Raw genomic sequence first — 114,079 nt, forward strand, 5'->3', positions numbered from 1 at the left:
ACACAAAATATAATGGTAGAAATCAACCCAGATGTCAATAATCATATAAATGAAAATAGACTTAGCCCGCCTATTTAAAAACATTCCAATTACTTCTCTAAATCAAATACATATCTATTCTGAGCAGTACTAACCAATACCTTTAAGCCAAAGATAGAGGCAAATACGTGAAATGTATGCTGCTACCACCACCCCCCATGCATATAACAGACATAACTAACCAATCAGAGCACATTTTCCTGAGCCTGGACAATACCTTCAGAATCTTTCTCAACACAACACTCCAGGCTGCCATTACACAGAGGACAGAAGTCAGCTCTATCTTAACAGAGCTCCCTGCAGGCAATTCCCCAGCTGGCCAGTGACCCTCATGGCCTGACTTGAAGTGTTTCAGGAAAGTAAGGAATACAAGGGCTTAAGAAAAACTCCTGCCTGGACATCAGGGAAGAAAGACCAGGCAAGAAAGGTATGACTGTTCTAAATTCCTGGGCTGGATCTCAGCCAGCTAGCTGTTCCCTCCCCTCAGTCTTCATTCCTTGCCTCTACTGGGCCAGTCTCCAAAGAACACTGGCTGCAAAGCACACTTTTACTGAGACCATCATAAAAGCATTTGTTAGCAGTAATAGTGACCATAGCAAGCTAGTGCTGGGCTGGACCTGTGGCTGAATCAGAGAGGAGAGCCCATGGCTGGGGAAAAGCACTCACGAGCCCTGGGCAGTAGACAAGCTTCCAGGTTCGTGTAGAGGATTCCTGGCAAATGGGGAGCCTAGCAGCAGAGCTGTGTCCTAGGGCAGAGGGGGCTCTGGCATGGCAGAGGGAGGAGGAAAGAAAGGGGAGCTACATTGGAGCCAGGCGCCTTGTAGATACTGTTTTATTAAGGCCTGGCCACAACACAGAGGGGCAACTATTTCTATTTCCAATATACAGACGTGAGAAAGGAGTCTCAGAGAAGCTAAATAACCTGCACTGGTTCACAAAGCTTGTAAGTGGCCTGATGAATTTAAACCCATCCCCAGCAATTCCACTCCTAGAAAGGCATAAACCAGAAATGTGTACATGAGCTCACCAAAAGGTTAGGACAAGCTGTTCATAACAGTTCTATTTATAATAGCCAATCCAGAGACTTTCCCCATGCCTTTCACAAGAATGAGCAAACTGTGCAGAAGCCATATAATGGAACACTATATAGTCATGAGAGTAAACAAATTTAACTACCCACATCAACATGGGTAAATATTTTGTAATAGGAAATTTGGTTTATACAATGTTTAACAAAAAAAAAAAAAAAAAAAAGGCAAGCGGCACCTGGATGGTTCAGTCAGTTGAATGGCAGCTCTTCATTTCAGCAGAAGTTGAGGTCATGCCCCACATTGAGCTCCATGCTGAGATTGGAGCCTGCTTTAGATTCTCTCTCTCCCTCTGTCCCTCTCCCCCGCTCATATCTCTCTCTCTCAAATAAAAAAATAATAATAATAATAATAAAAGTAAAGTAAAAATAAAAGCTTCAAGAGACAAAACAGGGTCAACTGGCTGGCTCAGTCTGTACAGCATTTGACTCTTGATCTTGGGGTTGTACGTTTGAGCCCCATATTGGGGGTAGAGATTACTTAAAAATAAAATATTTAAAAATAAATAAATAAAAATAAAATATTAAAAAGGCAAAACAGAGAGCACTTAGCTGGCTCAGCAGGTTAAGCACCCAACTTCAGCTCAGGTCATGATCTCACCATCTGTGAGTTTGAGCCCCGCCCCGTGTCAGGCTCTGTGCCAACAGTTCAGAGCCTGAAGCCTGCTTCACATTCTGTGTCTCCCCCTCTCTCTGCCCCTTCCCCACTCACACTCCGTCTCTCTCTCTCAAAAATAAAAACAGGGGCGTCTGGGTGGCTCGGTCAGTTAAGTGTCTGACTTCGGCTCAGGTCATGATCTCATGGTTTGTGAGTTCGAGCCCCATGTCGGGCTCTGTGCTGACAGCTCAGAGCCTGGAGCCTGCTTCAGATTCTGTGTCTCCCCATCTCTCAGCCCCTCCCCTGCTCATGCTCTGTCTCCCTCCGTCTCTCAATAATAAATAAGTGTTAAAAAATAAAAAATAAAATAAAAACATTAAAAAAAATTTTTAAGATAAAACAAGGGCACCTGGCTGGCTCAGTCAGTTTAGCAGTCCATTAGCACAGAGCTGATTTCGGATCCTCTGTCCCCCTCTCTCTGTGCTTCTCCCCCACTTAGGCACACTTGCTCTCTCAAAAATATAAAAATAAAACATTTTTTAAAAAGGCAAAATAATCTATGGTGCTTAAGGTCAGGGTGATGGTTACCCTTGGCAGGATGGAAAGGGGAGTTTCTGGGGTGCTGGTCATGTTCTATCTCTCGATGTGGGTGCTGGTTACATGACTGTGTTTACTTTGTGAAGATTCATCCAGCTGTAGACTTGGGATTTGTGTACTTGTCTGTCTGTTGAACTTTTATGGAAAGTCTTTAAAAACTGAACCCATACCTAATGCTCTCCTGCACCACACTGCTTCTCTGGCTGATAACTATGAAACAAGTGATGACACAGAACAGGGCACACTAAAGTGCGAGCCTGCAAGTGAAGAGTGGCTCAAGTCATGCCCCAGCCCCTAGCTGGTAACTTCCCCTTGGAGCACTCCACTGAAGCATGGATATGAACTCCTCCTCTGCACGGTTTCTTAAGCATGAGAAAGGAATGAGAAAGCATTTTGTAGTAGCATCGCTAAGAGCCCGTATTTTCTAAGCCCCAGATGTGTGCCAGTGTTCTCTCCAGCCCCTTCAACAATGTGAAAGGTTAAGGATTCTCCCCATTTTATCACGAGGACGCCAAGGCTCAGAGCAGGAAAGAAACATAGCCAGTAACAGCCAGGCTGGGATTCACATCTAGGTCTGTCTGATCCGAAGTCAGAAGAGCCCTGGAAAGCTTGCCCCGTGTCCTAGGGAATAATCAAGACACAGGCACAGTCACATGGCTCTGGCTTCTAGAACCCTTCATCCCACTCATTTCCAGTCCAGTTCTGGGAACTCCAGGTCTCCTAAGTTCCTCCTCCACCCAGCTGCGCCCCGGGTGCACTATTTTCTAGGGCTTTCTAGTGAACACAAGTCTACCTTGTGTATCAGCTAGTTGTCATATAATGATTCTGAGTAACAAACCACCCCAACATTCAGCTGCTTGAAACAACATTCTTACCATGCATCATTTGGAGGTTGACTAATCTAGGTTTACAAAAAGCAGACAAAAAACCAGGATATTGGACATGTAAACAATAGGATTAGCATGTGTCAAAAATGGGACACTGCCCTCAATGCCTGAAGACTATACATTCTTTTCAGACTCGTGAGGAACACTTACAAAATTGATTGTATGCTTGATCATAAAGTTTCAACAAATTTCAAAGACTTGAAACCACAGAGACTATGTTCTCTGACCACAGGACAATTAAGATAGAAATCAACACTAAAAAAATGACAAAGCTTCCCCTACCCCTCTGGTCCCAGCTTCCCAAGGCCTTTCTCACTGCCACATCACTTCATGGCAGAATGAGACATTTACTGAGCACCTACTGGATACCAGGCCAGGCTGCTCACTGGGCAGGGGGCAGGGACTCTTTCCCAGAGAGGGGACAAACATATTCTCAATTGTGCCTTTCTGAAGATGCACTTGCGACTCAGGCTTTACACCAGTCCTTGTCAGACTGTTCCATTTGGTGCATACTTTAACCTAGATACCTATAGGGCAGCCTTAATTAACATACACGTAAAACACCTTCATCCTGACCAGCTGAGACCACTGGTCTACATCAGTGAAAAGTTTCATTCTTAGCTCAGATTGAAACTCAGCTTTAATTACTTTATTAACTTATTATTAAGTAGGCTCCACACCCAGCATGGAGCCCATTGCAAGGCTTGAACTCACAACCATGAAATGAAGATCTGAGCTGGGATGAAGAGTCAGATGCTTAACCATCTAAGCCACCCAGGTGCCCCAATCAGCTTTAATCACTTTAAAACACATATGGCCTAAGGTGGAAACATAAACTCCATCTTTAGGGGAGGCTGAATCACTGTCATTTCTAAATCAGAGACTTGGTGACCTATGGAAACAGGACAGATTGATTCATGCTAGGGCCTGCTGAGAAAATGGCTAATTCTGGCAGTCAGGCTCTCAAGCTCATCCTGGCCTATCAAATACCTTTCCTGGGTCTCCAATTTCCCCACAAACCAGCTCCCAATGCACCTTAGTTATTCCTATTTGATATTACTAAGGGGAGGATTTTTTCTCTAAAGAATCCTTTTCTTCACAATTGGTGTCCAACAATGGAGCTGGCTGATAAGTAATAAAGCCACCTCTCCCAATCAGTGGAGGTGTTCAAGCAAAGGTCAGACAACTGCTTGATGAGGATGCTTTAGAGAAGGCCTGAAAAACAGAAAAATGCTTCAAGGACTTTTCCAAGACCTAAAAAAACTTCTTTGGCCCACTTTACCTGCTGCTGCAAAAACACTAATGGCCACCAGGTGGTGACAGAGTCACACCATCATTGCAAAAGCTCTAAGAGCCCAGCACACAGCTTTTCCTGGAAGTACCAAAAACCTAAGTGAAACAAAATATAAACAACTAAAATTAAAAATAGGATTACCAAGGCACCTGGGCAGCTCAGTTGATTAAGCGTCCAACTTCAGCTCAGGTCATGATCTCATGCTTAGCAAGTTCAAGCCCCACAACGGGCTCTGTACTGACAGTTCAGAGCCCTAGAGCCTGCATCAGATTCTGTCTTCCTCTCTCTGCCTCTCCCCTGCTTGCACTTTGTCTCTCAAAAATAAATAAACATTAAAAAAAAAAAAATTAGGGGAGCCTGGGTGGCTCAGTCAGTTAAGTGTCTGACTTCAGCTCAGGTCATGATCTTGCGGTTCATGAGTTTGAACCCCACATCGGGTTCTGTGCTCACAACTCAGAGCCTGGAGTCTGCTTTGGATCCTATGTCTTCCTCTCTCTCTGCCCCTCCCCTGCTCGTGCTCCCTCTCTCTCTCTCTCTCTCTCTCAAAAATAAATAAACACTAAAAAAATTGTAATTAAAAAAAAAAAGAATTACCATATGATCCATCAATCCCACTTCTGGGTATACAGCCAAAAGGACTGAAAACAGGATCTCGAGATATCTGCACACCCATGTTGACAGCCTTATTCACAACTGACAAGAGGTGGAAGCAACCTTGTGTCCATTCACAGAAAGATGAATGGGTAAGTAAAATGTGGTCTATACATGCAGCAGAATATTATTCAGCCTTAAAAAGGAAAATTCTGGGGTGCCTGTGTGGCTCAGTTGGCTAGGCATCCAACTTCGGCTCAGGTCATGATTTTGAGTCCGGTTCGTAAGTCCAAGCACTGGTGGTGCGGAGCCTGCCTAGGATTCTCTCTCTCCCTCTCTCTCCCTGCCCCTTCCCCAAGTGTGCTCTCTCTCTCAAAAAATAATAAACTTAAAAAGAATTTTTTAAAAAGAAAGGAAATTCTGATACAAACTACAACAGGGATGAACCTTGATATTATGTGAAGTTAAATCAGCTATCACAAAACAATATGATTCTACTTTATACAAGATACTTAAGAGTAGTCAAATTCATAGAAATGGAAGGTAGAATGGTGGTTTCCAGAGACTGGGGGAGGGGGAAATGAGGAGTTAATGGGTCCAGTTTCAACTTCAGAAGCTGAAAAAATTCTAGATATCTGTTGCATGACAATGTGCATATAGTTAACATGGTTGAACTGTATACTTAGGAAAGGTTAAGATGGTAAACTTTGTTATGTTTTAAACCACAATAAAAAGGGAACAAAACTGAGTCTGGCACGTAGAAGGGATCTGTGATTATCAGTCATGAGCAGAGACTGTGTATCAGGCCTTCAGAGTCATTTTAATCTCTGGGCACTCCAGCACAGGTGACGATGGAGGACATGGTCCAGCCTGGGACAGGGAAGCCTGCATCTGGGAAAAGGTGGGGTATGACTCTGGGAAGGACCTCTGGTGGCTGGAATGGAAGAAGTGGGGGACTCTCAAGATACACATACAACTCTCAGACACAGACACTTTTTGGTCAGGCCCTATGGTCACATAGCAGAAAGTCAGATCTTTTGTTGGTCTTGGCAAGAGGACAACCCCATCTCAAGTAGTCCAACATGAGATCCTTAGCTCATGAATGCCCAACAATGGCCACAGCATCACTGATCCCTCCTGGTTTTCATATTCATTCAACAAATATTTGTTGAGCACCTCCTATGTGCCAGTCACTAATCAGTGCTGGGGATAAAGCCGTGAACATGGCTGGTATCATCCCTGCTCCCTTGGATATTACATGCAAATGGGAGAGTCAATAATGTACAATAAGCCAGTACAATACAGGTGTAACTGCAACTAGACAGGCCCTTCCCAAGAGGATGTCCCACTGCCTGAGAATCAGGGGCAGGTGGAAGGGGTCCAGGGAGCTATCACCCTGGAAACCACATGGCCAGGGCTGGCCTGAATCTGCCAAGACTGAGTTCTTAGAGTGAGTGAAACTCTAGGAGATGTTGTAGAGACCCAGAAGAAGACAAGACAGCAATGGCCCCAGATATCTCACTGATTTTGATCAACTGAATGATTAGTACCATTGATCCCTACTACCCAAAGTGCAGTCCCCAACTCAGCATCACCTGGAAACTCATTAGAAACCCAAGCCCTGCCTGAAAAGCCTCCTGGACCAAAGTCTGCCTTTTAACAGGATCCTACTGTGATTCAGATGCATGGCAGAATCTGGGAAGCATTTCATTATACCGTTAGTGGTGGTCACCTCTGAGGAAAATGAGGGTGTATCGATGAGAGGGAACTTCTGCATTCTAGTTTATACACTAATATGTCACTTGAATTTCATGTGAGGCTTTTAAAAATAAAAAATAGGCAAAAATGTATTAAAACATCTTAGAAGACAATTCCCTTTATTAAAGGGGAGATATAAAATGCAAATAAATGTTGCACGACATATCTCAAACATCATACAGACGCCCTGTAGCTAAACGTCAGTCCCCGCGGCGTCGCGCAATGTCCACCTGCCCGTCTCCTCCCAGGGGGCGCCTAGCCTGCTCCCGAACCCCAGCAGCAACCTCGAGCTGAGAACACCATTTTCGCATTCGGAGTTCTTCGTGACTGCCATACGGGCTGCTCACTGCCACGCCTTGCTCTTCCACCCTGGTGCTGGTCCAGCCGGGGCTTGAACTCTCGGCTGTGGCCTCCCGCTCCGTGACGGCCAGGACACCTGACCAACGTCTGCTGACTGTGCAACAGCGCCCGTATCAACACACCACCCCCAAATTTAGTGGCACTTAAAACAATACCGATTTCCTATTTCTCAAGAGTCCGTGGTCAGCCGAGCAGTTCCGGACTGGGCCAGATCAGGTGAAGCTGGATGGCTTAGGATGTGCTCGCTCACGCGCCTGGAGTCACCTGGTCATTCCCGCCTCTCTCAGCAGGCTTTCCCACAATCCCTCACGCGGCAATCAGGGGCTTCCCATTGGGCTTCGTAAGTCACGTGACCCGTGCAGGGGCGTGGCTGCCAGAAGCAGTAATTTTTAGAGGGCAGTTGCCAGAATCCTCTCCCACAGCCTCTGTTCCTCTGACCCCGTCTCCTTCAACTCCAGGCCATGTGAGCCAGCAGATACTGAGCCACCATCTGGATCTTGTCAGGACACTCAGCCTCTGCCATCCTAATTGAATCCCGCCTTTCCCTCCCACCTGTCTTCTGCCCTACTCCCTCCCTGAAGTCAGGTACCTGGCACCTCAGCACCTCATCATCACTCCCTCTTTCTTGCTTGTCGCACTGGCCTAGGAAACACTGGGCCCTGAATCAACCCGGTTGACCAAGTTCCCCAGGCCAGCCAGGGGCTGCAGACCCCACTGGAGCAATGTGTGCTCCCACACTTCCAATCAAACCGCAAGGCGCCCTCAGCACCGACCCTGGTAAACCAGTCCCCGCGGCCCACGTGGTGACCCCACGGTGGCCAGGGGCTACATCTGGCCTCCTCACCCAAGCCTCCCTTTCCTCCTAGCAAGCAGCCTGGCCCCCATGCCATTCATGTTTCCCCTGCTTTCTTTCTTCAAAGCCCTTTGGCTTGTGTACAGATGTTGGCTTATGCCCTCTCTAGAATCTAAGCCCTGTGAGAATAAGGTTGTTTGGAAGCGTCTTGGCGTTTATTCTTGTATCCTCAGCACCAGGCACACGGGGGACCCTCGATGCCTGTTCACTTACTGCATGAAGCAGAGAACAGCTCCAGTGCAGAGTTCGCCAGAGGTGGCAAGTTAACATGTCTGCAATTAGCAGGGAGCCTCAGGACAGGCCCTGGGCATAGGTGGACGAGGCAGCCGGGAGCAGGCACTGTGAGAAAGCCCCTGGTGGGTTGTAGGCCAGCTCACTGAGGTGCAGCCACTGACCACCTGCCTAACAACAGCTCTCTGGGACCCTATGATAAATCTAGGGTGGGAGGACTAGAGGGCAGGTGGTCTCAGAGGTTTGTTGCATCCGATTTTGATGTAGGTGTCCTACCGAGTCACAGTGAACCCTAGATATGAAGGTCCCTTAGTCCCTCACTGGGGTCACCTGTCAATGCGGATAGCCCTCCGGGGACCATTCAGTGATGAAGCCTAGGATCTACAGGTCCCTGGGGGAAGGGGTCCAGGCCAGGAAATCAACAAAGGCACAGGGGCATGTGGCAGATGTGGCCCTGCCATAGAACTGGCTGGAGCATCTGGCTTGGCCACAGGAGGTGCAGGAAGGACTTAGCCAGGCTCAAACGGGGGGTCACCTGAGGAGGGCTCTGCCATGCTGAGCCACAAGACCCCATGTACAAATTCAACAGGACAGGGGTGTGTCAGAGTCAGACTAACTCCCAGTCCTCCTCTTTACAGGACAGGGCCCCAGGCAAGAGGATTGGTCTTCAAGTCTCCCTTGGGAACCAGAGGCACTGAAGCAGAGTGTAGAGATGGGTCTGTCCCAGGCAGATGCCCGTCCTGTGGTGAACTGAGACCTCAGCCCCCAAGGATGGCCACGTGCCAAATCCCATGAACCCTACTGCTGAATAATACCTCACTCCCCAGTCTAGACCTTCTCAGACCTGGCACCCACCCCTCTTCAATCCCCAGATTCCAGCCAAGTGCCTGTCATCCCACTGCACCATGATCAGGGTGGACCACAGCCCAAGCTCCAAGTGCTGCCATGGCCTTGCCAAGTTAAGACTACTGTGCCAGAAGGTTCTGTCCAGCTGCCATTCACTTCTTTACTGGTCTCACCTGGGGGCAGGGCTCATGGCAGGCCAGGTCAGCCAACCATGCCTAAGGCCAAGCAGGATGCTAATGCACCCTCCCCTCCCCGCCAACAGCCAAGAATCCTCAGAGCTTTGAGATGCCCACAGATGAAACTGCCCCCAAGACACTGGGCCCCTCGGGGGAAGACTGTGCAGATGTACAGACAAGGCAATGCTCTGAGGATGAGGACCTAGGTCTCCACATCCCTCAAGACCCCAACAACAGTCACCAGGGAACCACAGTGACTGGGAAAGCACAAGCAGCGTCCAGGAGGAAGACGGAGTAGACAACAGCACAAAGAAAAAGGCAATTTTATTCTTTCAAGAAAATGTACTAACAGGTTGAGGGAATGAGCATGCTGGCCACGTCCCCCGTCCTAATCAGGGGTCTGAGATGAGGCCAGGCTTGACGAGGGCTTGGGAGAAGCTAAAGGGACTCCCTGCCTGGGAGAGGACCAGGCAGGCCCAGGGGTGGGACTTTGTTCTGTTAGCACCAGGAACCGCCCACAGCCACAGCTGGACTTGGAGACAGGACAGTGGGTGGCCCTGCTCTGCCTCCACCTGAGCAGTCTGGAGAGGGGCTGGCGGCAGAAGGCTCCCTGCAGGCGGTCATCTGAGTGTGATTCTCAAATTCACAGACCAACCTTGGTCCCCCCAACCCCCTGTAAACATAAGAATGAGCACCAAGCCCCTCAGGACAAGATGAGGGTCCGAGACGTGTGGCTGGGCTTCAAGCGGCCCAGGAGCTGCCGGGCTTTTTCTTGCATGAAGAGCTGGTCCCTGGTCCCCCCGCAGGCCACCGTCTTCCAGGCGCTGGTCATCTGGGAAGAGGCAAGTGAGTTACCATCCAGGGACAGCATGCTCTCAGTGAATGCTGTGAGCCTGTCCAGAGGGGTGGGGGACATTTCTATGACCCTCCTCCCTTTTGAAGCCACAAGTATTCTTGTGTTCCCTCCACCTTCCTGGTGGCCCTGGAGAAGTCGGTCCTGTCTCTGGGCTTCCTCAGATGTACAGCAAGGAGGCTGCACCAGGCAACATGGCTGTGCCCCTGGCTGTGGGCACCCCTCACGAGGCAAAGCTACAGCCAAGCAGGTTGGTGGGAAGGAACAGCAAGAGATTCATACATACAGACACTGAGGTGCGAGCAGCCACGGCAGACATCAAGATAGACATCTGCCTTTGAGGACAGACATGTGCTAAGCAACTAAACACAGAGACGATGACCCTAGTTACGAGACCACACCATAAAAGGGTGGGGGGGCAGGGAGGGGGTGCAGGTCTCCACCACATGGGCTCCCTGAGGGTGTGATGTCCAGACTGAGATCTGAAGTGTAAGTTAATCAAGCAAAACAGAGCCCAGAAGGGCATCAGGCAGAGGCAACAGTCTATGCAAAATCCCCAAGGGGAATACCACATTCGTGGCCAGCACTCACAGGGGCAGGTGTTGGAAAGTGGCTTCGGGACTTCTGCACCGCCATGGGCTTCTCGGGCTTAGCCTGCAGGAAGCCCTCATTAAGTAGGCTGTTGTCCTCTTTGATGCCTGGCACAGAGAGGCTGGAGGAGCTTGATAGGACATTTGTCGGCTGAAATCAAAACCAAGCCAAAGACTCACCCTTCTGCCACAAGCACGGTGGAAGGAAGAAACTAGTCATATCCCAAGCAGCACTACCTCTGGGCTGTTGGATCTTGGGCAGGACATTAACTTCTCTAAGCCTCAGTATCCTCTTCCAGATGGGGACTTCTCTGTAAAGTGCCTGTTTCAGAGCCTTCACCTAATAAATGCCCAACAGTGCTGGTCCCTTTTACATGGAGCTGGTTCCTCCCCCACAGCCTCAGGCAGGGGCGGGGGGGGGGGGGCGGGGTGTGCTCTAGTTTCTCCTGGGATCAGAAACATCCACAGGCGGGCAGTCAGAGATGGCAGCATCAACCAGCACATACACACAGCTGCACAAAACACCTCCAGGCCCTCCAGTCTCCCAGCACTTCTTTACCCTCCTAACAGTCTGCTGGGCTAGGTGCTCTTATGACAGGCAAGAGTCAGGCTCGGGGAACCTAAGAGATCCCAGAGAGCAAGAGCCAGTGTCACCAGTGCCAGGACTCCATCGGATCCACCCCACCCCAAATCCCATGCTCTTAGCTACTTGCTATACTTCTTTACCGTTTGAGAATTATTTTACATGCCCACGGTGATGCCTGTTACAGGTCTGGATGCACGGCACTAAGTCCCCAGCCTGGTGGGGCTCCCCACCCAGTGATGCTTCTCCGCAAGGGCTATGGCTACAGCAGTCCTAAGTCCCCATATCTGCAGGATCTGATCAGGCAATCCTTTGTCTCATGACTCCTGCCACACTTCTCACTGCCTCACACTGGGAAACATACCACTGTCAGCTGAGAGGGATCAACAGTGTGGCAAGCTTTCTGGGGGCAGGCTCTGCATAGGGAACAGCCCCATTCCTGAGCTCAGCAATGGGACCTGGAGAGCACCCATCCCAGGGCTGATGTGCCCCAACCACCTGGCTGTGCCTTAAGCCTACCATTGACCCTCTGCACATCACCACCATAAGTAGAATATAATGGAAGGTGCTAAGGACCCAGATCCATGGTTTTCAAACATGTTCTAGCAATGTAAACTCTTGCCAAATAAACCTTTCTGTGAAAGACACATGCAGAGCTATCTTGACTGAAGCTGGGGGTGGGTGCCCAGCCCCACCTTCTCCATCAGCCCCTCACTGCAGAGCCTGATATCCAGAAGCCTGGTCTGAGAACCACTGGGCCACTTTGCTGCCAGGGTTCCCCCACAGCCAAAGGGTTCCAAAGGCAGAGGGTCTCCAGCGAGACTCCATCCTCCGTGGGACAGAGGAGCCCTCTGTAGTTCTGGGCAGGGGAGCAGGTGAGGCGGCCGGGGGCGGGGGTGGGGAGGGCGTTTCTCTCTCAGACCCCTTACCAAGGACAGCACCTTGGGCAGTGTGGACATCACCAGCTTCACATCCTCATCCACAATGTCAAGAGCCAGGGACTTGCGGACCTTCTTGATGGGGCTCCGCCGCAGCTGGGGGTGGGGAGGAGGGAGACAATTAGGGCAGACATTTGGGATTCCTCTTGAGTCACCACCAGAACCTTGGGTACGCCTGCCCCATCTGCCCTGATCACAGACTCACGCCCTGATGCAGTGGGGCCTTCAAGCCAGGCCCCTGGTTGGCAAGAATGGGGCAGGGTGTGGGATGTGCAGGTGGATTGGGAGACCCTGGCCCCATCAGATTCAGCACGGAGGGCAGACCATCCTGCCAGATGCAACCACAGGAAGCAAGGACACAAATGCCTCCATCCAGACACCTGCTCCTCATCCCTCGATGGACCACGCATAGCTCCCAAGCCTCTACCACACTAAACACACCCCTAAAAGGCCTGGGAGAGAATCATCCAAATTACACCTCAAATACTCACCTGCAAACAAGGAATACAGACACGTAAAACCCGAGGGACACAGGCTTGTTACAGGAATGCCCCAGCCCCATGCCTGCACCTCCAATAAGCTGGTCAAAGGTCAGCTCCAATATCAGGGAGGAGCTCTGGGAATGACTCACCCCCTAACCCAGCAGTGTACCCTAAACAGGTGCCGGCATGTCTCAGAACCACCATCTGACATAGAGAGGTCAAGTTCTCTGAACCTAGGGGCCCCCACCCAGTGGGCCACTCCCAGACTGACTATCTACCTTCCCTACACACCTCTCTGGCACATTCCCATCTTCCCCCCTCTCCCAGAAGAAAGCATCTACAAAAAGGGGGAACACCGAATCCATCTGCTTTCAGGAAACCCACACACATGGTGCAGCAGAGGTGTGGCTTCTGGGCTGGTCCAGGGCAGCCCCTGCCCTGTACTCTGTACCCAGGTGTCCTTGCCAGCTCTCCACCTCACCCGAACCAACTGTCTCCCACCTGGCTCCCACAGCCCAGATGCGTGGCTGACTCCATCTGAGGAATCCTTGGAATCCCTTGGAATCCTTTTTGTGTCCCTTTCTACTCCCTTAATACCATGTATTGAGATGGTCGTGATGCGTTTGTCTAGTGTCTGTCTCCGCCCCCTGAGCTCTAGGAGGGAGTGACCACATCTGGGTCTACATCACCATTCTAATCTACTGCTCCAAGCCCAGAGCCCACCTTAGAAGGGTCCGAACACAATGCTACATGAGTAAGGGGCTAGTTCAGTGGGGAAGAGGCAAGGGTCCTGAGCACTAGAGCCTCACCTTGGTCAGTTTCATTGATAACCACTCTGGGGAACAAAAGGCATGGGGCTGCAGCTCTACCTTCCCCAGTACCCTCCTTTTACCAGCTGTCCCCAGACTCCCCACCCCCCCCCCACTCTCTCCCCTCACCTCCCCATGGCTTCCTTGGCCCGAGCTGCCCAGGCAGGCAGTAAGGGCATTTCCCACCCCACCGGCCACTCACCCCAGTCTTCCTCTTCTGCTTCTCAGGCCTCACTTCATCCTCAATGATGAGCTCGATGCCGGCCTCAGAGCGCAGCACCTCCTTCAAGTCCTCCTCCAGGTGCGGGGTCTGGGGCTGGGGGCGGGACAGGGCAGCCCATGTGAGGTTCCACACCCAGGCTCTAGGATACAGCACCCACACGCGCCTTGGCTATCCTAGGCAATGCAAGGAGGCCTGGGGCCAGGATGCTGGCCTCACACTCATTTGTGACCATTAACTGTCCTGCCTTGGACAAGTAGACATTAACCTCAACTCACCGAGGACCGTCATGAGCCAGAAGTGTACCTACACATCACCAATGTGACCCTCACAAAACTCAGTGCAACAGCTGTCATCTTCCACAAGGTAGAAATGGGAGGTTCAGAGATCAAGTGCCTGGCCCAAGATCACATAGCTATGAAGTTAGGACCTGGACATGCTCGAGCCCAAACTCCTTTACCCCTTTGTTCCACACTAACGGGGATTCTTGGTTCCATTTCCCTTTCTTGGGCCTATGGGGTTCCAGACGACCACTCTGGCCTCAGGCGGCAGCGAACAGAAAAAGAGAGCAGCAAGTGTAGGGGATGGCAACCCTGAGAAGTCATTCTAAAAGCCCCTACGTGCTCTAATTTTGGTTGCCAAGGTCAGATGTGCCTTATCAAGCCTGTCTAGAGAGCAGGCCGATGTCTCAGGGTCTGGAAACTGTATCCCCACCTGAACTAGAGAGGGCAGTGCTAACTAGTGCTTCACTGGGCCCATTAACTTCATCAGCTCCATCCCAGAGCCGAAGAGACCACAGCACGAGAATCCCACACATTGGGGGTCGGGGGCACACCACAGACCCTGTTCACAGGCCAAATGCTTTTCTACAACCTTTCTCTCACCTTCAATTCATTCTAGAACACCTGCCTCTGTTTCAGAAGCCCACAGTGCCAGTTTTCTGTTTTCACCAGGGAAAGCATGAGCATCCCACTGGGAGGAGTGGGTAGAAGGGCAGTTTGTCCACGGCCAGGAAGGTGCCTCACTGGCCCCTTGTGCCTGCCCACAAGTGGCTCGCACATGTTTTATAAAGAACCGGCAGTTAGTCAAAGGCTTCAGTGTGAGGGGCAATTAGCCCCAGCACTCAAGCCCGTCCTCCATTCCAGCCCCTGCCCATTTTCTCCCCAGCACCGATAATGCACTGGGAGTACCGAGTTATTCGTGTGTTTGATGTTGCCCCCACCCCCGATACCGAGATTCACCAGGGTGCGACTGCGTCTCCAGCACCAGCCAGTGCCCACCCAGCACACTGCAGGTGCTTGAATAATATCTGATGAATTGGTAAGTAGCTCAGCCTCAGATCCCCCATTTATAACATCAGGGTATTTGCAACCTCTGAGAGGTTGGCAGAGTCTAATGAGATCTCAGAGGGGAAGAGCTCTGTGAGCCGTACATGGCTGCATGGACCCAAGCAACCCCACCGTGCATACCCGCCTGGCTGTACCACATACCAGGGGCTTTAGTGGTCCATACTTCTCCAGGGCATTCTTGAATGGGGTCGGCGTGTGAGGAGTGTTGTCCATGGAGTACTTCTGATCTGGGGTTACAAACCTGCCAGGGCCAGAGAAGGAAGCTTAGTGACCGGGTGGGGGACAGACACCAGCCACACCGCCACAGGCTGCCCATGACAACCACCATCCCTCCACCTGACCTTTGGCCTTGGCAGCAGGGAGCAAGCCCCAGGCACATGGTCTCTTCCCATGGCACCTTTCCACCACCCACCACCTTTCCACCCAAGGGTCTTCATCAGGCGCTTAGAGGAAGCACCAGCCTCAGAAACAGGAAAGAACAGGACATAGTCTAAGAGGGCCCTGGAGCCCCAGCCAGGCAGAAGAATGGTTGAGACTGTTGCTCCAACATTAGCTGATAAATGAGGACTTTTTTTTTTTTTTAATTTTTTTAATGTTTGTTTATTTTTGAGACAGAGACAGAGCATGAATGAGGGAGGGTCAGAGAGGGAGACACACAATCCGAAGCAGGCTCCAGGCTCTGAGCTGTCAGCACAGAGCCCGACGCGGGGCTCGAACTCACGGACCGTGAGATCATGACCTGAACTGAAGTCGGACACTTAACCTACTGAGCCACCCAGGTGCCCCCCCCCTTTTTTTTTTAATTTTTTTAATGTTTATTTATTTTGAGACAGAGAGAGACAGAGCATGAATGAGGGAGGGTCAGAGAGAGAGGGAGTGAGGACTTTTCATAAACACTGCATGCAGGCCCAGTGAGAGAAGGTCAGGGGAGCGAGGCAATAATCCAGGAAGACCAAGTCCCTTCCCCAAGCCCTCTCCAGAGAGTGCGTGCCCCATGGAGAGCATGTGGCAGCAGCATTATTAAAGGAAGACATGTGATGCGAGATGGTGAAGCCAACGCACATGCTTAGCGTACCCTCTTCCCAAGTCCCCTCAAAATGATCACAGTGGGGACACAATGGGGAGGGAAAGTTTTAGCAGACAGAACCTGGGAAGGGTCTGGGTCCACAAGCCGAGATACTAAAAAACTTCTATCAGCCCTGACCCTGGCAGCATGCAATATCTGCCAATGAAGGAGAAGCCTACTGGGAGGGCCCAGAAGAGATCCCTCACAGGCCCACACCAAGCTGCAGGCACGGGCCCACCAGCTGGCCAACTTTAGCTCTCCCCTGCATGAGGCTGTGTGACCCCAGTCAGCTAGAGGTACCGCCACAGTGGACTCCCAGGCCTTACTGGGGCCGTCAGAGGATGGGAGAAATATCAAGGTAGTCAGGAACTCAGGAGCAGAGGCCAACATGGACACCATTACTGGGGCTGCTGCTCTGACCACCTCCCCCAGCCTGCCAGCCATTCCACAGGGAGATAAAGGCTGGAACAAGGGTAAACCAATCTTTATTTCCTGCCTCAGGGTGGGGGTTAGATAGGGATCCACTCAATCTCTTCCCACACAAGACTCACAGACACCCTGCCCGCCCCGTAAAGATGAGGAAAGACAGTAAGTGACAGTCAAATGTAAACATCTCACAGTTCAAACTGCAGTTCAAAGGGATGACTCCAAGTCTCTGTGGGACATGGAGCTTTTGCCCATGAGAGGTCAGGGAAGTTGAGGCAATAACCCAGGAAGACCAAGTCCCTTCCCCAAGCCCTCTCCAGAGAGTGCGTGCCCCATGTTGCATATTTTTGCAACAAATATGAGAAACTCTAGAACCTCTCCAATTCCAGTATCAGCAAGAAGTAGTAATACATGCTGTTAGAACACTAAGGAAGAACCGCTTGAAAAGGAAAGACAGAGGATTACTGAGATGAAAATATTCCACTCTGTGAGCAGAGGCCTCAGCAGGTGGGAGACTGCAGGAGCAACTGGTGAATCAGAAGACAGTCCCACATGCTCCCTCAGAATTCTGGATGGCTTAGGACAATGAACAGGAACGTGAGGGTAGACAGAGACACGGCAAACAACCAAAAGACTGTGTAGGAAGGAGGCCCTGAAGTGGAAGGAAGGGCAGACCACCAGGAGAACAAATTAAAAAAGAAAAAAAAAAAAAAAAACAACACACATTTTTCTTAGCTCAAAGTTTGAGTCCTGAGTTTGAAAATCAGGGTGGGGGGAAGAGGGGGCGATTTATAAAGAGACAGCACACCTACACGCCTGGCACATTTCAGGAATAACCACACACACACACACCTAAACACACACACACCCACAACACACAACAAAACTAAAAGCAAACCAAGCTCTACAAGGATCCAGGGAGAAAGAAAAGATTTGCTACAAAGGAATAACAGCAGGTTGGGTGTCAGATTTCTCCGCAACATAAAAACAAAGCAGAGCCTGCGGTTTGGGGTCACAGCTCTTTCTCCCTCAAGACTTCTAGATCCAGCTCCTGTGGTGGAAAAACAGTACACAGACAGCCCAGACATCAGATGGCACAGACCTCATACCCTCCCTGCTCACAGCCTCCTCTCTGGGAAGAACTCAAAAAAAAGCACTAACCTTAGAAAATAACCAAATTTTAAGAGTGGGGAAGGTTTGTGCTTTATGAACCAGTAAGATCTGCTCAACACAGCCCAGCCCCACTAACACACAGACCTGGTGACCTGGTGACCCCCGACTTCTCACCTACCATTCTCTACACCAGATTCGCTCCAAACCTACTGGCCTTATTTTTGTTCTTTAAAACACAAAAAGCCTGTTTCTGTCTGGAGCCTTTGTATTTGCAGTTCAACCTGCCTGGAATTCCTCTCTCAAAATTCTGCATGGCTTCCCCCTCCCTACAGGGCCATCCCTGATATCCTTCTAAGTTAGAAACCCCTCTCCGTTACTCTGTGCTCCCCAGGCCTGTATAACCCTGCTCACGGTTTCTATCACCATTGGAAATACCATATACTGAGCATGTTTTATTTATTTGTTAAAGAGCTGTCCTTTCATACTTCTATGGGGGGAAAAAATGGGAAAGGTGGGATATAAAAATCAGTGGGCAGGGAAACTAGTCAAATTGGAATGAAGTCCAAACAACCATTGCCTATTATACCACCTTGCAGATGTCAAAAATACTTCTGAAAGAGACAAGAGGAAAAAAAAACCAAAACAGTCTTTTGTGAGAAGAATCTGGATTTAAAGATGAAGTAGCAGGTCTCCACTTGTGGCCCAAATAGGACATTGGGGCCAGATTTACTCTCCTGCCTGAAACAACAGAGCAACAACACACTGTGGATGACACAATAGGCTTCAAGACCCCAGGCACCAGATGACCGAGGACAGGGACACGAGAGACGGGAGACAGATGAGGACAGTTCCTGGGCAAGCTCAGGGAGGGGAGCACAGGGGAACCCAGCAGGACCCTGAGTCAAAGAGATGTGCACAACACAGCATCACTGGAGAGGAGAGGGCTGCAACGGACATCTGCAGATGGGCCTCCCTGAATATTCCGCAGGGTACTAATCAGTGTACACATCTGAGGAGACCATCTGAGAGCAGGCAGAATGATGCAAAAATATCAGAGGGAGGGGGCGCCTGGGTGGTTCAGTTGGTTAAGTGTCCGACTCTTGATTTTGGCTCAAGTCATGTTCCCAGGGTTGTGGGTTTGAGCCCCACGCTGGCTCAGCACTGGGCATGGGGCCTGCTTGGGATTTCTCTCTGCCCTTCTCCAGCTCACACTCTTGCAAGCTCTCTCAAAACACAACAAACAAACAACAATAAAAAAAGGCCAGATGACAGGAGAACATCTTTAAAACCAAAGGAAAAAATATAATAAAAATAAACTCACAAGAAAACCTGTCAGCCTAGGGTTTCTGTACCCAGCAAAACTACCTTTCAAACATTAAGGCAACTTTCAGACACACAAACTTGCAGATTCACCAAACTGCAACATTAAGAGATGACTTTCAGAGAGAAGAACAGTATGCCCAGATGGAAAATACGGATTTATAGAGGAATGAACAGTAGTGGAAATGCTTTCCTCATGTGGAAGAAAACAGAAAAGCGAGAGCAGCAGCAGCAGACTAGGAACCAGATGAAAAGAAAAAGGAGAAGAGAATTATCAGTGCCTTTTGTGGCACCAGCATATCCACTTAAAGGCTTAGATTTTTCAAATTTTGGCTTGAACAGAGAAGCACTCTGCATCCAACATGTCAGTTAAACTCGGTCAACTGCTAAGACCAATTTCTGACCAGGGGATTCATAAATCTTTCCTGACATTGTGTATCATTACAAGGGCTAAAATTTCTGAGCTGATTCCTGAATTATACAGCTTCCTAAGGAGATAATTAGGCAATGCTTCTTTTACAGCAAAGGTAATAAGCAGAAGCACATAGCAACTGTCTCTACCTGGAATTCAGAGTCAGGATGACACAGTAAGTACACTTATATGAAAACACCTCCATAAAAGCAAACGGTTAAGCAACCTGTATAGGTGAAACACTGAGCTTTCTAGGCTCACAGCCTGACCTCCTCCTGACTGGGCACCATGGAGAGATGGAGAACCAGGCACTTCTGTCCTTCACATAAGGCTACTCAAGCACAGTGGATTTGCACGGAAAAGTCACACTAGATTAGAAGACTTTTTTCATGGCTATCTGGACGCTAGTCTGGAGATTAGAAAACCATCAAATTAAAAAACAAAAATGAGGAAGAACAAAGATGAAGCACCAGGCTATCCTGACAAAAACGAAAAGGCATGGTAGCCAGAAGGAGGCTGCCTTCTTGAAACAGTCTCAGGAGTTTCTCTAAAGGTGGTCCTGATCCTGGCTTGGGAGGGAGGGGCCAGCAGGAGTGGGCAGGTACAGCACTCACGCAGCGTGCTTCTGGTGCAGGGGCGTCTTATCCCGGTGCAGGGGAGTGGTGACCACCACCTTCTGGCTGCACACCGGGGTGGACGTCAGTGAGGGGCTCTCCAGCTCCAGTGTGTCCTGTTTGTTCCAGAAGTTCAGAAACTGCCAGGGAAGAGGATGGAAACAAGACAAAGTGACAACCTGCAGGGAGGGAGACCCTGACCCCCACCCCCTGTTCTCTGACGGAGTGTTCCTCCTGACCTGGGAGCACTCCCCCATCAGGCAACAGAGACTAAACACCAAGATAGCTCGACAGGACCCACCAGCTAGGATTGCACAGACCCCTGGGATTGTCACTGCCCCCAGCCTTTGCTTTCGTGATGCTGGGGGAGGTCCCTCCCCATGCCTGTGCTCACAGCACTGATGACCGTGCAGTCAGGACCAAGAAAGCTGACAGAGCAGCTCCTTTTCAGAAGTAAGACTAGCTCTTACACAACCTGTGGACAGGGGATGGTGACAATGGTTGTGGTGATGGGAGCACCTCCTCACACCAGGGCTAAGCATTCATACCAAGAATTTCTTATAGTTTTAGCCATCTGTGACGTAGGTGATATCATGACACCCCATTTTACAAATAAGAAGACTGAGCCTTACAGAGGTAAAGGTTCTTGCACGGAGTGCTAGAGACAGGACTCAAACCAGATCTGAGCCAAGTCTGCGGCACTACCCTCCCCCCCTCTGCCCTGAAGGTGCCCCTGGAAACCCAGGGCCATGTGCAGGGTCCCCATCACCCTGGGCTGTTTGTTGGGCAGCTCAGGGCTCACTGTCTTCCTTCTCTCATCAGCTGCCCTTACTGGAGGCCTGCTATGGGCTGAACAGTGTATTGTTGCCCCAAATTCCTATGTTGAAGCTCTGACCCACAGGACCTCAGAATGTGACTACATTTGGAGACAGAGCATTCAAAGACATGATTAAGGGAAAACAAGGTCATAGGGAAGGCCCTCATCCAAAATAACTGGTGTCCTTGTAAGATTCTATGAGAAGGAGGTAAGAGATTATAAGAGAAAACAGATCAGCACACAGACACAGACACAAAGGGAGACCATGTGAAGACACAGGGAAGAGACAGCCATCTACACCCAGAAAGGCCTCCAAAAAAACTGATTTCAGCCCACGCTTAATCTCGGCCTCCAGAACTACGAGAAGATGAATTTCTGTTGTTTAAGCCCCCTGATCTGTGGTACTTTGTTAGGAAACCCATAGTGATGAACACAGGGCCTCTTGCAGAAAGATACCACTACTCACCCCCAACACTGGCCTGGCCTCGAGCCTTGAACAAATGATTAAGGAGCCTCCTAAAATGTGCCACATCTAGGCCTAGCTCTCTCCCATGTCCTCAGGGACCAGACACAGTGAGATCCAAAGCCTCCGCCCACCCTCTTCCGGTCTAGAGACATGGGACCTCCACAGTCTACCTCTCGCCAGCTCTTCCAGTCCACCCTCCCAGATCCCCACCACCCTCTCAGCCCCCAGGACAGTGCATCCCCTCATTGACACCTAAGGCTCTCCAAAGCCCCCATCCATCCCCCAGCCTCCCCATCCCTCCTGGCTCTGGACTTCACACCACACTCTGCTCCCTCATCTCCATGTCTTTGTTCAAGCTGACAAAACCCTGCGCAAACATCTCTCTCAGAAGCTCTAAATGCCTTCCAGACCTGTAGGGGAGACAGGATCCCTCCTCAGCTCTCCCGAACAGTACTTTCATTACTGAGTCCCGGGAAGCAGCACCCAGGACACAATAAGCTCTCAATGACCACAGCACTTCCCACACCCCATTCTATTCAAGTAATTACAAAGCTGCTCTCAATATTCACCATCCTCGTCAAGGGCAGGGCTATGCCACACTCACATTTGCACCCCAGGGCTGGCAAATCTGCTATGAGCAAGTGCACAATAAAGAGATTCTTTGAGCAAATACTGAGTCCATTCCCTTCTTTGCTCAGTTACCACCTGCTGGCCAAGCAATCCCTCCTCCTCACAGCAAACCCTCCAGGATGACCCCTTCCCCCCAGACTAAATGCCCTCACAAACCTATAAGCCTTCTCCTTCACACCAAATGTCACATTTATTTGCATCTTTCCTGCTAAATGGTCTTCCCACCAGAGCACAAGCTTCATGAGGGCAGAGTCAGGCCTGTTTTTGCTCACTCTACACCCCCAGCACCTAGCACAGGACCTTGCACTCAGCAGGTGCTCAGTGAAGACGTGCTGAATGACGTCTGCCTGCGTGCCAGGCCCTGTACTGGAACTGGGAGTCTGCACACCGAACCCAGTGAGCAGTCAGGGTGGGGGTCCACACACCTGGGAGGGCGAGAAGGGCAGGGTCTTGACGGGTGTGCTCTTGGGGGTGAGGCTGTTACAGGAGTCCATGAAGGACAGGCTGGCGCTGTTCTCTGTGACAGGGGACAGGGCGACGCGCCGCTTCTTCTGCCGCTTGAGCACCGAAGGCGGCGTGCCGATGCCCAAGCCCCCCACTTCAGTGCTGGGGGAAATGGGGATCAGCTCGCCCCGGCTGCTCCGGCTCAGGTCTGAGATGGTGTGGCCGTCCAGACGATATTCGGTCACACTGGGCACCGGGGCGGCCGGCTGGCGGGGCGGCAGTGGTTGCTGCTGATGCTGTGGGCTGTGGCTGCACTGGACTGTTGCTGATGCTGCCCTCTGCAGACGGCTCCTCGGGCAGGTCAAATTTACTCAGGTCACACCAAGCATCAGGGTCCTGCCCAGAGAGGGGGTTAGGAATAACTGCAATACTCTGCTTTCCCAATGGATTCCTCTACGTCTGTATATCTCTATTTGCAAACATACCTGAAGTCAATTGTGCACATGGCTTGCTGTTTTTTTTTTTCTTCTTCTTCTTTTTTTTTAACGTTATTTATTTTTGAGAGAGAGAGTCAGAGCACAAGCAGCAGCAAGAAAGACATAAAGTGAAGACATAAACACATAAGTGAAGCAGGTTCCAGGCTCTGAGCTGTCAGCAGAGCCTGATGTGGGGTTCAAACCCACGAACCATGAGATCATGACCTGAGCCGAAATCGGATGCTTAACTGACTGAGCCACCCAGGCGCCCCTGTTATTTTTAAAAAGCAATGCACAGGCACCTCGGTTGCTCAGTTGGTTAAGCTCTTGATTTCAGCTCGGGTTATGATCTCACAGTTCGTGAGATCAAGCCCCACTCACAGGCTCTGCACTGACAGCGCAGATCCTGCTTGGGATTCTCTCTCTCCCTCTCCCTGCCCTTGCCCTGCTCACACACTCTCTCTCCCTCAAAATAAGCATTTAAAAAAAAATGCTTAATAAAATATGCCTAGTAAAAGAACCAAAGTTTAAAAAAAATGAATTAAAAAAAATCAATACATAAGGTATACAAAAAGCACAAAAAAAGAAAACTCAGATACCCATCAAGAAGTCTAGGAATAAAACCAATCACTGAAGCCCCAGGCCCACCTCCCTTGTTCATATCCTCTGCCTGAACTATTTACCATCCTCATGCATTTCTTTATCATTTCACCACTTAAACAGCTCCCTAAATGACAGCTAGGTTTCTGCATATTTTTAGCCTTAGAATAAATCACTTCTATATCCTGCATTTTTTCCATTTAAAATTACAGCAATAATAATACTTAACTCTATTATCTACGAGTTAGATGTTTACTATTAATAAATATCAGTTATGTAAAATATTTTCAACTTTTACAAGTTTTCATGACTGTAAAATATTCCATCATATGAATATCAGTTACTTAATTCCCCCTCTTCTGTTGGACATTTTCCCCCTATTTTTTTTTTTAAATGTCTACTTATTTTGAGAGAAAGAGAGCAAGTGGGGAAGAGGTAGAGAGACAGAGGGAGACAGAGAATCCCAAGCAGGTTCCGCATTGTCAGTCTGGAGCCCGATGCAGGGCTTGAACTCACGAAGTGTGAGATCATGACCTGAGCCAAAACCAAAAGTCAGACGCTTAACTGACCGAGCCACCCAGGTGCCCCAATTTTTTAAAAATTAAAACTAACACCTTCAGGAACATCTTGGATACAGATCTTCTCCTGCATTTTGGTGACTTCCTTGATAGAGACTCCTACAAGTGAAGTCTTGGTCCCGAGGCTGTGTGACTGGGTTTAAGGGTCTTGACCTGCACAGCTACATTCCTGGAGAATGTGCTCCGCTGTGCTCCATGCACCTGTCCATCACGGCTGCCTCCTTGGCCACTTCACCTAAATTGTCTCTAATCCCACAACAATCTTGCCAGGCAAGCATTACCTTCCCTTCCAGGCCAGAGAGTTGTGCAACCTGCTGAAGTCACTAAGTTTCTGGAAGCATTCTGAGAGTCATACCCAGGTCTTTCTTCCTTTGCCCAGTAAAGTACAACCCAGCCACAGGGCTGTTGGGAGACCAAAGCTTCCACTTTGGTGGCCCTGAGTAGACCCAGGCCTCTGTGGTGACTGCTGGTCCTTGGGACTCTTAGGACCCTGGGCAGTTATTCCTAAGGGTGGAAGCCAGCTCAGGGCCAACAGTGACTTCAGGCCCACACTCCCAGCAGCAAACCCCAACCTTGAGGAGGCCCCAGACTGATGGTGTCTAATGGACCAGAAGCATATTCCACAAGGACTGCCTGCAAGAACAGTCAGCAAGCAGTGTTTCCTCAAATGCTATAACAGAGCATGTATGTTAGGTAGCAAGTAACGAGCCTGGCACATAGCGGACACTCAAATGTTAGCTACCAGTTACTAATGAAGCATTTGGCCTGGCATACTGTTGGTGCTCAGTAAAACTGAGCTCCCCTCTCAAGTGGAAGAGGATGCAGAACAGTCTGAGGATGAAGGCAGGTAACACTGTGAAATGCCAACAGTGCCAGGCATGGAGTGGGTCCAACGCTCATCTTCTAATTTTCCCCTTAGGGCCTGAATCAGGGACTACATATGGCAGCCTCAGAGCTATTTATTGAACATATTGATGAACACATCAGACCTGCTTCTCATACCACTCTGAAATTTCTTGGAGTAGAGGGGACACCACAGCTGGACCCTGCAGCTAGGTCCAGTCCCAGCCACTGGAGACAAGAGGTAGTCAAGACAGTGAAGACCACCATGCTTACTCGCTGTGTGACTGTACAGATACTACTTGACCTCTCTGAGCCTCAGCCTCATCTACAAAACACAGAGAAAGGACATACCTTACAGGATGCTGTGTGGATTATACATTAAAGTCAGAGCCTGACATTTAGTACATATTCCATAAAGAGCATCATTATTCTTAGCAAGGATGGGAAAGCCCAAGTGGGAAGCTGAATGGGGGGTGCCTCGCACTGAACGCTGCTCCTGGTTGCCAGGCCTCTCACCCATCACCTCCTGAAACCCGCTCTACACAGCAGGCCTGGCTGACACAGCTAGGAGCTAGGATGTCACATCAAGAGGTTCAGCCCCCGCCAAGGAACTCCCTCCCAAGAGGTACGATCCACAGCCAGTGTGGCCTGAGTTACCAGAAACCCCTTGGCACTCCAGCCCCAGCCCCATACATGGTGCCTCAAGCACTGTGCTCTCCTGTGCTGGGTTACAGACCTCAAACGCCCACCCCTTTTCATCCTGGAGGTCTCAGTGCAGTGCCACCTCCACCGGGGAGCCCTCCACCACCCACCTGCACCATATATAGCATGAGTCAGGAGCTCCCTGAAGGCAGGGACTGCACAGCAACTATCTGTGTCCCCAAGCTCTGGCTCCCAGCCGGGCACTCAGCATCAACTCAGGAAATGTTGGCAGGACGATGGAGTGAACAGAAAGAAGGATGCCTGCCCACGAGAGAAGCACTCCCAGCTGGCGGGTGCTCTAGGCCCACTGTGAAGTGCTGTGACCAACATTACCGACTCGATCAAGTCCAGGGCTTCCGAGAAGCTGGACCCCACAGCAGGGATGAGGAGGTTTGCGGCCTCCACCACCCACTTGTAGGGCAGGCTGGTTTCTGGCAGGAGCCCTCCTGGTCTTCACGCTTGGGGAAGTCCTCCAAGGGCTCTGGTGTTCGCACTCCATCCAGGTCCGCAGGCACAGCTCCCTGCTCCTTAGAAGTGGTGGCTGCCGTGGCCTCCTCCTCACTGCTTTCCTCTTCCTTCATGGCAGGAAGCGCTGGGGGCCAGTTCGTCACAAGACTTCCCTGTTGGACACAAGGGCACACTGTTCGTGGACTTCTGGTTATGAGATATACACCATGTAGCATTCCACCTAAAATCGCACAACTCGGGGCATCTGGCTGGCTCAGTCGGTAGAGTGTGGGACTCTTGATCTTGGGGTCGAGTTTGAGCCCCTCATTGGGTGTAGAGGTTACTTATGAAAAAAAAGTTTTTAACAACATTTTTAAAAAAACATACAATCTGAATCTAACAAGGAAACTCAGAGGAATCTAAACTGAAACATAGCCTACAAAATTATATCATACACTTCAAAGGTATCAACATCACGAAAGGTTAAGAAAGGCTGATGAACTATTCCAGATAAAAGTAGACAAAACAGGGGCGCCTGGGTGGCTCAGTCGGTTAAGCGTCCGACTTCAGCTCAGGTCACGATCTCGCAGTCCGTGAGTTCGAGCCCCGCGTCGGGCTCTGGGCTGATGGCTCAGAGCCTGGAGCCTGTTTCCGATTCTGTGTCTCCCTCTCTCTCTGCCCCTCCCCCGTTCATGCTCTGTCTCTGTCTCAAAAATAAATAAATGTTAAAAAAAAAAATTAAAAAAAAAAAAGTAGACAAAACATTTACGACAACTAATTAAAGTCTCATCTTGGACTGGATTATGGACAGGAAAATGGAATAGGACTTGTAGATCAGTTAATATCCTGACTCAGTGTTAAAATCCCCAACCTAAATAGAAGCCTACTGTGAGTATGTAAGTAAATGCCCTTATTCTAAGATTCAGTATATTAAGGGATAAAGGGGCAAATGCATGTAAGATTCAGTATATTAGGGGATAGAGAGGCAAATGCATGTAATGGATTCTCAAATGGCTCAGATAACATGGCTCAGATAACAAAGCAGTATGTGTATACAGAAAGATAAAGCAAGTCTGGCAAATGCTAAAAACTAATTGAATCTAGGAGCGCCTGGCTGGATCAATCAGTGGAGCATGTGACTCTTGACCTCGCAGTTGTAAGTTTGAGCCCCACGTTGGGTCTAGAGATTACTTTAAAAAAAAAAAAATTCTTAAAAAAATAAAACTACAACTAATGAATCTAGTAAAGAGTATTATGGGAGTTCTTTGTACTATTCTTGTAATTTTTCTGTATGCTTAATATTACTTTGAAATAAATGTTTGGAAAATGGGTGTATACTAATTTTGTGACCAAAAAAAAGAAAAGAAATAGAGGAAAATCATTTGTGGCAATAGCTTTCCTGGAAGAACCTTGGAACTAAGGCTGACACGTTAACCTAACAGATGACAGTGTAGCCTTGAAAACAGCACATGTGATTAACAAGGCCTTCTAGAGGGCAAGGAGTGGGATCCTGTGTCAATGGGAGGGGCACAATGGCGTCAGGGAGAGGACATGGGCTCTGGATTCAACCAGAGCTTGGACATTTTTGCTAGCTGACCGTGGGCAAGCTGTGTGACCTGTCTGCGATTCAGTTTTCTTGCCTGTAAAATGAAGACACTAAGGTTTACCATGCAGGGACATTACAAAGATCAGCAATGATGTGAAAAGCACCCAACCTAAACAGTGGCTATTATCACTATTGGTGTCAAGTGAACAGGATAGAAATGGTTTGGGATACAAGCAAAGGAAGAAAAGGAGATAATTTGATTGGGGCGCCTGGGTGGCTCAGTTGGTTAAGCATCTGACTCTTGATTCTGCTCAGGTCACGATCTCACATTTTGGAACATTGAGCCCCACGTTGGGCTCCACGCTGACAGCACAGAACCTGCTTGAAATTCTCTCCCCCTCCTTCTCTGCCCCTCCCCACTCACAAGCGCGGTGTGCTCTTTCTCACAATAAACTTAAAAAAAAAAAAAGCAGATTTGATTAAAAACTTATACCTGCTACAATTGGAGAAAGAGGAGGAAGGCCATAAACACCATTTAAAGGTTCGAATGTGGGCATCCCACTTCAGAAAATAGCCACATTGAAAATGGCTTGGCAATTACACATAGAATGCAGAAAACACTTAACATATGACCCAGCAATCCCAATCCTAGATATTTACCCAAGAGAAATAAAAATTTATGTTCACACAAAATCCTGTATACAGATGTTCATAACAGCTTTATTTATAAACACTAGCCAGAAACAATGTCCCTCAGCTGGTAAATAAAGAGTAGATGGTACCTGCATATGACAGATTATCACTCAGCAATAAAAAGGAACCAATCACTGACAAATGCAGTCACAGAAGAGTACAGACTGTACGATTCCATTTATATGACATCCTTACTAAGATAAAACTACATCGAGACAGAAATCAGGTAAGTAGTTGCCAAGGGCTGGGGACTTGGGATTTTAGGGGGTGATGAAATGCCCTCCACCTTCACTGTAGTGTTGGTTACATTTGTCAAAACTCACAGAACTGTCACTAAAAGGGTGAATTTTACTGTCTATAAACTACCCTTTTATAAAGTGAAGGGATGAGGAAGCTCCAAGTTTCCCAAACTGGAAAAACGGAGCTACTACATGATGAAAGGGTAATATTCTTTTTTTTTTTAACGTTTATTTCCTATTGAGAGACAAAGAAAGACAGAGCATGAGCATGAGGGGCAGAGAGAGGCGGAGACACAGAACCCGAAGCAGGCTCCAGGCTCTGAGCTGTAAGCACAGAGCCCGATGCGAGGCTCGAACACACAAACTATGAGATTATGACCTGAGCCGAAGTCGGATGCTTAACCGACTGAGCCACCCAGGCGCCCCGTAATATTCTTGATATAGAAATAAAAGTTTGTGAATGATTAAAAAGACAAAAAAAAGAAGGGAAAAGCAAATCATTAAAGAAAAACGGTCAACTTCACCAGTAGTAAAATCAAAACCAAATACTCCACTGTTGCTCATAAAACTGGCAAAGATAGTCTTATAGAATCACAGCCAGTGGTGACACAGTATGGGAAAACAGGCAATGCCATGTGCTGCTGACAGGAAAAATGGTGCCACCACTTGAATGGCAATTTGGTGATGCCTATGAAAATCTCAAATGTCCGTACCACTTGACCCAGTCATGCCACATCTGTAAAATTAACCCATATAAATAGGTAAATGTACAAAGAACTTGAACAGTGATGTTCGTTGCAGCATATTAACAAATGGTGACACATGTTCATCAATAGGTTATAAGAGGTGACAGAGTCAAGAATGGTATAGAGATCTGTATATACACAATGATGTGGAAAGATTTAAGAAGAAACCTGTAAGGCAGTAAGATAGAACATAATCTCATTTTAACCTTATTGCCCTTAGTAAAAAATGTTGGCAAACACATTAAACAACATATTGGTTCCTTGTGGCAGCTGAGATTAGCAGGCTCACCTTCCATAATACTGAATTCTATAAAGTTTGTAACTCTTTACAATGATCATGCATTGCTTTCAAAGGACAAGAACGAGAATTATAACTGCAAGCACTGACTAGTGAGTGGGGAGAACAGGACATAGTCCCATACACACATTAATAGGCAAACCTTTTCTGGCAGATAATCTAGCAAAATATATTAGAAGTTTTTCAAGAATGTGTCTCAACCCATCTCTAGGAATTTCTAAAATAATTGAGCACATGAGCAGTGATTTTAGCTACAAGGATGGTCATTAAAGTTTTGTTTCTAATTTTAAAAATTAGATATAACCATAATTAAATAAATAGCACAACAGAACCATGAAAATGATGGAGATGACCTCCGGTACTCAGGGTCATGATCTGGGCTCATTCTGGCCCAGCATGACCAGTGCTCCAGACACAAGACACAAAGTGCCAGGGGCAAAAACCTAGCCAATAAACAGACTTTCAACCAAGTAGGATTTTCAGAGACTGAGGAAGGTCTGTCCACTTCCCCTACCCTGAAAGGCAGCCTGGTGTGTGCTGATGCCTGTTTTCTCTTTGTGGGAACATATGCCTCTCCAATAAGAAGTAAAAGGCTTGAAAACATATTACTTAGTTTGTGAATATTACTTAGATACACCAGAAAGTGTGAGTAACCTCCTCCGGTTAGGGGTGTGTGAGGAGTCGAGACTGGAAGAAGTTGATTTACTTTTCATTCTGTATCTTTCCCTACTGTTACTCCATATGAGCATTTGTACCAGGAAATTAAGCGATATTCTCTCTCTCAAGTTGAAAAATCAAGAGACAGAAGCAAAAACATTATGTAATGCTCCAGGAGGGCATTGTAAAACTGGAGCGGTACACAGTTCTACCTAACGGGAAGGAAAAGGGAAGGGAAGGAAAAGGGAAGGAAAAGGGAAGGAAAAGGGAAGGAAAAGGGAAGGGACTGGAAGGGACGGGAAGGGACGGGAAGGGACGGGAAGGGACGGGAAGGGACGGGAAGGGAAGGGAAGGGAAGGGAAGGGAGGAAGGAAGGAAGGAAGGAAGGAAGGAAGGAAGGAAGGAAGGAAGGAAGGAAGGAAGAAGAAGAAAGAAAGAAAGAAAGAAAGAAAGAAAGAAAGAAAGAAAGAAAGAAAGAAAGAAAGAAAGAAAGATAGATTGATTATTCACGGGGCACCTGGGTGGCTCAGTGGGTTAAATGTACGACTCTTGATTTCGATTCAGGTCACAATCTCACAGTTGTGAGATCAAGCCCATGTTAGGACCTGAGTCAGGCCTTACACTGAGCATGGCACCTGCTTAAAATTCTCTCTCCCTCTCCCTCTGGCCCTCCACCACTCTTGCTCTCCTCTCTAAAAAAAAAGGATTATTCACTCGTTCACCATCACAGAAGAAACTAGAACAGAGTACAGAGCGTTACCTACCACATACTCAGCATTGTCGAATCTCCATTCTTTGACACATTTGTTTCAAAATTTTTTAAGTTTATTTTTTTTGTGTATGTAATCTCTAAATGTGTATAATCTCTATATACAACGTGGGGCTTGAACTCACAGCCTTGAGATCAAGAGTCACATGCTCTTCAGACTGAGTCAGTCAGGTGCCCCAAATCTTTATTTTTCAAGAATAAATCATTAGAGGGGCACTTGGGTAGCTCAGCTGGTTAAGTGTCCAACTTCGGCTCAGGTCATGATCTCATGGTTTTTGAGTTCAAGCCCCGCCATCAGGCTCTGTGCTGACAGCTCAGAGCCTGGAGCCTGCTTCAGATTTTTTGTCTCCCTCCTTCTCTGACCCTCCCCCAACCTCACGGACATGCACTTTCTCTCTCAAAAATATAAACGTTTTTTAAAAATAATAAAATAAATAAATCATTAGAGGGACACCTGGGTGGCTCAGTCAGTTAAGCATCTGACTCTTGATTTTGGTTCAGGTCATGATCTCATGGTTTGTGAGTTCGAGCCCCAAACGGGGCTCTGCATGGACAGTGCAGGGCCTGCTTGGGATTCTCTGTCTCTCTCTCTCAAAAATAAATACACATTTTTAAAAGGGGAGAAAACAAATAAATAAAAGGGAAAAAGAATAAATCATTAGAGACATAGCTTAAAAACATCAATAAAGTTTGCTCCAGAATGCAGTTTAGGATGTAAACATCTGCACACTGGTTACATTTCTACAACTGCATATGTAATATATTTGTGCACTGACAGCATAGAGCCTGCTTGGGATTTTTTGTCTCCCTTGCTCTCTGTCCCTCCTCCAATCACTCTCCCTCAAAAATAAATAAATAAACTTAAAACAATTAGGAAAGATGGGAATGTAAGCTGGTGCAGCCACTCTGGAAAACAGTATGGAGGTTCCTCAAAAAACTAAAAATAGAACTACCTTACGACCCAGCAATTGCACTAGTAGGCATTTATCCACAGGATACAGGTGTGCTGTTTCGAAGGGACACATGCACCCCCATGTTTATAGCAGCACTATCAACAATAGCCAAAGTATGGAAAGAGCCCAAATGTCCATCGATGGATGAGTGGATAAAGATGATGTAGTGTGTGTGTGTGTGTGTGTGTGTGTGTGTGTGTATATACACACACACACACATATATACACACATATATATATACACACATATATACACACGTATACACACACACACACACACACACACACACAATGGAGTACTACTTGGCAATCAAAATGAATGAAATATTGTCATTCGCAACTACGTGGATAGAACCGGAGGGTATTATGCTAAGTGAAATTACAGAAAGACAAAAATCATATGACTTCACTCATATGAGGACTTTAAGAGACAAAACAGAGGAACATAAGGGAAGGGAAACAAAAATAACATAAAAACAGGGAAGGGGATAAAACAGAAGAGACTCATAAATATGGAAAACAAACTGAGGGTTGCTGGAGGGGTTGTGGCGGGGGGTGGGGGCTAAATGGGTCAGGGGCACTAAGGAATCTACTCCTGAAATCATTGTTGCACTATATGGTATCTCATTTGGATGTAAATTTTAAAAAATAAAAAATAAAATTAAAAAAAAAGAAAAAAATATTAGGAAAGAGAAAGTAAAACTTAAAAAAAAGAACTGCACGGGGTTGCCTGGTTGGCTCAGTCGGTTAAGCGTCTGACTTGGGCTCAAGTCATGATCTCATGGTTTGTGGGTTCGAGCCCCACATCAGTCTCCACACGGGTGGTGTGAGGTCTGCTTGGGAGTCTCTCTCTCTGCTCCTTCCTCACTTTCATGCTCTAATAAATAAATAAACTTAAAAATAAAAAATAAAATAAAAAAAGAACTGTACACTAAACACAGATTTTACTGTATGCGAATTATACCTCAATAAATCTGATTTTTTAAATTGCAAACATGCTTTTAGTATGAAAAATCTGGAAAGGGCACAGGTAGGAAGGAAGCTGCTGGGGAGGACAGAAGGAGGTTTAGGATCTCTTCAACCCAATCCTCCATTTCATATGTCAGCTTGTTCTGTCGTAATTCACCTGCGTACAAATAGGTGTCAGGTATGCACAGAATTATGGGACAAGGGAAGGCCTTGATGAGAGGCGTAGCCCACATGAGATCCCGTGGTAGGAGCTAATGGACAGCTGTGGCTAAGATGGAAAGGAAAGAAGAGGCGTTAAATGAGATGGTCTTGGAGGAATATGCCACCTGACAAACCCAGAGCCAAGCCCTGCGGCTGAGTGGCCTCAGGCCGCTGTCTCACCTGGTCTTCCACGGGGCGGGCACTCTGGCAGCCGTCCTTGTCCTCAAGCTCCAGCAGCAAGTACACGGGGGGCTTGCAGTCTTTGGACTCACTCAGGAAGCCACCCGTGTCCACCTTCCTTTTGATGGTGGAGTTCCAGTGATTCTTCACAGCATTGTCTGTCCTGCAGGGGCCAACAGGGGGCCTTTGAACTCTGCAGGCCATGTGCCACCAGGCATGTCACTAACCTGAGTTCCCACTTCGGTAAACAAGCGTTCAGCCTGATGACTCTGAGGTCTCTTAGCTCTAAGATAAAATTACACGTGTTTCTAGCCCTCAACAATTTACAGATTTCCACTAACCTCAACAAAATAAGCAAAGGTTTTATTGGGCCTATGGGAAAATCACACCACTGAAATATTTCTGAAGCTCTCATTCCCTTCTCTGTGCACCTTGCACCTGTAGAAACTAGAAACAAACCCCTGGTTGCTGACCTCCGCTTTGAGGCTCAGTGACCTTGAATACAAGCCCTGGTTCACCTCCCAGACTACAAAATGGCCACAGAGGGCAGAGCTAAATGACACAGAGGGTCTAACACGGGTCATCTGAATTTCAGCTACTTTCTCTGGAGAATCAGGAGACTACTTCACACTCCACCACTTACTGAAGACTACACGAGGACACACATACATAATAGTAGAAAGCACAGAGCAGCACAATGCTACAGAAGCACAGAGTAATACAGGAGTATACGGAGCCACCCAGGTGGCTCAGTCGGTTAAGTGTCCAACTTTGGCTCAGGTCATGATCTCACAGTTTGTAGGTTCTAGCCCTACATCGGGCTCTGTGCTGACAGCTCAGAGCCTAGAGCCTGCTTCAGAGTCTGTGTCTCCCTCTCTCTCTGCCCCTCCCCCACTTACACTCTGTCCCTCTCTCATAAATATACAAACATGAAAAAAAAAAAAAAGGACAGTATGGAAGTATGGGAATTATAGTGACAAAAGGGCAGATTGGTATAGAAAGAATAGCAGAGCAGTAGAAAAGTGCATGTGGCACGGAAATCTAGAACAGTACAGCAGACAAAGTGTAATAAAGCATGCGGTAGTTTAGAAGTATGGAGTAGCACAGGACTATGGTAGCATCCAGCAGAAAAGCAGGAAGCAGCACATGGCAGCAGAGTAGTAGAGCACAGGGCAGTACAGCAGTAGATAAGTATAAAATAGTATCGCAGGAGAGAAGCCCACAGCAGTACAGCTGCAGCAGTGCATGGCAGTAGATCAGTACAGAAGCACAGAATACAACAGCACTACAGAAGCGCACACGGCGGTGGCGCCATGCAGAGGTACTGGGTGATACAGCACCACGGAAGCCCCCCGCAGTGCAGCCGCAGTACAGAAGCACGGACTAGAGCAGCACCACGGAAGCCCCCAGCAGTGCAGTGCTAAGCAGCACGAGGCAGCTCAGCAGTACAGCACATCATAACCAGAATTACAGAAATGCAGGCACATAGTAGGCACTTCCTTCCTCAGAGGTCCAAGCAGAGTGCTCTTCTAACTGTGAACAGTTAGCTCTTCCCCTGAATTGTGCACAGACACGAACAGCCGGACTGAACAACCAGTCAAAGAGGGGGGCCTGGGGGGCCTGGGTGGCTCAGTCAGTTGAGCGTCCGACTTTGGCTCAGGTCATGATCTCACCGTCCATGAGTTCGAGCCCCGCGTTGGACTCTGCGGACAGCTCGGAGCCTGGAACCTGCTTCAGATTCCGTGTCTCCCTCTTTCTCTGCCCCTCCCACACTCATGTTCTGTCTCTCTCTGTCAAAAATAAATAAACATCTGGGGCGCCTGGGTGGCTCGGTCGGTTAAGCGTCCGACTTCGGCTCAGGTCATGATCTCACGGTCCGTGAGTTCAAGCCCCGCGTCGGGCTCTGTGCTGATTGCTCAGAGCCTGGAGCCTGTTTCAGATTCTGTGTCTCCCTCTCTCTCTGACCCTCCCCCGTTCATGCTCTGTCTCTCTCTGTCTCAAAAATAAATAAACTTAAAAAAATTAAAAAAATAAATAAATAAATAAATAAACATCAAAAAAAACCAACACTTTTTTTTAAAAAAAAGAGGAAGGGGGCGCCTGGGTGGCGCAGTCGGTTAAGCGTCCGACTTCAGCCAGGTCACGATCTCGCGGTCCGTGAGTTCGAGCCCCGCGTCAGGCTCTGGGCTGATGGCTCGGAGCCTGGAGCCTGTTTCCGATTCTGTGTCTCCCTCTCTCTCTGCCCCTCCCCCGTTCATGCTCTGTCTCTCTCTGTCCCAAAAATAAATAAAAAACGTTGAAAAAATTAAAAAAAAAAAAAAAAAAAAAAAAAAAAGAGGAGGGTCTGTATCTCCAAACACTCCCACTGAGGCTGAGGCTGTCAGGACAGAGCACTGACCACACAGCGGTGTGGGCGCTAAGGGGAGGTTGCTGGGGAAACGAACACAGTCTGGAAAGAGAGAAACCTTCTCTGAGAAAATAACATCCCCCACCAGGGACTGAAGGAGAAGACTGTGTTGGCTATACAAGGGGCACACGCTGAGCGTGTTCCAGGACGACATAGGACCACAAGGAGCTCCTCAGAAGGAGCTTGCCATGGTTGCAGGGCTGAGAGGAGGGCAGAGCGGCTACAGCCCAACAGGTAAGGCAGGGTGACAGTGCATCAAGGCCAGGCTGGTGGCATGAGCCAGGACAAGCAGGCCACACTGGGAAAGAGACCGGGTCTTCAACCCAAGTGTTAGAAGCATCAGAAGAGTAACACACTGGGTTTGAATTTTGAAACTAGACCATTCCAGACTTCAGGGGAAATACACCATCTGGCATTTTATCTTCTCTCCTTCCCAGGACCACAATGCCATAACAGACAAAGGATTAAGAACTGAATATGGGGGAAATGCACAAGGACACAGAGACCAGGATAGAACACAGCTGCAAATAAGAGATTTTTCTGTTTCCAGAAGATGGAAAGCAGTTAGGGGATCAATAAGCAACTTAGGAGACTGGGAGTTGACCCTGGAGGAAGATTCTGGCAAGAATGGAGCCAAGTCTTCCCAATGCTTCCCCAGAAACCCAAGAGCCTCTTGAAGGGATCAGGTCCAGCAAGGAATAGAAAACTGAGCAGTGATTCTGACGTCTAGGTCCTGGTCCTGACCACACAGGCAGGAAGAGAGAGGTTTATTCTCAAGAAAAAAGACCTCAAAACCCTGGCAGAGGGCAGGGATGGTGCACAGAGCTCCAACAGGGACCAAATGAGAAATGTGTACACAGAATGGGAGGTCCCCAGGCTCCTTCTCCCTGCCCTATTCCAGAACTGTCTACAGCCAGGCCCGGGCACCCCCCGGCAAGAATCTGAAGAATTCATTCATTTCTGGGAAAAGTGAACAACCACAGAATAATCAGACTGGCTCTTGGTACATCCCCCCAAAAGGCCAGAGGACGCCTTCCCTTCCCGGGAACATCCCTGCCTGCTCTGGCCCCCGGCCCCCAGCGGCTCACCTCCCCGGCAGCATCTTGGCGATCTCAGCCCAGCGGTTGCCCAGCACCTTGTGGGCCTCACAGATGATGCGGTCCTCCTCCTCAGTCCAGCAGGACTTCTTCACCTCAGGGTTGAGGTGGTTGTGCCAGCGCTCACGGCACTGCTTCCCCAGCCGGCCCTTTAGGTGCTTGGCGATCAGCGTCCACTGCTTTGTGCCGTACTTCTTGACCAGCTCGATGACCTTGGAAAAGTCCCCTGTGAAGTCAGGGAGACATGGCCCTCCCTCATGCCCACCACAGCACCTTCCCTCCATGTGAGCCTCACCTTACCACGGCCCTGAGAGGGGCCAGTCAGACACCCCAGCCGACCCCCAGGACAGACTCATCATCCCTTGATCCTCTGGTGAAGGCCCACTGTGTGCAAGGCACTGTCCCGATAGTTACCTTTTGGTCCTCCTCTTTGGTCCATGGCCCCTTGACCAGGTCTGGATTCAAGACCCTCAGCCACCGGTACTGGCATTGCTGGTCAGTGCGGTTCTGGGAAGAGAACAGGAACCTGTGAGGGTTCCTAGGACAGCAGCCTTGGACCCTGGCTGAGCACTGGGTTTAAGGGGCCATGCCTACCTCAGACAGGTTCTGTCTTGTTTCCTTCACCCACCATTCACTGCACTCCCCCATGCCACACACAGGGTTTCCCTGTACAAAGTTACCTCCCATCCCCCAACACAAGGAGGCTGCCATCATGAGCCATAAATTCCTATAGAAGCTGGTGGTATATGCCAGGGGTTTTGCTTCTGAGAAAGCATTAGTCCCCTAAAGGTTTTAGACCTCATGGAAGTAGGGAAGGCGAGGATTGGGGTAGAAAGGGTCTGCTGACTTGGTCCGTGAGCTGCCAAGTAACTCAGGAAATAAGCCACACAGTAGCTCCCGCCACATCCCCTGCCTATGACACCTGCAGTCTTAGGGGTGGGGATATGGGGGACCCGCATCCCCAGGAGGTTCTAGCTGTTTGCGGGGGGGGATGCTCGCCAGGAAGCCTGACGAAAGTATCACTTCCCTTCAGTTTCAGTCTCACTGTTGAGACTTTGCACTTCTTGAATGAAGAAATGCAAATGTGCCACTGGTCACATACTGCAGACCACAGAGAGCCTAAAGACCATCGGGCCTGCAAAGGCTGCTGTGTAGAGATGCTTATGACAGGGGCTCTCAAATTCTGGCTTGGGAAGAAAGGGTCTAGAAAGCTTGTTTTATTTTATAGGGGGAGCAGGGGTAGCTTGGTAAGAAATACCCTCTTCTCCTTGACAGAAAGTCTGTCCCAGGCACACTGTCTGGTCACCCAGAACCCTTATCTCTGACGGAGGGGGCCACCGAGGGGCTGCACTCACAGGAAAGTGGCTGGCCAGGAACTTCCAGTCTTGTTGTCCGAACTGCCTTACCAGGGTCCTCAGCTGCTCATCCTGCCAACGCCAGAAAGAGAAGGCTCAGCTTGTACACGTGCAGAAAGCAGCCGTTCATGATGGAGGCAGCCCAAAGGCCAGTCACGTAGGGAGTGCCAACGCTGTGCCAGGTATACAGACACAGCAACAGGCAGCAACAGAGCTGCCTGACCTTGTGGGAATTACAGTCCAGAGGGAGCTAATTAAAGGCTCTCACAAACAAAAGTAAAGCCACCCTGTGGCTGGCTCGGGGCCAATGGACAGGTACAGGGTGACTGCCTTTTGAGGGAGACCAAGGGACAGGCTCAAAGGAAGTCTAATGCAGATAGGATGCAGGAAGCAAGTGAGAGGGGCATGCAAAATGATTCTGGGGGGCACAACAGGGGCCGGACCCACACGAGATCGATTTGAGCCTCTGTGTCACACAAAGCCACTGATGTATTTGAGCAGTCTGATGTGCTTATTATGAAGTTTACCTCGGCAGCTTCAGGGAAAGGGGATGTAAGAGGGCAGAATGGAGGAAGGGAGGCCATTAGAGGCCCCCAGGCCAGAGATGACAGCAATGCAGCACTAGAGATGGGGAATCTTGGGCAGAACCACAGGTAGTTAGAAGGCAGACAGTAGATGTTAAAATAGTCTCCTGAAAATACACTACTGACTCTCCCAACATGAAATCTCAGGATCATGATGATGCATGAGAAAAGCCAGATATAAGAGAGTACACACCGCATGATTCTATGCATAGGACATTTTGGAAAATGTCAACTAATCTAAAGGTAGTCAGTGGTTGTCTGAGATCAGAGGGGAGCAAGGAATGTTTAGAAGTTAATGGAAATGTCCTATAATGTGATGGTGCAGGCAGTTTCACAGTAATACATCTGTTGAAATTCACTGAATTGTACCTTAAATGGTTGCAGTTCAGTATGGAAAGTATTCCTCAAATTATTTTTTGTATTTTATACACATATGTATAAAGAAAATATGGTGTAGGGGCGCCTGGATGGCTCAGTCGGCTGAGTGTACAACTTCAGCTCAGGTCATGATCTCGCAGTCCATGAGTTCGAGCCCTGTGTCCAGCCCTGTGCTGACGCTCAGAGCCTGGAGCCTGCTTTGGATTCTATGTCTCCCTCTCTCTCTGCCCCTCCCCCACTCATGCTCTGTCTCTCTCATTCTCAAAAATGAATAAATGTTAAAAAAAATTTAAAACAAAAAAAAGGAAAATATGGTGTATATCCATACAGTGGAATGTTATTCAACCTTAAAACATAAGGAAATTCTGTTAGAAGCTACAACAGAGATGAATGAGGAGGACACAGGTGAAATAAGCCAGTCAGAAAAAGACAAATACTATATGATTCCATTCATGTGAAGTATCTAAAGTAATCAATTCTTGGGGCACCTGGGTGGCTCAGTCGCTTAAGCGTCCAACTTCGGCTCAGGGCAAGATCTCACAGCTTGCAGGTTCGAGCCCCGTGTCAGGCTCTGTGCTGACAGCTCAGAGCCTGAAGCCTGCTTCAGATTCGGTGTCTCCCTCTCTCTCTCTCTGCCCCTCCCCTGATCCATCCATCCCTCCCTCCCTCTCTCTCTCTCTCTCTCTCAAAAATAAATAAACACTAAAAAAATATATATTTAAAGTAATCAAAATTGGGGTGCCTAGCTGGATCAGTTGGAGGACCATGCAATTCTTGATATTAGGGTCTTAAGTTCAAGCCCCACACTGGGTATAGAGATCACTTAAATAAATAAATATTTTAAGTAAATAAAATAAGTCAAAATCATAGAAACAAAAAGTAGAAAAATGGTTGCCAAGAGTTGGGGAAAGGGTGAAAGGAATTTGTGTTCAATGGGTATAGAAATTCAATTTTGCGGGGCGCCTGGGTGGCTCAGTCGGTTGAGCGTCTGGCTTCGGCTCAGGTCATGATCTCACAGTTTGTGGGTTTGAGCCCCGCATCGGGCTCTGTGCTGACAGCTTAGAGCCTGGAGCCTGCTTCTGATTCTGCGTCTCCCTCTCTCTCTGCTCCTCCCCCGCTCATGCTCTATCTCTCTCTCTCCTTCAAAAATAAATAAAAACATTAAAAAATTTTTAAAAAAAAGAAGAAGAAATTCAATTTTGCAAGATAAAGAAGTTCTAAAGATCTGTTGCACAATGGGAATATATTTAACACTACTGACCTGTATACTTAAAAATGGCTATGATGATAAAGCTAACGTTCCATGTTTAACACACACATACTCCTGGACAGAAAAAAAAAAAAAAGCCACTACAGAAATCCAGACCCTCAAGTGCAATCCAGCACCACCTGGGCAAAGTCCCCAAAAATCCTGTAGCTGAGCCAGCCCCAAACACCCTGCCCTCCTCTGCCACCCGGCCTGGTCAGGCCAACACTCCCCTTCTTCCCATGTCCTCATATCCATCTCTAGCACTGCTGTCCCGACAACTGGCAAGGACACTTTGCTGTTTCACCTCCATCTCCTCCTGGATCCAGGGACCTCCTCCCGCTATCACTTCCATCCTACTGTCCTAGTGTCTCCACAGCTGGGCACCAGTCTCCAGGCCCCAGATTGCCCCCCAATCTCTTATCCATCCTACACACAGATTAGTTCCCCTTAAGCCCAGCTATGTTCAGGTCACTCCTCTGCTTTAAAAACCTTCAATGGCTCCACCCTGCTAGCTCAACAATCCTACACACTGAGCCTGACATTCAAGGCCTTTCAGGATTTGGCCTCAGTCAATCTTTTCGTCCTTATCTTTCATCCATTCAATCCATTCCATTCAAGGACTCTTCCCTTTAGCCAAACCAGGGCCCCTCTTCTTGCCTTTCTCCACCTATAGCCCATTTCCTATTCTTACATACCCATCGCTTTGCACTCTTCCCTGACTTGATTTCCAAATCCTTATCCATGAAACTTTCCCTGAGCTCTTCGGGCAACATTAACCTCTCCTAAAGGTATTTCAACAATTACCCCTCCTACGTGCTAGGAGCCTTAGCACGGGAAGGAGAGATACAACAGTGAGCACACACTGATCCTGCCAGCACCAGGGATCACCAAAGCACATCCACAGGCCCATGCAGTCTTCTCTCTCCATCTCAAGCAGAGAGCGGTTCTGGGCTGGGGGCCCCAATTTATTTGTTCTTCTAGGCCTACAAGAGCTGAATATAGCTCCTGACCCACAGTGGGATGAACAGAAAAGGCTGGCTTAGCGCTCCTCTGAAGAAACATGATTTTAAAAGGTTTTACAACTCATACACAAAGCTGGGGAGGAGTGGGGAGCCCTAAATTAAACATACCTAGGAAAAAGGAGGCAGAATAAAAAGATAAGGCCAGCAGGAGTCTAGGATGGAACAGGAGACTAGACCTTAGAAAAGGTCTGGCAGTTTCTATGAAACTAAACCTATATCTACCCCAGGACCATACTTAAGTTATCTCCCCTAAAGAAATGAAAATACAATCCTCAAAAAAGATTTAGGCAAGAATCCTCCCAGGAGCTCTATCCACAATAGCCAAAAACTGGAACCAGCCCAAATGCCCATCAACAAGTGAAACATATTGTGGTAGACCCATACAGTGGAATGCTATTCAGTAACAAAAACGAAAAAATTGCTGAATCAAGCAACTATTTTGTTAAGCAAAAGAAGCCAGATAGAAAAGAATACAGCCTTATGATTTCACTTATAGGACATTCAAGAACAGGCAAAACAACTCAAACTAAGAGACATCACATTAGCCATTGCCTGGAGCCAGGGAAGATGGACCTCAAAGGGGACTTTCTGGGATAATGGAGGTGGTGCTTACTTATGTAAGTAAGTACTTACTTATACATACTTGTCAGAACTGCTGAACTATTCACCATTAAAAGGTGCATTCGATTATATATAAATTATACTTCTGGGAAGCTGATTAAAAAGAGAATCAATTCAGAGCTGGATGTCTGAAGACAATTTTCAAAAATAATAAAGAGGAGGTTGCAGATTTAGCAGTTAAAGGACAAGAAGCACAATTAACGCCCATGATGCAGAACAGGCCGGCTTCCAAGAGAAAGAACAGCAACTGCTGGCCCTGAGGTCTGAGACACATTCTCCCGAGAGTCCTCCATGTGGAGGGCTGAGAAGAGGCATTGTGGAGAACCAGAGGACCCCTCTACCTCTTCCACCGGCTCTTCATCATACCCAACGGGGCATCAGGCAGACATACCCCAGGCTCAGTTCTCTGACCAGCCCCTCAGCTGCCATCAGCCTCCCTCCCTAAAATGTCCCTCAGTGTCACTCACCTCCTCGTGGGTCCATTTGACCTTGCACTTGCTGTCCCTCTGCTCTGGCACGTCTGAATCTGTATCCTGGTAGTGCAGCTCATCCAGCTCCTCGCTGCAGGGAGAGCAAGCTAAGGGTCAAGGCCATGTGTCACACTGCTGTGTGATGGATGGACAGTGATCTCTAGGTAAAGGCTTGGGGGAGGCAGCCTTTTAGGCTCTACTTTTGATATGTCCACCTCCTCTTTTTTTAATTCTTTAATGAATTAGCGTTATGGGCAATTTTTATTTTCTTCTTTATTTTTCTATTTTCACAAACACCCTAATGATTTAAAAAGCTTCAAGAAAAAAAGATTTCACCAAGAATATTATAATATTTGAAACCAGATACCCATTAAATATTTTCTTTTGCACAGGGGCACCTGGGTGGCTCAGTTAAGTGTCCGACTTCAGCTCAAGTCATGATCTCACAGTTTGTGAGTTCGAGCCCCACGTAGGGCGCTGTGCTTACAGCTCAGAGCCTGGAACCTGCTTTGGATTCTGTGTCTCCCTCTCTCTCTGTCCCTCCCGTGCTCGCGCTCCGTGTCTCCCTCTCTCAAAAATAAACATTTGGGGTGCCTGGGTGGCTCAGTCGGTTGAGTGTCCGGCTTTGGCTTGGGTCATGATCTCATGGTTCGTGAGTTCGAGCCCCGCATGGGGCTCTGTGCTGACAGCTCAGAGCCTGGAGCCTGCTTCAGATTCTGTGCCTCCCTCTCTCTCTGCCCCTCCCCCGCTCATGCTTTGTCTCTTCTCTCTCAAAACTAAATAAACATTCAAAAAAATTTTAAACATTAAACATTAAAAAAAATTTTTAATATTTTCTTTTGGACAGAACTTTTTTAAATTTTATGGATTATTTTAAGGATTAAATCCGATGATATATGCAATCACCAAGTACCAGGATTTCAAGAAATATTGGTTATCTGAGAATAACATTTTAAATACATATTCTCAGTGACTATGCCCATTTTCCAATCCTTGCCTACACACAGGCATGGTTTATGGAAAAGAAAATCAAAGTACAAGCAACCTGGACTTCTGGATGTTCTTATGTTCTAAGAGGTAGTTTTTCAAGTTCCTCTAAAGTCTTCATATTTATCTGGTTTAATGATTACAAAAGTGGAAATCACACTATCCACCTCCAGGAATGCTGGTGCTGGGGGTGAAGGCAGGGTAAGGTTAGTAAGCTCCCAACTCCGGTCAGTGGGACTGCCTCAGGTCATCTGTTAGGCACATTCCTAAGTCAGGTGTCTGTAGGTGGGAAAAGCCATTTCCAAACAAGCAAGACAGCACAAGTCTTGTTCCAAAAGGACAAGGACTTCCTTGCATGTCCATCTTCCTTCCCTTTCTAGGAAGAGCTCACCATCTTCCTAGAGTCACTCTTGTGCTCCCACACCCTGGAAATCCTCCTGTCCCAGAATGAGACTCCCTTTGGGGGTTGCCACCAAAGACCTTAAGAAATGTTTGCTAAGGGAATGACCAGGTAGTCGAATTAATAACTAAACATGAAGTCTACTCGTTGACAAGAAATGTTAAAGTAAATCTTTTCAAAGTAGAAAAAGAAGGAATGGACAATGTCTAAACCCAGGAATACATCGGTCACAGAAGGAGCTAGAATTGAGCCTTGTCCGGTCTTCCCTGACCCCATTTATGGTGTCTTCCTCCAACACAAAGTAGGAGGCAAAAACTCCACAAGATACTAACAGAATAAAGCTGCCTTTAAAATCAATTGCATCCAGACTTCTAACAGAAACCATCTTTGGTTCTCCAGCACCCAGCTTCTAATAGCAGCTCAGTAAATGTTCCCTCAAGGATGAAACGTGTGGACACTCCCTGGTGCTCCAATACTTTAATGGGGACAAGCAACTCAGCTGGGAGAATTCTGTGAGATAGTATACAAAATTTGCTTCTATCATCAACATGAAGCTAACCGACTACTTCACTAGCATTCCCAGTATCTCCATTTAACAGATGTGGAAATCAAGGCTGATAGGGATTATGTCACTTGCCAAGTCCACGGAGCCAGACTGCACACCTGCATCTTCAAGCCCTCACCCTGCAATGCCAGCTGAAAAAGCAGACACCAAGCCGGTGGTGGCAACCACCTGTAGGTCCAACACACCCTTTCTATGCCCTTCGATGTTCTGGGCTCTGCTCCAGGCCAGGTGAGTCAGAAGCTGAGCAGGAAGTGGGGGCACTGGTGCAGAGGAGAGTTACATCAATCGGCCAAGAATCGAACTGAGGGGCTGTGGGGTGCCAGGACGCAGAAATCACCCCTCACATGGGACAGGAGTCCTCCACTGAGCCCTAAGGGAGCAGTGGCAGAGGACCTGGGGGTTTTCTGGGGCTTCGGTCATTCCCTGGAGTAACATTTCCAGCACCACCTATCAGGACAGGGTCCCACAGGTGCCTGACCAGAAAACTCCTGGGAACTGGAGCTGCCCTGGGAAATGGTGGCCTGAGGGAGACAGAACCCGTGCCGGCACCCTCACCACTGCCCAGGGATCAGAGGCTTCCTCGCTGAGAGGAACTCTGGGGAAGGCCAGCAGTGAGTGTTTCTCAAGTCTACACCCTCCTCGGGAGGGGGCAAACACCATGGGAAGAGGGGGTTAAGGTCAAGGGGGCTGCGCCATTCCAGGGAGGGAACAGGGCAGGCAGGCCCCCTTTGTCCTCGGACTTCCCATACTGATGAAAAGCCCAGAAGTCAGGCCCCAGGCACACAGGTGTACCACACACGAGGTTCCAGGCCCCACGCTGCCACTTATTCTCTGGGGGAATAAGTAAAATGGAGACCGCAGTTCCTGCTTGGTCCCAGAGCGGTCTTGATACGCATCGGTCTCTCTTCCCCTCACCTTCTACCCCAGCTGCTCCAAACTCCTCATGTGGAAAAGGAGCACAGATCTCTGAAACTAAACCGAGCTCCAGCTCGACACCCAGGTTGGGACGGGCGGGAGTGGGGGACACACAAGAGTCCCCTCCCCCCGGCCCCCTTCTCAGGCCGGAGAGAGTTGGGGGTGCTCTGTACTTCCCCTAATGTTAAGAAACTCCCTCCGCCAGAAACGAATCCAAATAGGCTTGAACCAAAAGTCCTCCAGGCTTGGGCTTCCCCCTCGCTGCGACTTGGAGGGAGAAACACATTCCCACCCCAGGGGTCGCCTCCCTCCCCGATAAAGGCCCTAGCAGCTGACACCGCCGTCCCACCCCCACCCCGCAATTAGGCGGGAGACAAAATGACATCATGCAGGGCTTGGCCCGGGTCCCAGGAGCCCCGCCCGCCCCGGCTCCGAGGCCCAGCACGCCCGGGGAGCAGAGCGAGGGGCCCCCAAGAGCCCCCCGGCTTCCCGCGGGCCCCCCTGCCTCGGGCTACCGGGTACGCGGCAATTCCCGGGGAAACCCCGCCCCGCCCGGAGGGGCCACGGCGAGGGTGGGGGGTGGGGGCAAGAGTCGGGGTGGAAGGGAAGGTGGGGGGAGCCCTCTGCCGCCCGGCTCCGCTCACCCGCGCGTCCGCCGAGACATCCCCCCGGCCCGGGCCGCGCCGCGCTCGCCCGCCCGCCGGCTGAGCCCGGAGCGGGAGCCGGGCCGGGGTCAGGCGCGGCTGTTCGGGCCGCTCCGGGCCCCCGGGCCGTGCTGGGAGCCGTCAGCCTGTACGCAGGTCCCGCCGCCGCTCGCAGGCACTTCGGCCGCCGCCGGCGCGCACAGAAGCACTTTCCTATCTCCCGCCAAGCGCGTCGGCGCCGCCCGGGCCTGGCGCGCGGGCGGGCGGCGTGCGCGGGGCGGAGTCTGAGGGCTGCGCGGGGGTGGAACCGGAGGGGCGGGCGCAGGGGCGGGGCCTGCGGACAGGGGAGCGCCGCACCCTCCCAGAGCTCTGAAGCCTCAAGGCCCGGAGCGCGGGTCGGGGAGTGTCCCGCGAGCGTCGGGGTGGGGCCGGGAAGGCCGGGTTTGAGTGCCGCGGGTCTTGGGATTTGAGGTCCTGAACCGGCCGCCATTTGACTGAGGCCGGACCCAGGCCAAATATGGTGGGTCCCGGGCGGCCCAGGAGTTGCCCATCCAGGAGACTGAGGAAAAGTAGTGAGGCATAAGGATGGGAGAGTCAGGCTAGGGAAACAGCCTGTGCAAAACCCTAAGCGCTACTCCCAAGGCGCTGCTCCGTCCCCTCACCCCTACCTAGGCAGGGTCTGTGCCTTCGAACTGTCTTCCCTGCTTCCTCTCCAGCCTCGAATTCGATGGCTCTAGCTCGGTCCAACTCCCGGCAGTCTGAGTGAGCTTCCTAAAATGCAAAATCGATCTTTCCTCTCCGGAACAGAAAACCTCTCTCCCCTCCCTCAGGGTAAAATATTCCCTAATCAGGTTTATAGGATTCTGCCAAATCACCACCCTGCCCCTAGTCAAAGGAAACTAGCTAGCCTCCTGGCCTTTTGCCTTTGCGTGGAGCCATTGTCTGGCCGGGAACACTTACCGCGGCTCGCACTGAATTTCGATCTATGCTTTGGGTTCCCTGCCCACCATCTGCTCGTCGACTAGTGCATTTTTCCCTCCGAACTATGGGCACGCTGAGGTCCAAGTGGCCTCTCAATTCACCGCAGTATCCCCGGGGCCCAGAATTGTACAAGTGCTTAAACTACTAGAGGCTTAGCAAGGATTTTCCATTTTAAGTTGCCATTTATGCCAAGTACCTCCCAAGAGGCACGTCACACCGGGCTCCCTGGGAGGAATGCTGAGAGCAAGGTAAATGAACTATGCGACGGGAGACTGGGGAAAACTGGCTGAACCCCAGCTCTTAGCTCCTGCTATGTCTCAGATTCCTCTTCCTGAAATCTGAGGAAAAGGCCACCTTACTGGGCTCCTGAGGCCAAGCTAGCCAGCTGCTGCAAACTTCATTTACCACAGCAGAAGGAACACTGACATCTTAAGCACCAGAAGCTTCCACATCAATTAATTCAGGTCTTCCCCCACCCACTTCCTTCATAAAGTAATTCATGCGGACATCCCCTCTTCATTGCTAGCAAATGATATTTAAGAGTGCAGGCTCTGAAGCCAGACTTCCTGGGGTTTGATTCCCAGCCCCATCATTTACTAGTTGTGTGATCTTAGGCAAATTACTTAACTCTTTTATGCCTGTTTTCTCATATGTAATAATTAGATTTATCAAAAACTTAGCTTTTACAATGTGCCAGCCACTGTTCTGTATGCTTTATAAATTTTAATTCATTTAATCCTCATAACAATGCTATGAGATAGTATTAGAATGATCCTCTTTTGGCAGATGGGGAAACTGAAACACGGCTGTCCCCCTCACCCCCATACTATTGGTAAATGGCAAAGCAGGGATTCAAACTTGGGTTATCTAGTCTAGAGTCTATGCTCTTTTTTTTTTTTTCAATGTTTATTTATTTATTTTGAGAGAGAGAGAGAGAGCAGGAGAGGGGGAAAGAGAGAGGGAGACAGAGAATCCCAAGCAGATGCCTCACTGCCAGTGCAGAGCCCAACCCGGAGCTCAGTCCCACAGAATTGCAAGATTGTGACCTGAGCCAAAACAAAGAGTCAAACACTTAACCCACTGAGCCACCCAGGCATCCCTAGAATCTATGCTTTTAATCACCACACCGGTACCTACTTTGTAGGAAGGTTGTAGGACTAAACAAATTAATATGTATAAACCACTGAGAATAATCCTTGGCCCTTAGTAAATATTACTTTACTTTTAGTTTTTGTTATTGTTATTGTGATGGTGATGATGATGATGGTGATGATGATGATGACTCTTCAGCTGCCCTCATGCTTGTTCTTTGAAGTCCAGGAAGCTGCTTTGCACACGTTCTCACACGGATTACTAGTTGTATTTCAGGAGAAAGACAGAACCTGGCAGCTCAGGCAAGTTATTTGTCCAAGGCAAGAGACAGGGAGCAGCTGGAGACCCCACGCGGAACCTGGAACTGGGGCTGACCTGACCAATACACTAGAGCCTAAGAAGCCTAGGGTCAGTGCAGTGAGTCAGGGAGCAGGGAGATCACCCTGGTGCGGGATGGAATCTGGTAATCTCCATGACTGTGTTTTCTCCAGTTACCATCACATCAACAGATACCCTCTGGAGACAGGACTCCAAGTATACTGAGTACAGCCACACCTGGGAGTGGTCCCTGGGGCCAGGATTGATTACACACTGCTGTCTGGGAAAACTTTCCTGGACATGCCCATCTTGGACAGGGAAGCTGCAGTCATTTGGTTATTCCACAATATTCCCCACCCCAGGCTCCAAACTCAGGGCCTGCCTCGGTCTTGGGAACACAGAATGAAATCTACTTATTAAATGCTCGGGGCCCAGCACCAGGCTGGACACAAAACAGATTGAAGACAGGTAAATGATAAGTAGGATCACATGGCCCTTCTGCCTGGCTTCCTCTCCACCTACAGAACACCTTCCTTAACATCATTCTCCTATCATACTTCCTGCGCCCACAATTTCATTGTTCTCTCAAGAGCCTGGACAGTTCCACATTCACATTTTTAGCTTCAGATCTCTACCATAATGTTTGGCTCCTAGTAGGTACTCACAGAAGGGATTTTACACTTTTTTTAATTGAATGAATGAAATATAACACTAACATTTGGGCTAGAGGGTTAGTAAGGCATAGACCAAAACTGAGAGGACGTGCCACGCTAGAGTCTGAATTGTATTTAGTAAGATATGGGACATCAAGAGATTTTGAAACAAAGGCAAGTTTTTCAGATACTTTTGCCCCACGCTCAAGGGTCTCAGTGTAGAGGACAGTCATGGTAGCAGGTAAGTGGTGAAGGGTGAAGACAGACCTGAGAGGCCAGCACCAGGACTGGAAATGGCACAGTTACTACAACAGGGTGGATTCCCCAATGCAGGGAAAGCAATTCAATTACCTGCTGCAAGGAATCTGACCTCTACAGAAAAATTTTCCCACTCACTTCTCAAAAGATTGAGATTTTATGAGTAACTATTTGTAAAGCACCTATCTGTGAGTTCCAGGAAAAAAAAAAAAAGGCAAAATATTCAAGTTAGAAAAGTTGCCATAATCATACTGCTAGAGGGCTCGTAACTTGACATAAAGCACCCATAATTTGAAATGTAAATATAATGGATACTGTTTGTGAAAATACACTGAAATGATTGAGACTGGGCTGCAGGCAGGGGCTAGTCATTGTGAGGTAATCTAACCATCCATACTCTCCAGAAACTCATCAGCTAATAGGATAGACAATGAGTAAACAGAAAAGTAGAACTGTAAGGGTGAAGATAAACTTCAGGGGCTGTGGGTGCCACCCAAAAGGGTCACTGAAGGCTCTTCAGACCTTGGTGGTTTAGGAATTTGCAAGGTAGCTAATGTGGGGAATAGCACTTCAGGCAGAGGGAGCAGCCAGTGCATGCCAGGGAGAAGAAATATTAAAAAGTACTCAGGGATTGGCCAGAGTTGAAGTCATTTTTGACTCTTCTCTCACATTACTTATCTGATTCATTTGCAAATCCTATTGGCTCTACCCTCAAACTCTACCTTCAAAATATATGGGAAATGCGAATTAAAACCACCCAGCCATATGGAGACAAGAAAAATGAGTGCGTATGTCCACACAGAGATTTTTACATAGCTTTGTTTGCAACAGCCCCAAACTGGAAACAACCCAAATGTCCATCAACAGATGACTGGGTAAACAAATAATAGATATAAAATAAATATATCCAGGGGTGCCTGGGTGGCTCAGTCGGGTAAGTGTCCAACTTCAGCTCAGGTCATGATCTCATGGTTCATGGGTTCGAGCCCCGCATCAGGCTCTGTGCTCTGTGCTGACAGCTCAGAGCCTGGAGCCTGCTTCGGATTCTGTGTCTCCCTCTCTCTCTCTGCCCTGACCCCACTTATGTTCTATCAAAAAAAATAAATAAACGTTAAAATAAATATATCCATACAGTAAAATGCTATCCAATAATAAAAAGGAATTATTGATACAATATGAATCTCAAAAATAATTATGCTGAAAAAGCCAGAAAGTGGATATTGTATATCATTTACATACAACTGTAGAAATTGCATAACAGAACCAATCAAAGTGACCATGGTTGCAGAGAAGGGATTACAAAGGGACAGAAGGAATTTGGGGCAGTGACTGATATGTTCCATTTGCATAACTCTAGGGGTGCCTATTCAATCACTGGGAGAAGTGTGGGGTCACTGACCACAGAACAAGGGAAACAACTCTGCTGGGTTTGTCCAGATCATGCCGGCCCCTGCTGTGTCATTTTCACAACTGCACAGAATGAGAATTTGGTCTTTTAGAAACCATTTAACCCAAACTTCTGGCGTTCTTGTAAGGAAGAGGAGACTCCGATACAGCTGCCAGGGCCCTGGGCTGCTTTATACGCAATGTTCAGCCTACAGCTCCGACCTCTACCCTGGGCTTTCTGGGCATCAGCTTTCGCAAACTGAGTTCTTTCTTTTGCAATGTGTCCACTTGTCCAGCAACCAAGCAGGGAAGGATTCACAGGTTAGGGAGTTCCGGCACAAAGTCAGGGATGGAACCGTCGAGGAACACCAAAGCCTCCTCTGGCGGCGGTGGAAACCACTTCCACAGCCTGGCCATGCCCCGCGGCCACCCATGGCCCAGGGCCGCATCATCACCCACACCTGGGAAGATGAAAGGAAAATCGGGTTTTGAAGTCCACGTGGCAGTCTGTCGCCGCCCGCTGTGCTCCGGAGGGAGTGACGTGACCTGTTTCGAATCGCCCCTCTGGTTAAACGGGGCCACACGAAGGCCCGAGCGGTCGGACTGCCGGGCGCGCGTTCTGTCTCAGGCGCGGCGCGAAGCATCGCGGGAGTCGCGCCTCCTGACGTCACTCGGGGGCGCCTGCGCTCGGGGTCCCCTGGGAGCCGGGCTGCGAGGTGTGGAGCCCTGACAGCTTTGCCTCTTCCGGCTGCTGCCTGGCGCGTGATCCTTCGAAGCTGTAGTAGCTGGGAGGCTTCTCCCGACGCCTGCCATTTCGGGTCGTGCGAAGGACGGGTGAAAAAAAGGACCAGGGGTTATGGAGGTGGTCGGCTCCGACCTCGTGGCGGTCACGGGAATTGGCGTCCCGTGGTCGCTCCGGCCCAGAGCCCTGTTGACCGCTCTGCCTCCACCCGGCCCTGACTCCCCGTGTATTTCAGCAGCCCGGCACAGGCTTCTGACACTGCAGTTTCCTTCATGCTACCATTGCGCGTAACCATTTGCGACTCTACGAAGTTAATTTCTCTCCCCAGTTAGATTGTGAGCTGCAGAAGCAGAACGCTAGTGTAAACGGTGGTAGGCTTCGTGGTAAAATTTGGTATACGCAAAATTTCTTATTCTTTTTAAAGTAAATATTTCTTGGGGCACCTGGGTGGCTCAGTCGGTTGAGTGTCAGACTTTAGCACAGGTCATGGTCTCGCACTTCGTGAGTTCGAGCCCCATATCGGGCTCTGTGCTAATGAATAGCTCAGAGCCTGGAGACTGGTTCGGATTCTGTGCCTCCCCCTCGCTCCCCCTCCCCTCCCCTGCTCATGCTCTGTCTCCTTTTGTCTCTCAAAAATAAATAAATGTTAAAAAATTTTTTTTAAATAAATATTTCTGTCTCTTGAAGGCAGGGGAAGAAATTGATGACATTAGTTGCAGAATAGGGAACTGAATGGCTGAGGAGGTTGAAATTCTTTCTCTTCAAAATCCTCCAGTTCCATGCATAGGTATTACCTAATTTTTTAAATTAAGTTTCATTAGGGCACACGTAACACTCTAGAACCTTTTAGGGAACAGTTTGAATAAAACCTCTCATATTTGGTTTTATAAATAAATAAGTTAGCAAAAGCCAGACTGTAGGTAGATCTGTGAATAAGATACTCCAAATTTTCCTTCCTGCTCTTGGGGAGAGGAGAGACCTTTGTCCCCAACATGTTATCCCCCCTTTCTCATTATATCTCCTCTTCTTTTGACACTCAAGTTTCTCTGAGCGGAGATGTATTTGAGGTCAACAAATAAGATCTCCAACAGTTATTTTTATGCTGTTACCCACTAAGACTGATACTATCACTTTTTGTTGTTTTTGTGTTTGTATTTTTTTAAGGAGTTTTTAAACGTTTATTTTTGTGCCTGCATGAGAGAGAGAGAGAGAGAAAGAGAGGGAGGGAGACGGACAGAGGATCTGAAGCAGGCTCTCTGTCAGCACAGACATGGGGCTCAAACTGACAAACCGCGAGATCATGACCTGAGCAAATGAGCCACCCAAGTGCCCCAGTTTGCGTGTATGTTTTAAGAGTGAAGTTGACATACTTGTTCAGTTCCATTAACTTTTTCATTTCGAGAGGCTTGCATACCAGAAGTTCAAGAATATAGGTGAACAGCAACTGGGATAAAAGCATTCTTGTAGCTCATGTTTGAATTTAAAAGCACCCCTGCTCACTACCTTAACCAGTGGATTGAACTTAATTTCTCTAATAGAGGACTGTGATATACACAGCATCAGCTATGAGCTATTCTTGCCAAAAATGTTTAATTCAAAGATAGTCAAGCCTTTAAACTTAACTTCCACTTTGCAGTAAAGGAGATAATGGGACAATAGACACCATCAGAAAAATCCAGAATGTGGGACATAGAATTTAGTCTCCTCAAAAAAAATCAATGTCATTAAAAAAAAAGAAAGAAGAAGAAGGAAGAGGAGGGGGTGAGGGGGGTAGGAGGGGGGGGGGGGGGGGGGGAGGAGGAGGAGGAAGGGAAGGAGGAGGAGGGAAAGAAACAGAGGGAACTGTGTTTTGGACTTAAAACAGATCAGAGACAATCAAATCCAATGTGTGAAACTTGACCGGATTCTGGCTTGAAAAAACATCTATAAAACATTTTGGGGACAACTGGGGAACATCTGACTAAGCATGAAATATCAGAAATGATAATGGTATACTGTAGTTATATAATGAAGTATATAATGTCTGAAGTTTAATATTAAGCATTCAGAAAAATATACATACATATAAAGTATATATGGTAATATGTTAATTTTTAAAAGGTGGTAGGTATTGGTGTTTATTATACTATTCTTTCCACTTTTCTAGATGTTTCAAATTTTTCAAAAAGTTGGGAAAAAACATACATCCTTGCCACAAGGGAAAAAGCCACATGACCCATGACAGGACAGGCCTTGCCCCTTCCAAGGCACCTTTTCAAGTCCATGTAATGGGAACAGCTCTAGGTTAGTAGGCAGGCTGTCAGTGCTCCTCTGCCCCTAGGTCTCTCTAGGCCTCTGTGTCCCCTTTGGGAAGTAAAGTTGGATTAAATTCAGATAGATCCAAAAAGTTCTTGCTACAATTGTAGGTATATGTTCTAATCATCTATTTCTACATAACAAACTATTCAAAATAAGTAGCTTAAACTGTGATTTTATGATGTTTGTGGATTCTGTGGATCAGGAATTGAGAAAGGTACAGGGACAGCTTGTCTGCTCCATGATGTCTGCCGCCTCAGCTCAGACAACTCAAAGGCCAGGGATGACTGGATGCTGGAGACAGGAATCACTTTGGAGGCATCTTCACTCACATGTTTAGCAGGTGATAGTGGTATAGGTTGGGACCTCTAGCTGTTGGCCAGGACACCTATATGTGGCCCATCCACATAGTCTATCCAAGTGGCCTCAGACTTCTTCTATTGTTGGCTTGTAGCTCTAAAGGTGAGTGTCCCAAGAGAACTAGGCAGAAGCTGTATAGCCTTTTATGACCTAGCTTCACAAGTCAGTGTCACTTCCACTATAGTGCCTAATTCAGAGGGAGGGAACATGGACCTCATCTCTCAATTGCAGGAGCACTAAACCCACAGTGTAAGAGAAGAGGATATGGGCTGGGAGACAACAGTTGAGTACATTTATGAAATGTATTCCAAATACATTGCCACAACACTCCAGTTGTTCTATGGATAGTTTTCTCTCAGCTGGCCTCCAGATTCTACCCTCTGAGCAAAGTGGTCTCCTCCTTCCCCAAGACTCTGCTCTGACTTGGCTATTCTGAATAAGCCCCGCACTAGGGCTCCAGTGTGTGAGAGAATGGAAGCCTATGAACAGACCTTTAACATGAATAAATAATTTGAAATTCAGGATGTGAGCCTTTATTTCCAAGGCTCTGAATTTCTAAAAATGTTAATTCCTTGGTAGACTGTTCTCATGACTTCAATTATCAACTCCATATGAACAATAGCGATATCTTTTCTAAACCTCGGATTTCTAGCTATTTACTGGTTATTTCCACTGCTATGAACTGCCATCATCTCAACTGGATTCATATGCGCCAAAGCAGCTCACTTCTCAGAATCTCCATCTTCCAATAGCTCCACCACTTCCCAGGATATCAGGCTCAAAATCTTGCCAATCTGACCTTCCAACCATCAGACCAAATCTATTTCAAAATGCCACCTTTCTTACAACAGCACTTGAGTTCATCCGCATTACTTCCTCTTGGGGTTATATCACACTCTCCATAAATGGCCTTCCTTCCACAGTTCCCATCTTTATAGAACCCACCAGCTAAACTGTTCCCATTGCAACACATTCCTTACACACTGGTAGTGGCTCTGCAATCTTCTATCTGGCTTTGAGGGTCCACCAATGCAGGTCCCCAGTGTATCCAGTACCCAGCTGTCCGATTCAAGCACATACAGTCTTTCCCATTGTCCTTGGGACAGATGATCACATCATCATAACCGAAAATGACAATTCAGTGCTTCAGGAGCTCAGAGGAGGGTGGTAAAGTGTGAATGGAGACAACAGCCTCCAAATGGTTGTGTCCTGGGGGCAGCTGAGAAAGGAAGGGGTGAGTGATCTATGTAAGGAAGGTATCTATCTACTATTTCATCTTTTTCATTAAGCACATTTGGCGAACAGGTCATGTGGGTTAAGTTTGTTTTATATCCTTGAGGTAGTCCAAAAGCTGAATAATATTCATAATATTGACATTTATGCCTTTGATAAAGGAGACTCAAATTCAGAACTACAGTTGGAAGAAAAGACTTCAATGAAAGACTTTCATAAATTATAAAAGTACAGATTCAGTAGGTTTAATCTTAAAAATGGAATGTATCTTACATAAGGATCTTGTTAGAAACGCTATACCTATCTGGGCACTACAGAAGACGCACAGACCTTCCACAACTCATGGAAGAAAGAGTGTATAGACAATGTTGATAAGGAATTGAGAAACAATTAAAAAATAGTTTACAAAGGAATCAGGAGGCAGAAGATGCTTCAAGAGGCATGGTCCTCAGAAATTGTTCTGGAAGGCTGGTTCACTTGTATCAATGTCATGTTCCTGAATGAAGAAATAAGACACAGAATTTTGGTATTTCAGTACAAAGCATGAAATGGGAAGTCTGGTGTTTTATACTTTGATTAAGATTCTGAACCATCATTAATTGGGACATATAGTAATCTCTGGCTTTAAGGCTGAATCCAGCTGGAGGATCAAGTTTTCACTATCAGGACAGGGCTTCTGACTACTGCCCGCCACCCACCGCAATGAGGGGGAGCAAAATACAGTTGAAGGCACCAAGGCAAATACCACACCAGACTTCTTATCTTGGCCTTAGGGGCCTGTCTCTGCCTTGTCAGCAGGGTGAGTACTGCTGAGAACCTACCTGAGCAAAATTCCACATTTCAGTGCTCCGCAGTTATATCAACTCACTTCTGTGCTCCTCACGGCATTACATCAGAGCGCTGTTAATTGCCCCTATATATTCCAGTCTCCCCCACTGCATGTGGCTCAGGAAGAGATAGCAAAGGCCACTTTCATCTTGTTTATTACCACAGCCCCAACATCTAGCATCATGAGTACCCAGGAGAGTCAGTCCCTGCCAGTAGATTCCAACCATTCCACTCAGCACATACAATCCTAAGTATGTATATATTTATAGCCCTTCCCCCCAACCCCATTTACCATATCCTGAATGTCTTCCCAAGTCCTTAAACATTCTTCTAAACATTTTTAATCTTAGGGATGCACCCTTGGTACTTAACTAGCTCCATACTGATGAAGATTTTTCTTCTGTTAAAACAGTGCTACACGGAGCATCCTGGTTGGCAAATCTACACACATTCAGGATTATATTACTAAGACAAATTCTGAGGATTAGAATTGCTGTGTCAAAGGTACATACATTTTGAGGACTTTTAAGCAATATAAAAAAGCTCTCCAGAAAAGTGGGACAAATTTATTCTCCCATCGGTAGAATAGGTAGTATATAAATGCCCATTTCCAACGGTGGTTGAACATTTAATTTTAGAAATCTCATCAAGGGATAGACAAAATGAAGGCCAGGCATACTTTTAAAGCCCTTGATCCTCAGTCCAGAGAAAGATGATTTCCGTCATGAGATGCTGACCTCATGGCCTGCTTCTGTATCCTGTGCTCAGGTCTCTCTAGCAACATTGACATCACTGCTATGCCTCAAAAAAGCCAGGCCAAGCCCAGCCTTCAGGACTTTGTACAGGTCTCCCTCTGCATGGCAAAATCCTCAACACTTTCAGGCCTTTGCTCCAATATCACCTTTGTAGTGAGACCTACCCTAACCAGCCTATTTAATACTGCCACATTCAGCACGCTTGATCCCTGCTCTACTTTTTCTATGCCATCACCTTCTAGCATACCACGTGATTTACTTATCTATTATGTTTATTGTCTTCTGTCAAGCTTCAGCTAGAACATAAGTGCAGGGATCATTGTCTGTTTTGTTTACCTAGTAGATACTTAATAAATACTTGCAGAATGAATGAATGGCATAAAATACGAGAAGTCCAGTTTATGGAAGATACCACCACTCAAAGAGCTTCCACTTCAGTGGGCTTTCTAGGCTCTACCTGATTCAACTTCTTGAACTCCACTACTTGGAAGAAGATGTGCTCAAGGATATGTTTGGCATCTTGTTGGTCCTTTGGTAGTTTACTGGTTACTCCAAGAATATCACCACACTTCCTGACGTAGAATTCCAGGTCTTCTTCAGTACCTAAGCACAGTTGGAGCAGTCAGATTAACCCTTATTTCCTGTCCTTTCCAAAGTACAGACTTACTGTGGTATAGGTGTCCCCTTGTCAGGTTCCTATACCTCTCAAGATCACTCACTTTTCCTAGGGTAATGTGACCACAGGACCTACACAGTAACAAACTAAAGAGATCTCTGATGTGCTGCTTTTATAAATCAGGACAAAAGTGTGACACTCCTAATTAGAATAAAGCTGGGGGCGCCTGGGTGGCTCAGTCAGTTAAGCATCATCCGACTCTTGATTTCAGCTCAGGTCATGGTCTTGCAGTTAGTGAGTTCGAGCATCGGGCTCCATGCTGACAATGTGGAGCCTGCTTGGTATTCTCTCTCCCTCTCCCTCTCTCTTTCTCTCAAAATTAAATAAATACACTTTAGAATAAAACTGGAATGGCTCTGGCTCTCCTATTCCCAGATCCAGCATTCCTATATTACAAAGAATAGGAGGAACTAGAAGGAAATCAAATTACCATTCTCTGAATGTAGCAAGGACCATTATGAGAAGGGCATATGGGTATTTTAAATAGCATTTATTATAGCAATATTATAGAAAAGGAAATGAAAGAAGAAAAAAATCACTCATAATTCCACCAATAACATATCTCTGTGCAGCCATCCCCAGCAGCCCTATATCAAGGATGGACAGCCATTACAGCCCTTCTTACACTATACTGTAATTCCTTTCTGTTTTCCCCTTCTTTTTTTTTTTTTTTTAATTTTTTTTTTCAACGTTTTTTATTTATTTTTGGGACAGAGAGAGACAGAGCATGAACGGGGGAGGGGCAGAGAGAGAGGGAGACACAGAATCGGAAACAGGCTCCAGGCTCTGAGCCATCAGCCCAGAGCCTGACGCGGGGCTCGAACTCACGGACCGCGAGATCGTGACCTGGCTGAAGTCGGACACTTAACCGACTGCGCCACCCAGGCGCCCCCTGTTTTCCCCTTCTGATGTGCATTTTTTAAAGCTATGATAGAAATGTAAGTTTTTTATTAAAATATTCAAACCATAGGGGCGCCTTGGTGGCTCAGTCAGTTAAGCATCTGACTCTTGATTTCAGCCCAGGTCATGATCTCATGGTCAGTCGTGAGATCAAGCCCCACGTCAGGCTCCACACTGGGCATGGAGTCTGCTTGAGATTCTCTCTCTCCCTTTCCCTCTGCCCCTCCCCTACTCGTGCATGCACACACACGCTCTCTCTCTCAAAAAAAAAAAAAAAAAAAAAAATCAAACCATACAGCTGCAAAAATCTCTTGCCCCAACTCTATCTCCACTGATACCACCTAAGGTAATTATTGCCATGTATGCCTACATATTTACATATGTGTAAAAAATAGGATCAAACTATAATAGTTCTGTAAGTTGCTTTCATTATTTAACGATGTCTCATGGACATCTTATGTCAAAGCTTATGCTCTGTATCTTTCCTTTAACAGATGTATAATATTTCGTTATTTTTTTAAACCGAACCCTCTACTGATGGGCCATTAGACTGTTGTCAATTTTTTAATGCTACAATTAATATCTCTACAGCTATAATTTTTTGTTTCACATTTCTACAAGAATTTCTTTGGATAAACTGGATAAATTAGAAACAGAAATGCTGGGTCAAACCATCTGACCCTTCACAGGTGTGTTATTCCTACTGCACCAATCACTACATCTTGCTAATTTTTGATTGTTCAGCACTTACCACAAGGCTTGACAAAGAAGAGAGATGAAGTTAAGGTGTTCTACCCTGAACTGTTTTTATTTTTGCAGTCTCCTTCCTGGTCCTTGGGTACATATAGCTGTTGTTCATAGTTAGGATCCTAGTGAACATGGAATTTTATATCCTGCCCTTCCTCATTTAGGATTCTCACTTAAGTTCTATCAGTGTCACTCCCTGGCCCCTGGAAACCTCTTTTATAATGACATGTCATCCCATCAAATAAATGTGACACAATTTACTACCATTCCCCTGCTAGTGTACCCTAAGCCTATTCCCAATGGGTAAATAATTTTTATTCCTAATTTAAAAAATAAATAACATAGTAATCATCTATATGCCTTCACATATCTCCTTAGATTAGATTCTCAGGAGGGGGGTCACTGCCTCAAAATGGATGGTTAACTTTATGCCTCTGAGCACCTGTGTGCAGGCCCATTTGCTATGCATGTCAGGGGAGCACTGGGCCAAGAGTCAGGAGAACCACTCACCTCGTAGGCATGAGGCTTGGGGCCTCACCTCCTCATCCACATGTCAAGGTGGGTACACATAACTCTCCCAGGATCCCTTCCGATCTGAAGTCTCTATAATTCTTCTGGCCTTGACTGAATTTTCTTATTTAACGGCTCGTATGACCAATGACCTAGACTTGCTAAGTGGCAGCCAGGGTCAGAATGCATCCTATGGTTACTCAATAAGTCAGAACTAAAGACCTATAGGGGTTAAAGCTGAGACCTTGGCTTCTGCTTTGCATCATGTTCTAACTCACTGAGCAAACTGGCCTGAGAGAAACAACCAACATCATTTACATGAAATAAACAGAAACTCTCATTTTACACTGCCATTCATATTTTGTTCTCCCTGAACAAACTCTAGCTTTCTCTCATGGCAAATCTCAGAAGTTCACAACTACATAAAACTTACAAAAGAAAACAAAAAAAAAACCTGGCCAAACTTACACTTGTTGGTAATCTGAGCGAGGCGGGCCTTCTCCGAAGAGAAAGTCTCATCCAAGTCAAACAGCTCCAGTGGGGGAGGTGGTAACTCCCTGAAGCTGGGAGGGAAAACCTGAAAGGAAATCAGGTCTTTCATGAAAGAAGGCATGCAAAGCCACAACTGACAGTGATAAGGATGGAAGGAAATGAGAAACCAATTCAGCCCTTCCCTGGGATGAACCACCCAAATGCCTGTCACCTCCTCCTGCCCTAACCCGTTAGACCATATCAAGCAAGAGGACTAGTGCACTGTAAGCAATCAAACAGAACCAGCTCTAAAATAGCACTAAACTGATCAAACTGACACACCAGTGCCCACTAACTTGTGCAAGGACAAAAGCTTGGGGATAATTATGCTTATTTGTGTTGAACATCTGATTGGACAACTTGTTTCTCATTTAACTATGAGTTCATTAGGGGCAGAAATTGGGGAAGCAGATGTAGATCCATGTAGAAAGTGTATTCCAGAATGTGGTGGGATAAGAGAGTTTTGAAGGTAAGTTGACTTAATGCTGCACTGGAATGTTGAAAGTGACCTGTGCACACGTGACTACCCCCTGGGCTACAGACTGTGCTATGAATCTGAGGGCCTGTTGCCTAGAAAGCTGCAGTACAAAGCATTTCCTCCTTTCCACCCAGGATTTCTCCTATATGCCCTCCAAGTACACAAGATGGGAAATGCTTAACGACCAGAAAAGTCCACGCCCTTGATTTCTCAGTTGGGAGCTACACCCAGTGGAAGTCCCTAAGGAGTACTAATAGGTTTGGTCTCTGCATGTTTAGAGCCAGAGAAACACAACTTCCTGAGAAGTACCACATGCATTGGGTGTACAACTACACATGGTTGGGAGAAGGACCCATGTGATGGCCCAGCTGGAAAGTAAGGACAAACAGTGGGGTTCTGTAGCAGGATCCCCCATGCACACCTACTCACCGCTGGCTGAAGGGCTGGCAGTGGGGTCTCAAACTGAGGTTGGATGAGCTGGAGAGGTTCATGTTTCACATTTAGCTGTTCATGCGCCCTGTGTTAGCAAGAAGACAAAAAAAGCAGGAATCAGGATGAGACACTGTGGCAAAGCACATCTAACTGACCACACTGTGCTGTTCTCCATCAAATCACGTGGTTCAACACTTTCACAGAAAAGCACAGAAAATGTGTTGGTATATGTAATGTAACGATCTTTCACGAATATTCCCTACTGTATCACACGGCACAACTATACTGTGAACTGAAGGGGAAAGTTTTTTCAAGTTTCATATCAGGCTTCTCCTAGACAGGCTTTTTATTTTTACCCAGTGGACACTATAAATGTGGTAACTCACTCTGTTTCCTTATTTTTTTTCACCACCAAGAGACAGGAGTCAAATCTGAAGTCTGCTTCTTGCAACTGAACAGATCTGTACAATATATACTTCTGTGTGCTCACTCAGCAAGTATTTACTGAATATGTACTCTGCACCAGGCGGTTTTATACACCAGGAGAACAGCAACGGTGAAGACAAGAGACCAAGGCAGCCCTCGTGAACTTACATTCTACTAGAGGAGAGACACACAATAAACAAGACCCTAGATGACAGGTACCAATACGTAGTAAGAAGAAAAGCAAACCAGGACAGAGGGATAAAGACAGGGAAGAGGCAGGGGGTACAGCCCTGAGTGAAGAAGTGAGAGAAGTGAGAGAAGCCCTGAGTGAAGTGAGGGAGGAAGTCATGCACTTACTTTCAAAAGTATCCCAGGCAGAGGCAAGAGCAAGGAGAACAGAAATAAGGGTGCTAGTTATTTTCACAGAACCTCAGGGCAGCCAGAGTGGCTACAGCAGAGGGAGAACGCCAGTGATGAGTTTACAGAGTCAAGTGCTGACCTTACCCCTGTGTTTCTTTTTGATTATGGCTTCCCCTCTGCCTCCATTCTCTCAAACATTCCTTTTATCCTTCTGCACCGTAATAATTTTGTAAGCTGGCTGAACTCCTCTGGAAATGAGGCAAATTAAAATATACTCACCTAATTTAAACTATGAACACATTTGTGACCTTTTAAAATTAAGCTAAACAAGCAAATGTCAATGGGTGTGAACAAAGTTCATGCCTGCTTCTATGGACAAGTGATTTTAGAAAGGAAAGAGGTCTGTGACTTCAGAAAGGCACTTAGCTGAGCTGACTGCTATCACTGCCTCCACTATTCCCAGGTGCCTGGGGAGAAGAAGGTTTCCTGGCAATGCAGAAGATCCCTCGGGAGGGAACAGGAATAACTTTCACTGAGTACCGACTGCAAAACAACCCTGGTCAGTGGGTATAATCTCTTATAGAAAAAAAAGCAGAAGTATAGAGATAAAGAAGCTTCCCAAGGTCACATGGGTAAGGAGTGACAAAGGCAAGATCAGAATTCAGAGCTGGCCAATCCCTGCCAACCCAAAGCCCCATGACTCGGTCTATACTGAAGGCAGAATGTCATTAGGGGCAATGTTTAAGCTAAAGGTCCCACCACTGGCACACGAAGAACCCTGCTGCCATGATTTTCTGGCCTTGGCCATCCCAGCCATGATTTTTTGCTCTCTGTCTGCAGATGGAGCTGGCTACACTGAAGCCCTGTGTGAATAATAAAACAAATGCCAGTGCATCTTCTCTTTCTTGCTCAGCTCGCAACTCGCCCAAATCTTCCTCCACCTACGAGTCACCATGCGCTTGATGGGAGTGGGGGATGCATGGAGAAACTAATCGTAAAACCAAGAAAACCTAATTCAGAAAGCTGACTGTGGGGTGGGGGTGCTGGGCGGGGGGGATAAGGGGAGGAACAAATGCCAATGCTAAATAGAAACCTATGAAATGGGGCTGAGTTATCTATTTCCAGAACACCCTGGCCTGACCTCTGGCACTGTGTTTTCACCACTCTATGTCTCAGTCCCCAACCCATCAGTCCATGAACTCATAAGGCAGGGACTCCAAGCTCTTTGTCTCTACCTCACCCCCACCGGCATCAGTAAATACCAGATGGACAAATGAAGTTACTTCAGAGCAACATCATTCAGATGTTTAAATATTTAAAGGCTAATCGAATTTTTACTTAGAAAAGAGGAATTGTATTCAAAAGATGTTACTAGCAAATATAAATTCCTAAGAGCACCATATAGAAACTGGCCCGTAACTACTGTCCTTTGCTTTGGTATAAAAGACAAATTCAATTAAAAGAGCTATCTAAGCTCCAAAATATCTACTACTTGACTCTGATGGCACTAAAATAATGGTTCCAATCAATCCCACATTCAGCACAGTCACAACACCCTGATGTAACCACATCAGAAGATGACAGAAAGCAAAGGCAGAAACTGGGTGGACTGTAACTCACAAGTGGGGCAGCCTGCTGTGCCTTTAGTTATTCTGAGAAAAGTTCCAACCACAGAGGAGGAGGAGCCCTGGGCCCATCTCCAGGCCATCTGGTTTCCCAGTTTCCCAGTTCTTTCCTACTCCCTGCCCCACACCCTTCCAGGGACTCTCCTGCTGCCCGCACTCCCCTGCCCCTCCAGCTCCTTCTCCCCAGCTTGCCAAAGGCCCTCCTCTTCTCCTCCTCAAAAGCAAGGGTAGCTGTGAGGCCCTGTCTCCAGCCCAATTCCCACTCCAGTGCTGTCCTTGAGAGTACCTAGCCCTTCCCCCACTTTTCTAATCACCTTCTCTAGGCCTCTTCGACATCTACACTGGTGGTTCCACCTGCATTCTTCACAGGGCAACCTCTCAGCCACATCAGATGGAGGCACCTGGAGCAGAACTCCTCTCTCTCTCCTCTTCCCGCATCCTGAGAGCCAGTCCACAGCACTGCCAGGTGCCCAGATCCCTGAGGGAGAAACCACTATCTCTGACCTTGCCATCACAGCCTTCCATGGCCTGTGGCTTAGGATTCTTTCTTCCCAAACATCTCTTGAAACCACAGCTACTGCTCCCACCAGTGTCGCCCCTCAACCCTCCAATCTACTGTCAACAGTCGCCTAGCTGGTTTCTTCTACTTTTTTTCCCCCTGATTAATTGTATAAACTGCCGCAAGGCATTGTTTTATCTGGTTTTAGAAAACAGATTCAATCCTGTCCCTCCTCTAGAGGTCTTTACTAGCATCCCATTCACAAATTAGGCCCTTGCCCTGAGCCTCAGGCTGTCTGCCTTGGCTTCTTATTTCTGTGATGCTCAGGCAGGTCTCCTCAAGTGCCCGTGCTGGAGAACACAGAACAGATTGTTGCAGGGGACTTCAGAGGACCAAGCTTTCAACTATTACTAAGTTGGCCTCATTTGAAGTCAAGGCTAAATGCAGTTCAAAGAGCAGTTAGAAATAAACTTCCTTGCCTGGACACACCTACACACGTGAACATGTGGGCTTTGCACAGAAGCTACATCATTGCCCACCTCTCTCTCTGAACATCCCTGCCATCTCCTGAAGCCTCTTCACCCCTTACGGGGGAGCACCCAGTACAGTGCCAAGCAGACACAAGGCCCCCTAAATTGTTTGTTGAAAGAATCAATGCCTGGCTAAGAGGGCCCCTCTTTCATAAAGGCTTCCCGGCTCACCCACTTAAGAGTCAAATTCTCACTCTTCATTATGCCCATGTTTAGCATTAATACAATGACCTTGCACCACAGCCTCTGTCTGTCTCCTCCATTAAACCATGAACTGTGGACACAGTGCCTGGCACAGGAGGTGGTCAGTAAGTATCTGGGGAACCTGAACATAAATACAGCAGAAGGAAGTTAGACACTCATTGGTAGTTTACACCCTCAGCCTTTATCCAGTTTATCCAGATGTAAACCCCATGCCTGGCCAAAGAGGCTGAAAAATGTTGCCCTCAGTCCCTGTCCCTGTCATTAGGAATGGACAATAACAACAAGCAGGCAACAGAGCAGGCAATGAAACAAGGGAAAGCCCCAGTCTGAAAGCCATTCAGGCTCCCACCTTGGGAGAAGACCTTACCCTCCCTAAACCTGTTTCCTCAGCTGGAAATGCAGCAGGTAATTCAGAGGCAATTCAAAGTATGAAGTGAAGTAATAACATGCAGTGCCTGCAGGGCACCTTGCCTAACCAACTCACTTTACTTGGGGTTCCTGGGGGCATGAGACCCTCTTTGCGGAAGCCAGGAAAGTCCCAAGCAAACCAGGACAAGCTGGTTGCCCCAAATGCCTGATACAGAGCCTGGGACACAACAGGAGACTAATAACTGCAACCCCCACCCCAATTTTCTCAGCTATCTTTTTCGATCTCATCAGAGATCTGAGAACATGTTTTGCATACCACATATGCCATGACCCTATCTCCCGTCCCCAGGCTCATGTTTTCAAACCAAACACTCAAGAATGAAGTGCAGTGCAGCTGAGAGCTACAGGTACTGACTTGATGACCTTGGGGAGGGAGGTGGTATCCAGCTGGTAAATGGACAGATCGAAGAGGGTGGTAAAGTCTCTTGGGTTCTCATCACCCTCCTGGAGACACACTCGAAGCCGCTCTGACAGGGTGGCCGTGTCGGGTAGCATCATGTAGTCGGAAATCTGAAAGCCACAAGAGGGTTCATCACACAGCACGGCAGGAGTAAGAATTTCATCTGTCTAACTCTGCAATAGTTCTGCTCTTGCCAAGAGATTTCACTGTCTCTGGTCACTAACAACTAAACCTTAAATAAGCCATTTCATGTGGAAAGAGGAATAAAAGTCACTTGGCTAAACCCCAACGCTGGTTAAATCCAACTCTGTAATTCCTCATGCAGTACTGAACACAGCTGGATAAACAACCATGCCGACTGGCCTCCTTTTGATTTCATGACCACTGACCTCAAGTGCTCAGCAATCAGCTGTATTTGCCTAGTTCATTCACTTCCCATTGTCCTAGGCAATACCTTCCTTTTGTCACTTCATCCATCTCAAACAATTTTACCTTTCTTAATTTTAGCTGAAGACCTTATTTTCTATTTCAGTTGAGAAAACAGAAGCAATCATAAAAGACAGTCCACAAGCTCCCACTACAGCTATCCACCCACCAGCATCTAGGCCTTATACTTGGCTTCCTCTCCTGTTATATGTATGAACCGCCTGTGACCCCGGCACAGATGACCCTCCCACTTGGACACTAGATCCCAGCCCTTCTCACCTAACCAAGGACATGCCTCCAGCACTGCTGAGAGCCCTAAATGATGACACATGCTGTGTGCTGGTAACTGTAAAAGACCAGGAAAACCTAAATGTCCATCAACAGGAGACTGGTTAAACATACTACAGTACAAACATTAGAAAATAGTCTTAAAGAAACAAAATGAACAAAAATAGAAAGAAAGCTCTTTATATGTAAATAAGGAAACATCTCTAAGACATATTGCCAATTTTAAAAACTAAGGTGGTGAATACACACAGTGTATATAGTACCATTTGTGTAAAACAAAAAGGAAGGCGATACACACACATACTTGTTTGCTTATAGATATATAAAACATCTCTGGAAGAATATACAAGAAACAGTTGAGATTGTTGTCACTGGGGAGGGGGACAAAGTGGTTCAGCAAAAACAGGAGGGAAACTGTTCATTGCGTATGCTTTTGAATTCCCAACTGTGAATGCATTACCTACCTAAAAAGTACATTTAACTTTAAATAAAGGCGTGCTGACAAGAAGTTGACTCCTAATTGCCCTCTGAAGTCCGCTGCAACAATGTGTTCCACATTTTCCAGTGCCAGAACTTGAGGAAACACACTTAGGCATTACAGAAATAAGCCTATACAAACAGGCTCGTTTTTCTCTATATCCCAAGAGATGTATGTCCCAAGAGATATGTCTGTGTTAGAGGTTTCAACCCGGTAACAGAATGGGGGTTGAAGGTGAGAGCAATAACAAAGGCCCTGACTGTGTCAGGACACGCACAGCAGGAACATCAGTAAGGGCCAAGCATCCCAAAGGTCCTGAGGATGGTTCGCATCTTTGCACAGAGACTTGCTACCAAATCCTAGCTCAGAAAACCATCAAGACCTTAGATGTCCAGACAGAAACATAAGAGTGTTCCCAAGACCACTGGTTTTCATGACTTCCTAGCAGATTTAGAGATTAAAACTTGTCATGTAAATCCTCTCAGCTCTTTACTCAGCTACCATTTCATTAAGTAACATTTGAAACTAAGCTGGGTTTGCAACCTATTCCAACATAAGATTTTATCTGAAATCATATGAAGTTTGGATTTTCAGAATTTCTTACTTTGCAGCATTACTGGGCCCAGCATTTTACTTGCCAAAGCCTTACAATGCAAAGGACATTTGTACCAGGTCTCATATGCAGAACATACAGGAGACTGCATGATTTTAGAGAAAGGCCTCAACGACCCCATCTTCCTCTGGCTCCCTATTGACACTTCCCTTCTGAACCAGTCCAGTGTCGCGTGCGGTAGGCAGTCAACAACAGAGCAGCAGAAAAGCACAGGCTCCAGAATCAGCCTGACATGCGCATTAGTTATGGCTGGCCAGGTATCAATCTCAGCAGGGACCTTGAAGAATGTACTTACTTCCATTTCCTCAGCCAGAAAACAGGAATGGCAGAAACTTAGTAAGAGCAGGTGGCCACAAAGACCAGGAGCAGACACAGCATCTCGTAGTGCTGCTTCCCTCGGCCCCCAATGCCCTAACTAGGACTGGCAGCTGCCAAAGATGACATCCACTCAAGAGTTGGGTCCTGTGAGATCTGAAAAGTGAATTCCTGACTGTACCCCAATTGTTTTATTTGGGAGGCTTATATCACTTTTCGGGAGGAATTTAAGCAAAACATCCATATACTTCATGTTTCCGTATGAGGGAATGTTTTAGACACGGGGCTCTTCTGTTTCCTAACCCAAGTCGGTTTTGGGGAGGCCACACCCTCAGCTGAGGGAGGAAGCAGGCAGCAGTCCACCATTTCTGACCATATTCTTACCCACTCCCTGCTATCCGCAGCCGGGAAATCACTTTCCTGACACTTCAGAGTTTAAGAAACAGAGACACAATTGTAGAGCAAGTAGACTTTGGGTTTTTGTTTTTTGTTTTAATTTTTTTATTTTTTAAAATAAACATTTTTGGGGTTTTTATTTATTTTGAGAGAGAAAGAAAACACACACTCACGCATGCGTGGGAGTGAGGGGCAGAGAGAGGGAGAAAGAGAATCCCAAGCAGGCTCCACACTGTCAGCACAGAGCCCAACACAGGGCTCGATCTCACAAACTATGAGATCATGACCTAAACCAAAATCTAGAGTCGGATGCTTAACCGACTAAGTCATCCAGGCGCTCCAGAACAAGCAGACTTTGAATCGAGACCTGGGTTTCGGTTCTGGCTCTGCAAGTGTTTGCTCTTGGGGCATACTGCAATCTTGCATAATTTCCATTTCCTCATCTCTAAGATGAGAATAAGACCATCTCCTTCCCAGGGCTGTTGTAAGGATTATATAAGATGATTTATGTGGAAGTATATGATACACAGTGCTTGTATATAATAAATACAAGGGTTTAAGAAAGTCTGACAGCTGTATAGCACTTCCTACACCTTTTAATTTAATAAGTAAGTACACATCTATTAATTGAGGTCTCACAATTATCCTGTGAGACAGAGAGTACAGATATTGGTGTGTCTGTGAGAGATGAGAAAACCAGGACAAGAAAGGGTTAGAAATAGCCTGCTTAATGGGGCGCCTGGGTGGCTCAGTCAGTTGAGCGTCCAACTTTGGCTCAGGTCATGGTCTCGCAGTTTGTGAGTTTGAGCCCTGCGTCGGGCTCTGTGCTGACAGCTTGGAGCCTGGAGCCTGCTTCAGATTCTGTGTCTCTCCATCTCTCGGCCCCTCCCCTACTCATGCTCTGTGTCTCTCTGTCTCTTAATAATAAATAAATGTTAAAAAAATAAATAAAATAAATAAAAAAAGAAAGAAATAGCCTGCTTAAGGTCTGATGGCCAGAATGGAGCAGGACAGAAAAGCAGGTTTCTGGCCCCTATTTCCATGCTGGTCTCACTCTCCATCATCTGATAAATAGTATCCTAAGGGCTTTAGGACTGTTTTTCCTAAAGGCACCAAAATTACAGTTTAAAATTTAAATTCAGATGATGTTTATTCATAAAAAGTTATTTTTATATCCTTTGTATTTCTGAAAGAAGTATTTCTCTACAAATAATGATCTTGAAAGCTTGGCATATACATATAAAGAGGTTCCCATCTCAATTAATTCTATAATTGACTGATCATTTTTTTATAATGTGGTTTTCATCACCCCAGAAAGCATCACTTCTTTCCATCTGTCTTACAGATAAAGTAAGAGATACATAATCCTTTGGGGCTGGTGCTGGCAGGCTGGACCCATTTGTTCACTTAGAAGGGTTTTTTTTTTGTTTTTGTTTTTTTTTTCTTTAAGTAAGTTCCACGCCAAATTTGAGGCTCGGACTCATGACCTGGAGATCAAGAGTCGGATGCTCTTCTGACCGAGCCAGCCAGGTGCCACTCACTTTGAAGTTTTTTAATGATTCACAGACCCCTACCTCTGGGTCCTCAGCATCAATCTGGTTTAAGTGGATGTCTCCTGTCGTGAGCCACTGGAAAACAACATCCTGGATTTAAAAAACAAACACAGAGTTACACTTGGTTATTTGAGAAAACCAAAGTGGGACTAGATAACTACATCAATTAAGAAAAAATGATAAAGGGAAAAAGACTATACAGCAGTGATTCAAAAAAAAAAGAGTAACCACCATTCCCTTGGTGAAATCATATGAATTCAAAGTTTTCCTCAACCTAATGTCACTTTTACTACTGGGAAGTGATTATTTGTCTTAGGGCACTTTCACCTCTAACCACAGGCCAAAATTTATTAAAACTTGCTCATGATCAATCCCAAAACAACTTCTGTTTAAATATGCCCATGACAGGGGCACCTGGCCGGCTCAGTCAGAAGAGCATGGAACTCTAGACCTTGGGGTCATGAGTTCGAGTCCCACGTTGGGTATAAAGATTACTTAAAAAAAATAAATTAAAAAACTGGGACGCCTCGGTGGCCCAATCAATTGAGCATCCAACTTCAGCTCAGGTCATGATCTCACAGTTTGTGGGTTCGAACCCCATGTTGGGCTCTCTACTATCAGTGCAGAACCTGTTTTGGATCCTCTGTTCCTCTCTCTCTCTGCCCTTCCCACAATCATACACTCTCTCTCAAAAATAAATAAACATTTAAAAACAAATAAATAAGGGGCACCTGGGTGGTTCAGTAGGTTGAGCGTCTGACTTTGGCTCAGGTCATGATCTCACGGTTTGTGAGTTTGAGCCCCATATCGGGCTCACTGCTGTCAGCCTGTCAGCACAGAGCCCTCTTTGGATCCTCTGTCCCCTTGTCTCTGCCCCTCCCCCGCTTGTGCTCTCCCCCCCACCAAATTATTTAAATAAATAAATAAATAAATCACTTTAGAAAATAATTTTAAAATTATTTAAAAAAATAAATGTGCTATAAAGTAGACTGTATCGGGGCGCCTGGGTGGCTCAGTGCACTGGGCATCTGACTCTTGATTTCAGCTCAAGTCATGGTCTCACAGGGGATCTCATGGGGTCTCAGCTGGGATTGGGCTCCACGTTGGGCTCCATGCTGATGGTGCAGAGCCTGCTTGGCATTCTCTCTCTCCGCCCCTTTCCCACTCATTTTCTCTCTCTCTCACTCTCTCAAAATAAACAAACTTAAAAAAAAAAAAGAAAGTGGACTATATCTAGATACCCCTGAAATGTGTCTAGAGACACTAGAATTTCATGTAGATTCCACAGAAACAAGATCTTAATCTCTCAATCCAGTAACAGTCCTTAAGGCTGAAGGAATTTGTTCCATTAATGAAAAAGTTCCGGGGACCTCCTTCCTCTAGCAAGTGAGTCACCAGAATCACACCAATGTCCAGCTCTGGCACCCACCGTCTGTCATTCTTCACAGGACATGTTTCCACCACACAAAGATGACAAACAACTGCAATGCCTTTACCTCATTCCCCACATCAACCAGTGACCAGTCCTGTCATAACCCCTCCTGACACCGCTCCTGCCAGCGGGCCCTTCCCCTCATTCTCACCTTCCCTACCTTCACTCATGTCAGCGTCCCTTGCTGCCTGGCTGACTCTACCAACCTCATAACTGACTCCACCTCCTCTCTCTCATCTGCCACATGCCTGACAGAAGAGTTTTTCTGAAACACAGATCTGACCGTGCTCAAGGCTGCTGGACACTCTACATGGGCTCCCCACAGCTTTCTGCAGAAAGTTCAAGTTCCTGGGCTTTACGTGTGAGGCCCTGGTTGAGCTTACTCCTCACCTCCAGGGTTGGCTCTCACCCCAATTTGGCATGCTTGAAAACATTCACCATATCCTTCCCTTCTCTTTTCTTTTTTTAAAGAGGGAGACAGAGAACACCTGTGAGGGAGGGAGAAGGGTGAGAGAGAAAGAATCCTAAGCCCCATGCTCAGAGGGGAGCCCAATGTGGGGCTTGGTCCCATGACCCTGGGATCATGACCCAAGCCGAAATCACTCAACTGACTGAGCTACCCAGATGCTCTTTAACTCATCCTTCTAAACATGTCTCTGTCTCTCATGCTCTCTCTCAATGTACTATAAACTTTTTCAAAGCAGTGACTATGCCTGACTCAACTTTGTATCCTTAGTGTGAGGAACTGAGCTGAAGAGCTGTTCTCTATTTTGTTACTATCTTTTTTTTTTTTAAGTTTATTTATTTCTTTTTAGTAATCTCTGCACCCAGCGTGGGGCTCGAACTCATGACCCCAAGATCAGGAGTTCCATGTTCTTCTGACGGAACCAGCCAGGCACCCCTGAAGAGCTGGTTTTAAATGAATAGATGAACTTAGCAGTATTTTTTTTAATGACATGAAAATCATACACATTATACATTAATGTGATGAGAGAGAAGAGCTTACCATGATTTTGCTGTTTTCTTCTTTATCCAAATATTGGTCACTGAACATGTGACAGGAGCCAAGAACTGCCAGCTTCCCCCCCTGGTTCTGTTGATGACAAAGTAGTGTCACATAGATCGTGAAATGCACCCCAAGCATCCTGGTCTCCAACAACTCATCATCAGAATCATGTGAGCAACTGTCTTATATACTAAGTACCAATTCATATCAGGATTTTAATGGTCTAAAAATATCAACTATGATCACAACTACATTCCCACATGCTTCTCATTTTAGACACTTCCATATCCTTCTATTTGACTTTAACAAAAAAGCAATGTGAACTGGTTCTACAGTATTTTCCCAGTTAACTTGTAAACGAAGATTAGAATTTTAAAGGAAAAAAATATCCAAAAGCAACCTGTAAAGATTTAAAGATATTTTAGAGTACCAAAAGACAGTGTTTAAGATCCAAACAGAACACTAATCCACGAGCAAGAAATATTCATAAAAGAAAGAATCGGTTAATAAGAAAACACTTTAATTAGTGATTTAAAAAAAATCAAAACATTTTTGCCGATCAGATTAATAAATATGAAAAAGAGGGCTATCAACAGCGTTGGTCAAGTCTCAGTGAAATAAGTTCTTTCACACATTACTGCTGAAACTGTCAACATATGCAACACAGCAGGTAAGACTCTCTGGACAATTTTACAGTCATAATCACAAAAAAGTGAGAAATCCAAATGTTCACCACAGAAGAAGTGGTTAAGAATAACAGAACTCCTCCAGTGGTGAAGTTATAGTGACACAGGGTTTTCAGTGACATGGAAGAATGCTTTTGTCATAACATTAGGTTAAAAAAAAAAAAACAGTATACCAGACGCTGTACAGTCACCCTAGCGTAAAGCCCATGAAGCAAACCAGCAAACATAAGCCAAAGCAAAATGATCAAGACATCAGTTTTGCAGTGAGAGGCATTCTTTTTTTTTCTATCATGACTGTATTTTCAATTTGTCTACAATGAGCATAAATTACTTTTGTAATGGGAAAAACAGCGCAATGTTCAAACTGCAAAACGAATGCGGTTTTTCTAAAAGCAGCATCAGGGAATTGGCACAGCTGTAAGGTACTATGAAAGAAGGACTCTCAAGAGATACAAATAGACAAATTCTATAAATAAAACAAAATTTGCAAAACAAACTGTGACTTGCACCACATTAAAAGCAAATGTCTCATAGGAAAAATAACACTATTGCTATAACACAACCATTGAAAACACATCAGTTACTGAGAACAGGAAGTGAATCTGGTGGAAACGCACCGAAAGAATGGGGGAGCGCCGAGTGAACTCTGCTGCGATTTGAACTGACATATGTAACTAAATACAGGAAAAGGAAAGGACTTTCCTTCTTACTACTACCCACAGTTAGGCCTAGAATTTTTCTTTAATATTATTTTTTTCCCTACCTCATTTATTTCAAATAGATTACACATCTTCCTTTAATCCTTTTATTCTGTCCGATGGAGATCCTATGGAGATCCTACCGTTGTCTTCAGCTTCCTTTTCCAGCTTTTGTCTATAATTTGTTCCAATTAAATAAGAGTATATCTACTCAAGGACTGATTTGCTCTTTCGATATTATTGAGTCTATCCTAGTAAAACACCTAGAAAAGATCATGACAAGCTCAAGAAGGCAATGGCCCTGGGCAAGGAGACAGCACTGCTCCCCCCCTTCCACTGGTTTATCTCACAAACTTAAAAGTGACAGGCAACATCCTCTCTGAAAGATTGTATTTATAAGGCAGGACTAAACACCTGTTAGGAAAACAGGCTTTAAATAGTTAGGCAATGGGCAGATGATAATCTCATGAGTTCAAGAAGAATCACCACAGTTAGCATAGAACTCTGTATCTAATAGATGCTTCATAAAAATCCACTAATTAAGCCAGGTAGAATCTCTGTGTTAAAAAATAAAAAAATAATTATAGTTCTGGTATTACACTACCAGAGGCCCCTTAAGACAGTGTCTCATTACTTTTGTGCCTACTAAGTGACAGTTTATGTAGACCAATTATTTCCACATCTTAAATCATTTAATACTTTAATTTTAAAGAAATATTTCCAGTTTTTTGGGAGAGAATAACAACCATAATAACTATTTTGAATTTTGTCTAAATATCACTTTCAAACACAGCATAGATATTTATTTACTTTCTAATAAAATGAGGTCGAGCTTTTAAATATGGAAGGGAAAAATACCTAAATCCCACAAAGAAAAATAGGATATGAGGAACTAAAGAAAAACTGGGAGCTCAGCTGGTGATTGGTAGACAAATAAAGGTGAATTCAGCAAAACATGAATTAAAAGGCAGTGATGGGGCACCTGGGTGGCTCGGTTGAATGTCTGACTTCGGCTCAGGTCATGATCTCATGGCTTGTGGGTTCAAGCCCCCCATCGGGCTCTGTGCTGACAGCTCGGAGCCTGGAGGCTGCTTCAGATTCTGTGTCTCCATCTCTCTCTGCCCCTCCCCCACTCATGTTCTGTCTCTCTGTTTCTCAAAAATAAATGTTTAAAAAAAATTTTTTAAGGCAGTGGATAAGTGGGGTCGCAATGAGAGGGGCTATGTCCTCTGGGACTACATGCTCCCACATTTTGTGGGGTCTCCAGGATGACAACTGAGCAACTAGTCTTCTGACATGTTGCTCTGGGACAAACTAAAATAAAGGCAGCACAATTCTGTGTGTTTTGGTATAGTTTGTTAACTCAACCTTTCCCTGAATGGGTCCTCTTACGCTCAGAATGACAGCCTGTAGTTACAGACGGTTATAATATAGACAGCCTCATGCTACAGTGGAATAGCTGTGGATTTAGAATGATAAGAGCTGGGTTTAAGTCTTGACTCCATCGATTATTGGACGATCTGCTACTTCCCCATAAGTAAAGTATAGTTAATTGAAGTACTACCTCACAGGGCTGTTGTAAAGACCAATGAGAAAATACATGAAACCCCTCTGGAAATAGTTTTTATTATTTCAATAATAAAAATAACATATCCACCCATATCTAAGAAAGGCTGTACCTTCGAGTGATAGAAAGCCAGAATGGGTCTGTTCAGCGGGAAACAGACAGAGCCTGTGGACAGAACAGCCACTGCTGGTTTCATGACACTCAACGTGGCACCAAAAGGATAGACAAAGGTGAGAGCCCTGTAAGAAATGAAAGAAATCATCAAAATTTTTTAAAAAATGAATAAAAATTTTTTGAAGATAATCTCAGTGCTTCTTGAACAATTCAAAATCAAACACAAAATTAAAAAAAACACGCAAAAAAAATTTTCTCTAAGCTTTAGTTTGTTAACTCAAAAACTGGTATAACTCTAGCTACTGGTTTAATAAAGCATTTAAAAATATATCAATGTAAATTAACAACTTCTAATTGTATGTGTAAATGACTGTAACTAGAAGAACTAAAGAAATCCCTATGGAGGAGGAGGAGGAAGAGGAGTCTCATCTAAGAGCTGAACTAGAGCTATAAATGAGCTTGCTCTGTGTGACAATGTCTTCCAGGTAAACATTTTCCTCTTCCTTAGAGATCTGACTGGTGTTATCTCCAAGAATGAGTGGCTGTCATTAGAAGGCTGTGTTACCAGTGAGTACTTATGTGAATAAAGACCTGCTACACAGACCTGCCTTGGAGTCGTTCCCCTACTGTGTCCTAACAAGACTTAAGAGTATCTAGAGTGAATCAGTCTGACTTGAGGCAATGTACTCCTGGAAAGTGTATAGGATGCTGGAGGAGCGGGGGAGGGGTGGGTAAGGGTGGGATGCAGACCCTGCAGTATGGACAACCCCTGCAGGAGGGGTTAAGGTTTTACTGAAAGTAAGATGGAACTCTGCAAATGTAGTTATTTGAAGGAAGTGCTCTCAGAATGGAGAGCAACAGGAATCTTATAACAAAGCATAAAGTTAGAAATCGGCAGGGGGTGGGGGGGAAGCACCCATGAAGAGCTCCCTATAAAGATAATGTTAATTTTCCTTTCTCTTAGACCAAGCTAAAAGAATTTTCTTTTTAGCTTAAGTTCACAATGATTTCCTGCTAGTGTTAAGTCTTCCCCTCCCTTCAGTCAAGTCTCACCTATCCCTCTGACTTCTGCGTCATATTGTGGGTGAGAAGTGGCACCTGCCCCACATTCTCCATTCTCCCCTTTTCATCCCTACCCAAGCAGTAGCCCAGGGAAGGGGACCATAGGCCATGAATCCTAGGCCAGAAGCAGAAATAAATGAACAGTTGCCGGGGCGCCTGGGTGGCTCAGTCGGTTAAGCGTCCGACTTCAGCTCAGGTCACGATCTCGCGGTCCGTGAGTTCGAGCCCCGCGTCGGGCTCTGGGCTGACGGCTCAGAGCCTGGAGCCTGCTTCCGATTCTGTGTCTCCCTCTCTCTCTGTCCCTCCTCCACTCAAGCTCTGTCTCTCTATGTCTCAAAAATAAATAAATGTTAAAAAAATTTTTTAAAAAAAATGAGTAGTTGCCATGCAGGAAGAAAAGGGATGTGGGGAAAATGGTTACATGGATGTCGGTGCATATCCTTGCCCCACACTTTCCCCAAACGCACTCTAAGGAGATGATTCTCAAGGAGGAAGGGAGAACGGACACTTGAGTCATATGATGAAAACTGTCAGCTATTATTTATACTCCTCTATTTCTTTTATTATTACTAAGAAATCAATCAGACTGACATTTTGATAAGACTTTGAGCATAAGGCTATACACCCATGCAAAAAACAAAAACAGGACTTTTCCAAACCACGCACGAATGAGTAAGATTAGCAGACTGAATAACTGGGAAAGTGTATTCCCAACTTTAAATGTAAGGCCTTAGGGCCTTATATGTAGAGGTCCTAAGGTGGGAATGAACGTAGTGTATTTAAGGAACTGAAACAAAGCCGGTGAGGCTACGGCTGAGAGAAGGGAAAAGGGACATGATAGAATATGGGCAAAATGAGAACCTGAGACTCCAATAGGTCAAGATATCTCCAAACATAAAGCACAACTAGTTCTCCACATTTCAAAGCCTGCCCAGAAAGTGCTGCTTCCAGGATGACCCAGAAAATAACCAACCAGCCCTCTGCCCTTCACAACTACTGAAGACATAATAATGCAACAGCAGGTAAGATACTATGTCATGTGCCTTACCAAGCACTTCTACAAGTATGGCCTCACTGGATTTTCCCAACAACTTTGTAAGATTCATGTTGTCTCCATTACACAGACATGGGAACAGAAGCTAAGAGTAACTTGCCTGGGTCACCTTGCAAGTAAGACACAAAAATAAAAATTTCTACCTCCAAGTCCAAGTGCTTTTACCCACACCAACTGGATAAGCTGACACAAAGCTTAAGAATTAGATTATGATCGGGACACCTGGGTGGCTCAGTCAGTTGAGCATCTGACTTTGGCTTAGGTCATGATCTCACAGTTTGTGAGTTTGAGCCCCGCATCGGGGCTAGCTGTTGTCAGTCTGTCAATGCAGAGCCCACTTCAGATCTTCTGTCTCCCCCTCTCTCTCTGCCCCTCCCCTGCACAGTGAAGGAAACAATCAGCAAAACTAAAAGCCAATGGAATGGGAGAAGATATTTGCAAACGACATGTCAGATAAAAGGTTACTATCCAAAATCTATAAACTCAACACCCAAAAAACAAATAATCCAGTAGAGAAATGGGCAAAAGACATGAATAGATACTTTTCCAATGAAGACATCCAGATGGCTAACAGACACATGAAAAGATGCTCAACATCGCTCATCATCAGGGAAATACAAATCAAAACCACAATGAGAGACCACCTCACACCCGTCAGAATGGCTAACATTAACAAGTCAGGCAACAACAGATGTTGGCGAGGATGTGGAGAAAGAGGATCTCTTTTGCATTGTTGGTGGGAATGCAAACTGGTGCAGCCACTCTGGAAAACAGTATGCAGGTTCCTCAAAAAATTAAAAATAGAACTACCCTAAAACCCAGCAATTGCACTACTAGGTATTTATCCAAAGTATACAGGCGTGCTGTTTCGAAGGGACACATGCACCACAATGTTTATAGTAGCACTACTGACAATAGCCAAAGTACAGAAAGAGCCCAAATGTCTGTTGGCTGATGAATGCATAAAGATATGGTAAGTATATACAATGGAATATTACTCGACAATATAAAAGAATGAGATCTTGCCATTTGCAACAACATGGATGGAACCAGAGTGTATTACGCTAAGTGAAATTGGTCAGAGAAAGACAAATATCATATGACTTAACTCATATGTGGAATTTAAGACACAAAACAGATGAACATAGGGGCGCCTGGGTGGCTCAGTCGGTTAAGTGTCTGACTTCAGCTCAGGTCATGATCTCACGGTTCGTGAGTTTGAGCCCCGTGTTGGGCTCTGTGCTGACAGCTCAGAGCCTGGAGCCTGCTTCAGATTCTGTATCTCCCTCTCTGTCTGCCCCTCTCCCACTCATGCTCTGTCTCTCTCACTCTCAAAAATAAATAAACATTTAAAAAAAATTAAAAAAAGAAAAAAAACACATGAGCATAAAGGAAGGGAAGCAAAAATAATATAAAAACAGGGAGGGGAACAAAACATAAGAGACTCTTAAATACAGAGAACAAACTGAGGGTTGCTAGAGGGATTTTGGGTGGGGGGACAGGCTAAATGGGCAAGGGGCATTAAGGAGGATACTTGTTAGGATGAGCACTGGGTGTTATATGTAGGTGATGAATTACTGGATTCTACTCCTGAATTTATTGTACTATATGTTAACTAACTTGGACATAAATTAAAAAAAATTAGATTATGGTTCTTGAATATCAATAATATTAACTCTATGATATATATTGCCATACGTTTTTCCCCTTTACGACTTTACCTTGGTTTTATCCTAAGAAAGATCTTCCCTACTCTAAGATTATAAAATATTCGCCCATACTTTTTTTTTAATACTTTTATGGTTTTATATTTTTAACATTTAAAATTTTAATCCATCTGAAATATATGAGTGTGTTGTGAAAATGGAAATATTTTGTCAAATGGTTACCCACAATTGTGCTATCCGTTCTCTAATAGTTTGTAACGTCACTTTTACTATAAACTAATAATTCCCACCTCTCATATATATTGAGTCTGATTCTAATTTATTTATTTTTCACTATTTCTGTGTTAGTACCACATTATTTTAATCACTAGAGTTTTATAATATGCTTTAACTCCATAAAATGTTCAAGTCCTATGGGGTGAAATACCTCAAAATAGAAAGGTAAACTGGAAAAAATATCTGCAACACAGGGAAGTCTTATAAATGCATAAGAAAAGACAAACCATCACAATAAAAATGGGCATAAAGTAGTGAAGAGGAACTTCACAGAAGAAATGCAATCAGCCAAAAGATTTTAAAGGTCATCCTACTCAGTAATAATCAAAGAAATGCAAATTAAAAGAAAGAGATATCGCCTTCACTAGAATACTGCAATCTGGCAAGAGAGGAAAAAGCAGCACGTTCATAGGGACAATAAGTGCTATAAACTACCTGGAGGGCAATTTACCGAAGTATCACATTTGGCAATGCATCAATTGGAAAACCCTTGACCCAGAGATTCTAATGCTATGAATCTAGCCTTACTAAAATATCTGTATAAGTGCACAAAAATTGTACATACAAAGACATTCACCAAGTGCTTCATTTATAGTAACAAGTATAAAATTCTGCTTGTAATATCAACATGGAGCAGAAGTTCAGAGTACAGGCCATGGAGCAGAAGTTTAAAACTAAGTTCTGACACTTATTAGTCAAGTGAGCTTGGGCAATTAACCTCTCTGGTATCTCGTCTATAATCTTAGTGTGTTGTGATGATTAGAAAGAGGTAAAAATTCCTGTCACAGAGTAAGTGTTCAATAAACGTTAGGTTTAACTATTAAAACAAAATATCACCAGGGCTCCTGACTGGCTCAGTCAAAAGAAGATGCAACTCTTGATCTTAGGGTCATGAGTTCAAGCCCCACGTTGGGGGTAGAGATTAAGTAAAAACTTTAAAATAAATAAATGAATACATAAATACATAAAGCAAAATGTCATAAATGACCTAAAGGTTCAATAATAGGAGATTGGTTAGATAACTTAGATAACTTAGAATAACTCAAATTTAATCTAGTCATTAAAAGGATATGGTACCTATCTGTATTTTTATATATGAAAAAAATCTAGAAATCTAAATACCATAGTATTAAGAATAATTGTCTTGGGGCGCCTGGGTGGCTCAGTCGGTTGAGTGTCCGACTTCAGCTCAGGTCACGATCTCGCAGTTTGTTGAGTTCGAGCCCCGCATCGGGCTCTGTGCTGACAGCTCGGAGCCTGGTGCCTGCTTCGGATTCTGTGTCTCCCTCTCTCTCTGCCCCTCCCCCACCCACACTCTGTCTCTCTCTCCTTCAAAAATAAATAAACATTAAAAAAAAAATTAAAAAAAAAAGAATAATTATCTTTGGGGAAAGGAGCATACACTTACAGTGGAGGGCTTCTATTTTCTTCCTTTGAACTATTCACATTGTTTTTTTTTGTAAGAATGACTTTTGTAATCAGAAATGAAAACTCTTCACTTTGAAAAAGAAAACTCTTTAAAATGATAAATACATCCTCTTTAGGTAGCCTCAGAAAACACACTCACTGGGCATTGTTTCCACTGCTCTCCTCATCAATGATTCCAGGCACAGCCTTCCCTGCAGCTCGGCTGATTTCCCTTGAAGAAAAAAAATCTAGTAAACAAAAAATTTTTAGAATTTCACACCCCATTCATTAATAGTAAGTATGAATGAACTGCAAGCATTTTTCAGACTTGTTCAAAATGTAATTCTTGAAACTTAAATAAAGGTACATTTATACAGCACTTTGTGTAGCTTGCAAAAGTTAACATTAAAATATGAGGATCAGTTCTTTCTTGACTCCTGAGGGAAGGATCAATATACTAGACCACATTCTAGACTAAACCCACATTCTAGTCCTATATTCTAGACTCCATATCATCAGACTCAGCAGAGTGCCTGGCATGTAGCGAATTCAAGCATGGAATGAAAATTTTTGAATATAGGGAAAAGCTCACAGAGGCCACCTGATGGTGTTCCTCTCATGCATTCATTTCCCACTTCGCCAAAGCCCCTAATTTATCCTCTAAGATCCAGTAAATCAGAAAAAAAATTAACTTCATCCCAAGCTCCAGGGGTAGAGAATATGACCTCGCCATACCATCAGGGTATTCTATGTCTCCTGACACAGTGACCAGTTCAGGATGGGCATGTGGCCTAGGCCAGCTCCACCAGAGCAAATTGCAGGACTACTCTTGCTGGGAACGCTGTGAACAAGACAGGCTCTCATGATGTGGCGTGCGGATATAAATTTGGGAACTGCTAAAACTATTGAGCCCACACACAAAGGAGAGCAACGCCAAGAGAACTGGAGAACAATGGAACTGGAGCCCGACATCATGAATTTTCAATCCACACCCTAACCCTGCCCTATTTCTGGGCTTTTCAATGCCATGAATCAGTAAAGTCTCTTTATTGTTTAATCCCATTTGAATAGGGTTTTCTGTGCTTATAGCTGAATGCATTCTAACTGACAAAAAGGTGAATGTGGAATAAGGTTTCAAAAGATGGGAGGAATATAACTTGAGGAATGAGAAGTAATATAATAAAATAAATTACAATATAGTGAAATAAAACAAAAAGGCAAGAAAGAAGGGCCAGCGAAAAGAATGTGTGAGAAGAGAGGAGAGAAGATAGGAATTATTTGTAAAAACATTTCTACTTTCAACATGCTTACCTATTCAAGACTCCATTGGAAACCAGAGCTTCTTTAGGATGGAAATACTTATAATATACATTTCTAACCACAGCATCTTTAAAGGGCAAAGAGAGGAAGTTGCACCTTAATTAGAAATAGGTTTGATATTAGATGAATACAAACTTGACTTGTAAGAAACCCTGGAACTCTGTTGCAATTCCTTCCACTTTATAAATGGAAAAAGCCTAGCCCCAGAAGGCTCAGACCGCCACTGAGATCAGAATGCCGGACCATGCACCCTCAGCCCAGGGCTCTTCCCATTGTACTATTAGGTCCAGAGGACTACAGTATGTATAATAAATAGGAAACGGCTACCTCTACTAAAATGATAATAATTACCATTATTAATCATGATTCCATATTCTTCCAGGAGAAAGTTAATATTGGTGTCGTATCTGGATTCCCCACCCTCTCCTAGCATCACAAGGATATCACCACCACCATCAAGGTATTTCTTCAGGACTTCAAACTACATAAAAGAAAAAAAAAATCTATGAATATACCCCAAAGACTTCTGTCCAAAGTACTATGAAGAAAAATAAATAAATCTATGAGGCACTTAAATACAAACATCTGTAAGATATATAAAATTTACTCTCTATGTAGGATTTCAAGCTTGTTTTTAAGTACAAAGTCCCAAAATACTCAAACTGAATTGACATTTTCCACACTGACTATCTGGAAAGCAAACTCAAAGTGGAAAGTATTAGCTAAAAGAAGCTCACAGGTCATTGATCAGCATCCCCGGTCTCAATCTACCAGATGCCAATTGCACCTACCCTCTCCTGCCAACAACCAACGATGTCTTCAGACATGGCCAAATGTCCCCTGGGGCCAGGGGAGAGTGTGTAGAAAAAAATCACCCCTGGTTGAACACTATCGCTCCAGACCATACCTTCCCCTGCCAGCCAAGGACTCAGGATGAGAGTATTGTACACCACCCCCAGGGAGAAATTCTGGTCAAGTCACTGACTGATCAAGCCCTAGTGAGAAATGCATGGCATCTGCTTATCTTCTAGGAAGCTCTCTCTTGTTTTCACAAAGCTAGAGAAGGGAGAAAAATCTAGGGCTGACCTTGCTGACCCAGCCTGAGAAAACCTGGGGTGAGTGGTCTAGACCAATAGTCCCTCAACTTTCCTCAAGCACCCCAACAGCAAATAATGTGAAAGTAAAGTATGTATATTTATATAATTATAGAACATACTCCCAAAAAGGAAAAATGTGAAGGATAATAAAGATATGACAAATATCATTTCCCCCTGGCACCTCAGTGATTGATCACACACATCCCACTTTGGAAACCACTGGCCCAGCCCAGCTTTGCTACAGACAAACCTTTGTGCTCTTGCATACTCCCTGGATTTCCTTCTCTCTCCCAGCCCCCCAAATATAGAAGACATAGCGCAACAGTTAACATCACCAAGGGGGCTTGCTCCCAAATGAGACATAATTTCACAGATTCTGAACTCTGCACAAGACTGTGCCCTTCATGGGGATCCTACATACCTATTTAGCCTTTGTTTCAAAATGTGGAATATCAAGAGGTGCTCTAGTGTATGTATGCTCAAGCAGTAACAAACTGATATTCTTCTAGTGTTTATACACACCAAAACATTGACAATTTGAAGTACACATGTTCTTTTATAACTCATTTTTTTTTAACTACATTACAGTTGAGACACTTTTTTCAATGGTGGTGGGTTATATTACCTGGGCTTTTCAATTCAGAATAATAAAGGTGTATGTAAGTGATGAATCACTGAATTCTACTCCCGAAACCAATGTTGCATTGCATGTTAACTAAAATTTAAATTAAAAATAAAATAAAATAAAAAAGTTAAAAGTGCTTCTGCCTTTCCTTCCTACCTCGCTCCACCTCTAAAGTGAAGGCAAGGTGCCAGGAACTGGTCTGGTGTGAGAACATTTTATTAGGCTAAATATGCTCCTCAAGGGAGTCTATCATTTGGAAGCCAGCCTTCCATCTCTAAGAGCTCGAAGTAAGGTTTGACCTAGTGCCTGTTCCCTCTTGGGGAAAGGACCAGGCACCTATCTCTGACCCTCTTTCCAGATGCCCTGGCTTTCCTGACACTGCCTGCTCCTCAGCAAAACCTCCTCACGTCTCTTTGTCTTCACTAGTTGGAGAAGGGAAGTTGGGGAGGGGGGAGGGGAGTAGAGGAGGAGGAGAAGGGAGGTAGCGTGTAGCGTGAGGCCACTCCAAATCAACGGGGAATATGGAATATAGTATTCCTTTGCAGGCCACTGCACACTGTGTGTACATTTCCCTCAGGCTCTCACTGGGTGGGGGCAGCTGGCCACCTCCATGTTCCTAATAGGAATTCCTGTTCCTTCTCTCAATGAACCTGATCAGTTATGTCTCTTCTCAGGTGACAAGGTGGCCTTGCAGTTGGGTCAACAAAAGAACAGAAATGCTTCCCTGTAGACCTCCTCTCTATGTTCCCATCCAAAGTCAGAGCAGAAGACTGGACCACACCGGTGCCACCCTGCCACCACCTCCCTACTCCCCATAACCCTCCCTGAGCACCAAAGCACTTTCACATCTCTGTGAGAAAGGCTCTTGCTGTGTTCTGGGGTTTCTGTTTAGTTGTGGTAAAATACACATAACATAAAATTTACCATCTTAATTATTAAGTAGTGTTAAGCACATTCACATTATTTGCAACCATCACCACAATCCATCCCTAAAACTCTTCATCTTGCAAAACCAAAGCTCAATACCCGTTAAACAACTCCCCATTTCCCCCTCCTCGAACACTGGCTACCTCGATTTTTTTTTCTTTTAGTTTATTTATTTAAATTCAAGTTAGTTAACATACACTGTAGTACTGGTTTCAGAAGTAGAACCCAGTGATTCATCATTTACATATAACACCCAGTGCTCATCCCAGCAAGTGGCCTCCTTAAAGCCCATCACCCATTTAGCTCACCTCCCCACCCACCTCCCTCCAACAACCCTCACAGTTTGTTCTCTATCCTTAAGAGTCTCTTATGGTTTGTTTCTCTCTCTGTTTTTATCTTATTTTTCCTTCCCTTCCCCTATGTTCATCTGTTTTGTTTCTTAAATTCCACATTATGAGTGAAATCATAGGATATTTGTCTTTCTCTGACTTATTTCCCTTAGCATAATACACTCTAGTTCTATAGAGACTGAAGATGACAGAAAGAAATGGAAAAAACATTCCATGTACATGGATTGGAAGAACAAATACTGCTAAGATGTCTATACTACCCAAAGCAATGTACACATTCAGTGCAATCTCTATCAAAATACCACGATTCTAACTTTATATGAATTTGACTACTCTAGGTATGTCGTATAAATGGCATCATACAGTACTGGTCTTTTTGTAACTGGCTTATTTCATTTAGCCTAACATCCTCAATATTCACCCATGGTGTAGCATGTATCAGAATTGCCTCTCTTTTTAAGGCTGAATAGTAATTTATCACATGTATGCCACATTTTGTTTATCCATTCATCTGTTGATAGACTTAGGTTGCTTCTGCCTGTTGGCTATTGTGAACAATGCTGCTTTAGACATGAATGTACAAATAGCTCTTTGAGATTCTGCTTTCAATTTTTTTGGATATATATCTAGAAGTAGGATTGCTGGATCATATGATAATTCTATTTTTAATTGTTGAGGCACTGCCATGCTGTTTTCCATAATGGCTGTGCCATTTTACCTTTTCATCAACAGTGCACATGGGTTCCAATTTGTCTACATTTTTACCAATACTTGTGTTCTGGGTTTTACGTTTGTCTACTCTATGAAATAGAATTAAAAACAGCTTAAATTTAAAAGGAATTTTCCTATTTTCAAATGTGGCAAACAAGTATGGCTAGTATTTAATTAGCCTCAACTATGTGTCTGGCACTTTATATGCATTATCTCAGTTAATGATCACAACAACTCCACGATGAAAAAAGAGATGAAAGTGATTACCTTAAGGTGATACAGTGTATGGTGAAGTGGGATTCATATCCGGAATTTCAGAGCTCATCTGCCAACCATCTCATTGTATTTCTTCTTTTTGGATATTACTTACCTCAGCTGCAGTAAATTTTTCCCTTGGCCCAGCTGTAATCCACAGTTTCACCCCAATTAGCTTCTCAGATGTGATTTCATCTTTTAAACTAGAAATAGGATTTTTAAAGTATTAGATCCATAATTTAAAGCAATTTATGAATTACTCTAGCCTCTAGACTGTATGGAACCAGAGGCCACAGAGGCCCAGAGATGAAGGGATTTAGAGGTATCAGGTACAGCCTCTCTCCCAAAGTGAGAATCCCCTCTACAGGCTTGTCTGAGATCAGCCTCTGCTCAAATACTTCCCCTAGGCCAAGATGCCCAAATTAAACATACAAGAGTATAAAGAGTCCTCCAACTACTAATTCAATCAACTCTACATTAGTTTGTATAATTACATAGCCTTACCCATTAAGAAAAACCATTTACACACACAACAAAAGCAGAGAGGAATTCTCATCTTTCCTTTCCCTAAACTGAAGTATTGCCCGAAGTTAAAATATGGAGAAAGCCTCTAACCTCTTAAAAAGTTGTGTATGTATAATTAGAATAATTATTTGATTTGTGATTTGGGGGACAACTCAATATACTAATTGCCAACTTTAAAAAAATATGTTTTTATAATAATTTATTTACTTTTTTTTTTTGAGAGGCAGCGAGCAAGCAGAGGAGAGGGGCAGAGGGAGAGAGAGAATCTCAAGTAGATTCCACGCTCAGTGAGGGGTCCAACGTAGGGCTCAATCCCATGACCCTGGGGTCATGACTGGAGTCGAAATCAGGAGTCGGATGCTCAACCAACTGAGCCACCCAGGCGCCTCTATAATCAATTTATTTACTTCTGAATGTTCTTCCTATTGAATTTCTCCTGCCTAAACAACCTCTTACATAAGGAAGTAAAGACTTTCCAATATTACCAGCAGGCTATTGTCATCACTTAGAAAGGAAAACAATATATATGGTCACCTCTGAATCTTCCAATTACTCCGAAGTCTTTTCTGCATGGATTTATAGCCATTGTTGGTGGTAAATACTTCTTTTTTGTACGCATTGAAAAGAATGGTGCTCCGAAGCTCTTTCTCCATGGTTACCTTATGGAAAAAAGAAGAGATCAGAAAAAATGAAACAATAAACAATATTCCAAAAGACCATAAATGGAAAAAATAGTCTTCTTCTAATTTATCAAGAGAGGAAATACAGCTGCAACCTAGTTATCAAATCCCTACAATTCTCAAAGATTGAGAGTGAAATGCATACTCACAGCCGCAGAAACCTGAGGCTATCTCTGGCTTTTGCTTCCTGTCTCTGGCCCTGGCCTTCCCACCAGCCTATTCTCAAGACCCTGCCCTGTCATCACCCTACCTTTATGCCCTGAGACCATGATGCCCACCTGATTTCTGACTGCTAACTACTGTTAAGTGTGGGGTATAGCCCTTCAGATTCTTTATTTTTTTAACGTTTATTTATTTATTTTGAGAGAAAAAGAGAGCATGAGGGAGGGAGGGGCAGAGAGAAAGGGAGAGAGAATCCCAAACAGGCTTCAAACTGCAGGGCCCCATGTGGGGCTTGAATTCACTAACCATGAGATCATGATCTGTGCCGAAATCAAGAGCTGGACGCTTAACTGACTGAGCCACCCACGCGCCCCTGGTTTAATATTTTTCTAACTGACATTAATTACTTTCATAGATTTACCTGTCTTTAGACTTAGCTTCTAGTAGCTTTTTGGTTTGGCTTGGCGGAATTTTGGAAGCCAAACAGAGGTTTTAAATTTTTTGGAGTCAATAGTATTTATCTTTTCCTTTCTTGCTTTTGGATTACATGACATATTTAGAATTTTTTTTTTTTTTTTTTTTTTTTTTTTTTTGCTGTGCTAAGTTTACAAATACAATCCTTTCTTCCAGTACTTTGTTATGCGGTTAAGTTAAATTTGGTCTGTTTGGAATTTATTTGGGTGATCAAAATAAGCTTCATTACTGTTTTTTTTTTTTTAATTACAATAAAGCTGCCTGACATCAAACCATCTTCTTAATGCTGATTTGAAATACCCCTTGACTACATAATAAATCTCTAGAAGTATTTGTATTTGGATCTATTCTGAATTCCATTATTTTCTATCTGCATGTAAGTTCCTGCTCATTTCTATACTATTTTAATTATTATAACTTTATAATATGTTATAATATCTGGTGGTGCTGGAGAACTAATCCTCACTAACTTTTTAGAATTTTCCTGGCTAGTCTATTTTTTCTTCCAATTGAACTTTAAAATCATTTTGTAAGCTCAACAAAAACAAACCTCATGATTACAGCACCACTATCTTTTCATGTTCCAACCATCCTTGTACACTATTGTTTTCCCAATGTGTACATACAATACCCTATCCAGCCTTTCTCAGTTAACTAAAAGTCTCCATGGTTAGGATAGTGGCTGCATGATCTAGTGCATGATTATGCCCTAATGAACTCCACCACTGCTTTCATGAACATCTTTTCAATTATTTCGCCTTCACAAACCCTATTGGAATTTATACACGTCTGTCTTTGCCGTTATTTTTGCTGTAGGACAAATTCCCAACAATTTCCTAGGATTCCTAGGAAAACGGGATGAGACAGTGCTCTCTGATACTCAGCAAGAGAACTAAACAGCCCATCCACAGGCAACGGAGATTCGAATGCAGTCCGAAGTTCGGGATCCGGGCCTATATCTGCGGCCTCAGTTTACTTTATCTCAGAAGACCTCGATTTTCCACAAGACTGGTCCAGAGGCCCCAGGAACAGGCCGGCGAGGCCCCCGCCAGCTCCCAGGACGCTACAACGGCCATGCCGGCCCATCACAGTCGGAGCCCTTCTTACCTGAGGCCCAGTGACCACCATCTTCACCTGACACCGCCCAGCATCCTGCGGCCAGGTATCCAAGGCCGCTTAGCAACGGCGTAGGCGAGGCAGCGCGCTGGGGCGGCGTGCACTGCGGCGTGGACCTACCTCCGCAGCAACGTGATGACGACAGAACGGAAGACGCCATTTCGCCTTGAGCGTCACGGGGCTGGAGGTCAGGGGGCGGAGCTAATATGGGACTGTACCATTACATTGGTTGAGGGGTAAACCCAAACAGAACGTGAATTAACTTTAGGCCAAAAAATAAACCCATCTCGTTTCGTACTTTAATATCAAGTATTATTGGAGACTGACATAAGTAGTAGGACCCTGGGGCCCAAACTTCGCTCCACCCTGAGGGAGGAAAGTGAAGGCTTCCGGCGGTGGCGGGTGGGAAATGCCCCATCCTCAACTCCCAAGGGCGCAGGCGCACAGCTGCGGGGCGAATCCGGGCGGAGAGTGGAGGACGGAGTCTAGCTATCGGAAACGCAAGATGAGAGGTTCTTATACGTGCTGTGGAAGGGTTTCGGCGACTTGGCACCTCGGGAAGCCTTTGCCGCGAAAGATGGACAAGTTTAGTGGTGCGAATGGTCACTCGAGATAGTTCTTCCTCTTTAGTTAGCCCCGCATCTCTGAGCGCCAAAGTGCTAGGCCCAGGATATGACGGTGAACTCGCCCTCTAGGCCTTCCCAGACGGGGAGTTGGACCTTGGCCAGATCCTACCAAACAGTGAAAATATAAACTGTACTAAGGGAGCTGTGAGGGACCAGAGCTGATCTGAAAGGCGCTCCGGATGAGCGGAGTAATATTGATAAGGCATGGGCTGGAGAAGGAACTGCTACACCAAAGAGCCATCGCCATCAAAATGAAAAACCAGGCTCTAGTAACCACCAACAGGCCACAATTTGTTCCAGGGGAGCCCTTGCCTGCCCTGAGAGTGTGTGGACTGTGTGCAGTGCCGCCGCCTCACCGGCGCAAACGAGCAGAGACACACCACGGTTTTGGTTCACATTTACGTTTGTTACAATCTTCAGTTAAGTACAGAGCAGTAGGAGTCTTAGGAGCTTGAAACACACAACTCTTGTTGCCTTTACACAACTACTGCCACTGCAAAGTTAAAAAGTGAAGAGGATGGTTGAGAATTCTCTTCGTGGAGATGCTGTATTTTGGTGCGAAATTAATACAAATGGAAGTGAGGGGAGCCTGGGTGGCTCAGTTGGTTAAGCATCTGACTCTTGATTTTGGCTCAGATCATTATCTCATGCATGGTTCCTAAGTTCAAGCCCCACGTGGAGCTCTGTGCTGGCAGCCTGGAGCCTGCTTGGGATTCTCTCTCACCCTATCTCTCTGCCCCTCCCCTGCTTGTGCGTGCATGCTCTCTCTCAAATAAGTACACATTAAAAAAAAGAAGAAGAAGTGATATATTCTACTAGAAAGGGTACATAGGGCGTGCCACTCGACAGTTTGGACAGGTCTGGAGTTCTTCTGCCTGATGTGCAGTCAGTGTTTCCTATAAAACCAAAGGAGTACCTGCTCAGAGCATTTCTCCCACTGATGGAGGCTGTAGAAGAGCATGGGTTTTAAAAGCAGCAGCCACCAAGTTCAGTTCCTGGCTGTACCTTGTACCAGCTGGGTGACCTTGGGCAAGTTGCTTAATCTCTCAGAGTGAATATTTATCTGAAAAGTGAGGTTAATAATTTCTAAATGCTGGTTTCTTGTGAGGATTGTAGATAATGCATGTAAAGATCAGAATGTGCTCAAAAAACATAGGAAAAGGATGATCAATATCATAGTTTTTTACATTTTTATTTTCTGTCTTGGTGAAAATTTTGTGATTTTACAGTCTTAGAACACATGGAACCATTATGTGTTTCACAACCCATAGTGGGTTGTATACTTGTGACAGTACTATCATGTTTCCAACAATTACACTCTGTTGCTTTTTGCTTTGGGAAGTTGGGGAAATTTTGGCCACTCCCACATCTTGTTCCACACACTTGTCAAATAACAGACACTGCTATGATGGAAATCAAATCAGAGTGTTTCAAAGTTCTCAGCACATGCCAAAGGGTAATGGTAACTCTTCCTGACCCAGCTTAGATCTCCAGTAGGTCTGTGTTAGTGTTGTAGGTGTGTTTTCCATGATCTTCCAGCTTCATCCCCCCATTATTCCTGGGGCAGGGAGCTGGGCAAACACAAATGGAAGAGCAAGAGTGAGATTAACAGGAAAAGACAATAAAACTTCCAGCACACACTGATGTTAAAGTTGTCTCCTTGTCCACAAGCCAAAAGCCTAGTAAGCCTACCCTGAAACAGCCGATGAAACACAGGTTTGGGAGCAGGGGCAGGGAAGACTACTTTGCCACTGAAATAAGGCAGCATGATCCATCCTACTCAGTTTTGTGAGTACTGTTGCCGTAGCTACCACATAAAAGCTTCTAGTCCCTCCCTTGAGTCAAACTCTGGCACAGGTGCATCCCTGGGCCACATGCCTGGCCCCAGCAGCAGAGGAGGCTGGGACAGTCAGTATCTAGCATTTTCAGCTACTGTAAGTAGAGGTAATTATCGCCCCCTCATAAAGGCTTATTAGCTAGGACATTCCCTGAATATAGGAAAGGGGTCAGATGCCAGGCAGACAAACCTAATAATAAATGTCCAATACCATCCACAACAAAGAAAGATACCATCAAAAGAGAAAAATAAGAGCATGTTGGGTGATCGCCTATAGGCTTATTACATTTCTGTCACTTTACACATTGAGTTAAAGATCCAAACACCAAGAGGTCCTTTGGTAGAGAGATCCTGGTTGCCTACTGAACATTTCTCCCTTCTCCCTTAGTATCAGAGCCCTATGTTCTTAGGGGTAGTAATGTACCCAGCTAATAAACCACATATCCCAGCCTCCATTACAAGTAGGAGTGGGTGGCTAATGAGCCGAAGCCATTGGTTGGGGCTTCTGGGGAAGCTCCCTAAAGGTGCTGTTTTTGCTCTTCTCTCCTTGCCTCCTTTTTCCCTGCCCAGGACACAGAAGCAGTGGCTAGAGCTCCAGTAACCACTTTGTATCAATGCAGCAATCCTGATACTGGAAGCCAATTGCCAAGGATGGCAGAGAAGAGATACAGAAAGCCTCTTAGTATCTGATGACCTGTGAACCAGCAGCCTTGGACTACCTAACAACATTCCTCATTCATATGCTGGAAACATATATGTAACCTTATTTAAGCCATTGTTACTTTGAGTCTCTGTTACTAGCAGCTGAAGGTAAGGAAGGCAAGTCCTTAGGGATACCAGCTGTCTTCAGTGGTTACACGAGTGCTTCTCTTCTAGTAGTCCAAGATGGCATCATCCTCTGGTGCATAGGAAAATCCCAGGAATGCACTTGAGGCCCCAGAGCTGCTGGCCACAGTGTCGGGAGTGCAGCCAATGGACTTTGACACAACTTCCTGGGTGAACTCTGGGTCAAAGTGTTTCAAGTCAGCAGGTCCTGCCTGTGAATATAAACCAATGGTGAGATGGGAACACTAGGGTCAGAGCCGCCAAAGGAACCCATGAGCCCTGAGAGCGATGTTAGGCCTCCCCTCTGAATGCCTTGCGGACACCCATCTTTAGCTATCACTTACCCATGTGTTTACATTAATCATTTTATTCCACATGGTCCACTAACCACATACCAATTCCTCTAACCTCCTGGCACCCTGCCTGCTTCACATCAACCCTCAGACAAGTCTAGTCAACATACACTTACTGACTGTCTATCAGCCACTATTCATGGCACTGGGGACACAGAGGAACAAAATAGAGTGGGCCCCGGCTCTCATGGAGCCTATATTATGCAGAGGGTAGGAGGATTGATAATAAGCATGTACACAAATAGACAAATAGACAACCTGGGTTGTTGACAGGACTTATGAAGAAGATAGAATAGGGTAATATGGTAGAGAGTGACTGGCTGCTTTCACCGTTTTGGAGGAAGACCTGTGTATGAGATTGTAGAAATGGTCACAAATCCTGCATTTGCCATCCAGAGGTAGAGTCCATCTCTCCATACTTATAATATGGGTTAGCCATGTGACTTGTTTGGGGCAATCTGTTACCAGATGTGGCTCAAGCAATGGTTTGAAAGATGCACATTGGGAGTTGTTCTCTCTTGCAGCACTTGGAACCCCGGGCCACCTCCTGAACAAGCCCAGGCCAGGCTGCTGGACTACGAGAGGCCTTAGAAGGAGAACCCAGTCTCCCCAGCTGCTGGCCAACTCCCAGGCATTTGAGTGAGGCACCTCTAAACCACTGACATGAGAGAGCGCAGCAGAGACTAGCTGGCCTGGCCCAGGCCAAAAAAACTCACCCAACCAACCCAGAGAATTGGGGCAAAATACAAAATTGTTGTTTTAAGTCACGTAGTTTGGGGGTGACTTGTTATGCAGCATGAGCTAACCAAATTAGTCTCTTTGTGAAGAAGGCACAGTCTGTGGAGAATGCTAGGCCACCTGGGTTTTCCGAAGTAAGCAGGTGAACAGGTGGAAGGGTGTACGTATGTGCTTGAGTGTGCAAGCCTTAGGTTGCAGAACCAAAGAGACCATGATTTCCAGCTTCTTTAAGAGGCGACCAGGCACAGCGGTCTCAGTTCAGGGCTGAGAGTTCCGAGACCAGAGTGTAGATCCTGGCCCTGGCTCTTGTTAGCTGTGTGGTCCTAGACAAGACAGACATTATCTGTTTTCTACAAATGATATCGATGCTAAAGATACTTATCCAAGTCCTCACAGAGGTGGGTAGGTGGCAGAACCAGGAATCTACACCCAGCGTGTCTTACTTTAAAGTCTATTCACTGCATTCTGTTACCTCCCTGTCTAGTATTTTTTATATTGGTCTCTCTCCAGGGTGTATTTTCAATGTTATCCTCTGGGTCTTTTTTACATTCCCAGATAAAGAAATTTTTCAGGTACCTGGACTGAGCATAACCTATCTGACAACCACTGTCAAGAATCTGGAGCTCAAAGATACATTCGTGAGCGGGTAATTGACGAAAGGCCAGGTGTAAATAGTGAGTTCACACTGCAGTGTTGACATATGCAAACTACATGGATGGAAAGGGCTTGACCCTATTGGACACCGCAGGTGGCTGAGAGACCCTCCAATGTCCGCTTCGAATGAGGCTCCTTTCATGCATATTACCACTGCTAATTAACATTCAAACACTAACTGCATTCACTATAAATCAAAGAAATATAAGTTAAAACAATATGAGATACCATTTTTTTACTTAACAAATTTGCGAAGTTAAAAACAATGAACTGCACATGTTGCAGAGAGACAAGAATTCTCCAGCAGACGCTGCTGGCAGGAAGCTGATTCTCCTCCCCACCACACAGTTAAAGCAGTAGGAATCAAGAGCCTAAACAGTTATGAATCAAGAACCAAAGGGCTCCTGGCTGGCTCAGTCTGTGGAGTGCTGACTCTTGATCTTGGGGTTGTAAGTTCAAGCCCCATGTTGGGTGTAGAGATTACTTTAAAAAAAAAAAAAAAAAGGGAGCCTAAAAGTGTTCACATACTTTGACCTGGCAATTCCCCATCTGAAATCCATCTTAAGGGAATAATCAGAACTCTGAGCAAAGATACATGCTTAAAGAGGCACCTGCATGGCTCAGTGAGTTAAGCATCTGACTTTGGCTCAGGTCATGATCTCATGGTTCGTGGGTTTGAGCCCTGCATTGGGCTCTGTGCTGACAGCTCAGAGCCTGGAGCCTGCTTTGGATTCTTTCCCAATGCAATGCTTTGGATTCTCCCTCTCTCTCTGCCCCTCCCCCACTCATGCTCTGTCTCTCTCTCAAAAATAAATATTAAAAAAAATTTTTTTAAGATACACACTTAGGGGCGCCTGGGTGGCGCAGTCGGTTAAGCGTCCGACTTCAGCCAGGTCCCGATCTCGCGGTCCGTGAGTTCGAGCCCCGCATCAGGCTCTGGGCTGATGGCTCAGAACCTGGAGCCTGTTTCCGATTCTGTGTCTCCCTCTCTCTCTGCCCCTCCCCCGTTCATGCTCTGTCTCTCTCTGTCCCAAAAATAAATAAACATTGAAAAAAAAAATTTTTAAAAAAAAACAGCAATGAGGGTTATTGGTGTTGAAAATGAAGGAAGGGCTGCGTGGCTCATCACACAGAGCTGGGCTGGAAGTCGGGACTTCTGAGTTTCGGAACCAGTTCTGCCTCTAATTCACCATGTGGTCTCAGACATGTCATTGAGCCTCTTGGGCCCTTGGTTTTACCACCTGTAGAAAGAGGGTTGGTCCAGATACCCTCCAAGCTCCCATTAGCCCTGGGAATCCAGAATCTGGAACATGGTGACCTCTTACCACATTTGGGTTGAAGGGTGGAGTCAGCCTCTTGTGGTACAGGTCATCCCAGTTTATGGGGCTGAAGAATACATGGTTCTTTATCTCGAGCTGCAGGAAGAAGGTGCTGATCAGTGTTCCCCATAGCACCCCTCTCCACCACCCACCCCCATGTCCCAGATCTCCAACTCTACTGGCAGCTGGCTGTCAAGCCATAAAACCTTTATTGGGAAAGTAACCTGCACTTCCGGCTGGTTTCCTGGGACAAAGGGGTGTTTTGTAGCCAGGCCTCTTCTCTCATCTAGAACCCAAACCCTTCTCCCCCAGAGCATTTGTTTATTCACAATTATTTACTGAGCACCTACTCTGTGCCAGCACCATGGTATGCTTTGGAAGTATGTCCATGAATAAGATAGCAGGACCTGCCCTTGGGGTTCCCAGGGGCTCTTGCAACCCCACCCACCTGCCTCAGTGCATCTTGATTCTTCTAGAATACAAACCAAAGGAAAAGATTACATCAAGTCAGTAAGGAAGGTTAAGGAAGTAAAGCCCCAAGAAAAGCTACAGTTTCCCGGAGACCCAGAATTTAAGACTCAGCCTTGGGCATGAATCACTACTTCTTTCCTAATCTAAGCCAATGTCAGCATCAAGTGCCTCCTATTCCAGCAGGACCCTCTCTCGATCTGTGTTTTGCAAGGAATGATTCTCCAGCTCCCTACATCACACCCTCCCCACCCTGTGGACTTGTTAAAAAGTCAGATCCATGATATACTGAGTACCCAAGAAACAGATAACACTGGTTGCCTTTAAACTAAGGAACTGAGTCACTAGAGGGACTTTTTCTGAATATCCTTTGAATTATGATCTATGTGAATATACACCTTATTTGAAAAATCATACATATTTTTTAAGATGCAAATTTCCACCTGGAAGAAGGGGAACAGTGTTCATCAAAGTCTCCCTCTTTAAGCTGGCCAGGGATGGGTAGACAAATGCTCTAAAGATTGTTACGCTTCACAGCATCTGGCATGTGGGGTACAAATGCTTAAAAAGCACTTACTATGTGCCAGGCACTGGCCTAAGTGCTTTGTATATATTAATTCACGTGATCTTTGTAGCAGGTATGAGCTAGTTGCCATTATTGCCAGTGGGGAAACTGAAGCTTAAAAAGAGAAGTTTGCCCAAGGCTCTACAACCAGTAAGGACTAGTAAGGTGGAGGAGGGATCTGAACCCAGGTAGTCTGTCTCATAGTCTGTGCATCGCAACCACTCTGCCAGAAAGAGAAAGCAAACTTCCAGGGAGAAATGCACTGTGGTCTTCCTCTCATAAATTCAAACGGTCTTTGATTGACTCGAGAATGTAAGATTATTTTTTAAGTGCTACTTTAGTGGAAAAAAAAAATCATGAACTCATTGCAGAAATGGACAAATTATTCATCTCTATATCCTGAGTGCCCAGCCTGGCACTGGCACAAAACAAATCCAGTCCTCTCTCTGCACAGAAGCCAGAGGAATTTCTTAAAACTGAAATTGGGTCTTACCACACCCCTATTCAAAATCCCCTAAAGTGTACTATGCCTCTTGTTTCTGCCACAGGACCTTTGCACATGCTGTGCCCTGTGTCTGGGATGCCTCCTCTCAGCTCTCTGCATGAGTGGTTCCTCTCATCCTTCAAGTCTCAACTTAATTGTTACCTCCTCAGAGTGGACCTCCCTCACCATGCCAGTGTGAATTCACTCCCTCTCATTATCATCTATCTTGCTTCATTTACTTCCTGGTACTTGTCACACTCCACAATAATTATACACCATGATGTTTGTTGTCTACCCCCCCCCACCCCCACTTAATAAAGCCAAGGACCCAGCCCATTGAATCCCTAGCACCTAGCTTGATGTCTGGTGCATAGTAGGTGCTCAGTAAACATTGGCTGAATAAAAGAAACCAAACTAAAGGAAGTAATTAAGCAGTAGCAGCTGTGAATTTCCAGAGGAAGGAGTTAGCAGTGCCTGGTTTTAGAGGGCAGCTGGATGCACACCACTGTGCTTCTCAGCCGCTTCTGCAGGATGCTGAGTGCCCTGTCAGGGGCCAGTGGTCCACTGGCAGTTCACCTACAAAGTCTGATTTGGAGCCCAGCCGCTGCCTCTGGTCCTTGTGGAGAAGGCCTTGCAGGAGGTCACAGGCGGCCACCGTCTGGCCCCCTGGGATCTGTAGCGGCTGGTACAGAATATTCTCATACATCTGGGACACGTCTTGGCTGTAGAAGGGTGGCTGGTGAGAGAGAGAGAGAAGCTGGAGGCTCATCCATGCCAAAGCGGGGGGAAGGTCTCAGGGAGAGTTGGAGCAAAGCCAGATAATGGAAAGATTTAGCCAGACTGCGTGTTGTGCAATGGCTCACATGGCAGATCGGAGAGAGACAGAGACCTCTGGGCTTCTGGCTGCTGGGAAGGCTGAGAAGGGACCTCCCGGGAGCCTGCCCCCATCCCACCTGTCTTACCCCCGCTTGTGCACCAACTCTGCACTTTGCAAAGTTAACACTTCCCCCCTTGTCATTCCGGCCCACCCCTCACAGCCGTCTCTGAAGGCAAGCAGTAATTTGTCGATGAGAACACAAGGCTCAGAGAGATCAAGCCACATGGCCAGGAAAAGAGCCAGCCCCCACATGTGCCCAGAGCCCACTCTTTCCCGGTGCTCTCCACCCCCACCTCCTCCACTGGCTCTTCTTTGTCCTGACTCCACAGAGCCTGCTCTTTCACATCCCCCGAGCTCTGTTGACAAAGCCGCCCCGAGCAATGCCTGCGCTGGGGTGAGTCTACCCAAGCCTCCAACTAAGCAGGCAGCTTAGGATGGGGCCCAGGGCTGGCTCCACAAACTACCATCCTTGGGATCTTTCTGGGCCTGTTTCCCTCTCTGTACATAAGAACAGCTCCATTTCCTAGAGCGGCAGCCTCCAAAGGCTGTTTCAAGGTGCCGAAGTGTGTGTGTTGTAAAGCGCTGAACTAACATTACTGAAAAATATACATAATCCTCACATCATCTTTTTTAGCTTGGAGTAGAGAGCGAGCGCTCCTTTGGTTCCTTGAGGAGCCTGAATGGCCACACAAGGCAGAGATCCACCCCCAAGGGACCGAGCCACAGGTCCCTTGCAGATGTTTACACCCTACTCACCAGGCCTTGCAGCATCTCGTAGAGAACTGCCCCCAAGCACCACCAGTCCACCGCCCGGTCATAAGGCTCTTTACGGAGCACTTCTGGAGCCAAGTACTATTGAGAAGAAACATACGTTATCTAAAGACACTCGGTCTCAGTCTCCCCATTTGTTTTATTTTTATTTTTAAAAAAATTTTATTTTTTATATGTTTATTTCTTTGAGAGAGAGAGAGAGAGAGAGAGAGAGAGAGACAGAGAGAGAGAGAGAGAGAGAGAGAGAGAGAAATGCAGCACAAGCAGGGGAAGGGCAGAGAGAGGGGGAGACAGAATCCAAAGCAGGCTCCAGGCTCTCAGCAGTCAGCACAGAGCCTGATGTGGGCCTCAAACTCATGAGCCATGAGATCACTACCTGAGCTGAAGTAGGTAATGCTTAACCCACTGAGCCACTCAGGGGCCCCTCAGACTCCCCATTTGTAAACAAGGCACTGGGAAGAAAAGATCACCAAAGGTTGCTCCTGCTGTGATATTCACCTGGCTGTGTGCATATGTTCATTCAGCATCCATTTGTCAAAGGCTTACTCTGTGTATGACCCTTTGCCAACGTGCTGGGAACATAGGGAAGATCAGGCAGGACTGCCTTGTACAGTTGTATATGTTGTGCACCATACAAAAGTACTAGCCAAAAGGAGACAGGGGGATGCAAGCCTAGCTGTGATCAACTCACCAAGCCATAACCCTAGTATAGGGCTATATCTGGCAACTTTATTAATATTTAATGGGGTGACTTTTTCTAGTGAATCTGCCCAAGGGGGTGCCTTTATCTAATTTGCACAGAGCATCCAGTCGGTGTCCTGGGAATAGGAAAGCCCTGTGAGTACTCACAATGCATTGGGGAGACTAATCGTAAAGTGTTAGTAAACATGGCACGTGCTTGTACTGGAAACCGTAGTAACAGAGAGATGGATAGGAATCGGGAAAGAAAAGGTGACACTTGAGTTCATATTGACAGATGAATGTACGTCACAGAGCTGTGCCTTCCAACGAGAAGAGGACCTGAGGCATGACAGTGTTTTCTGCCAAACCCAAGGGCTTGGCGACCTCTTAGCCTGACATCTCTGCCATGAGGAAAGGGACAGCAACAGACAAAGCCATTTTGAGAGACTGTGTGGGTCTGGGAAGGGCAGGAAGTTACACAGACCTGAGCCCTATATAGGGCTCATTTAACCTACTAGAACCTTGATTTCCTCCTCCATAAAATGGGGTTCCAGGATCTCTCTTTTAAGGTTATGTGCTAATCTGTGTGGAATATGGTACATGTGTAGGCCTTAAACAGTGGTCACAACTATCGTTACTCTTGTCTATGCTTTCTGGCATCACAGCAGGGGCTGAGTTATGGAAGAGATGACATGTTGGGGCCACATGTCTCCTGCACAAGCCAGGGTGTCATATGCCCTGCTCCTCGCCGCTGACAATGTCCAAGGAAGGGATGGCTGGGCTGTCAGGCTTTGGGACACCAGCTCTGTCCAGAAGACATCCTGCCATATACAAACACAGACAATGGCTCCTGCTCAGAGTAGTCACCTGTCCATCAGCTGTCCCAAAACCAAATGGAGGAAGCCCAGCTGAGATCTGAGATCCAGATTTTCAAGCATATGGAGAACAATAGAGCCGCTAAAGTCTTGTCCCATGTCCCATCAGGAGGAGCTTCTGCCCTGCGGCCTCTGCCTTCTAGCCCCCACCCAGATATCTGTCAACTGGGAAGTCCTTTGCATCCCAGGTCCAAGGGTGGGAGTTCAAGGAAAGATTTTAACTCCAAGGCAACAGGGAGGCCTTGGCAGGAAAGATACACATGTAGGAGCTACTGCTGAGACCCACAAATTTGAGCCCTCCAGGTTCTTGGTGGCTGGCAGAGGGAGACAGACCAGTGTTTTACATTCCCAAGTCCTGATCTTAACTGTCAGGCCAAGCCCTCCTGCTCCACACAGCCCTCACCCTGTGGGGCAGTGCTGTCCCATACGGCAGCCACTTTTTACATGTGGCTCCCAAACACTTGAAATGAGGCTGATTTTAGCTGAGGTGGACTGAAAGTGTAAAATATGCTCTGGATTTCAAAGACTTAGTTAGAAAAAAGGAATAAATGATCTCAACAATTTTATATTGATTGTATGTTAAAATGACAATATTTTGTATATATTGGTTTAATGAAAACGTACTACTAAAATGCATTCCACCTGTTTCGTTTTACTTTCTATTTTTTTTTAAATGTTTATTTTTTTTTTTAGAGAGAGAGAGGGTGTGAGAGCATACGCAAGTGGGGAAGGGGCAAAGAGAGAGGGAGGGAGAGAATCCCAAGTAGGCTCCATGCTGTCAGCACAGAGCCCGATGCAGAGCTCAATACCATGAACTGTGAGATCATGACCTGAGCCGCGATCAAGAGTTGGACACTTAACCGACTGAGCCACCCAGGTGCCCTTCTTTTTACTTTTTTAATGTGGCTACTGGAAAACTTTACATTGACTATATGGTTTGCATGGCTATTTCTATTTCTATAGGTCTGCATTGCCACAGAGCTTCACCACCTGCTGGCCGGGGCCCAGCAGCCCCCTGAGCTGGTGCTGCCGTTACACAGATGAGGAAACCAAGGCAGAGTGCACAGCCAGATCAGGGCAAGGGCTTGGGTGAAAGGCGTGAGCATTCTTCCGCCCCTGCCCAGTGTAACCTGTTGGTTCTAAGCAGGAGTTGAGGCTCAACCACTTATGACTTGACCTCTGACCTCCCCTACAAGGTTTGGCTTACCTCGGGGGTGCCACAGAACGTGGATGTGGTCTCCTCGGGCTCTACACCCTCCTTGCAGAGGCCAAAATCCGTCAGTACCACATGTCCCTGCAGGGGAGGGGGGGCAGGGGCAGGAGAGTGGTCTAAGCTCAAGGTATGGTCAGGCCTAACCCCAAAGCCCAGGTAGTATACCCCAGGCCAGCAGCTACGGAGACTTATGCCTCTGGCACTGGCTATATGTTCCACTGGATGCCAGGAGCAATACAGGGGGCAAGGTGGGGAGATAGCATTCCACTGTCTGCTCCCAATTTATCAGACTCAGCCGTGCTCTACAACAATGGCAGCCCCATGAATGTCCTTGCTGGAGGGGTCTGGTGGTGGCAGCTGCCCTGACAGAGGGCTGGAGACTCAGAAAGCAACTGGGCAGCTGGGCAGAAGAGTGGCTGGTGGAGGGTGTAGAGACAGTGGGTAGCGTGGGACTCTGCTCAGATCCCGTCTTTAGGGACTGTCATGCCCATCCCCTCCCCCCGCCCCCCGACTGGTGGGACACTGCCTTCTTTCAAAGTTATGCCCCTCCCAAGGGGCAATCCACACCCAATGACAGGTCAATGCAGGGACACAAAAGCCCAGCCTCCTCGCCTTAATTTGGAACAGTTCCAAAGAGTTGTCCCAGCTGGGGCCCTCGCCACCCCTGTAAGATCACCTGAGGCCTCCTCATCTGCAACCACAATGCAGGTGGGCTTCCACCTCTATCCAATCTTGCCTCCTCACCCCCTTAAAACCGAATCTCTTAGAGCATTCCCCAGTAACCATCTGCATTCAACACTCCATCTGTTTCCAGGGAACCCAGTCTAGGACATGGAGAGACTACAAAATCCAAGAGCCTCCACTTGGCTCCACCCTTGCTCGTACAGACCTCATATACACACACATGCACATGTGCATGCGATGTGAACTTACATGCGTGTGCACGCACATGGGTACACATGCACACATACTTGAATAAATCCCTACCCATATGCATGCACGTACAATGCATGCATGCACACTTGTAAGCACATAGCACACATGTGCACCTATGCACACACACATACACCAACCTGGCAGTCCAAGAGAATGTTCTCTGGTTTCAGGTCCCTACAGAAAACAAGAGGAAAGAGCACTGTAATGTCTCAACCACTTAGTGAGGAGAGTTGGGACTCTAGAGTCCTGGTGGGAGGACTATTCACGGAGGCTCTCAAACATGTAGAGGGGGAGACCAAGGAGAATGGGCACTTGATCCTAGAAAGGAGGATCCCGACTCCCACTGCTGAACCATCCTCCTTAGACAGAGGACCAAGTTCACTGGCGTTTAATCGGGACCTAGGGGTCCACACACCCCCTGGCATTTGCAGCAGACAGCCCAGGCCTGGCTCTGAGCCACAGGCAGGCCTCACCTGTAAATGATGTTGAGGGAGTGCAGGTAGCCAATGGCGCTGGCCACCTCGGCGGCGTAGAACCGGGCCCGGGGCTCCAGGAACCGGCGCTCCCGCTGCAGGTGGAAGAAGAGCTGGAGGGGGAGGAGGTGCATGAGAAGGCCTCTAGGTGAGGGGCTCCAGCTCCTAGAGTGCAGGGTGGGGGGCAGCTGGCCAAGTCACCCCCTCTGTGAGCTGCAATGTACTCACATGAAAAAGAGCATGCTGGCCCCCACCCCATACTGTAGTTGTGTGTGTCCAAAGGGTCAGCAGGAGAGACTAATTCACATGGATTGACAGGTACTGGGTTCCAGGCTCCAAGCCAGACCCCTTCACAACTCTTATCTCATTTAATCCTCATGACTACCTTCCAGGTATCAAATATGATGCCAGTTTCACCTAAGAGGAAAGTGGGAGGGGCCAGGTGACTTGTCCAAGGTCATGTAGCTCATAACTGACAGAGCTGCCATTTGAACCTGGGTCATTCAAAGATGTGTTTTTCCTCCCACCTGGGCAGTAAGATTATTATAGCTGTCAAACTGAGCCCAGCCTATATCTGTCCATGGGCCAATTGCTTTGGTCTGTTTTGCTGGCCTAGAAAGGCCTTAGCTGCACCAGGGGACTTAGGGATGCAAAGCAAAAACTCTCCTCTTTGGTATCAGGCCAAAAGTCATGAGGTCACACAGACAACATCTGGGGTCACTTGCTCAGAGAGACAGAGTGAAGTCCAGGATGGAGCCCAGTTTATCCCAGCTGTGCTTCTGGGTCACCAGGTGACCTCAGGTCTCAATTTACCACAGGGACCACCCCCACCCAGTGGCCTGTGGTATAAAATGGGGACACTGGAAATCTTGACCACAGAGTTCCACTAACACTGACTTTGCCCAGGTGCCCTGAAGAGTGTCTAGGCAGCTTTGCGTGGGGCAGTCAAGAAATGCTCATGGCTGGGAGCCAGACAGACTTGCATTCAAATCCTGGCTCTGCTAGGTACAGCAGGCTGGGTGGCCTTGAGCAAGTGAGTTACCTCCCAAGCCTCGGTTTCTTCAGCTACAAAATGGGTCTGTTGTAAGGATGAGGTGAGATCATTCCAGAACCTGATACACAATGGGCATGTCAGAGCCAGCCCAGGGCCCTGTGGGCCCACCCACCTCTCCCCCGTTGACATAGTCGAGCACAAAGTAGAGCTTCTCGGGCGTCTGGAAGGAGTAGCGTAGGCCCACAAGGAAGGGGTGCTGCACGCTCTTCAGAAGCACGCTGCGCTCCGCCATGATGTGGTTCTGCTGTGGGGTCATAGACAGGGGCCCATGTAACAACCCAGCACAACCCCTTCTACCCTGGCACCGCCCACACAGCCTCACTGGTGGGGGTTGCTGGGCCCAGGGCCTTCTCATGCCCCTGCTCAAATAACGGCTGTGGTTCCTTATTCCCCTCAGAGCCAGGCTCCTTGCCTACTAGCCAGGATTCTAAACAGATCAGCCTCATTCCCAGCCACAGCACGTAGGTACAGCTCCAGCCCCAGGGGTCAGAAACCCCTGCTGCCCTCCTCTGGGTGATAAGGAAAGTGTATATGATTACTACATTCATGCTTTTGTTCATGCTGTTTTCCCTGCCTGGACGTCCTCTTTTCAGACCATCAGAATCCTACGTTCAAGGCCAGCTGCCAGGCCACCTCCTTTGCAAAGACCTCCCCCATCTGCCCTCTTGATGTCCTTGTTATCATTAATTCCCTCACCCAAGTCCTCTGATTGATATTCAAGCCTCTCTCAGGGCCTGTTCTATCCCCCTCATGGGGTTGGCATTAAAGAGACTCAAGTCAGCTGAAGCATCTAGAACTCCGGGATGGCTGTGGCTTTGAGGGGCCTTTGGAGGGTATCAGGTGTGCCCCCGACACTGCACAGATAGGGAGACTGGCACCTAGACAGGGCGGAGGACTGCCACGGAGCCCCAAATTCCCCAGGCAAAGGCAGAGGGCTGGGACCTTCCTTCTGAAGGTCCTATGGGTGAATCGATTGGCTTGCCCTCCTTGAGAAAGGTCAGTGCCCTCAGCACCACCTGGCTGCCCCCTGCAATGACCACCGCTGCACCCAGCTCCATGGGTCCTTCAGAGTTGGCACCCAAGAGCTTGGGAAACCACCTTAGCCTGGGAACAAGAAGCAGGAGGGGAAATGCCCGTGTGCAAGCTTGGATACCTCTTTCTTCTGTAAGATGGACTTTTTCTGCAGCACCTTCACTGCGTAGAACATCCCGTCAGACTTGCGCTTGGCCAGTAGCACCTGAGCAGAAGCACAAATGCAAGGCCCCACAGGGGACCTACTCCTCTGAACTTCTTATTTCTCAGGAGCCCCCAGTTCTGGCCCCACGTCCATGATTCTGCAGGCTGTGAGCTCCCTCTTTGCACATGCAAGTGACAGGCAGAGGGTGGAGGAGGCCGGGGAAGGGAAGACCCAGGCCTCCCAGCCTCACTGTGTCACTCACCTTGCCGTAGCTCCCTTTGCCAATGACTTTCAGGAAGTCAAAGTCGGTAGGCCGGGCACTGGGGGAGGGGAAAAGAACACGGGCCAGTGTTTGTGAATTTGGGAAACCTGGCTCCTGAGATCATATCCAGGCTTCTTTTTAACTTTGAAGCTGGGGAACAGAGGGCGCTTTCCAAGAGCCAAGCCTCCTCACCACTGAAGCATGCCATGATCTCCCAGCCAAGAGGGCTTCGAGGACAGGCCCCTGCCCCTGGGGATCCAGTCAAGCAACCAACAGGCAAGTTGGGGAGAAAACCAGACACAACTGTATAGAAGACAAGGGATCTGGCCCCCAAAGCCTGAGAAGGGCCTGAAGGGTGGGGAGCTGCTAACAATGAAGACTTTGGGGTGCATTTCAGGCACAGGGCTCATCATGAGCAAAGGCTAGGGAAGTAGTGGGAGATAAAGCAGGGGGACAGTCCTGGGTCCCAGATGGCAGAGGGTCTTGGCAATAGACCAGAGAACTTGGATTTTATTCTCAAGGAGAAGGGAGCCAGGTACGAGGAGAGCCAAGGAGGAAGAAAGTTGCTTGAGAGACCAGAACTTACTTTGGGTTGGCTGAAGGCCCCAGGTTGACGTTCCCATTGGCCCTTGAGGGCTAAAGATATTTACAGAAAAGTTATTAAGATCAACAGGGACTGTGTTAGGATCCTCTGCACCTCCCGTTTCTCTGGCCTAGGCCCTGCTCCCTTCTCTGCAGGCCTGCTTCCTTCCTTCTTTCCACTCGTCTACCAACCCATCCACCATCTCACCTGCTCCTCCTAACAGCCTTGGGAGGCTGCTGACTATTGTGTCAATTATGAGGGTGAGGAAACAGACCCTGAGAAAAGCCATCCAAGGACTTACAGGCAGCTCCACTGGCATTAGAATCCAGGGGTCCTCAGGGCCAATTGTGTATCCCATCTTCTTCTTGAATTTCTTGCCCAACTCTATGCCCTACTTGCCCTGCAAATTAGCCCATTTCCATGAGCTCACAGTGACCCCTGTCGGCCCCCCAGTCCTGCTCTGTGTTGGCCCACCAGGCTGGCCTGTGCGTCCTTAGGCTTCCTCCAGTGTGGGAAGAAGTGAGCCCCCTGGTGGTGGGTGGGGGAACCAAGACTCACTCACCTGAGGACTGGGGCTGCCCGCCGGGCTAGAGTCCATTCTGTAACCGTGATCAGGTGGGTTCTGGGGGCACAAGGGGGACCAGGCATGAGAGAGCTGTTGTTGGGGAAGGAGCATGACCTGTCTAGAGTTTCAGGCGCCGCTGCACTGTCCACCCCTCCCTGGCCCTGTGCACCTGCCATAGTCTGAGCATCTCCTACCCGAGACCAGTGCCCCCTGCATGGGAAAAGAACTGAGCATCTCTAATCAAACATCTCTAATCAAACATCTGGACCCAGCATCTCTAATCAAACATCTCAAGAGAGAGCCAGGGAGAATGGCCCAGGGTATCCCTCCCAAGCTGAATCTTTTCAAGGGCGGGGGACAGCCAGGACAGTAAGATCCCTGTGAGCCAGAGCAGATCCAGAAGTCTAGGATGGCCAGGGCTGGAAGGACCCTTGCAGAGCATAAAGTCCCAGCCCTTGCCCCCCTTTCACAGGTGGGGAACCTGAGGTCTAGAAAGGGGTTCGCTTGGGGCTACACAGTTTGTGAGCGGCAGGCTGGGCTCCCCAGGCTCCCAGACAGGCATGTTGTGACACCAAATTCCTGTGGACACCCTGGGCTGGGATCTGTGTCATATTGACTATTATCTCCCTGCCACAAGGACTTCTACCTAATGCCCCTGGAATGCCAGCTGCCCTGGGGGCTTTGGGCCCGAGCCATGAAGAGACCCAAGCCTGGCTAGTGTCTGTTTGAAATCAAATAGTGAAGAGTGTGACCACCTGGTCTAGGCAGCTAGGAGCACAGTGTTTTCCTGCCCCCTGGCCTGCAGGGTGAAGGAGGCTGGTGTGCCCAGGCCCTGGCTCAGGATGCCCAGTGCCCCACAGACTCACCCCTGTTTGGAAGGCCAAGGCCAAGAACCCAGATGCTCATGGAGGCTGCCCGCTACTGTATATCCCAAGACCCCAGCCTTGACCCACTGTGGGGCCTGGGCTGCAGCTTAGCCTCTCTGGGTAGAAACCACCCATCTTTACAAGGCAGGATCCTACAGCAACCACCCCATGGCCTTCTTGGGAGCTGATGAAGTGACCACAGGGGAAAGGAGGGAATCGCCCAGCCCAGGCTGCTCCAAGAGGCCCAACCTTGTGGGGCCCTGAGAGAACAAGCTGGAGAACTGCCGGAGAAACGTAGCCTGGCTTCAGCCAGTGCCCCAGGGTTTGGGCTCCCCCAGGGGGCCCACCACACCGCCACACCCTGTCCTGGGCTGACCCTGTAGGCCCCTTTGCCAGGCCCTGGCCTCTCCAGCCCCACGTACCTGCACAGCCTGAGGAGAGGCCCCGGAGGGAACCAGCAGTTGGAGCCGGAGGACAGGCAGTGGACAAGAGAGCCTCTCTCTGTTCTCCCAACAAGGGCCGAAGTGTCTGTGCCTGGCGCCGGCCCTGCCCCAGCGCCCAGCTCAGAACTCCCAGCAGCAGCAGAGGGCTGTTGATGTCACATGGGATCCAGCAGTGCTTAAGATGAGACCAGAGACCTCTGTTCCCTCAGGGACATCGCCTCCCCCTGGAGGGTGGGTGGAAGGGGGTGGGCAACAGCTGTAGGAATGCCCTGCTGACGCTTGGGGCTTTTTAGAATGCGTTTGTGTGGGGGTCAGGCTGTGTGTGTGGTGTGTGTGTGTGTACAGGTGTTTCGTGCATCGATGTGCTTCAGTGTGTCTCGTGTATCTGCGTGTCCCTGCACGTGAAGGCTTTTGTGTTAGTGTGTCTGAGTCTATATGTAGAACTGCATGTGTTCTGCTTATTAGTGTGAATCACTGTGACCGTGTATTTAATCTTGTCAGTGTGTCTGTGCATCTGTAACTGTGTTCTCTGTGTGTGTATCGATGGGCTTCTGTGTAGTGAGTCAACATGTCGGTGTCAGTGTGTATCTTTATATATGTTGATGTGTTGTATGTATGTGTGTGAGTGTGAGTCTGTGTGTGTGTCTGCAGATGAGTATAGGTGTCAATGCATGTGTATGACTGGATGTGTAACCACATGTGTATTTATAGGTTATTGTGTGTCTGTTCATATTGGTGTATATTAGTGAGTGTGTGTGTGTGTGTGTGTGTGTGTGTGTGTGTGTGTGTAGGGGACTTGTCTGTAAGAAGACATGCTCCCTGGGGCCTACCCAGGCCTGGTGTAGACAGGCCATCATAAGGTTCCAGAGACCTCAATCATGGCAGCTGAGAGCTCTTTGCCTCCTGAGAATCTACAGATGTTTCAGAGCATAGGTATCTGGCTCAATGCAGCTGGCCTTGGTCTTTGACTGCCGAACACTTGGCCATTTGGGCCCTTCCTTGCTGGCTGCTCCAGGACTCTGGCCTACTGTCTCCAGGGCAGGACAGGTCAGCCCAGAGCTCTCCAGCTTTGTGAGCGATAGGAAGCAGGGTCCCAGTCAGCACCCTGGCTCATGAAGGCCTGGCTGCATGGTGCAGTCATTAGGTACTCGTGGGGTCCCTTCCTCTCCCCAGGAGATCCTGAGGGTTGTTCTGAGGAATGAAAGAGTTGACAGGGCCTGACCCAGACCCTGCCTTTCTGGAGCTTTCTGTGTGGCAACCATATGCTACACTTAAGCCTCTGCGATTCACCACAGTGGAGGGATCCATAGGCTGGGGCTAAGAAGGTTGGACAAAAAGGGACCTGAGCCCAATGGCCTCGGTGGTTCTCTCTGGGCTCCGAAGAGCAGGGGACCTGAGGGTGGCAGCAAAGAAAGCCAGAGTGAACAATATCAGAGTCTTCCATCTTTCAACCACACAGAAATGTTGAACCAATACACAGATGGGCAGGATGTCATGTTGACAAAACACATACCCAGAACAAGGACACGTCTTCTCAGTGACAAGACACTGATGAGGCCTTTATTCAGCAGCACTGTTTTAGAACAGGAGAAGAATAGTGACCATGATCATAACTGAAATGCCTGGCTCAGAGCACGTCAGAAGACCCGCTGGCTGTTAAACTCCCTCTCTTGACCTTACGTCCCTCTCCAGACACAGTTCTGCTTCTCTGTTCTCCTTTCCAGTTAAATTCCTCGAAAGAGTTGTCTGGACTCAGTTTACACTCCTTCTTTTCTCTCTTGAATCCATTCCAAAGAGGCTTTAATCCCAGCACTCCACAAAAGCAGCGGGCCCGTGACCCCCGCATTCCAGAGCCAGTGGTGGCACACCGGTCTTCCCACTTGGCTTTGGGATCGCCTGGTTTTCCTTCCACCTCACCTCTTTCTCCATCTCTTCTGCTGGATTTGTCTCCTCTTTTGCCACTGGCCTATCCCCATAGTCCCCAGATCTCTGTCTATACTTGTTTCTGAGTCAATCACAACCAGTTTCATGGCTTTAAGTACCAGCTATACACTCCACAATTCCCAAACTTGTCTCCCTAGTTCCGACTCTCTCCTGCACTAAATCTGGGTTTATATATCTAACTGCTCCCTCAGCAGCTCACTAGTTGGGTCCCTGGAGGCACCTCACTCGTAACACATCCAAAACAAGAGTCCTGGCTCACATCCCTTCCACTCGGCCCCACCCTGCCCCTCTGTCAGTCTTCCATCTACCACCTGCTCAAAAGTTCAAGCTGGCAACTTGGAGTTCAATCTAGAAATATGGCACCCTCACCCACCTCCAGTCCACCATGAATCCCCATGAGACTCTACCTTCAAATTAAATCCAGAAAGCACTGCTACTCGCCAGTTCTGCTGCAACCTCCCTGTCTGAGCCACGGTCACCACTTGGCGTGGACTATTGCAATAGCTTCCCTACTGTCTCCTGACGTTTATCTTTACCCTCTACAATCTTTCTCCACCCAACTCCAGAGAGCCACTTAAAAAAAAAAAAAAATCTAAGTGGATCACATGAGCTGGCTGCTCGAAAACTCTGGTTGCTTCTGGTCACACCTGGGATTAAAATCCAAAGTCTACCATGGTCTGCAAGATTCCGTGAGACCTAGCTCCTATCACCCTCTCCTCCTTGGTTCCCATGCTCTCCCTGTCACTACACTCCAGCCTCTCTGGCTTTCTTGCTGTCACTCAAACACACAGAGTGCCCTCTGGCCTCCTGCCCCTGGCATTTACTTTCCACTCCATCTAGAATGCTTTTCCCCCAGACTTCTGCATGGCTAGGCTTCCACTAATATCCCAGAGGCCTCTGCTCAAATGTCACCTCTCAGAGAGGCCTTTTCTGAGATTATGAGTGACTGAATACCCTGGTTTGTCTGGGACTAAGGGTTTCCTGGGATATGAGACTCTCAATGCTAAAGTTAGTACAGCTCTGGGGCAAACCAGGATGGCTGGTCACTGTACAACCCTACTCCCACCCACTCTTGATCCACTTTTTCTGCTTTGTCTTTTATTTTATAACACGTACCATGCTGACACCTTATCATCAACTCTTTGTTTTCCGTCTTAAACTAGAACATTGGCTCTATGAGGGCAAAGACCTTTCTTGTTCACTGTTGAATCCCCAGCACCTAGATAAGGACCAGCAATATGATCGGTGCTCAGTACGTGTTTGACTAATGAATCAGGAACGAGCTGATAAGATCGATTATAGTACATGTATAAGGTGGAAATTTACCCAATTGAAAAATAATAGGTAAGGCTTTGTAAATCAAAACGGGAATATGTGTGTCATACAATGTCAAGCAAAAAAGGACTTTTCAAAATGATAGGTATATCAGGGATACCATCTTTATAAGAATGTGGAGCACCTGGGTGGCTCAGCGGGTTGAGCGTCTGATTTTGGCTCAGGTCATGATCTCGTGGTTCATGGGTTTGAGCCTCGTGTTGGGCTTTGTGCTGACAGCTCAGAGCCTGGAGCCTACTTTGGATTCTGTGTCTCCCTCTCTCTCTTTCCCTCCCCTGCTTGTGTTCTGTCTGTCTGTCTGTCTCTCTCTCAAGAATAAATGAACATTAAAAAAATTTAAAAAAAAAGAAAAGAAAGACATGTATGCACAGATACATTTGTGCGTAGCCACCAAAAAAGGCTAGAGGGTTGTGACCCAAGGGGACAGTGGGTTAGGGTAATTTTTGTATTTGTACCTTTGTGTAAAATGTCTCAAGGTGTTGCTGTTCACTTAATATTGCGGCACTAAGGCCTGGGGAGAACTCTGACATGTGCACTTCCCACCACACTCCCATTGCCTTGACTGGTACTCACACCTGTGCAGCTCTCAGCCTATGGCTGCTATCACTCCTGCAGCATAGTCTTCTGATTGTCTGGCCAGAGGCTGGGCATCAATACCTTCTCCTGACTATTCAGACCTATAGAGACCCCTGGGAACTCCCAGGGTGTGGCCCAAGTCCCTCCCTGAGCCCCACAAGCCCGCCCCTTCCTTCTAAGTGCCCCAGCCTAGACTTGCATGCCTCTGTCCCACCAGCTCATGGACCTGCTCACTCGTCCTTGGGCCTGCTGGACACAGTGAGGGTGGGGGTCACACAGTTCCCTGTCCTTGGTGCACTGCTTTGACCGTTCTGGTCTTCTTGGCTAGCCCTTTGCATTCAGCCTCATATGCTTTCCCCAAAAGTCTTGCCAGATCATCCCCTGGCCCCGATCCCATAAACTCTTGTCCCCTTCTTTGGGCCCACTGCTGTTATTACACTTGTCTTCATTCTGCTGGAATTTATTCATTTACATGCCCGTCTGCCCAGTGCATACCAATGACATACCAGTAACAGTGCAACCAAGTGCCAGCTTGGTCTTATTTTGTTCCCACAGCACCAGGGGTTAGTAAACCATCATTATCCCTGTTTTGAGGAGGAGGAAACTGAGGCATGGAGAGTTGAAGTGGCTTGATCAAGACCCCTAGCTAGTAAAGGATCTAACTGGAATTTGAACCTAAGTAGTCTGACTCCAAAGCCTGTGTCCTGGAATTTCAGGAAGAAGTTAGGAATTTAGAAGAGGAAGGCATGGAGTTAGAGGGAAGGAAGTGAGGGTATAAGGGATTAGTTAGGAAGAAAGGAAATCGGGTGGCCCAGGAGGCAGAGAGGTAGTTGAGAGGGAAGGAAGAAAAGGAGAGAGGGGAGAAGAAGCTAGGAAGGAAGGAAATTAGGAAAGAAGAGAGGAAGGCAGGGACAGTTAGGAAAGAAAAAGGAAGGAAGGGAATTAGGAAAGACGGTGTTAGGAAGGAAAGGGAGGAAACTGGTAGCCAGAAAGGAAAGGAGCCAGGTACCTCGTGTGTCAGCTTGGCAGCCCAGCAGGCTGGCAGGCAGGGGTCCTGCTCATGCCTGAGCCTCTCACCTGAAAACTCTGGGTCCAAGCTCAGGTCCTGGGGAGCAGTCCTGGGCACAGCTCTGCCCTCCTGTCTCTCGGCATGGTCCGTCTGACCTGAAACCCAGTCCTGACTTGCCGGACAACCTTCCCAGCCGGGAGCGACCTGTCACCCACTCGCTTGGCTCCCAAACCAGCGGGGAGCTGGCTGCAGGGCCTTTCGTTACTAATTAACTCTGGACCTGAATCAAGATGCCCAGCTGTACCCACTGGCTTCTAGACAGGCCCTGCCCCAGGGACCCTCTGAACTTTTAAGAGCTACTGTACAATTCAAGTTGTGTGACCTTGGGCGAGTGACTCCAGCTCCCTGAGCCTCATGTGGATTGATGAGGATCCTGTGTGTCCTGCCTCACAGGGAGGGTCTCTGAGGTCCCTTGCCACATGGTCACATTTGCGTTCTCTGAAATGGCCCCCAGGTTCAGCCCAAATGCTAGTCTCCCACATAACCTTCCCTGACTCCACTAGCTAAATCACATCCCCTTTCCCTTAGTGCCTGGAGGACTGGCCATTGAAAGGGCTTGTCTCACACAACTGTCCTCTCCACCCCTTCCTGGAAGGGGACCACCAGCCTCTGCAGTTAGCCCGTCCCCAGACACCTCTGGGGATGAACGGCTCATTCCGTCCTGAGCCAGCCTCATTGCCTGAAGACTCTGGCACACCCTCATGCTGAGCCAAAGTCTGCTGCCCAGAGCTCACCTGCTCTGGCACCGCTCGGGGAACCGTCCTGGGAAGAGAACTGCAGCCGAGCTGAGCCCCTGCTCCACTCTGCCCTTTGGAGACCCGAGGCTCAGGAACCAGGGCTCAGCCCTCCCCAGCTTGCATGGAAGGAAGGCTTTGTCCTGGTTCATCTGCAGCTGCCCAGACTGAGGGTTCTAACTCAGGGCAGGGGCAGGGCCTGGCCCGCTGCACAGGTGAGAAAAGTTCTGCCTGGTGAGCCCTCCTCAGTTGGCAACTCAGGGTCTGTCACGCAGCTTCCTCCATTGCCTTTTCATTAGCATGTCAGCAACTTCTAACTCACTCTAGCGCCTGAAGGCCCGGCTGCTCTGATGAGCCCTGCGGTGGCCCTGCGTGCCCTCGTCCCCACCGTCAGCAGCACACACAGCACCAAGCGTCCAGCCTCCGCCCAAACAGGGGCCGTGGCTTGCCCACGTGCCAGGAGCAAATCAGGGCCCAGCCCTGGGTCCTGCCCCCTTCCTGAGCGGCCCTGCTTCAGCTCCACCAGGCTCCTCCTCCCCCTGCATTCCCAAAGCTGGTTTTTAACAACCCCACAAGATGGTTCTGCATAAACCGTTTTGAAAAATTCCAGCATGTAGAACATGGAATAAAGTGAAATCTTCTCCTCTAACCCATCTTTAATCTCATTTCCAAAGTAACAGCTGTAAACTAAATGGTGACCACCCTTTTGGACCTTTGTCTACAACCTATATATCTTATACTAGTTTTCCCAGAAAAACAGGCCGTACTATACATATGCATAGCAACTCACTTTTTCTCACACACATCT

General features: G+C 46.8%; 3 protein-coding genes across 6 annotated transcripts; all 3 read right to left on the bottom strand.

Annotated features, from left to right (window-relative positions):
- Positions 1–9,623: 9,623 nt before the first annotated feature.
- MYBL2 (MYB proto-oncogene like 2) lies at positions 9,624–46,074 on the bottom strand. The gene is given in 16 exon segments (XM_030309568.1): positions 9,624–10,149; positions 10,762–10,911; positions 12,273–12,377; positions 13,775–13,888; positions 15,283–15,382; positions 20,093–20,232; positions 22,431–22,745; positions 22,747–22,845; positions 25,982–26,085; positions 26,088–26,268; positions 33,347–33,509; positions 36,842–37,062; positions 37,265–37,357; positions 38,206–38,277; positions 42,527–42,620; positions 46,041–46,074. Coding segments are annotated over 16 exon segments (2,100 nt in total). The 5' UTR covers positions 46,061–46,074; the 3' UTR covers positions 9,624–10,020.
- Positions 46,075–55,574: 9,500 nt separating this feature from the next.
- Positions 55,575–89,100, bottom strand: IFT52 (intraflagellar transport 52). 2 transcript variants are annotated; one of them, XM_030309569.2, is made up of 14 exons: positions 88,960–89,100; positions 87,071–87,195; positions 86,127–86,214; positions 82,398–82,527; positions 82,038–82,113; positions 80,887–80,958; positions 75,259–75,385; positions 72,196–72,282; positions 69,779–69,847; positions 65,644–65,798; positions 61,213–61,300; positions 60,243–60,351; positions 57,399–57,544; positions 55,575–55,854 (listed from the first exon to the last, which is right to left on the bottom strand). In XM_030309569.2, exons 1-14 carry the CDS (start codon positions 88,978–88,980, stop codon positions 55,807–55,809), a joined length of 1,341 nt encoding a protein of 446 aa, XP_030165429.1. In that variant the 5' UTR covers positions 88,981–89,100; the 3' UTR covers positions 55,575–55,806. The 2 variants fall into 2 exon arrangements, with proteins under 2 accessions (XP_030165429.1, XP_030165431.1); XM_030309571.1 differs by lacking the exons at positions 86,127–86,214; positions 87,071–87,195; positions 88,960–89,100 and adding an exon at positions 86,024–86,095.
- Positions 89,101–90,770: 1,670 nt separating this feature from the next.
- On the bottom strand, positions 90,771–112,712 carry SGK2 (serum/glucocorticoid regulated kinase 2). Of its 3 annotated transcripts, none has more exons than XM_032592564.1 (15): positions 112,546–112,711; positions 107,593–107,837; positions 106,302–106,361; positions 105,743–105,792; positions 105,157–105,214; positions 104,871–104,954; positions 103,830–103,958; positions 102,664–102,776; positions 102,328–102,364; positions 101,249–101,335; positions 98,471–98,566; positions 97,418–97,573; positions 95,327–95,416; positions 92,269–92,468; positions 90,771–91,165 (listed from the first exon to the last, which is right to left on the bottom strand). In XM_032592564.1, the coding sequence occupies exons 3-14, from the start codon at positions 106,335–106,337 to the stop codon at positions 92,304–92,306; spliced, it is 1,101 nt and encodes a 366-aa protein (XP_032448455.1). In that variant the 5' UTR covers positions 106,338–106,361; positions 107,593–107,837; positions 112,546–112,711; the 3' UTR covers positions 90,771–91,165; positions 92,269–92,303. The 3 variants fall into 3 exon arrangements, with proteins under 3 accessions (XP_032448455.1, XP_032448454.1, XP_032448456.1); XM_032592563.1 differs by having other exon boundaries at positions 103,830–103,961; positions 112,546–112,710; XM_032592565.1 differs by lacking the exon at positions 97,418–97,573 and having other exon boundaries at positions 103,830–103,961; positions 112,546–112,712.
- Positions 112,713–114,079: the final 1,367 nt, after the last annotated feature.

The sequence above is a fragment of the Lynx canadensis genome, chromosome A3 (genome assembly GCF_007474595.2).
Source record: "Lynx canadensis isolate LIC74 chromosome A3, mLynCan4.pri.v2, whole genome shotgun sequence".
NCBI classification, from domain to species: domain Eukaryota; kingdom Metazoa; phylum Chordata; class Mammalia; order Carnivora; family Felidae; genus Lynx; species Lynx canadensis.

Excerpts from the sequence above, each read along its gene's own strand:
- IFT52 (XM_030309569.2), bottom strand. The coding sequence starts at position 88,980 with ATGGTGGTCACTGGGCCTCAG. Across the intron at positions 82,114-82,397 it reads TGGAATCATGATTAATAATG|ATGCTGTGGTTAGAAATGTA; the intron begins GTAATTATTATC and ends TGCCCTTTAAAG. Across the intron at positions 57,545-60,242 it reads CGCTCAGATTACCAACAAGT|GTACTGAAGAAGACCTGGAA; the intron begins GTAAGTTTGGCC and ends AACTGTGCTTAG.
- SGK2 (XM_032592563.1), bottom strand. The coding sequence starts at position 106,337 with ATGGACTCTAGCCCGGCGGGCAGCCCCAGTCCTCAG. Across the intron at positions 98,567-101,248 it reads CGTTCTGTGGCACCCCCGAG|TACTTGGCTCCAGAAGTGCT; the intron begins GTAAGCCAAACC and ends TCTTCTCAATAG. Across the intron at positions 92,469-95,326 it reads CACCCTTCAACCCAAATGTG|GCAGGACCTGCTGACTTGAA; the intron begins GTAAGAGGTCAC and ends TTATATTCACAG.